Here is a 144179-nt window from a genome sequence, read left to right as displayed (position 1 = left end):
TGTTTGATTATCTTACACATGCACACAATCCATTAAGTTGGATAAGATTCGTTAGCAAAGTCTCAAATTGAATCAGCGCTCTTAATTGTTTCTTTCCACAGCAATAAATGTCTGTAATAAAAGCAAGGTGGATTAAAACAGTGGCCGCAACATTTTAATGGGTATCTCAAACTTCTTCTATTGCAGCTTACAGTGTGGCTAAAAATAATGTAGTCTCTATGGGGGATCCTGCTGTCCTTAATACAGTTTAACATCCTTAATACAGTTTAATCACTTGAGCGTAGTTTTTGGAATTATGCAAATATGTATTTTTCCCCACGGGAGCAATTTGCCCAGTGTTTTGATTTCCACAGTGATAAACACATCCTGGCATACTGTATTTGATACTGATGCCTAAGCTCTTCCACATGCAAGAGACAGACTTCTCATTTTGGTTTATCACTTTTGTTGGAAAGAATCCTTTCTTCAACTAATTATAACCTTTCTTATCATAGCAAAATCTTTCCTATCAACCCAGATCCTTCTCTTCTCTTCTCTTCTCTTCTCTTCTCTTCTCTTCTCTTCTCTTCTCTTCTCTTCTCTTCTCTTCCCTTCCCTTCCCTTCCCTTCCCTTCCCTTCGATGGATGTAGATGAAGACTCTAAAGTGAGCTGTCAGACTTTAGTTGTGACCTACTTCAGCTGTACTGTGCTCCAGACCTACTTAACATGACCGCCATAATTATCTCTCTAACTCACACAACACACACACACACACACTGTCCCCAGCCAAACACATCAAAGAACAGGGCTGCAGTCTGAACAAGATCCTTAGAGAGAGAGACAGAGTGAGAGAGAGAAAGGAAGGAAGATGAAATATAGCATGGAAAATCAATAAATCTAGGTTAGTGGCACACATGTTTGCATTCCTCATTAGGTACTTCTTTGCTGTTTGTCTGTTGGTGTGCAAGCGGGACTCTCACAGCTGTGTTAGGTAAACTCAATGATTTACAGACGGATGGATATACCCACACATGCTGCAGGGGAGTTCAACGATAGTGTCCTTCATTATCTCATTCATAAAATATCACATATCTCCCTCAACGAAGCTAGTCTCATATGCAATAAATATGTCAGTGTTTGGAGAAACACGATCAGCTGTCCAAAACTCTTAACTCATTCTAAAAGTTAAATCAGAGGAGAATCACTCAGTCCAACCATTTTGGCAGACACCACATTATAAAATATACAACTATTATAAAAACTACAGGGAATATCATGGGTGCAACCTGTTAAGTTAACCAACAGTATAAATAAAACAGTGACTGATGGGGTTATCGACCAAAATCTTTCACTACCAAACTGCAACCATATAAAGGAGTTTCTTCAACTTTTTTTGTATCTCGGGATTTGATTTTCAACTTTTTCAAGCTTTTTCTTTTTTGCTACATGCAGGTCATATTAAAAGGCTAGTTAACCCCAAAAAGAAAAATCTGTCATTAATTAATCATCCTTGTATTATTCCAAAACTGTAGGGCCTTTATTCATCTTTGGAACACAAATTACGGTTTTTTTTTTTTTTTTCTTTTTTAATGAAATTCAAGAGCTTTCTGACCCTTCCATAGACAGCAATGCAACTACCATGTTCAAGGCCAAGAAATGTAATAAGGACTTGGATCAAATAGTCCATGTGACACCAGTGGTTCAAACTTAATTTTGTGAAGCTACAAGAATTTGTTTTGTGCATAAAGAAAACAAAAATAATGCCTTTTATAATACCAATTTATTCTATTCTCGTAGCTTAATAAAATTACAGGGGAACAAGTGAAGTCACATGGACTTATCAATGACCTTACTACCTTTCTGGGTCTTGGTATTTCCACTGCTGTCTTTGCAAGGTCAGAGAGCTCTCAGATTTTTAAAATTTGTGTTCCGTAGATGAACAAAGGACCTACTGATTTGTAACGTGTAATTGAGTAATTAATTATAGAATTTAAATTTTGGGGTGAACTATAACTTTAACACTGTCTTGTAAACCTGTGTTTATTATTTATTTTGATGAATTTTCAAATTCTTTTTATAGATTTGACCTTTTAGTCTTTTCCCAGAACCAGACCCCCAATGACAATCTAAAGAAAGAGTAAAATAATCAAACAGTTTTAATATTTAATATTTACTGGTTGACAATTATCTTTTTATTTATTTTTTTATAATTTTGAAAATATCATGGTTTTGTAATATTGCTGAAGGACATCCTATTCAATCCCAATACCCTTTATTCAGAGTAGAAGACTAGTGTAACTGCTAAAACACTGAATCAATGATACCAAATGAAAGTTACATGAGAGATCTCAAGGTCACATGCTGAAATGATGCAATGATAATCATCTTGACAAGTACATGCTATAAAAGCACAGGGGAAACACTCAGCCTGCTGGACATACTACATGCCTCTCCATCTCTTACTGTACAGGTCACACAACTTCCTCAGAGGCTGTTTTTAAAATACACTCAGACTCAAACCGATCTCTTCTGACATCAGATGTCCGGTTATTATTGATAGCATGTCTTGCCCTCTGTATCTCCAGAGGCTGGAATTTTTTTGCAACATTGCTCTTTCCACTGAAAATTTGAAAAACATCCATTCAAATCAACCTGTGCTTGTTTTTCCTTGAGTTTCTGAACCTGAAGGTCAGCTTGTTAAACTTTAGGAAAATGTCAGGTTCATTTCAGCCATCTCACGAATTGACCTCCAAAGGTTACCATCCCAACACATGTTCAAGGTTAGATGACTGGATCAATTTTAAACTTTAATCTTTTATTCTGGATGAAATTAACGAACTTTTAAGGTCAAATGTTGTTATCAGAGAATATTCATCTTATTTATTAATAAATCTGCAGTACTGTTCCCAATAGTTAATGACACTGATGCCCTTGCTAATGACCTTGCCTACATACAGTATGAATTTTTCATTAAAATTTAAGTCCTAACAGTGCTGTTAAATTAAGTTTGAAGCGTCGAAGTTTGAGGGACAGGAACCAGTCTGTAGAGAAATGCTCAAGATCAGTGAAGTCACCTGAAAATGATAGACACACATGCCACATCCACACTTTATTTTGCAGCCACAGAATGTACTGGCCTATTTCTAATTGTCAATATTGGGAAAAACATACATGAAGTCTGGACCACAGCACTCCCTTTAGCTAAAAAAACATCAATCTGCTTCCTGGGCTATCTGAAATCACTCAAATCATTTCGAAGAATGAGGTAAGAGAGAAAAAAACACACACCCACTTGATCTATTGCACATATATTCCCACACACACTCTGATACCAACAAGTTGAGTAAAACAGGGGCCTATATTTTCAGTTTCAGTCTCTTGCATCATATTCTGTGATATTGTTCTGTTTCTCTTCAGTCAAACAAATTCAGTGGCCATGATGATTAAAGACTGACCAGACAGATCATTCTGAACACACTGCACGCTTCAACACTTGATATTTGATTTAGTCTCTAATTCTTTTGCCTCCTCTTCAATCTAAATTAAGTGACTTGGGCTGTTTTTATACAGCTGTAGAATACAGTTATATAGCTGCCAAACTATTGGGAGTGCTAAATACACTTATGTTCAAACCAGGATGGTCTATATGCCTGGAGACCTCTATCTGTTAGAATTAGCATTTAATTAAATAGCAGGTTAGCCATGAGAATAATCACTGATGAGCTGTAGAAAATGACATTAGGACAATACAGATTGGCTGATGGCACAGATTGGCTGATTGTACCATAAGTAATTTAGCAAATCTAGTTTGTAACTATATAGAACAGCCACAAATCCATATTTTTAGAATTTTGTGTAATTTGACATTATTACAAATTTCACTTCTTAAAAGTGTACTTAAGTGTGTTAAGAAACAGCCATGAACGTGTACACCATTTAAAGTGATCGGTCACCAAAAAATGAACATTGCATGTTTGTCTGCTTACCCCCAGGGCATCCAAGATGTAGCTGATTTTGTTTCTTTAGTAGAACACAACTCAAACCATTGTAGTATGTCATATATGTCATATAATGTAAGTGGATGGGAATCACAGCTTTAAGAGTTATAAAACATACACAGACCAAATTAACCCCTGCGGCTCATTACGATACATTGATGTGTAAAGACACAAAACGATCCTTCTATGCAAGAAATTGAACAGTGTTTATATAGTCCTTTTTTTCACCTCTGATTTTCACCACAATGCTTGAACTGTCCTGAGCACGTTCGTGTCTTCTTTTTACAGCCTGCGTGTGAGGCGTCTTCTTCTTCTTCTTGCTTTACAGCAGATCGTAGACTTATAAGTGCATTACCACATATCTCTCAAATGGACCGTTTACACTCCCAATTGAGATTGTAGATAGAGTGTCAATAGTCCATTTGAGAGATAGGTGGCGGTAATGCACTTATATGTCTACGATCTGCCATAAGGCAAAAAGAAGACGATGCATCAGGCACCGGCTGTTGAGAAGAACACAGTTAGGACACTCAGGACAGTTCAGGCATTGAGGTGAAATTCTGAGGTAAAAAAAATCTATATAAATACTATTCAGTTTCTTGCACAGACCAATCGTTTTGTGTATTTATACATCAGTGTTTCACCACGAGCCGCAGGGTTTGGTTTTATGACTCTCAATGCCTTGATTCCCATCCACTTCCATTACAGGACTGACAGACTGCAACAGTTTGAGTTAAACATCTTAGTTTGTGTTCTACTCAAGAAAAAAAAAAGTAACCTACATCTTGGAGGCACTGGGGGTAAACAGACATCAAATAACATTTTTCAGGTGAACTATCCCTTTAAGTAGCCTACACTAGATGACCTTTTCGATGAGTATTATTGCATTATTATTATGTATTAACATGTACATACCATGTATTAGTGCTAATTAAGAACATATTAATGCCTTATTCTACTTGACCTTATTCTACATCCCTAATCTTAACCAATACCTAAACATAACAACTACCTTACTAACTATTAATAAGCAGCAAATTAAGAATTTATTGAGAGAAATGTTGTAGTTAATAGTTAACAAGTGTTACATATTCTAAAGTGTTATCAATTTTTTTTTACAAATATATAGTTGAAGTATGCTATGTGTCATTCAGTACAAGTAAGTGCACTTCTTTTTCACAAGAGTGACTTTGTGTGTAACACTAATAATACTAGAGTAAAGACCTGCCTTTTCTTCTCTCTTCAGACAGAGGCATGACTGCTTGTAGATATCAGACTCTCTCTGGTGAAACAGTTTGCTCCATCTCAAATTGAACACTGATGTGATGTTGACCTCTTTGGGTAATTTTCTCATAAAAGCTCATAACTGTCACCACCCATCTGTATTCCTACTGAATTATGGGAGTTTTTCCACTACCATGATTCATGATTGCCTGCTGCAAGACAGAAGTAACCTCTACCGATCCTTATAACAGCAAATGAGACAAAAACTCAATGAACTTATATATTATTTATATATTAGCTTGATATGGACAAAAACTAAATGGTTACTCACTTATAATATTTTCCTAAATTTAAATGATTGTATGGTTTTAGAAGACTTTGAATTTGCCACACAAGTCAAATGGAGTCGTTCATGAAGTTTTTTGAAAACCTGTCTTGTCTGTGTTTTTGTTCAAACTTCTTAAGACCTGTGAAATAAAAATGGAGATGTTTACATGGACACAGTTGAAGAGCAAAACAAAACAAAAAAGAAAACATTTCCCTCGGAAAGATTGGATAGCTTTCTAATTTTCTCTCTCAATATCTCCATGGAATGTTTTTCAAATAATCTTTCTTTTATTCCCATCCTTTTTTCTTCTTCTTCGGGCCATCCAGAAGTCATTTGAATATTTAAAGCAAATTTAATTTAGCCACAAACACATTCACTTTTGCCTAATGTTTGTCCTTATGTACACTAAGAGAATTTATAGCACAATTCTAGGTTTCCAATATTCGTGAACCAAGTGGTGTAATTTCTTTTGGTCGCAGAGCACTTTACTTCTATTGCTCATGCTTACTGAGCACCAAGAATAAACCTGCATGGTCCATCAAACAAACACAGATCTGTCCTGAAGTTTGAATGATGGAAATGTGAATGTTTTTAAAGGCATGTCCTTCATAAACACCACCACCGCTGCCCTCATTAACATGCTCATCAACAGCTAACATCTCCAGCGTCCACTGTACACACCTGCTCAACAGTTCCTCATTATATCCGTCACTCAAACAGCGACCATACTGATCTCCTTTTAGCTTGCGGCTGTTTTCTCGGCTGGCCTGTATGTGTGTGTGCAGGAATTAGGCTGTACTTCAGAGAGTCCCACTGTTCACCTGCACAGCAAAGGTCATCCTTTATTCATCAAAAAAAGATGAATAGCAAAAGGAGATATGGAGAAAGACATAGCAGGGGTGGGGTGGTTTTGACGGCTTTTGGCTGAGATTCACAGCTTTAAATGAAACCTCAGTGGAGCGTCTGCTGGTGTGGGCTGGGCAGCCCTCATTTGGGTCAAGCTGAGCTGAAAGCGACTTACTTTTTCTTTGATGTTCTCAGCACGGTCCAGAGGAAAGTTCAGTAATGTCCGCTCTTAGCTACCATCACATTTTATCATCTATTCGTGTGGATTCAAGCAGAATTAATGGGAAATATGTGATTTATTTTAGAGATTTATTAGGAGAGTTATAACTGAATGTATTTTATATGCATAATGTTCAAAAGTTGCAGATTGTGAGCACAGTACTTTAGGAGACTGCCGACTAGTAGTGTCATCCTGTCCAAATGTTACAGTTTATTAGCATGCTTTTGTCTCCGAAAAGACAAAATCATCTGACAGGACTCATCTGACTGGATGAAGGTTTGGCTGTTCCTCAGTTGGTGATTAAAAAAAAAAATGAGAGAACTGAAAAAATATTTTTTTTCATGAGGTCCATTGATTTTACCCTGTAAATAATTAATTTAAATACATTTTAAATAGATATTGAATGTTCTTTTTGCAAGCAGCACCCAGAGATCATATTGTGAATATATTCTGCCAATGCTAATAAACAAAGTCTCATCCAAATTTATAACTGCAAACTGTTGAAAAGAGTTCTTTTTATTTTGGAAAAAAATGGCCTTGGACAAACATTTAATCAATTATTTTAATCTTTTCTTAAAATCTTTTTTTTTTTTTTTACATTCAGTTTTCTGACCATGAGAGACTAGTTTTCCCTGTTGTTTTTTCCATTTTAAATCTGTTCAGTTTTACCACAGGTTTGAGTAATTCTATTCTTTTTTCTCCTTGTTTTTTTTTTTATACATATGTCTATAGAGTTTATTTTACAGTATGTGAACTTACTTGTACTTACAGTATAATGTATCTACTTAAGAAAGTACTGCTAGTATAAGGTAACTACATGGGGTAGGGTTAGGTTTAGGGGTAGGTCCAGGGTTAGTACCTAGTTATTAACTAGTTATTGTAGTTACTATAATATGTACATAGTATCTACATGAGTAACAGGACTATAAAATAAAGTGCAACCAAGTTTTTAATATTTATTTTAGTTTCAGTTTTAGTCATGTCACTACAGCAAATTTGACAAAATAAAAATAAGATATATTGTCTTGTAAACTAGCTTAAATAAAGAGTTTTTGGTTGCACTTTATTTTACAGTCCGGTTCCTCATGTACATACTATGTACTTATTATAGTAATTACAATAACTATGTAATAACTAGGTACTAACCCTGAACCTACCCCTAAACCTAACCCTACCCCATGTAGTTACCTTGTATTTCCAGAACTTTCTTAGATAGATACACTGTAAGTACACTATAAGTACATGGAAGTACACGTACTGTAAAATAAAGTGCAACCGAGTTTTTTATATTATATTTCAATCAACATTTTTTTTTCTGTTTTAGTTTCAGCTTTAATTAACAAAATAAATAAATAAATAACCTAACCAGTGACAAAAACTGTTTTCAACATACCACTTAATAGCAAGTAAGTCTTATTATACATCTCAATTAGACAGTATCAAAATGAGCCACAATATTTACCAGATCATTCGCTGAATGTCAATTGTGTGGCTCTGTGAGGTCAGCTACTATAGCTAGCATAACCATGCACACATCATCAGAGATCTCAGAGAAGATCCATCTGTGCAGTTATGACTGGAATCCTTCATCTGTGCTGTGTGGAAAATTTCATTACTATATATACATAATTAATACAGCAATAATAGTTATTCTTGCCTCTGTGTCTCATTGGATGCCTTTGAGCCCTATACATGGCCTGTCTATATGGAAATAAGAGTAAGACAAGGCAGCTTTGTATCGATGTCAAATGCCCATTGAGGATTAATTAAGTTCTATCACACCGTATGACAAACGCCACTCGCTAATCTTGCTAATCTGGCCCAGAAGCCATCAAAGGGAAAAGATGTACTCGAAAGTTACTTCTAGAACTGATTTGTAGCATTCTTCTTTCTGCCCGTTCTTCTCTTGTTGCGCGCGAGTGTGTGTGTGTGTGTGAGCTTGAGAGGCTGCCAGCCTGAGACATACATCAAAACCTTCAAGACCAACAACGCTAGCGCTCTCACTGCTATGGATACAGAGTAATGAACAGATGACAAGTGTTAGCAAAGAAGTTAAATTATTCTGTTTCTCATATTGAATTTTTAAAAAAGTAATTAGCGTGCAGGCTAATGTAATGAATTGTTAATTAGTAGCGTTGTCAGACGCCGAGGCAGTGATGGATGTTTGGTTAGCTGAGGCTGCTAAGGCGATCAGACGGGTCCGAGTTCTTTCTCACAATATGCTAATCCACCGTCCTCAAAGATTTCCAGACATGAAGCAGGTATTGAAATGCTTGTGCGCTGAAGGTCTGGTAATGAGTAGCAGGCTGTCCTATCTGTTTAAATTAAAACTCAAAGACATCTTCAACCACGCCCCCTCTGCACCAGATCCATGCTTACCAACAAGGTTGCCTAGCACCAGTTGCTAAGTTACCGCTAAAGCCTGATGTTCCTCTACAGGCAGTGGTGCAAATGTTATGTTAGTTTCTAAATATAGAAAGCATTCTGATTTACTAGTGTCATTGTAGAAGCGCCTTTTCTGCCTGGCTCAGAATAGAACACAGGGCTTTTTCTTTAAATAACACGCAAGCCAACCATTTTGTGACTTACATGAGCATAATTATTTCTTAATTATCATGTGGGCGCTGTCTGGGTTTGTTGATGTGACTAATTGTTCGAGATGAAAATAAAGACTAGGCAATCTGTTAGCTCTGTTCTTCAGGTCATCGGCTCTGTGCGCCGGGAAATCAATTCGTTTTGTGCGCAACAGCGGAAACGGCACATTTCTATGAGCCTGTCACTATTCTCTCATGCTGTAAATGAGAATCTCTTCCAGATCATCACCTCAAAGAGCCGCTGAAACGAACTCAACGGTGACCACAACCACACCCCGACCCGGCGAGACACCAAACAAAACCAGCAGGAAAGGACAGAACTGTAGGAAATCAATACGTGTTGCTCAGTGAAGACGCATTTGGACTTTGAAACCCTTGGCTTTTGCATGTGGACTTAAGCTAACAGGACAATGGCGAAGAAAGGTGCTGCCAATCTGTTTCAGAGCTATTTCTCCATCACCCATCCCCCTGGGGCCACCATTGTGAGTCTGGTTGTCTATCAACAAGACTAATTTAAACCACCGTAAAGAGAGTAAAAGAGAAATATCGAGCTATGTTTAATGCAGCAATCTCCCTTCCTCCATCACTTACAAACACATACACACAAATAATCTATATGGTTGAAGTGATGAGCGGTAGCACTGCTAAAAGTAATAAAGCTATTAGTTTAACTACATGTCCATGATGAGATAATGAGATCATGGACATGTAATGAGATAGTAGCATACTAGCGTTGTTGTTGTTTTTTTCATCATGAGCCTTTTTAATAGCTGTTTCTTCATTAAAAAGTGGGGAAATTGTGAAATACTAGGCTACACTGTTACATTTAACATTACACTGTTACATAGAATAAGCAATAGACAATATGGGAATGACAATTCTTGTCAGTGAAATGGTGCAATTTGTCTGAATCACCAAATTCACACACTGTCAGTTTAAAGGGCTAGCTCACCCAAAAATGAAAATGTTTTAATCACCCTCAAGCCATTGTAGGTGTATATGACTTTCTTCTTTTACATGAATCCAATCAGAGTTACAGTATATTTAAAATTGCCCTGGCTCTTCTAAGCTGTATCATTTTAGTGGGCGGGTGTTTCTGTCCAGTAGTCCAAAAGACATTAAATAAAGTGCGCACATCTGCAATGAAACTTGCCTCACACGGCTCCCAGGGGGTGAATGAGCGCCTCCTCCATGTAACTAATCTATGCATTTTTTTTTTCAGAAAAATATCCATATTTCAAACATCATAAACACTTTTCTATCAGTTCCTATATCTGTTATACATGGAAGCAGTTCCAGCAGATGATGTAGGACATCGGCATTGCGTGATTAGTGATGAACACGGAAAGAAAACAAAACAAAATGGCATTCATTAGAAGCACAAAACGAGGATTTGTAAAGAAAAATGTCGAAGGATTTTGATATAAGCCAAGAGGAGACTGGTTTTTCTTTGCTAAAATAAGGAACCTTTGCTTCCTTAAAGTCGTGAGACAAGCATATCTCATACATATACCTCCTATGTCATCCACCAAAACGCTTCTGCGTACAAAGTTTATTACATTTGAAATATGGATATTTTTTCTTATAAAAGTACATGGATTCACTACAGGAGGCCTTCATTCAAAAATAATTGATTGATTGATTGATTGATTGATAGATAGATATATTGATTGATTAATTGATTAATTTATTAATAAATCTTTGAGTTGCTTCTTTTAAATGAATCACTAAATTCACAAGCTGTCAAAGCAGTTTCAGCATACATGAATCACTAAACTAAATCTGTTCAGCAATTTTCTTTTAAAAAGAATATGGTAACACTTTAGTATAGAGACCAGTCAATTCTCTAATTAACTAGTTGCTTATCAGCATGCATATTATTTACATTAACTATATAACTATTAGTAAGCAAATTAAGAGGTGATTGAGGCATAGGTCATAGTTAATGGCCAATGGTCAAGTGTATTAATGGCAAGAATTGGACCTTAAAATAAAGTGTGACCAAGAATATATAATAATTAAACAAACAAATTGCATCTTACTACAGTATATATATATATATATATATATATATATATATATATATATATATATATATATATATATATATATATATAAACGCTAATTTAGCTTGCTATATATTTTCTCCCAACACCGCACAGATGTAAGCATTTACACATGCACACATTTTGTTCACCTGCCAGACACTGAAGACAACCTGCCATGGCGACCTGCCATAGCGACCCACCACAGTGACATTTGAGTCATTTAAAGGCCTGAGGTGGGAGAGTAATTATAGCGTGAAGGGTAAATGGTGAGTGAGCGTTGAATTCATATCTAATATTATATGAATAAAATCAGCGGGCATTTATGAGAGGAACAGGAGAGCTCAGCATATTGAACTATACTAGAATACAAACAGCCCCCTCCATCTTTCAAGCGCTAATGTAGGGTACAGGAAGGGCAGCTCTCTGCCTTCTTTGAGATAAATTATTCATTTGATCCCATGTATTAGCAGTTATTGCTCCTGAAGGATAATCCCCCCTTAAAAGGGTGAAGGTTAACATCCATGGACAGGTAAACACAAATACCATTTCTCCATAAAGTGCATACAGCTATCAGATAGCACAGGTACTGTAGCATGCATAGTGCCTGTCTGAATTATGTTCTGCTGCTTTATGGATCTGTAAGTGTATGCTAAGGGTGGCACGTCTCTGGGGTGTGTTGCAGGTAATTGTATGGATTGTGGTGCTCTTAAACTGTGTTTGTAGAAAATACTTGGCAGGATAACAGACGGCAGTGATTATCCCAAATCTTATTGATTTTCCTTCACCAGCTCAGTGAGACCATGAGAGATACTTCTGCCTTTAGAAGCAACAACAACAAAATCATACACAAGTGCAAAAACAAAGTATGCCACATGAGCCTCGATAGCAGATGCACCACAAAATGGTCAAGTTAATATTTGAAATTATAATGACCATTTTTCAGGAGACAAACAATTTCCGAGTCCCTGTTGAAATAAAAACAATCCAAAACAGCATAAGCTGCTTTGCCAGTCTAGTTTGCATGTTAGAGAACTTGGCCAGGCTGGAATTGGAACAGCTTAAATTACTTCAGAATGGTTTAAGATTAATATTATGAATTAATGCTGCCTTATGCAATGTTCTGCGAAATCCTCAATATCATCCTGCTGAAAAGACTAGCTCTGGACCAGCAATTCAATGTTGGTCCTCCATGGGGTCGCAATGGCTTATACTGGTTTCATTTTGGTCTCGACATTTAAATGCTCATTACCAGGAAAAAAAATCACATAATAATAATAATAGCCTACAAGGAAGGAATAACTGACAACATGCCGATGAATTACAGAAAGAAAGAAAATAACAAGGTACTGTCACAAATTTATTGTTTGGCAAAATTAATAAGCTATTCTTTGTCTTAATTTCATCCCATACATTTCCTCCAAGGAGGCAAGGGAGGTGGTGTCTCGTCAAAATATTGGACAAGGAAAACATTTGTAGTACAAAAATAAAATAAAACAAATATTACAAAATATGACTTTAAAATCTTGTTTTTCTAAAATAAATCTGTCCAACAGCGACACCAGCAGGTAACGTTACCACGAGAGTCTCCATCTGTTGTGCCTCCCCTGAGCCCATTGAGTTTTAACAGACCCCCTAAAGCGTGAGTTGATTTTATGGGGGAAAGTCACATGTGATATGACTGGATATGACTGGTTTTGTTTTGCTGTGATTGGGTTGTGCGATATATTGTTACTACCATGAGTTATTCATTTGGAAATATATAGGTATCATGCTTTAAAACTTGGCTTTAATAAACAGAATATTGATTACATTGTTCATGTAAAAATAAAAAACTCACTCAATATTTTTTGAAAATAAATAACGAGAAAATGTGACTGGGACATGAATTTACATTTGATTTAAAGAAAAAAAAATCAATTTCAGAACACCATTGCACAACTGATAGGTATGTGATAGATGAATGGTTATTTGTTCAGTGTGTTTAATCTAAGAAATGGCACACACATCAACATGGTAACCAGCTATACTAGTAATCTTTTATAAATTCTGATATGTTTTGTTCTAACTTTTACTGTTAACTGCAGACATGCTTAATAACAGGTTCAGTGAAGAAGAAAAAAATCATAAATTTAATCTGAAAATTTAAAGAAAATGTGAAATGAATTGAGGCCGACACAACCTTCAAGTTAACGAGAATTGTATTAGCTCTCCAATCTGTGCGAAGCCCTCAATAATGAGACAACAGCAATTAAAAATCTTAATTGTAAATGTCAGGTTATTGAAGCCGCAAGTGTTTGTGGGAGGAGACAGATTGGTGGCTGCCAGGGTTTCAGGGGTTTTTTTTTTGGGGGGGGGGGGGGGGGTTCTGTTTTAAAGGTCTGTTGTGTAGACAGTGAGAGATTGAAAACCTTCATAACCTCAGTCTGTGAGAAACGAAACAGTGCACAGTCACAATGTGTATTTTTAAAAAGACTTTCAGTTTTGGGATTCTTGTGTCAGTCAAGTCAAATTTGGTCGGCTTAAAATAAAAGCAACATGCTCAGAGACTTAAAACAACACAAGAGCAAATACTGTACATTCTATACAAGCTATTTCTGAAAGAGAACTAGAGCATTTATTTTACATACGTTTCAAAAGGTTTCAAACTCTCACTCTCACATTATAGATAATGTTTCTGTTGAGCTCCGACATTTTCGAAATGCAATTAAACTGTGTAAATAGTGTAGATGAGGTCGGTTGTAGTGTGGGTACTGTTGGTTATTCAAGTTTGTAAGTCCATTGATTTCTCCTGACAGACATATTCAGAGCTCTCAGCTCAACTGATTCCCTTTGGGGAAATGATCCACAAGAAGATACACTTAGGCGGGTTTTCATCCATCAGCTTCATTCAGGGCAAGAATATGTGATGGTTAAATTTAGAAAAACTGATGAACGTTTCCTGAGCAGAACCTTCTGATGTTTCCATGAATTGAATTTGTTTTTAAAGTCTTCACTGAATCATCTGTAGCCAGGGATGATGACATCAGCAGGCATTGCATGGCGATGGTTCTGAAATTGTTCTGGATATATTTAGTGCTCTTAAGCAAAAAAACAAAAACAACCTCTTTAATCAATTTTTCTGAGAAAGCCCTAGGCAATTTTAATAACTTGAAAAATATACTAAATATTGAAGAATCGAGCTGTTATTTATTTCATGTTTTTTTCTGATCTGATTATTTGATATTAAAAATCAACTTGATAACACAATTCATTCTCTTATCTTTATAAAAACATGACTGACAAAACTATAATATGTATCTTTTAACTACAAATTGACATATATCAAGTGTTTGTGATTCACTAAAAAGAATCCGAATCAGAGAAGCGAATCAGATGTCAATGGTCATGAATTATTTTTGTAGTTCACTTAAATTATCAGCCCAAAAGAAAAATGTGCTAAAATGTGCACCCAGGTACGTTTATGCCATGAGACCAGATAGGCAAGAAACAATAATGTACAGTATGTAGAAAATAAAGTTTTTTTTTTTTTTTTATTTTTACCTTAAACTGCATAAACATTGCATTACACCAAATACACAAAATAATGTTCTTTTTATCAATTTCATATGACCCCTATAATATATGCTTATGTTGAACCCATCAGTCCACATTATTTCAACTTATTTTTTTATTAATTGTGTTAAACTGTGGAATTTCAAAAGAAAAGCTGCATTACCCACAATTCTCTAAAGAAATATCCACATAAAAAATTTATCAAATGCTATTTTTGTTTGCAAACATTACTAGATTGATCTACAGGGTAGGCTATATCTTTTACATTCCCGTCAGTTTATTTTCATTTCATTTTTTTTTTTTTTTTATGTGTTTTGCTCCTATTGAATCTAAATGAAGACAACATTACTGGAATAAATATATACCGTTCACATTTAAAATAAAACGGCCAATTTTTTGATAAAACAAATGGTTAGAGCAATAATAATGTCTGATAAAAGATAAAAATAGATAAAAAATATTAAAATAATTTGAAGGAAAAATTATAATTATAAATATTTATAATGCTTTTAATATTATATAATTGAACATTAATATATACAATTATTTTTTATTGATTTTGTATTTCAACAGAACACAAACACTAGATTCTCTCTGCCTTTCTATCGTCTATTCTCTCAAACTTACTGAGATGGTGCTGCCAAACACAACAGAAAAAAGCACTAGACGGCCTTGAGAGAGGGTAAACAGCATTCGCAAACAAAATTGAACTCTGGGTTTCTTTGAGATCTCTCATGTTCACATTACTGCTCTCTGGGCACCATTCATAAGCCTGTGACATCTACTGCTAAACCGACAATACAGAACCAGTCCAACCTTAAAACATTCAAACGCTCATTTCTGCAGCACAGCTCTCTGAACATGTCTGGGTCATGCCTCACATTACAAGTAAAGATCATTCCAATTATTTTTACCCAGTGATTTCTGTCACATTCCCTCCAGTCATCCGTGTTACTGAACAGTACAGAGCATACAGGGCAAACACATTAACGGTTATAAAAATCAGCAGCAGCCTCTGATCTTTTGACTGGCATCCAAACAACAATTAAAGCCTCGGCTCGGCTGCTGCCTCAGGATTCGAAGCATGAGAGAGAGGGAAAAGAGAGAGAAGGATAGATTTTCACTATGACAAGTGGTCAAGAATGAAAGTTTTTTGCCTGGGGGATGATAGTCTAACAGCAGAGTAATTAACACTGCAGAATTATCTACCCCAACAGAGGGATGATGCAACCGTGAGCTGCGATAGGAAACCTAATCATGACTAAAAGCTATGAGGGGAAGGGTCTTGAATCACCCTAAAGCAGTTTATTTTACAGTAACGATCAACTGACTGTGTTGCTATAGACATGAAATATTTTATTAAAACTATATATATATTAGGGGTGTAACGATACGCGTATTCGTATTGAACCGTTCGGTACGACGCTTTCGGTTCGGTACGCGGTACGCATTATGTATACCGAACGGTTCGTTGGAGTAATTAATTATATTAGAAAAAAAAAAAAAAGAGAGAGAAAGAAATATAATGATATGCGTTCAACAAGGTAGCCCAATAACCCAAACAACGTAACAGGCAACGCCCCTGACACTCCCGAAGAAGAAAAAAACACCATCTTATATGTTTATGTTAGGCTACTCAGCAGGCGCTCGCTCACTCAGTACGCGCTGAAGGCTCGTTGCAAAATAGCCAATGCGTTTAACAGACTAGAAATGAGAAGATCCTCCAATAACCAACAGGTCTGGTGTTTGGGTGCACTTTGGATTCCCTTTAAGCTATAATGGTGATGGCAAGAGAGTGGTGGATAAATAAACAACGGTATGTCGCATCTGCAACATGACAGGGTACACCAGCGGGATTACAAAAAAAAAAAAAAAAAAAAAAACAGCGGGAATATCTGGGATATATGCGTCAGTACTATCTGGGAAAAGATGAAAAAAAGGAGAAACATGCACGCAGCAAACTATCCCTGCAGCATTTAGACACTATAGCTTACAGGGAATCCAACCCAAACACCAGACCTGTTGGTTATTTTAGGATCTTATATTTCTGGTCTGTTAAATGCATTAGACATTTTGCAACGAGCCTTCAGCGCGTGCTGAGTGAGCGAGCGCCTTAGGGGCCGTTCACATATCCTGCCTAAAAACGCATGGAAAACGCTAAGCGCGTCTTTCTCCTGAGGCGTCTGTCTTTGCTAAGCAACAATGACGTGCTTTCTCCATGAGACGCGGAAATTTCAGCGAAGGATAAATGGATTTGCAGCTCTAAAAATCGCTTGCAGTAGCTCTGCTACTGAATTTATTTCAAAATTGCAATCCATATACAACTATGATCAGCTGTTCCTTCATCTTGGCTGAGCTCTCAACGTTGTTACGGGAAAGGATGAAGCTGATTGGTTGGTTCTTGTCACATGACCCGCGGTGCGCTTGCGGCATTCTGAAAAGTTGAGATGTTTTTACATTTTGCTGTATCTAAAACGTATCGAACCGAACCGAACCGAACCGTGACATCAGTGTATCGTATCGAACCGAACCGTGAATTTTGTGAACCGTTACACCCCTAATATATATATATATATATATATATATATATATATATATATATATATATATATATATATATATATATATATATATATGTAAGATAAAAAAACCTGCATGACCTGGAGAAAATGCCAGAGTTAGCATCAACATGGACTCTCAAGCTGAGCATTCATCTCCTGTGTTTCTCCCTAAACATAAATTAGCTGAATGGCCCTGTTTCAGAACATGCCCGATTCATTAAAGTTGTATACCTTAATAAGAAACAGTCATTCATAAATTGCAATGGTCACAACCCCAGGCACAAGTAAATGTGCTACAGAGTCTTATTGAACATGAGGGAAATATTTCTCAACAGCAATGTCACAGTTAACATTTACAGCAAGCAGTTAAATGTGCAGAGTGTAATTCTTTTTTATGAAATGTTCTATTAATATATAAAATATGTATTTAAAAATGGAATATAAACATGAAATGACTTTAATTCACATATAACGAACATTTTTAATTTCTGAATTTTAATATTTTTGGGGGCATAAATTCAAAAACATCAGGGAGAGCCAACGGTACTGATAAAAGAATGAGTGATATCATAGCAATGACCCCAAGGTCAGTAATTATTTGGAAAATGTTAGATCATTTGACCTTTTAATGAATTTTAGGTTGTAAAATGTCATGCTGAACAATCCCCAAAAAACTTGTTATAAATGTTATTTATGAATAATTTCATGTTTGTAAAAAAAAATAATAATAATAATAAAAAAAAAAACACTCTTATTTTTCCATTAACCTTAAATGTTAAAATGCTGTACATTCATACTTTCCGGCTAAATCAATCCACGAATAGCTTACTTATAGTTGTCTCTGCACATTAAACTGCTGTGGTAGATAGCATTTTACAGTAACACTGAAAAAAATTGCACACAGCAACTTTAATCTCCTGAATCCCCTCACTGATGAAAAAGTGGAATGAGTCGTACAGAGCGATTTCCCCAATAAACAGCTGTTGAAGTCACAAACACACCTCATTCGCCTGTAAACGAGCTCATCTGCGCCTGGCTGACACTTTAGAAGATCCGTTTAGACAGCAAGGACAAGAGTGGCCTTCCTGTTCCACATTCCCCTGTCACAGCAGATGCTAAACCCTGTGCATAGGCAGCAGTCGCCTCACACCGGCTCAATTTGAAAGGTAAGCCTATCATTTTGCCGGTAGATGTGGAGTTAGTCAAACACCTCAAATATCCAATCCCTTCACAATTCATCTGGGCAACTGTCCCTCACGGCGACTGCAGCGTTAATATAAAGTACAGCTGCAAAACACATAAAAGTAAAACATCTAGACTGGACCGACCATTCACACTGGCCGTCTCCCCGGACACTAAGTATAGTTGAATGTAATGACCCCGTCACTGTACTACACAATTAGCCGTGATTTAAAGGTCTTTTTAGGACACAGAAACGCAACATTATGGCCTCAAACTCATCATTGCAGAAGTAAATCAAAATGTAATTTGGTAACAGTGTTCCAGGCTTTAGAGTTCTGGGCTGTTTATGGATCATCTGAGCAAAGCTGAGTGCTAATGTTCTTTGTAACAAGATGTGTAACGCATTGTAACAAGATGTCACGTGTTAAGCACACACATGGGAATTCTTTTTTTCTTCTTCAATTTGTATATAAATGGCGACTGAGGTACATGTTGTCAGCATACTGAAAGCTCAGCTTACAGCCGACTGGTTTCTGTGAATTTCTATGAGATCTGTGACCTGAGTTTTGAGAAGGTGTACCAAAACAACAACCTCACCATTATTCATACCGTTCTTATTCTCTTTCTCTCTCTGTCATACCCTTTGTCCTTCTCCCTATATCTCACCATCTCTCTCTCTTGCACTAAGGCTATTCACCTGTATTAATAAATGGACCGACGTCTTGCGCTGCCTGTCAACATGGCCGTGTTGTGGAGAGAAAGAGAGAGGAAGAGAGCATGGGAGAAGGAGGTGTCAGGGCGGCATGAATAATGGAGAGAGTGTAGACTGTGATCTGTCTCTGTCTGTCCAGCACGCTGCCACTGCCATGTTTTACTGCTGAACCCCACATCGGCCAATCAGCATCAACTTAATTCACACACCAACACACATACAGTACACTTACCCATCGTACACACTCACTAACAAAACACCACACACATGTACCGTCAACACTGAACATTTGGATTCAAAATATTGAATAAATCTTTGAAATAAAGATGGATTGATTTTGAAAGAGTAGAGACATAAAGACAGAAAAAGACAGTTTAAAAGACAGAAAGATAGATAGGTGATATGAGAGATGAAAAACAGACGTTTGATAAAGAATTAGACAGAAAGGTAGATTGACAGACAAACAGATATCAAATGTTTGCGCATTCTAATTTGTTACAATGTTTATTTAGGTTTATGTTATGTTTTCTTCTAATGTTTTGATCCATTTTAATGATCTTTTTTTTAAATCTTTATTTATTTTATATAAATTCCAAGCTTTGGCAAAGAACTTGAAAACATATATACAGGTTTCCTTAATAACTTTTCTTCGATCACAAATGAAATTCTCAAAATTACTTGTTCAACCTCCACATCATTTAGTTAGTTGTGCACATCATTAAATCAGTTTTTCATTCTTTTAAAGGGGGGGGGGGGGGTAAATGCTATTTCATGCATACTGAGTTTTTTACACTGTTAAAGAGTTGGATTCCCATGCTAAACATGGACAAAGTTTCAAAAATTAAGTTGTACGTTTGAAGGAGTATTTCTGTTCCAAAAATACTACTTCCGGTTTGTCACAAGTTTCGGAAAGTTTTTTTTCGAGTATGGCTCTGTGTGACGTTAGATGGAGCGGAATTTCCTTATATGGGTCCTGAGGGCACGTTTGCCGGAAGAGCGCGCGCTCCAGTAGAACAGAGCACTGAGAGCAGAGACATTCACTGATCAGAGCGAGAGTGTCGCGAAATGTCACAAAAGGAGTGTGTTTTTGGTAGCCAGGGCAAGACAACCCTGCACAGATTACCAAAAGAGAAACAGCATTAAGGGACCAGTGGATGGAGTTTATTTTTACAGACCATCAACGGAGTTGTGCAAGTGTTTGTGTTTGTTCCCCTGCATTTCGAAGATGCTTGTTTTACAAACAAGGCCCAGTTTGATGTCATTAACTGTCAAGCATATTTTCTACATATTTCTATTGGACTTTTTGTAAACTAATGAAGACAATGTATAGTAGATCAGCTAATGACAAACCAGTTCTCTGAAATAGCTCAAAGGTGCATCTCCTCAACCTTCAATTGGAAAGCATATATAGAAAGTGGACAACACAAGAGTTACAAGGTCTGACAATTAATATTTTCTCCCTGTTCTCCCTTACAAATCAACAGTAGCTCTGTGGCCGATGACATTTCTGCTTTTTGGTCAGGTTGAAGCCAGCCTCATCAACATATATGAAGTTGTTAGATGGTACACTTGACTCCACTAGTAAACTGTAAGTATGAATCCTATCCAGTCTCTTTCAATCAATATCCCACATACAGTAGTGTGCAAATTTTTACTATTGGAATGGATATATGGCATACATAAAAAGTCTAGCCTTCTGCATTTCAAACTGTTGACATAGTTTACATCAGGTAATACTAACAGAGTACACTGTAATACTGACAACATGACTCAGCATTTAAATATCTTGTTTCTGGTGGCACTGATATGTTTATTGACATAAATACTTACTTTTGAGAGATAAACTAAAAGTTTTGAGTAAGTTACAGGTTTTTGCGGGTAATCCATTGTTGTGGTGCTGTTTGTAGGAATTGTTTTGAGAAATGCACATACTTAAATGCAAATATTACGGATGATTCGGAAAATGCACCACAGCGACTGAGATGAACTGTGGTAGATAGATAGATAGATAGATAGATAGATAGATAGATAGATAGATAGATAGATAGATAGATAGATAGATAGATAGATAGATAGATTGAAAGACAGCCAGATATAGATAGGTGTTTTTGTGTTTACTGCAGTCTATGATCACAGTATGGAAATACAAGCACACCCTGCATCAGACAGCATGCTGGACCAACAGTGACTGGTTCTGTTAATTCACCCCTCATGTTTCTCATTGGCTGCCCCAATTACCCCAACCAGTCGATCAAATTCATCATGTCGACTGCAGTTAATGCTCTTGTTAGCCTATTAGTGCAGTAATCTAATCAGAGAGCAGGACCATCACACAGTGAGATGTCCTAATCAGACATTTTCCCCGCCAATTTCCCACTGCTCGTTAAGTTAACGATCTTTTCACAGAGGAACAAATTGTCATAATTGATTTTCTCAAAGTCAAGGCAAAGACTGCAGAACCCCTCAGAAGCTCTGCTGTCCATCCCTCTGTTCTTCAAGACAGAGACTAAAACCGTAAGAAACACCACAAACTAATGTCATGCTGAAGAACAAAAAAACTTAATGTGGTTTGTGTTTGGGATTGGTGGTTTATGCTCGTTTCCCAGTCTGGCTAAAGTGGTGTTCAGCTGTTGACAGGTGCCCAGAACCTCTCTAAAATCAGTAATCCAGGCCAAATCTGGCCAGCCTGAGAGACCAATGCACAGCAAACCAGCTGAAGAGTTCACAGCCACTGGCCTTAAAATATGTCAGTCTGACAACTAAATCAATGCATCTCTTAAATTGCATGAGGTGCAAACCAGCATTAAGAGCTGAGGAGTCATTACTGGATCTTCATGTTTTCACTGAATAAAAGAACAAAGGAATCGCATGGAAGCTGGAAGTGCTATCAAATTAAAATTATTTTAAGCATGTACAGACCACAGTAGCCGTTTAATTTCCCTTCTGTGGAGAGATGTCAGACAGCAAACGCATTCTTCTGAAGAAAATAATGAGATTCAAACTAAACTGTGGAACGTTTTCTTACAAAACATATGAAAATCTGGTAGTTCCTTTTGTCTTTCTGTAGAATTAATTTTAAAAAATAATGCTCAGATCAGACTTTCAGACTTGGTTCAATCAGAAGGACACAGTCTGGAATGTTTCTTTTTATACTGATATGAATATTTCAAAACTTTCACTGAAAAGCAAGAAAAAGCAAGTATGAACTGTACAAGGTTTGTTGTAATACAGCATTCATAAAAAGCATGTTCAATAAAACATTCATCACTTCAACTTCCATAGACATTCTTCATCAAAATGTCCTACGGACTGATAAATGCTGAATATTTTTGAAATAGTGTACAGCAAACAATGCCAAATGGGCTCTGGGCTGATAATAAAAACTGAATAATAAAAATAGACATACTGTACTGTATTTCAGAAAGCAGGAAGATGAAATGGTCATACTAGTTTCAGCTGAAAACAACAGCAGACACACTATAAAAAACTAGGAAACATATATAACAGGGAGGAGAGAGAAATAGGAAGGGATACACCATGAATAATGGAATGGTTAGGATTGTACGTGCGCACATAATTCCAAAGCACAGGTATCCATGACAGGAGTGAGGCAGAGGAAATTTGGAAATGAGTGAGGAAGGAGTATACAGTAGGTTGAGATTTTATGGGAAGTTTTGCATTATTTAAAGTTCAACTTTCAGTTCTTTCTCCTGTCCGATTGGTTCTTGAATGCCACTCTCATTATTTATGATGACATTTTTCAGTTTCTAAAAATAAACAACAGTATCTCAGTTCTCATCCCAGCAAGAGTGTTACCAAACACATCCATTACTCACCTCATCTCCTCATCCATCCATCACTCCCTTCTTCCTCTGAGAGTTAAACAGAAACCTCACAGTTGTTTCATCCACATCAAGACTCATGGTAACACCACCAACAACAGAAATAATTACTATTAGTAGTATGTTACTGTTGAAAAGTTTTCAGTTGATAAAAAATGTCAATGGTTCTGAAAGAAGTCTCTTATATGCTCTCTTTTACTGTATTTATTTTATCAAAATACTATAAAAACTGTAATTAATTTTTAAATGACTGTTTTTTATTTATATATTTTTTTAAATATAATGTATTCCTGTGATGACAGATGTTCAGTGTCACATGATCCTTCCGAAATTATTCTAATATGCTGATTTGGTGCTCAAGAAACATTTCTTGGTAACTATTTAGTATAGGGATGAATTCTTAAAATTCTCCACTAATTCCACCAATCCTCACTATTAACTATCTGTTTATTTTAATACTTACAAAGCACATATTCTGCATGACCATATTCTACATCCCAATAACGAAACTTAACTAACTAATAACTATTAATACGCAGCAAACTAGGAGTTTACTGAGACAAAAGTCATAGTTAATGGTTTGTTAATAATGAGAACTGGACCTTAAAATAAAGTGGGACCAATTTCTTATCATCATCAACTGCTTTATGTTTATGTAGAAACTTGGGATACATTATGCTTGCGATACACAAGCTCAAAAGTACATTTATCTGAAATATTTTTGCAACATTACATTCTTACATTACATTCAAGATTCAGAATTTAGTATATTAATTCTGCAGAAAGCAAAACCCATGACATTTGCCATTGCCATCACAATGCTTGACATATGAGCTGCATGACTGCAACATTTTCCATTCAGAAGTACAAATATTTCATGCTCATAAAAGCTGCATGCATATTCAAATACGGTTTAAAGCTGTTTTAGATGGAGTACAGCATGTCATACCGCATGTCAACACCTCAAAAGTATTTCATGTCAGCTATCCATTTACAGCAACAAATCACACTTGATACAAAGTGAAATACAGCCCCAGTATATGGAGCATAAATCAGTCATGATTTTAAAACGAGAGCAGCCTTGAACTGACATCGTGTCACCAAACAAAAGACAAACCTTAACAAAAGAGCTTTTTACTAAATGATGAGCCTATTCTGGTCTTCCTCTGCAGAATTCACTTACAAAGATAACATTGTTCCATGTTTAACCACAAGGAACGGGATTTACAGAATGTGAATGATTAAACGCAAACGTGAGTGTTCGAGCGCATGTGCGTGTGAAACTTAAATGAAGGACGGCGAGCGCGACACGAAGCTTATTCAAGGTCACATCTGAAACTGTGTAATGGCTTAGCGCTGTTTCATTTCCTCAATCAGAGAGAACACACTGACGCACCCACACACACACACACAAAAGGCTGACTACAGGAATGCTTAAGTGTATTAATATTGAATGGGTGCCTTTAATTAGAGAACAGAGCTTCACTGCTGTGGTCCAGGCAGAACTTGATTAGACAAGAACGGAGGTAGCAATGGGGTTTGAATTTGTGTGTGTGTGTGTGTGTGTGTGTGCGTGTGCTTGTGTTCACATGTAATTGCCGTGTGAAAATTATGCTGCACATAACCCCAGTTAGCACTCAGTCTAACTGTGTTTCAATCTTGGCCTGTGATCAGACGAATAACAATAAAGTTGATTTGATTTGGCGTCTAGCTCTAATCTACATTACTTTGGCAATGCATCATTAGACCCTTATGGAACAACAGTATGGACACATTCCAGCAACGCTCTCCAATATTTGTGTTAATAATTTTTCTCTATTCCTTTGAGTGGCAGATTGAGGATTAGATTAGACTGGAATTAAGCCGGCTGGGTTCCAGCATGAGAGATCAATGAACCCAAAGGATCATTTTCATAGCTCAGGAGGCTTAATGGTCTTCAATGTTTCTCCTAAAACTTCATTAGGAGAAATAAACTACAAGCAAATGAGACATAAAATTACAGTAAAACCCAAATAATTTGGTTTTACGAGACCATTAAAGTCGTTTTCATTATTTGAAATGAAGCTAAAATAATAAAATAAAAATTAATTAAAGCCTAATAAGAAAATAAATACTTAAAATGAAAACTGAAAAACAAGGTTTATTTAAAATAAATAAATTAATACATTCAGTACATAGATACATAGATAGTGAATGTGTAAATTAATAAATAACTGCTGAAGGGATTTTATGAATTATGGATGAATTTATATTTAAATCTTTTTTATTTTATTTTTTTAATAAATTTAAACATTTATTTTTAAATGTTACATTTTTAGAGTCTTGTCAAATTTGAGCATATAGTTGATGATCTCATAAACTCTAAGATATGTGTGAAATTACCAAGATCTCCTACTCAGGAGAAAATTCCAAGAAGCAGTAAACTTCATGCTGTCTCAGAAAAATAGACTGAAATTTTATAGATCTTATTTATCATTTTTATTTATCATGTAAGATTACATGTGTGAAAGAATTTCATTGGATACTTCAGTGATAAATCAGCATGAAAAGAGAGCAGTATAGTGCACACACCTTGCATTCTTTCATCCTTTCCTTTCATCCCTCTTCTTTTTCTGGCTTATGCATGTGCAGGCATTTCCCTGTGACCGTTTCCACTACTCTGTGTTAGTGATGGATTATATATTTGATATATGTTCAGTTGGTGCATAGGACAGAGACAATGGACAGGTAATTTGGGAATGATTAAACCTTATTAAATCTGCAAAGCTGGAAAACCAGCACTTTAGTGGGGAAGAGTCACCCTGTTCTCCTAACCAACTAAGCTCCCAACAACAATAAAGCACTGAAACAAAGTATACTGCTATCAATTATACATGACAATACACAATGAAACATGACAAGGTTTAACCTATGTGTGTTTTAATGTTCATCTTTGCCTCAAGCAAAGATGTCTCCCAACAGACTGAAATCTCAGAATACATAAATTAATTCAAGCACACCAGGTATATGTAAATCCACAGCTTAGAGATGACAGTCTAAATAATAATGCTGACTGCATTTACTGTATGTCAAGCCACCAAAGCAGGTTTGAGCATCTTAAGCTGTTTTTTGCAAGTCAAAGATGGTATACAATACTATGTTCCAAAACATAGCTTCCAACTTAAGCTGGTTTTTCCCAGTTTCTTTCATTGTTTGTTTGTTTTGGCCTGATAAAGCATTATTAAGCTCAAAAAGCTTTATATATATATATATCTATATATATATAGATATATATATATATATATATATATATCTATATATATATATATATATATATCTATATATATATATAATATTAATGCTAGGTTGCTTCCCTGAACTGCACCTGCAATTAATATACTAGGAAGGCATTCTGAATGAACAGCTCTCTCTAAATGACAAGTCATTAAGCTAATTGTTTGACACTGACTTCTGCTTATTCACATTTTATGGAAGACAGTAGAAGTTGTCAGCATGAGGGAACAAAAGGGCATTCATCAGCACAGCTCAAAACACCACAGGGGCGCATATCAATGCCATCAATCAAACTATTATTAAATCATGATGCACTACATTTGTGGATGGCCTTTTTTGTGGTTAGTATTTATAAACATGCATTCAAATCATCATGTAAATTTCTACCCGAGTATAGTATAGGAGAGATGCTTAAAAGAAAACTTGTATGAATAATCAATGCATGACTTTTTTTAGCGTCTAATTAAAATATACATCAAATTAAAATACTAAATGCATGTCCCTCAAGAATAGTCTAATTGCTTCACTATGTAAATGGTAATAAAATAAAAATAAGTGGGTGAAGACTACAAGTCTCTGAATAAACCCCAACCTAATTATATTTTATATACTGTATTATTAAATGATGCTTAGTGTTATGTGCCATCTTCATGTTTTTTTCTTTTTTGTCTTTTTTTCAGATCATTAGCTCAGATGGCCAATGAAAATGAAATTTTTAGGAGCTGTAAAGTTGCGGTACAGTAACTCAAATAGGAGACTGATTCAAAATAATATTTCTGATGTATAAAACAACAAAGCAAACAAAACAAGACACTGTTTCCCTACTTCCCAATAGGACCTCATCAGTTAAAGGTACAGGTTGTAGGACCTGCCACGAGAGGGCGCACTATCAAAACAATAACAATCGCATGGTTTAATGACTCTAAGAAGGGGCGTGGAATGATGGGATTTGTTGTCTTCTACCCAACCGCTGACGGCCATCAATCAGACGGAAAGATAAATCAGGGATTTAACGCGAGTTCAACGATTTGCGCGATTAGATTACATACAAAGTCAGTGCAAAGACACGATCAGACTATGGATCAGACACATTCTCGCGCAGGTCTAGAGATGCAATATCCCGCATTTGGCGTGTATGCCCCATAATAGTAATTTTGTTGATCGTTATAGTAGCATACGTGTTTAACTACTCACCTGTCGAGTTAAAAACAAGCGAGATCGGCATCTCTTTCTAGTTGAAGTTTGTCACCAAGCTACTTCCGCATTTGTCCACAAAATGTCATGTGGTTTCTACGTAAGTAAAGGCAGTAACAAAGGGTAACTAACGTCATTGACAGGCGACTGCACTGCCCCGTGTCACTGTTTAGAATGGGAATTTTCTCATGATTTATGAGTTGAAAACATTAGAGATAATGTTAGTAATCAGCTGGACAAAATATATAACACTAGCCTAGTTGTTTTTGGATATTTTACTGCAAATATCTTATAAATTGTACCTTTAACAATAATATTTTTGGTCATTTTTTCAATGTTTTTTAGGAATAGCATTTATTTATTATAACAAAACTTAGAATCTTTGATCACATTGCCATATTAACAAACAATCAGTAAAAAGGCCGATATGTAAGTCCAGTGAACCCAAATTAAATAAAACAAATGACTTGCGGTTCAGTGAGGGAATCAGGCAGTCAGCTTGCTCTGAATCAAATATTGCGGCTTGTGCTGTGTTTGTTGAAGAGTTGTTAAAGGCATAAAACACTGGAACAAACGTACAGTATAAAATCTGAAGAAACTGCATATATTGTAGACTCACACAAACTTTTTCCAACTGTCACCAGTTTTTAATAACTGCACCCTAATGCTTTGTCACCTCTAGTAAACTCATTTCTGAGAGGACAGGATTACCTCAGTGGCACGGTGGATGCGAGATATATATACAGGAGACTGTTTTTTCATTCCTATCTCTATGCTCACTGGGACTGTTTATGTCTAGGTCTGTGCGACTGCAGATGGAATCTGAAGCCAAACAATGATTTAAGATGTGAAGATGTTAAAGTCAATTTAGAGGACAAACTCCATTAGTTATTTATTTAGTCTATGACACAAAGGGTCTCAGATGAATACAAGTTTGAACCCTAGTACGTCTTTATTCCCAAAGCAAAGTACAGAACTACAAGAACTAAGAAACATAGATTCACCTATAATGTGTACTGCATATTAAAAAGAAGACCTGACAGCACACCAAAGGAACGAGAGGGTATTTAAACACCTGAACTAGTAAGTAAACAAGACACATGTGGGTACAGCTGTACCATAGACGGAAGAAGAACAAGAACAATCAACAAAGTCCATGGGCCAGAGAACTTCAAAATAAACGCATAAATCACAGTTCAGAGCTAGAGATCTCTATTTGTCACTCTAAGGGGAATCCCACATGGTTACAATTCATGATACCATACATTCAAAGAAGATCTTTTGATATACACAAATACCCAGCAAGACCTGCATATTTATATTTTCCATATCTTTTCTTCTCACATCTCTTTCCCAAACTCCAGCCTGTGTTCTGGTTTTCCAGTCCTTCCCAAATGCAGTTTCCTTTGTCCACTCTATCTTGGGAATATGGCCAAGGGGCAATCATTAATAATTCAAGAAGACTTCAAATGTTTTCAACTCAGCGTAAAGGTTGAGTGTTGGAACCAGGAGAGTCTTTCTGGTTGCTATTTCAATCAGGCCAGCTAGGGATCTGGCACACCTGTGTGAGCCAGCCCTGTTGGTCTAAGCATGGAAATGTCTGGATCAGGTTTAGTTTCGGGTTTAGATTTGGGGTGGGTCGGGGGTGGGGTTTATTTGTTTTATTTTTCTTCAAAATTTAATGCAGAGTTTCTCACAGAAAAATCCAACCGCCACCAGCATTATTCTGATGGAGCGATAATTACATAACCAGTTTTACTGCTTAATGAACTGTTAAAATCAACCGCTAGCAGCTGTTCAAATATTTTTAGAGAAATGCAGTATATTGACAAAAGATGACAAACACTACTGCCTCATATTTCTCCTTGTATCCTAAATTGAAATAAAAAATCCTATTTTTGCTAGCGCAAGTATTTTAAAAGGCCCTGATTTTGTGAAGTCTTTGCTCAACGCCACCATGCCAGCCTTTCTTCACAGCTCCTGTGGGGACATGTTTTCGGTAATCACTGGTTCTTAACTACTCTGTACGGCGACTATAGCACACATCTCTGAACTGAGACTCACAAAGCCCCATGCAGGGTCGGCCGCATTAATGAATGGTTGCTTGGATACAGTCAAGTGCACTGATTCTATACACCGAGCTCGGCAGCCCTGCCAGGGAACAGGGAAGTAGACAGGATCCAGCCCAAGTGCTCTCAGCCCCCGACTCTTCCTGCTTAACCCACGCATGGCCAAAATGCACCAGCCCTCTGCCAAAACCACAGGAGACATCATGAGACATGTTTGAGGGTTTGCTTATATGCATCTTTACTTTTGCTGTTCCCAAAAAAAGATATGATAAATATGCACAACATATTTTCTCTGACTGTACTGTACTGTATGGAGGACCAAAGATCTGTGACCATTCAATAAAAATGCTTTTATTTTGTGTTTTGTAAAGTTTAACACAAAATATTTCATTATAAATTACATAACCAGAACAACCCCATTTGAGCCCAAGCCAAATCTCTTTTTCAAGCCAACTTAATAAGAAGCTCAAATAGCAGAACAGCAGATAATAATAATAACAACAACACAACAACAAAACATTGGTAGTAGTACATCAAGTATGGTGATCTGTGTCCTTTTATTTTTTATTTTTTTGGTTTCAGTGAAAAACAGCCCAATATTTAACACAACATTATTTAATTGTATTGTAAAATCGCTATATGACATTACTCTTCTGTTCACACTCTAATCAGCAGGTGGCAGAATTTAAACCGTTTTATCTCCTTAATGACCTTACTTTGTGTTACACAGAAGCATAGCTAATGTTTGATACAACATGAGGGTTCAAATTAAGTTTTTTGGTGACCTGTCCCTTTAAGTAGATGTATAAATATTTAGAAAAATGTCAGTCAAACCACTTATCATGCTGTCTTTAATATTTAACACTATCTCAGTCTGAGCTCATCCTTCCCAAGTCTCAGCTTGCAGTGACATCTTCTATTGTAACAGCAAATGAGACTTGGTGATCCTGGCGCAGACTGACTAGCTCGAAGCTAATGAACAACCTGTTTGGCACAATCTCTAACACACTACGACAGCCATGAAGAAATCAGTCCCACAGCAGACAGGAGCCAAAGCCAGTCAGGAAACTCTCATTTATCCTTCCTTGGTAAAGGAAGTGCTGAAAATAAAGGAACCCAATCAATCCTCTGCCTGGGCGATGTGGGCTTGTCCCCTGGGTGGCAGAAGGGACCGATGGCCTGTTGGCATTCTCCGTCTGTCTGATCCATCAGCTGTGGGGTGAAATCAGAACAGAAGTGACAATGAGTCTGAGTCTCTACTAACGACGGCTGTCGAGGAAGAACGTTTCACCATCAGCCTACATCTCACCATTAATGGGTTGTAATGAGGGAGGGAGGAACTGCGAGTATTGATTCTGTGATTGAGTAAGATGTTGTAACATCTTACTCTGTAAGGTGATAAACGCTGATAGAGTTATGTGAATCTTCAGTCAGACACGTGTGATCGATATTTCTATCGCGCCGTTACGTCTCACTAGCAGGAAACACTCAGTTTGGTGACAGTTCATTTGTCTCTGATGAGAGGACGTTCAATCCAGGATGTAGACTCGTACCTGATCTTGATTTTCACCATATTGTGAATGTGACATCATCCTGAAAGTTGAATGTGCTTGTAACTTGAATGTGCTTGCAACTTTTCACAATGTCAGAATTAAAAAATGTAACATAATAATGATCTGTTTTTACCAAGAAACCAGTACAATGCTGCAATACACATGGCCGCTCACCACGCAGGATTACAGCTACTTGCAGGCCCATACCTAAAAACAAACAAGGTAACAGGCAAAAAGGCATTTTTATAACAGGGACCAACCAGAAAACTGGCCAACAGTCAGCACAGGACTGTTGTACTCATTCAAAGTGCAGCATGTCACGAAGGGGCGGTACCAAGGATGATGCATCCCAAGCAACCAAACACTTCCCCCTTTCATTTGCAAAACACAGGCACTAATTGGCTCATAAAACTTACCCAACTGACCAACCATGATTAAAGTACAAACACTGATAGGTTCACCTGTTCGGTTAACACCAGCCAATCATACTGTGTCTATACACACACACACACACACACACGCACACACACACAAACTTTATATGTACCTTATAGGACTTTTTTTTCAAATGGAAACATTTTTTTTATTTTAATTATAATAATTATTTATTATAATTGGTTACTAGTCAATTACTAGTCAATTACGGGTTACCAGTTGTTATAGTCAATAACAATATAATAATTATTATTATGAATTATATAATAATTTGTGTAAAAAAAAGTGTCTTAAATAGCTCAAAATCAGGATTTCTTGTTGTCCAATAGTCAGTGCATTTTTTTCCATCATGTATCATTGTAATCAAAATATTTTATTGTACTTTTCTTTTTGTAATGTTTCATACATTTTTTTAAAAAAGCCTTTAATACTAATTTGCTTAATTATACAACATTCAATTGTTTAAAAATTTCTTTTTTCTTATAAAAATGTGTCCATAAATCTTGCGTCAGCTCTGTTACTGTATCATATTTTGCTTTTAAATTGGTGGGATTATCTCTGACAACTATGTAAGATACAGGAAATGATGACACTTTCCCTCACTGAAAAGATCTGAAGCTCTGAAAAGTCTGTGTGCTCTCTCTGAGAAAATATTACTCTGCAAAGTTCTTATACCAAGAGTTATTCTGAAGAACTTCAACACTGTTACCACAATATCAAATGGAAAACAAAATGTATTACTCATCACAAATTGGGTTATTTCAATGTATTTTAATCATGATTTCATTAGTGCCATGTGCTCTTATAGCATTTATTTTAGCAAGGGGAGTTTTTGGCAAAAATAAAATAAAATAAAATTGTATTCTTTTATCGTCAAACTCTGTTACCAAGGTAGAATAACAATAGTGTTAGTTACTTTACAATTCTGTTAAAGGGTCAACTCTGTTCATTTTCACACACACACACAAAAGAAAAAAATATATAAAATCATTATTGAGATATGATGCACCCCTATAATATTCCAACAACATATCTCTTTTTAACTGGATATTGTATATAATACATTTTCATATGAAAAATATTTGCTCCAAGTGGACAATTCTGTGAAGACATTTTTAATGTATGCATATGAGAAATATTATCTCAGGGGGGCTTTTACACTGGGCTCGTTTGCTGTGGTCCGAGCACGAACGCGATTGTTCCTGGCGCCACCCGCCGCATTGGTCTGCTTTCACACTCAATAGCTGTGTCAAACCCAGGTGCATTTGTAGTGACCTTATGTCATTGCAAATGCACACGGAAAATGCATGGAGAACACAATGCGACTGAGCATAGTTGTTATTTTTTGTTATTTTGGTGCTATTATGCACAGCATAATAATTCATTTTAAATATTTAATTTAAATTAATTTAATTTTGACTTTTAGGAGTGTGTGGAATCAACCTCGGCTCTCTTGTGTGTTGATGAAACATTGATATCTACAGTGTTACGAATGACCGGGATAGTTTACTTCCTGAACAAGTGCGCACCCCAGTCTGTGTTGCTTGCACATTCACGCGAACCACGCCACAGTTCGGGAGCAACCGAACTCAGACCACTTTCTCCAGGTAGTCTCGGGTTCGGTACCTCAGGGCGCACCAGGGACTGATGACAACATTCATTTTATCGATTTTCCATGCGAACCACGTTCCAGACTAAACTGCCAGTGTGAAAGCACCCTGAAAGCCCCTTCAAATGTGGAATGTAAGGACTGTTTGTCTAATGATACAAGAATGATTTTTCCTTTTGTGGTTTATTGTTATTTCTACACATTGGCTAATTTGTTGACAAACAATACCTATAAAGCATTTCCATTAAAAAAAACACTAAATTATTTACTTTCATGTTGTTCCAAACCAGTTTTTTTTTTTTTTTCGTTTATGGAACACAAAAGGCATTACTTATACAGTAGCAGAGTATCCAAGCTGCTCTTTTCCATATAATGAGAGTGAATGGTGACCAGGCTACTAAGCAAGGTTTTCAAGACAAGAATTTCAATTACAATTTCAATTAAGAAATTTTCAGTTACATAATTTGCTCACCAGTGGATCTTCTGCAGTGAAGGGGTGCCATCAGAATTATTTTTTTCTTTGGCTAAAAAACATCCCCTTAAGCTTCATGGAAGAAAATCATACAGGTTTGGAACAACATGTAGGTGAGTAAATGACGCCATTTTATATTTTGGGTATAGTTTTGGGAAGCACTGAACTATTCCATTAAAATTTCAGTTGATATTTACTGTTAGCTAGTTCGGCTTTGAAATTGCTCATGTTAAACAGAGATTCTGGGTGTTGCAGATTCATGTGTTTGAAAAGTTTCATTGATGCACATTGCTGAGGCCTGTTCACACCATAACTATAAGGTTGTCTGACATTTTAAATGATTGAGCTCTTTAAAGTCCGAGGGTTTCTGACTGGACGATTTCATCCTTTGTGTCATTGGCCTCTTCTGTTCTCACAGAATTAGAATGATTTTTAAAAATGTTATAGTTATTGTTATAGTCCTTGGTGTTAACAGGCTTTAAGAACATTAGCGATGATTGTCATAATATTACAAACGTACTGGCACAAATTACAGACAAAGACGTGTTCAAATCAAAACAGAATTCAGGACAATGAATAATTTCAACAGGTATAACTTGCTTTGTCAGGTTGCCATGGTGAGGTATCTGTCTCGGCTGCACTGAAGAAAGGAACTGTCCCATGGATCCATCAATCAGTGGTACAAGAGACCGTCCATTGGTCTTGCAGCACTCAAGAACTCTCATTGACAGAGAGCAGCTGTTCCCTCAAGCCCTATTATGACACCATCAGTGAAATGCAGTGGAATTGTGTGACATGAAAATAATGAGGCAGGGATGAGCAGGACAAACATCAGTCTGAGGACACACTTTTTACCCTTCATTTTATCTCAATAGCACCAGCAATGTGTTATGAATGTCCATCATTAGGAGAGAGTCTGTTTGACCCGTAGGATTTCATGCCTTTGCTGAGTTTGGATCAAATATGTTTCTGACATATTCCTGTCATTGTTTTTATGTTTTATTTATTTATTTATTTATTGCAATGTAATGCAACAAATGTGCAACTGTCAAGGAAAACACTGCTGCTGCTCATTTATGGAATTACATCTGCTTCAATAAAAATGAACAAAACTTTATAAAGCTCAACGTAACTTTTTCAGAAACTATCAAAAATATGCCATTTCAAAAGAAGAAAAACACAATGAAAATGAAAAAATTTTACTAATTCAGTCGCACAAATTTAACAGGCTCTTCAAATATGCTTCATTCTTTGTTAATGTTTTTCAAGATTTGTTTTCGCTAATCGTGGATTCTGAATGCATTGCCACAGATTTTGCTTTAGCTTTGCAGTTTTTCGTTTGGTGTTTTGACAAAAACTTCTCGTGGGGGTGGGGTTAACAGTGATCTACTCTGATTGGATAGTGAGCTTTTGATGGACAGGTGCTCTCTGACCGGGAAGTGGTCTACAGATGCGGATGCATACAAATCACCATGAGAGCTTTTTTTATTTTTATTTTTTTATTAATGCAGAGAACAAGAACATACAAAAGTATAAACATACATCACATAATATCAGCCACAAAAAAACAACAAAAAATACGATAAAGATTAAAATAGAACTAAAGAAAAGAGGGCCAAAATCTAAACAAAATTACACAAGGAGATCAAAGGCAGAGCAATTTAACAGTCCTTATAGCTTTCTTATTAGTAGATACTGAGATTACATTCAAATAGTTTTCCATTTCTTTCTTTTAGGAAAACAGAAAAGACAGGTTTACAGTTGGAGAATTTGCATTTGTGAGCTTAAAAGAAATTAATTTCACTTTGTCTGTGAAAAAGTATTTTTGCGGTAGAGACCAGATTTAATCACCGTGAGAGCTTTCCACTGAGTGGTGTCTGTAGACTACTTCCCAGTCAGAGAGCACCTGTCCATCAAAAGCTCACTATCCAATCAGAGTAGATCACTGTTAACCCCGCGCCCATGAGAGGTTTGTGTCAAAACAACAAACGAAAAACTGCAAAGCTAAAGCGAAATCTGTGGCAATGCATGCAGAATCCACGATTAGCGAAAACGAATCTTGAAAAACATTAACAAAGAATGAAGCATATTTGAAGAGCCTGTTAAATTTGTGCGACTGAGTTCTTTTTGTTTGTGTGTGTGTGTTTTTCTTCTTTTGTAATGGCATATTTTTGCTAGTTTCTGAAAAAGTTTCGTTCATTTTTATTGAAGCAAATGTAATTCCATACTCTTATGGAAATTATTAGTTATTATTTCAAATAATTAAATAGATCTATGCTAGCTGTAGGAACTGGAATATTAATAAACATAATTTAGAGTTCATATGGGTTATAGTTCAGTTACTTGTTCTGTTTTGTGGTTTTATGTAAAAATACAAATTTTCGTTTAAAGTTACCCTTGCTGAGATTAATTATCCTTTGAAATACCTGTGAGCCAGTTTAGGGCAGCTACAGTTTTAAATGCACTCAAAAAAATAACTCTTTGAACGAACATAAAAAAATCATGGAAAGGATTTCCACATGATTAATTTGCTTTATTTCAGCATTATGCAATTCTGTTGCTCCAATTTAATGTACTTACATTGGGTCAACTTAATTTATTAACGTTGATTCAACTTATTTACTATGGTTGGGCAAAGCTTAATTTAATAGTGTCAGCCCAACTAATCTGCAATGTTTTGGACAATGTTTTTAATAATTAAGTTCATTTTACAAAATACGTTTAAGTAAACTTAACAACCCTTAATAGAGTCAACAAACAACAAATGAGTTAATTGTACCTGAAAATGTTAAATAATGATGACATAAATTTGAATAATGCCATTTTAGGAATGCCACCCCCTTGCATTAGGATCATGAGCAGCTGATTAATATTATTTTTCATTCAAACCTTTATATAATTACAGCTTATCAAGAATATTACAAACATATTTAAATTACAAAGCAACATTTCAAACTGTTTGTTTCTTTGTTTGTTTTGTTCTAAAACTTATTAGAACAACTTAATTGCTATAAGTTGTATTACTCATCTACCTATCTAATGGTGCTACACTTCTCCAAGAGGGTGACAGAATAACAATTACCCATAATACACTGCAGAAATCCTCAGCCAATGAGATGCAAGTCTGTGTTGGTTTCACTAATATGTTACCTTTACGCAAAAATGTTATGTTGGCCGAACAAATAATTTTTAAGTAAAGCTGACAATACACACTCTTTTGTTGAATGAACTAGATTAAATCAAGTTCACATTGTTAAATAAATTTTTTTAAGTAATCATAACATGAACGGATTAAGTAAAATTAGCAAAGGTGAAAGTACATTTTTTTGAGTGTGTTAGTGCCACATTTAAAAGAGTAAATACAGTGTGTGCTAGGGAAGTTCCTACTAATGAGTTTGAAAATCAGAATTATAATGACAATGTGCATTAAAATGATTTTTAAATCCTATATATATATAGACACACACATATATATAAATATGGTAAATAGTTCTACTGTACATCATTACAATATTTCAGAATATTACTATTTTTACTGCATTTCTGATGAAATAAATGCGGTCTTTGTGAGAATAAGAGATTCCTTTAAAAAAACATTTAAACATTTTCCCAAACCCCTCAGTTTTGAATTAAAACAGTCTATCTGCTTTTGCTAAACCGTCACCTTGGAATTATACAATTCTGACATTTTTATTAAAATTGAGTTATTCACATATTCTTATTCCGTGATTAACTTTTTTTTTACACTGTAATGTTTCTTTTGTAAGCTGTGTAGAATTTTGTGCCTTTTTTAGAAAACAAAAAGGGTTCTATCTACAGAAGTCCATGAAATGCTAAATCTTTGAAGCTCAATATCCCAAAACTGTTCAGAAGGCATGCAGACAGAACCTTATAATTCCATCGTGGCGAAACTTCAAATCATTTCAATGAGCATGTAAGGAGCAACTGGACCAGTGGCATCTGTAGAGACCAGGCCTCACCTCTCTGTGCCCTGACAAACACGTAACAGCCCCTATACACCACACTCCACACTCTAACACCTCATCTCTCTGAAAGAAAGAAGCAGACAGACACACACACACTTCCCTCTCCTCTAGAGAGTACGTAACTAGGTCATTCTATCCCATATGCGAGCACATCCTGAGCTCTGTCAGGTAGCACAACTCTCTCTCTCTCTCAAAGCTGAAACAAAAGTCAAATCTAATCAGTCCAACCACAGTTCAGTCAACTATAATGCCACACTGTTTATTCACTGTACAATGTTTGGAAATCAAATCCCACTGGGAACAAATTTTTTACAAAAGATAAACACACTTGACACAAACGAAACATCCATTACACAAAAACAAAGTCTAATGAGTGCAGCTTCTGACTAAAATGATAAAATGATAAATTTTGTTAAAACAACAAGACCCCTCGGTGAGCATGAGAGGGGTTGAGATCCATTTATCACACTGGTGTTGTGTTAATTTAGCTAAAAATATGAGCCGGGTGTCTAAATCATTGAGTGGATGTTATTCAACAAAGAATAAACATCAATTTCGAACAAAATCTTCTCTTTTCTAATGCCTCCTGTTCTGTTCAAATCTTTTAATAGGTATATTTCAAATGTTCCGGTGTGCTTCATAGACTATTATACTCTTATGATCTATGGCTTACAATTTATTTTAAACACTCTGTAGTTTTACTTTTTATCAGGAAGTTATAGCCATCAGTGTATGACCTACAAAATTCACCACCATCGCTACACTTTCAGTATTTCTGAAGGTCACACAGAACTGCAGAATAACCCAGAAATGTCTTGAATTGCTTGATGTTGGTGGTCATTATTTCATTGAGTTAGAGGAATGCTCTGAATGCCAAAAATAAAAATTACCCCCCTTTGAAACAATGCCGCATATCCAAAGTTAACAAATACCACCTGGATCATTCAGACAGCCGTAAGAATAATAATGAGACAAAACAAACTCATTACAACTGTAATGCGTCGTGCTGGGAGTATCCTGTTATGAGGATGTCTGGCTCTATCAGTCATTGATAGGAAGTTAATTTTGGATGGAGAAATCAGTCCATCCATTACCTCTGACTTTATCCTACTGATCTTAAACTCAAAAGTTAACCCTGTAAAAAAGGTTTTTTTTTAAGAATTGTACTTTATTTATAAAATAAAGGCAAGTAGAAGATAGCAAAGTTTTGATCATGTTGATAATTTAGAGGCTTTTTGCATATCAAATATGATGCAGTAAGCTTTAGAGTTAATGAACAGCCAAATTAAGTAGAAAACAAAAACAAAGATCTAGCCTTAACCCAAATGATTTGGTGCTGCAAAACCTGAAGCAAGTTCATGCAAAACAGTCCAAATATATCAGTGACCTGATGAAATCCTTTAAAAATGGGCCAAAATATCTTTATGTGGACATGAAGAGCTGAAAATTAAACATGCTTTGTAAAGTTCATTCTGCATGGCATGTGTACTACTAAACAGAGCAGTTTAATTTAGATGCCATAAATAAGTCATCATGAATGAGTCATGATCATTAACAGCAGCAGGTCAGTGATGACATATGAATTAATGGGCATGTAAGCATGCTGTAAATGTTCTCCAGGGTCAATAACAACGTAATATGTTTTACGGTGCGCTCCTTGCGTCAGTGAATGTTTAATACTCAATTATGGTTTTCTGGCTCTGCCAGTAGAGGCTGGTTTACGATCAATGATAAAACTGCATGCAAGCTTCATTTGAATATTCCCTGTAAAACACATTGAGAGTGTGTAAGCTACATTAGGATGACACAGCATGCATCCTCTCCACTCAGTGAGCAATGACACTTTCAAAACAAAGAGCTCCTCTTCTCACACTGCTCTTCACTGATCGCTCGAACCATGACGCACCCACTTTGACCGACCACCTCCATGGGCCTCATCACACTTTCAACTCATATAGCCTCTGAAACAAGACTAAGCACTTTGCTGTCCTCAAACCCCGCTGGTGGAATTAACTTTCTGTACATGTGTGAACAGCAAAAGTCACCCCTTTCAAAGCTTGTGACTGGCTAAAAAAATAAAAATAAATTTAAAACAGAATTCTCCAGTTCTCCTTTAAATCAGATACACAATTAACATCTTGTTTTATATATATATATATATATATATATATATATATATATATATATATATATATATATATATATATATATATACATACATATATATATATATAGTTAAAAGATGCATACTTGTAATAAACAAATTCATTATCAAGATGTTTTTATCTTCAAAACACTGTGTTTGGCTAAAATGCTATTCTTATATCCATAATATTGCTTTTTCCAGTAAAGTTATTATAGATTATAGACCGATATATTTTTCATTTTTGGATGAACTTTTCCTCTAAATTAAGTTTAAGGCTGTTTAGATATTTCTGCTGAAATAATACTGATTTATTGTACTGACAGTACTGATCTTTTTCTGATATAAAATTGATCATGACAGAAATCTTGTGCTTTATATTAGGTAGTAATTATTTTTCCCAGCATATTTTTGAGCTGCATGCTTGACATTTATACACCATTGAAGTTAAAACTCTTTGAAGTTGCTTTGGATAAGCGCCTGGTTAATGCCCTAAATGTACAACCATATTTTTAGACAGTGAGTGGAAACAGGAGAAAACAGGAGGAAAATGAAAACACAATGGTAGTATTGTCAAATGTTATAGCATTTAAAGTTGCAGTTAAAATAACAGTTTTAATATATTCTTAAATGAAATTTATTCTTGTGATGGCACAGCTGAATTTTTAGCAATTCAAAATTAGCTAAAAAATTAGCATCAATTTGTTAAAACCATGATACATTTTATGAGGATTCTTTCATAAAAAGAAAGTTAAAAAGAACAGCATTTGAAATAATAATCTTTTGCAACAACAACAACAACAAAAACAAACAAAATTCTCTAAACACCCGATACTGAATTTAATCAGGTTTTAAAACACGCTAAATAGTGCTGCACAATTTGGAAGTGCAAAAATGTAGTGCAAACACATCCCTCCAATGCAAATTCAGCTTTTTGCAGAATATGTTACATTCACAAAACTCAGAAAACAGATAGTATGTAAATAAATATAAGCATATTATTACCATCATCATCACCATCATCATTATTTTTATTTATTTTTTAATGTTGTTTGTGGTTTTATTTAAGAATTACAGCTTCTAAATGTAATTAATTTCTAATATTTTGGGTCTGTTTGTTCCATGACCCGATTTGCATAATTCCTTGAGTGAATTGAATGCTAAAACATCACGGACAGTGCAAGAAAAGAAACATTAGTGATCCCCCACCCCAGTTTCTGGTTTGTTCTAATGAATACTACATGAGCTTGTGACTTATGTCATGCGGGGTTTCACTGAATTGCACTAGATTATATTTGGTGATCAGCAGTTCTGAGTAGTTTACATATCTGATATTTTAGGAGAGGAAGTCTGTGTGGTGCCGGCGGTGCTGTGTTGTTTATGGAGCTTTGAGACTCATGAAGTCAAGGTAATGTTGGGTCAGCTTATTGCCAGTGTGACAGGACAAAATTTTCCATTTCGTATGACAAGAGTGATATGTGTGTTTACAGAGGGCCAGTTCTGCCTCTGCTTTCTCCCCTTATAGAGTAAGACAGCCAGCAAAGGGTCCTCAGCATACTGTTATGCTGTTCAAGAGGTTAACGCACCGAATATGTGTATACACGCACGTGTGTGGTCTGGGAAGAGAGGGGGAGCCGCGTACGACGTGCACCTGGGTGCCAAAACAGCTTTTTAGTGCTGACGTAAATCAACACGTGTACGTGGAGAAACACACACACACACCCTTGATTGCACACTAATATACACACTTACGCAGTGCCTTTGGGCCTTGAATACAGTAACCTTTAACAGACTCGCCACAGCTGTGGCTCCTATAGTCTCCCTGCAGCTTATTTATTCAGCCTCATGGCGGGGAACATCACTGTACTTCAGTTATCAGAGAGACGCACAGCACATACGCACCTATTAAAACAGCGGCATATGATCAAAGATTTAAGTCCCCAGATCTCTGCTGAGAAACACGAATTACAGCCTGAAGGTCACACAGAGGTTATTCTGATGGGTAAGGATATGCTGTAGGATATGAAGTCTATCGAGGAATATATTTCTGGTTTTCTGTCTATAAAGACCTTTTTAAGATTTGCAGATGGGGCTATGAGGTACATAAGTCAAAAAAAAAAAGCTTGAGAAACACTGCCATAATGCAGATCTGTGAGAGGGAGATAAGTTATCATGCTGAAATGTTTTTATTCAACTGAACTAATCAACCTTTATGGAAATTTCCAAATAAAATTTTAGGGTCTAGTGCTTGAAAGTTGGCATATACTGTAAAAGGCATGACATTTCAAAACAGATTTAGCCATTTTGATGGATATCTGCTCTACTCCTCGCTTTAAGAACACACACACGTTTTCAACCGTAGAGGAGACTTTCAACTGATTTAGACTGTTTTTATAATGAGCTAATTATATTTTATATGCTTTACCCTACCTCATATTCACAAATAAAATTAATTAAAACATTACTTAGTACATTCATTAAAATTCTTAATGCAATCACCCTCATGTCATTCTAAATGACTTTGATTAATATTTGACACACAAACTAAGATATTTTAAACCTCAAAACTTTAAAGATCCAAAAAGGTTATGAAGGCATAATAAAATGAATGAATGAATTGAGCACTCTTGGGAATGAATGAATGAATGAATGAATGAATGAATGAATGAATGAATGAATGAATGATGCATTTATATAGCACTTTATTGTGTATTGTTTTACACCCAAAGCGCTTCATAATCATGTAGGCGGTCTCTCCTCAACCACCACCAGTAAACATTTACATTTATATATATATACTGTATATATATATATATATATATATATATATATATATATATATATATATATATATATATATATATATACACATCACAGTGGCCAAAGTGAGACACAAATAGTGCCCTCAAAATACAGTGCTAAATATATATACTATTTGTGTCTCACTTTGGCCACTGTGATTTAAAAATCAGAATTTATGAATTTGTGACTCAGAGCTAAATGCACATCAGCATGAATCACAACTGAACTGCACACCATTGCTCTGATGTGTCACTCTCAGCAGAGCACTAAAAGTGACCGATCTGTCTACGACAGGCCTCTGGTGTGTTCACAGCGAGGTTAGAGGAGACAACTGAACCGAGTTTGCTCACCTTACTTCTTCCTTAAAACTTCCTACTAGAGGAAAGAGGAAGCTAAAACATCAGTCACACCCTCGCTGGACCCATCACCTAACCTTACATTTACATTAATACATTAAATGATATAACCACGATCATTTACACAGCCTGTAATTAGGTGTATTACTGGAGTCTGAGTTTGCTCCCTGTCAGAACACTGAAACGGCTGTAGTTAAATTGATTAATGGTTTCCTTCTAACCGCAGACAGTGGACGTGTTTCCGTGCCTGTGATTGTAAATTTAAACTCATTGTTGGATGCTATTGATCAGTCTATTCTCTTTGACAGGATATTTAAGAGGAGCCTTCAGGCAAAACTCTTTCCTTACTCTGATAGTGCCTTCTTGTGTCTGTCCGAAAAAAGTTACACTAGACTACAGGCTTTATAAATACTTCAGGAACTAATAAGTGTATTACGAAGAAATTTTGTGGAGTTGTATTTCTTCGCCAGTGTCAAGTTAAGTGAGTGATTTTAGAAAAAGTACCATGGTTCACTCAACTAAAAAAGTTTGCATTTAGGGTGCATTTTTACACTGTCGCCACTGATCTGAGTTTATTGGTATTCTTCAGAACCTTCAGGCCCACTTTGAGAGCTAAGAGTCCCAGCAGAGTTAATTAGGCTTTATTTTGCTTACTGATGCAGCGAATCTGTGGATACACATATCAGAATCCGCTCCACGCTCAACAACACGCTTCCATCACAAGGCACGCCAGCACGCTAAATCCATCAAGGATTTCCAAAGCTGATAACTGCTGAGGACTCATCCACTGAGCCACGTTTGAAGGAGAGAAAAAAAGAAGGATATAAATAATTCATACGTACACAATATGAAGAGAACAGAAATGAAGTTCCAGTGGCCTGATTTTGGGCCTGGAGAACAGCAGTGCATATGGCTTTGTGTTTGCACATTAATTTGCAGGACTGCTTAAGATTTTGGTACAAAAACACAAATTAATTGCTATTAAATGACAGCAGAAGGATAATTATGAATGCACGAATGCCCACAGAATTATTATTCTAGGATACAAGCAAAATAATCACTGGATTTTCCAAAGTTTGTCAAGACAGTGACATCAAATCTTTAAAAGATAATCAAAGTTTTGCCTGAGGCACTTAATAGCAATTAAACTAGAGAGAATGACTTGTTTTATGAGTTGTTTACTTATTTTTCCACAACATAATAGGCCTAGTGTTTACACATTTTCCGCTATTTCTTAAACAGCTGCGTCATTATTTCAGTATTTTTTAGTATCAGCCTATAATTGCCTTACAAAATAGTTCAAATACCCTCGTACCTAACATGCATAAGCAAAGCGAAGTATGATTGATGGTTTTACACATCACTCAAACAGCTCTTTCTGTCTAAGTGGGCGGCTCTTGGCTAAAATAAGCTATCGACCCGACCTTTTGAAGTCTAGTCAGAGATCTGGCTGAGCGAGACCACCATAACACTCGCATGCACATTATCATTATTACATTTAAAGTTACACACAAATCTTTTTTAATCCTGATAATTTAACCTACTTCCGATACATCTGCCTTAATACTTTCTGATTTAAGCGTTTCTTAAATTTAGCATAACGAATCAAAATGATCGAGAAGTCGTAGAGGGTGTTTTAAATGTAATTTTAGAATATGGATAGCTGAAACATGGGCTGCGAATGACTTTGCAAATCAATTACCTCGTCCTCATTTTTATATTGTTTTCAGGTAACACAGCTGCGGCAAGCAGGGTGAGCCCACTATAAAGTAAGGTGAAATCAGCGCGCTGTCAAACAGTGTGAGTGGCGCGAAAGCGAGTATATACTGCCTCTGTGCGTCTCGCGCTCTCTCTGCTCCACGAACACGGATCGTGCGCGCAGCTTCTAACTAGAGAGCGCGAGACCTGGTAGCGGAGAGACCTCGGGGCGGGAGAAAGGGAGTGTGCTGGTGTATGTAGAAAAAAGAGAGAGAACGAAAACGAGAGAGAGAGAGGTTGGAAAAAGACTACCACCTCTATCCATCAGCCGAGCATCCTCGGGGAAGTCACTTCGAGCGCGCGAGCTGTCGGTGCGGCATTTCTGCCCGTCCGAGCAAATGGATCATTAAACAGCGCAGGATGTGACTGAGGGACCCAGAAAAAACAATAACAAAATAAAGTATTATTTTTCGCTGCTCCAATTACGCTGGTTAGTCACTTGTTTTTTCTTTCACCAGGGTTTTTGTTTTCTCTTTTCATCATTAATGTGCGGATGTTTCGGCGAACAGTTTCGAAGTGATGTCAGGAGGAAATGTCATAAATGCAGCTGAATGAATGAAAAGTTCAAAGATTTTTCATGGGTAAGTAACTACAAATTCAACTGTTGAAAATGAGTTTGTTGTGTTTTACCATTTGGACCATTAATAATAATAATAATAATAATAATAATAATAATTACTGTAATAACAATAATATTGATTAGCCTTGTTCATTATACAATTTTTATTAAGGCGCAGCTGTGGATAACCGCAGTTAAAGTGTTAACAGTGCCCGTCTTGATTCTCGTAAAGTACGAACTAGCCTACAGCACTGTCAGTGTTTAGCGACCGATATTTCGTGGCGTTTTATTGTTTTGCATTAAACTCAACAGGTTCGCATCTGTTTCTAACTGCAGTTGCTGAAGGGCACTGTGTGTCTCGAGCACAAACCGTATCTTACCCTCTGGGGTCTCTCTTAGATGAGCTGAGAATAAATAGTTTTAAAATCAGCTTTCTTTACGAATTGTCATGATGCATGTGTTCTATAATGTTGTATATGGGCTGTTACTATAAAAACAGACATGGTAAAACCTGTCTGGTAAAACAGATGTTATTCAATAGTCTTTAAAACTATACTATTATTGCAGAGTCACAGTATGTTAGAATACAATATATTAGTGTCGGAATATATGCATTGTTTTATCTGCACCCTTTAATGCAAAGTATGGGCTATAAATGATACAAATGTACAACTGTCTTGTTTTGCTGTTTATCTATTTTGTACTTTGCTTTGAGGGAGAAAACGTGATTCTAAATAATAGGTTTGAGGTTTGAGGTCTGATATAGTCTACCATTTTTTGCCCGTTCTTTCCTGTCCATATCTTGTATTTTTGATTTTCTGTACTTCTTTTTACTGTACTCTACATGATTGCGTCCCTTTTACCTCTGCCTCTCTATTCTGCTTGCATCCTGTTCATTCTTGCCATCTTTTCACTCCCATTTCACATCTGTCTCACTCTCTCCCACTGGAACTCTTTCCTCTTCCTGTCCTCCCACATTTGCCAACCTCTCACTCGCTCCTATCTTCCCATCTTCCTGTCTCTCTCTATGTAGATGGGGTCTAATCTAATGTCAAGCTGGTTGTGAAGGTGTTTGATCTGGTCCCCTCGACCCCAGCCGGAGTCCCCATGGCTGCTGGAGTGGCAGCCTGGCTCCCCTTTGCTCGGGCGGCGGCCATAGGATGGATGCCCGTGGCCAACCTGCCCATGCCCGTCGCACCGTCCAATAAGAACAAGCATCAGGACGAACTTATTATCCTCAACGTCAGTGGCCGACGCTTCCAGACCTGGCGCAACACGCTAGACCGTTACCCTGATACACTCCTGGGGAGCTCCGAAAAAGAATTCTTCTTCAATGAGGAAACTAGGGAGTATTTCTTTGACCGAGATCCGGATGTGTTCAGAAGTATTCTTAACTTCTACCGCACAGGGAAGCTGCACTACCCACGCTACGAGTGCATCTCTGCTTACGACGAGGAGCTGGCATTCTTTGGAATCATTCCCGAAATCATCAGCGACTGCTGTTATGAAGAGTACAAGGACCGCAAGAGGGAGAACGTGGAGCGTCTTATGGATGACCTTGAGGACAACAAAGACAGCAAACTCCCCAACATGACTTTCCGCGAGACCATGTGGAGGGCCTTTGAGAACCCACACACTAGCACCATGGCGCTGGTTTTCTACTATGTAACCGGATTCTTCATCGCCATATCTGTCATCACCAACGTGGTTGAAACGGTTCCTTGCGGTTATATGCCGAACCAGAGAGACATCCCTTGTGGTGAGCGCTACACAGAGGCGTTTTTCTGCATGGACACAGCTTGCGTAATGATCTTTACGGTGGAGTATCTGATGCGACTGTTCGCGGCGCCCAGCAGGTACCGCTTCATGAGAAGCGTGATGAGTATTATCGATGTGGTGGCCATCTTGCCGTATTACATTGGGCTCGTCATGACCAACAACGAGGACGTAAGCGGAGCTTTTGTCACGCTACGGGTGTTCCGCGTCTTCCGGATCTTTAAATTCTCCCGCCACTCCCAGGGTCTCCGGATCCTTGGCTACACGCTGAAGAGCTGTGCATCCGAGCTCGGTTTCCTCCTCTTCTCCCTCACCATGGCCATCATCATCTTTGCCACAGTCATGTTCTACGCTGAGAAAGGCTCCTCGTCCAGCAAGTTCACCAGCATCCCGGCCTCCTTCTGGTACACCATTGTAACCATGACAACACTAGGGTGAGTCATTTTGTCTCCGAATGACTTCTCTCTGTATATTTTTACACTTTTTAACCCTGAATGCACATCAAGTCACACCCCTCATGCATTTCAGAGGGTAAGACTTAAAGGGATAGTCCACCCATCACTGTGTACAGAAATTGTACCTTCAGTCGTATAGGAGCTTGGCACCTTAAAGGGACAAATGTATAACTTATTTAGGCCTAAGGGGTTCAAAATAGAACCTTAGGGGTACATATAACTACTCCAAAAGGCACTAATATGTACCTTTTAGGGGTAAATGAGGTAAAAAGTTGTTCATTTAAGGATACTGCATCAGTGACAAACTGTTGTACCCCTAAAGGTAAAATTTTTCCACAACCTTTCTGACAGTGGAATTAAGATTTCTGTCATTGTTTACCCTCATGTCATTCAAAATCTGTATGCAAACACAACACAGAAGAAGATATTGTAAGAATGTTTTAGTTCATACAGTGAAAGTTAATCGGGTCCAGTGTTGACATGGTAGCACTTTATTTTACAGTCCTTTTCCCCATGTACAGTACATACTATGTACTTATTATAGTAATTACAATAACTATGTAATAACTAGGTACTAACCCTGAACCTACCCCTAAACCTAACCCTACCCCATGTAGTTACCTTGTATTACCAGAACTTTCTTAGATAAATATACTGTAAGTATACTATGAGTAAATGTAAGTACACATACTGTAAAATAAAGTGCAACCGTTGACATTCTTCATTTGTGTTATGTACAATAAAGTAAGTCATATACTTTCGGAGCATCATGTGGGTGAGTAAATGATGACAGAATTTTCTTTTTTGGGTGAACTATCCCTGTAAGTACACCCATGTGCAAGGTCTTTTAAACCACCAAAGTGCAACTTAAACAAACACAACTGTTTACAGTATAACATTACACCTCATCGAAAGAGAATCCGTTTCCCTGCAGCTTGTGGATTTTCTTCCTTCTTTTAACTGCTATTAGCATCTAACCCTAATGACCATGATTGCTGACTGCAGTCATGCCTGCCTGAAGCAGCGGTAGGTTTGGATTTAACTCGCTGCCCCAGGCTAGACTTTATTCATCCCTATTATGCACCAATTAATATTTAAGCGTGTGTGAAGCAAGCAGAAGAACATCCTTCAGCATTTCTCCCACACATTAACAACAGAAGGCAACTGCAGAGCTGTACAGCCCCATTTACTTCAACCCTGCCCGTCATAAATCACAGACCATTTATTTGTGTGTTCAAGACTGATGCGAATAGACGTTTGACACAGTTGGTTTTAAGAAAATGTGGAGGATTAATTTAGGTGACTATTTTGAGTGATTATAGTGTATGACTTGAGTAATCAGCTATATATATGCTGCTACAGCTACTATCGTATTTACTATATGTAGCTGCTGTGTCACTGTGGCTTTGAAAGCATAGCTGAAGTCAAAACAGTCTTTGACTTCCTGTTTAGATGGATGATCATTGGCTGAAGCACCTGTGTGTGAGGTAGGTGAGCCCTGTGACCCCAAAACAACAAGATTAAGGACTTCACTTATTGTGGACAGTAACTCATGAATGTTTCATTGCCAAATGGTTTGGTCATTGATGAATACAGTTGGGTCTGTGTTCAGGTGACTGTCTTTTTCTGAGGTAGAATTACAAATGGTTAGACACATAATTACTTATTTAGGCTTTCGTTTGAGAGCTATCTGTGTATATGTGCATGACCGAATCTCTTAACAGGTCATTGTGGGCATTATGTTGAACTATAACCCTATATATTGTCCTTATTGTTGTGTTAATGTGTTGGCTATTTTTACATGGATAAAGGATAGCGCAGATCTCATGACACAATAGTACATTCACACCAGAGATCCAGTCTCCACCCGCATCTGAGACTTGACCTGAGATGAGAGCGAGAGAGACTCTTCTCATCAATAAAACACGCTGCAGAAGTGTGTGTCAGTGTGACTAATGTTCTCAGGTACATGTGCTGAACAATGTAAACCACTATGACATTTCCAACCCCACTGACGTCATGTGTTCTCACTGCCTGTGTGTGGGAGTGTTTCCCATTCAGCTCAATCCAAATATGAGGGTTCATTTTCCCATCCCAGCAGTTTTGCATAGCTGATTGTGCCAGCAGGTTCAGGTTTGTATCCCATCATAACCCACCTGTTGATTCTGAGGCATCCTGTCTGTGCTCTTGACCAATGCGGTAGTGTTTTTTTCACGCCTGGTGCTTCTTTTATTCATTGATTCTTTCACACTGATGTGCACATTATTGCGGTCTCCAACTCACTCAGTCAGAGTGAAATACAGCACTGCAATTCAGCTTCTCTGGTTAGACTGAGACATTGCATTACCATATAAAACACGGACCTGCTGCCCTATGAACACTTAGCATGTCAGCTAGGAGAACTAGTCCTCAGAGCAATAATCAAATCAGTTAATCAGAAATATCCAGCATATATTGTGAGTGAATGGTTAACTGTTCTTCTCTGTCCTGTTATCTGAAGTGTTTTCCTCCTCCTCTGTATTGTTTACACCAGTAACATTTAATTTAGCTGTTCTACTGTTGAATTTCATGGCTCTGTGTTTTCTCTTAGCAAGACGGCTGGATAAGACTTAAAGTAAAACAAAAGAGTGCAAGAGAGAAGAGAGGGTGAAAGAAAATTGTATTGCTTGGACATTGCTCTTACTTCTTTTAGGGATGCACGATATAGCTATATATAAGTCGTGGCCTAATGGTTAGAGGGTTGGACTCCCAATCGAAGGGTTGTGAGTTCTAGTCTCGGGCCGGACGGAATTGTGGGTGGGGGGAGTGCATGATCAGCTCTCTCCACCTTCAATACCACGACTTAGGTGCCCTTGAGCAAGGCATCGAACCCCCAACTGCTCCCTGGGCGCTGCAGCATAAATGGCTGCCCACTGCTCCGTGTGTGTGCATTTCGGATGGGTTAAATGCAGAGCACAAATTCTGAGTATGGGTCACCATACTTGGCTGAATGTCACTTCACTCACTATATTTGAACCATATTGTTTATTAGTCAATTATTTAATGTGTATTTTATTTATTTAAAGAGGTCATATGATGTGATTTAAATTTTCATCTTCTCTCTGGAGTGTTACAAGCTCTTGGTGCATGAAAAAGATCTGTAAAGTTGCAAAGACTAAAGTCTCAAATTCAAAGAGATATATTTTTTTTTATCAAAGTTAAGACTTGCCTAGCCATGCCCCTCTAAAACGGCTCATTCTGACACGCCCCCATATGTCTACATCACTATGTGGAAATATTTGCTTAAATCTGCCCAAATGTTCAAAGAAAGAAGGCGTGGTTTCAGTACCGCAGTTAGTGTTGAAACACCCATGTCAGGGAGATGCTGTGTGTATCTAGGCAAAAGCAAAATCACTTTATTTGGCCTTCCGAAAGTAGATGCATTTAGGAATCTTTAAGATTACTTACAACAGAACAGCAACAAATTTTATGGACGGCCGTTTTGGGAACCTAGGAGAGGAGGTAATAAAATGACACATTTGAGAGAGGCGGGGCATAGAGGACCTACAATAATGTACAGTATTTACAAACATTATGTGTTTTTGAAAATTAAATGTCATCAAACTTATTCTTTTAAACCAAATACACAAAATAACTATCTTTAAAAAAAGCATCATATGACCCCTTTAATGGTATATTGGATATTTAAAGGGTTAGGTTAAATTAGATTACCTTTGCTGACTAACACTCATGTAATGTTAATCTTTAAAACACTAATAATTTAATAACACTGTTAAATGTTAAATAAATCTTTTACAAATATAAAAAAATAATTTCATACTGTGAATTGTTGTGATGCCTAGATTGATGTTAAACCATTGATTTTAGTGTTTTTGTTTTTACTAGACGACATTGTATAGCATTTTACATTTGCATTTACGGGTTTTTCAGCTATAATGTAAGTTTAGTAATATTAGCGAGAAGTATCGGTGCATCCCTAGGAGGTTTAGGGGAAACAAAGACAAAGCTGATATTTAAACACAAGCATTACTGAAAAATCAATTAAGTCTCTTAAAATTCCATAGAAGAAATAAAAAAAGTACAGTAATGAGACTGTTGACATAAAATGAGAGTCCAGTGCAATAAAAATCAACGTGAAGTCTAAGTTTCTAATTGAAATCTTCATCTTTTTGATTGCAAACTTTGTTTGCCGATAACTACGTTTTTTTTTTTTTTTTTTTTTAAGTTTTTTTCTTATTTTTATACAATACATTTCTACAGCAGGGGACTCTTGGCTCCATTTGCTCACCATATATTCACATTGCTATCTAAGAGAAACAACTGAGATATTAATGTCATCTCTTTTGTGATTTTTCTTTGCTAGGGGATTAACCTTTGGCATATGAGTGAATGAGACCGAATGACTGCGAACCCTATATTGCGTGTCCTACAGTGAAACATTAGATTTTGTGTTGCATAAATTGTCCAAGCACTGATTCTGTTGCATCATGGTCCATTTGTTAATCTGGCCCTGAACACAGTGCTGGAACATCCACGTCAGATCCAGGCAGGGTTTTATCTGTGTATTAATGCCGTTAAAGAGAGAGAGATTTGGACCGTATGAGGGCAGAGTCTGTTTTGAAATTACTTTGAGGTTTTACACTTGTGTTTCTTCTGTAAAAACAGGAGGCTGCTGGGGGATTGGGGATTTTGCAGAGAATGGATGTTTGTTTATTTATTTATTTATTTATTTGTGTTAATAAGATGGTTTTGACCTTTAGGTGGAGTAGCATATTCAAAATGACCTTTAAAGAGAAACACATCTCTAGTGTGCTTTACAACACAACGGCTTATAAGAGATGCACCTGAAATATCATTTTCATTCCCCCCCTCTCTCTAATTCTGTGTATTGGTACCTTATTAGCCTTTTGCCTTGCAGTAGTAGTTTTTTTTTTTTTAGATATGCTCCCTATGTTACAGACCTATGCATTCTGCACGCTAATTTTGCTGTGAAGAAAATCACCCTGCTAATGAGGGCTTTCAGTTGTTACCACAAGCTGTAATTAACATGACACTCAAAATTCACGCCCTCGTTTGAATAGATCCAGACTCACCATTCTGCCCCAATACATGGTTGACTCTCTCGTGATTCAACATCGCTTCTATTGCTCTGTTAGTAGGTGAACATGCTCTGTGGATACTGATCAGAAACATTGATTAAAGTGAACAAAGGATGAGGGAGAAGAGGATAAGGGACAGAAAGAGGAATGAGGTTAAATCCATTAGCCAGGGTGAATGATGATAATCACCCACAGCTGCAGGGTGTCAAACCGAAGTGTTTCGGATCGGTAAGGCAACATATGTCTCTGTGTGTGTGCGTGGGGGGTCACTGAGTTCAGAATAGCTGTTTCTCTCATGATGTTTGCTGTCAGGGGTTGTGTAGGAGCAGCAGAGTACAAAAATCTGTAGAAATCGACTTCCAGTCACACGAAGGAGACTTTTGTGTTGCTAATGCTCTTGATCTGCTGTGTAGTACATCGAGATGTAAAATTCTCAACATCATGCTCTGAAGCAGATACCGTGTGAGTGTGTTTAAATGGAAATATAGCCTATATATGTATGTATATGTATATGTAAAAAATACTTCAGGGTCTTATAATCCCCCCCCAAAAAATGAGACAGTACCATTTCTATGCATAGGCAAGCTACAGTAGGTGGTTGCCTAGGGTGCCACCAGATGGAGGGGGCACCAATGAGCATGAATACTGGCGCTACATTTTAGCATTGTTGTGATAAAGAGTGGCACCTCCATCCTGAAAAATTATTGCTGACCCACTGAATCCCCCAACATCATTGGGCTAGAGTACTGTCAATTTGACAATGCCTATATGCCATTGGATTAGAGTGCTGTCAATTGCTGCCTCTGATTGTTGCATGCAAAGTTTGCATTTGGAGCACTCAACAATCCCATTAGATCAATGGTCTGTCAGTGCTTTGGCGATGTAAGGCTTTTTTTGTGCCATGTAATAAAGATAAGTTCAAAGGCCAATTTAAAGGGGTCATATGATGCGAAAATTTTTGCTTTCTCTTTGGAGTGTTACAAGCTCTTGGTGCATGAAGAAGATCTGTAAAGTAGCAAAGACTAAAGTCTCAAATCCAAATAGATATTCTTTATAATTAAAAAAAATAATAATCAAGCTTGAACTGATGGTAAAACTAAGGACAGAGAAGCGGGGCATAGAGGACGTACAATAATGTACAGTATTTAAAATGATATTCTGTTACACCAAATACACAAAATAATGATCTTTAAAAAAGCATCATATGACCCCTTTAGAACATTTGTACAGTAAAAAGTGCACAAAATTTGTATTTTGTTTAGGCAGTATTTGTGGCAATTGAGAAATCATGTTGTGCATTTGGTCCAAAAGGTGTGCAACCAATGCATTGTTAAAGAATCAGTGTGTCATTTAATATTCACATTTAAAAAAAAATGAAAAATAAAAATTGGTTTGGTAAAATTTGCTATTTTAAAACATGGTTCCGGTCCTTGAATCTGATTGACTGAGCCGAGTTCAAAGCGGTTGTAAATTACACTACAAACATACACCTGTGTGTTGCTTGGCAACCACTTCGTTGGAACTACACCATTTCTGAGGAACTACATTGTTTGTTGGAAGAATACTGTTTTTATTTATATAATTACACTTTATTTGCCCTGATTTACTCTGTGAAACCTTACTACTTCGATGGCATATGGAATAACCATTTTATAAATACAATAAGCCATGTGAAGCTGTGATTTACAGTTATTTTATAACAGCTAAGAGAATTTTAGGCACTCCCCTTTCATGCCGATAAATTCACTGTAAACCACAGCTTCTTGGGGCTTTTTGATTTAATTCACAAGATCAATACATCCTTTATTAAGCCGCTTTGTCTAATTTAATGCATCCTTATGAAAGTGTTGAAATGCTGAATTGATTATTTCGCTTCCAGTAGCACTTGATGGGAACAGAGTCTTACACATAGAGGGCAGATCGTCATGTTATTTAAAGGGGAAGTTCACATGCTAATGAGTAACAAAGGAACAAGTAGCTGCATTCTGATTACTTTTATGCCACTGATCAGGCTTTTAAATGTACAGTAGTTTGAGGTAAAGAGTTTTATAGGTTTGACTCAAATAATAAAACAATAACTGACACAAGAACAACAAAACAATTGAACAAAAACAGATAAAGACAGCCATTGATGATATCTAAACATATCCAAATCTAAATGTAATAAAATAAATGTATGTGTGATGACAATTTCTTAGCAATACAGGCATCCAGTGGCTATAATTGTATTACATATAACAAATTGTGCAAAATGTATATCTTAACAGTCAATTTGCAAATAATGCGTTTCGATTTGTTGAACTCACAATGTGCTTAATCTCCACAAATTTCCATTTTACTTGTTTTTTAATCAAATAAATGCAGCCTAGTTGAGCATAACTAACTCCATAAACATTAAAATAGTGCTTCTTTTTAAGAACAATGTTGAATTAATCAATCATCAAATACTCATTACAAAATGAAAATCAATACTTAGGTCTTTTTTAGGTATCAGTATTTGTTTAATTTATCTATGATCAGTCACATCAATTACAGTTAATTTAATGAAAAAACAGGTTGCATCTTCTACACTACAGATTGCAATACTTAATGACAAATCAGACAGTAGAAGACTCGCAATAGAGCGCACAAGTAGTATGGACCACTTTTATGATATTTTCATGTTGTTTCAAGTTTCTTGTTGCTCGTCGTGTTTCATGTTTTTGAAGCTTCAGAGTTCCAGTGCCCATTGTAACTCCATGGGGGGGAACTCAATCTGCACAATTTTTCAGAAGGTATTCCATAGAAAAAAGAAACTCATATGGGTTTATGAAAATAATGACAGAAGTTTCATTTTTGGGAGAACTAATCCTTTAAAGCAGTAACAAATGTAAAAAAAAAAAACTCAAGTATCCAATCCAATCAGTTCTCTCTAGCTGTTCTTCCCCCACACATAGTGAGCTCTCTTGATGCTACATTCATATCCCTATATCCATCTCTAAAAAGAAATAAATAAAATTAAGTCAATAGCAGCCTCTCTTTATCTGTACAATTTCCATGTGGTGCATTTCATCATGCAGCACAGAGAGAATCTATGAAATTCAAATGAGTAAAAAGAAAGATAAAGATTCATTTGTTTGTTTGGGCTTTTGCCTCTCTTCATTCAAAGGCTCTGTGTTCCGGGAGGTTTCGAGTTTCTATGATGGCCAAATTGCTGCCGTTTCATCCCATCAGCCTTCCATAAACACACACTTCCCCCATTAGCGATCAGATCTGATGACATGTAATGGGAGCATCAATGAAGGAAGGTATTGTTACCCTGCATCCAGTAAAAAGAGAATTAAATCCATTACCCGTGCATTTATTTGAACAAGCTTTCAACCCAATGTCAATTTCAGTTGATCTAGTGGTCACCGGTCATAGATGTCTGGATTTCGGAGGGTTTTATACCGATTTGCCGTGCCTTTGTTTGTGCTTTCTGCTCGTTTAAAGCTGTCGACAGAAGGTACGAGGGAAGATTACAGGTGTTAGGTCAAGCTCTCCACTTTAATGAAAGGTCTTGGGAGGAAAGTGACAGTCAAAGGAACATCTGACCTTTGAAATCTCAAAGAAATACCACTCAGAAAAATCCAAGTATGCTATCAACTCTGATGATCAACTCTGAGTTCAGAGATGTGAAAATATAAATGATACTGTGCTGTAAAATGTACACAGAGTTGGCATCCAAAAATAAAAACCCTACACATATATTTCTTCATTTTCTTTATATTATTTTGTTGTATTTTGAGCCTAAGCTTCATCTAAAATTAATATGTTTCTGTCGTGCTAGCTAAATACATAGGAATAAGATTAATAAATGCAATTAGAAATGTAAAAAATCCAAAGGATTATCAATAAAGTCACATTGATTCTTGCTGATACAGTGGTGTGAATGTCACTACAGACTGATAAAGGTTTCAAGTTCCATTTCCTTTTTGTCGGGGAACAAGTTTTTGATAACCTTGACCTGTACTATATACCGCTTTTATCATCTCTCTTCCATTTTAGGCTTCTAGCAGGTAAAGAGGCTTTTTTTTTTCATGAGCACTTATCCTATTTCTATGGAACAGACACATAGCAGCCGAAGTAAGGGGGCAGTGAACTAAAGCCTAGGGAGCTGCTCAGAGAAAGATACCCACTAGGACACAATTCATTTTCAGTCCTGTCAAACTGCCCAAATATTTATCTCAAAGCTGTATGTGTGCACCCCTCGTCACCCTAGAGAACGCTACTGCTCTAGGTCACTCTGTACAGTATATCGCATATGCCAGGATCCGCCACTGCTCAAAGCAAATTCTTGCACAAATAATTTACTGATGCATTCATTTTGTAGAGGAGTCGCACACTGTGGCTATTAAATAGAGTAAAATGCATTGAGAAAGACATAATAGTTTGGTCAAATATGACATTTTGGATGGTATGGCTGAGGGAGCAATGCCTCTGGATGCCCTCCTGTAGCGCCGACCCTGATTGTATGCTGTATATAGAGTGCTTATGACAGGTATACAAATTGACATCCTTTTTCTCAGCACGGGAAATGATCATTGTTTCCTGCGGAAATTCCCATAAGCTGATATATCGAGGCTCTTGGAAGTCATATATGAGAGTATTCATTAACCCATAATGTTTATATGGAGAGAATCTATGTGTTCATTGTCATAAAAAGCTCATTAAAACTACATAGAGAATGAATGAATGATGCTGCTGCTGATGTTTTTTTGTGCCACTATGTGCAAATGACCGTGCTAAAGTTACACAGCTGTGTGATCATCTTAAATATGACAATAACAGTATTGTCCCGCTTACATACAGACACTCACATTTTCCCCTGAGAGCCTTTCTGTGTGTGCTGTAAACGTATGATTTTGCTCTCTCCTGTGCTATTTTCGACTGTAATCTCTTCGCGTCTGGGTCTCTGTCTCTCTAGCTGATCTACACACTGAATCGCGAAGGTTTCAGAAGGTTATTTGTCACTCAAACACATAGAGTAGTTAAGAGCAGATGTCTGACAGATTAGTCTCACGACATGGAAAGACAGCATAGTGAATACATTTCAAAACTTCATTCATTGCCGAAAAAGTGCTCCCTTTTACAGAATACAGGTTCTGTTTTTTTTATTGTATCCAAGTAAAATAACAACGAACTAAAAGTTTGTATATAGCACCACTTAAAATATTGTTTTAAGGCTTTTATAAGGAATCAAGCTCCCCTTATCCATGTGTGATGTTTAATACCTTTTTCAGACTCTCTGATGCCACAAAATCCCAAAATATGATGATCCCTTTGCAAGAGACCTCCTTCCTAAAATATAAAGACAGCTATATAATTTAATTAAATTTTTAATACAAGTCTTTTTGTGATTTACTACATAAAATCTTATTTCATAAGGCAAAGACATTCTATGAAAATGTAACCTTAATATCTTTAATATAAGTAAGGCCATATCAAAGACTGAAATCATAGTGAAATTAATGGTTGAAATCACACTTTGATGCTTGTTTTCTCATAATTAGGTTTTGAGACTTGAGCTTGGATTTCACAGATAGGATCACATTGTCTGGAAAGATTTTACTTTCAGAACACTACGATTAAATATACATTTAAAAACCTGAATACCTAACAAGATAAATCTACAGCTGTCAGTAGATTGAAATAATTGTCTTAGTCTTATGATCCATTAACTATTTAGAATGAAACAAAAATAAATGTCAAATTTGGTAAATTTAGCTTATTTTAGAATAATAATTATTATAACATTAACAACAATGATAGTAATATTAACCCGCATGGGCCGACAGGGCGTGGCAGGGCGTGGCTGTGAATTTTAATAATATTTTATGCATTTAACTATTATTGTTATTGTTATTATTATTATTACATTTAATTATTTGACATTTTTCTGGATCTTTGACATTTTGGTCTGAAGTGTAGGTGAGGCAACTTTTCTGGTTAGGACAGATATTTGTATTAATAAAGAATAAGGATGAACAGCTAGGATGGCTTTTCTATTCAAATCTAAAAGAGAGTAAGAAGAAATGCACAGAGGAAGAGGAAGAGTCTGTGACTGACAGAAATAAACGTCTCTTCCTCTCTCAATGTTTCTGTTTAATGCACTTGGTCATTGACCACTGTCATCTTAACTGCTGGTAATGAATCTGCTACTGTCACACTGAATAATGATTTCACTCCAAACCACCACCAGCTGCTGCTGCTCGGGGCTGTACATATGTTTCTGTGTGTGTGTGTGTGTGTGTTTTATGTGCATATGTGTGTGACAGGATCAAAACTTTGCTTGTGCTGCATTGAATAAACTGGGATAAATGTCTGTTGTTTTTGTCTTTGGGCTTCAGTTTAATCATCATTAGTGACTCGTTCAGAGACGTGAAATGGATGGTTTGACAGTCACATGACTGCAGCAGCAGCAACACTTCATACATACTGATGCAGACGCACAAGCCAACACACACTCGCAGACACACATGCAAGCACACACATGCAGCTATACTTCTGTCTCCTGTGGATCCTTTTCGGCCCCAGCTGGTTGATGCTGGTGCTAGTGTCACTAAACAATCATCACTTCTGTGTGGTGTTTATGTTTACTCCTGATATTAGTTGCCCATGGCAACAAATTAATTAATGACTCTGCAGTGATAGCTCCTGCTGCTCTGAACTAGTGCTCATTAAAACAAATATCTAGTTTTAAACAGATGGACTCCACAGTGAAAATGCGGTTTGTTGCACCTACCAACCCTTTAGAGATCTTTAGAGAAAATGGTAGAAAAAAGCTGAATATATCTTGAATTAAAGGGTTAGTTTAGTCAAAAATTATATTAAGGCCTAAATTACTCACCAAGAAGTCATCCTAGGTGTATATGACTTTCTTCTTTCAGATGAATTCGGTAAGAGTTTTTAAAAAATTGTCTTTGATCTTTCAAGCCGTTTGATGCAACTTATCAAGTGTTGCACTCCATCGGTCCATGAGAAGTTTCATATAATTAGAAGTACAGGACGAGGATTTGTAAAGAAGAATATCGGAGGATTTTGAGATATGCCAAGAGAAGACTGGTTTTTCTGTACTAAAATAAAGGAAACTGTGTTTCCTTTGCTCCTGTTAATAAACAGACTCACTGGCGCATGCGCAACACTGGCCTCACAGGTCATTCCCTGGAACTGCTTCCGTTTTACAAAAGTTAGTGCAAGCTAGATTAAAGTGATTATTACGTTTTTAATATGGACTTTTTTCTTACAAAAACGCCTCAGTTTGCTACAAAAGGCCTTTGGTCACCGCCAGGAGTAGTGTGAGACACTTTTTTTCAATAGATCCGCTATATATTAAACTTATATATTAAAGGGTTGGTTTAAGATATTTTAGATTAAGGCCCAATCCCAATTCTAACCCTTAGCCCTTCCCCTTTCCCACGTTTCGCACGTTCACGTGAAGGAGTAGGGGTGTCTAGATTCTCTTTTGGTTGGAGGGGTAGGGGTAAGGGGAAGGGCCAGATAGCCTTTCAAACTAAGATTTTTCGGGACCACACTTCAAACGAAGGGGTATGACATAAAATATAATTGGGATTGGGCCTTAATTCTCAGTCCCTGCATTGAAACTGTGTGTACGGTATACTGTCCATGAAATTCTAACTGATCCTCTGATGTCACATGGACTAATTTGATGATGTTTTTCTTACCTTTCTGGACATGGACAGTATACCGTGCACACAGTTTCAATGGAGGGACTGAGATCTCTTGGACTAAATCTAAAATATCTTAAACTGTGTTCCGAAGATACATTTTATTGGTTTGGAACGACATGAGGGTGAGTTATTAATGACATTTTTGGGTGAACTAACACTTTAAACACGCGCTAAGTTGCATCAAACGGCTTGAAAGATGAAAGACAATTTTTTAATTATCTCCGGCCGAATTCGTCTGAGAGAAGAAAGTCATATACACTAGTGTTGTCAAAAGACCCTGTACTTCGGTACCTAGTCGGTACTAAAAAAAAATTAAATGTGATGGTACCAGGTTTCTTTAAGTAGCTACCGGTAGTACCGAGGTCCCGTTCAAACCCGGTTCAGCGCTATGATTTCCGTGAAGCAGAAAACGAGGACGGAATCTCAAAATCCAGTCATGAAAATGAAACTTATATTTTAATATGGACAGTCATGGGATTTGTCAAAGTTAGCATAAATTAATCAAATCAAATCTCTGTATGGACCAGTATCTGTAAATGTTAAGCCGCAAAAGTTGTTTGAAATATGAATCCTGTTATGCGCGTCTCTGTGTGAATTAATGAGTGGCAGAGACGTGCGGGTTTGTTTACTACATAGACTGAAGCACATGACGCTTGCATTAATTTCAGCATCTGAGCTTCAGCGTTCTGTCTCCATCAAGATATCTGAACTTTTCAGTTCATCGCAATGGACGCACAGCGCACCTGTAGTTGACGCTCTTTAAACTATGTGTGAAGGCGCACGACTCACCGTCGCTTTACTGATAGCACTGTTTCTCACACATGCAAAGAGAGAGAGAGCGAGAGTCTTACCACGCTGAATCGACACGCTATATGTAAACTATTCTTTGTTGTCTTCTTCTGTCAAAATAATGGAGTTCATTTAGAATTATTCATATTCATTTTCGAACAAGCAGAAGACATACCGGTTTCTCCGGTAGTGGGCGGATCTAATGCGCAAATGGCAATTTCATTGGCTGGCGCTGATCTAGTACCCTCCCTGTTTTGATTTAAGCAAATCAGTTTGACCGAACGCAGACAACGTGATTAATATTCATGAACCCAGCAGCTCATCAATTCATAGTGCATTGTATATACATTAGTATGATAGTAGAATTAGTAGTATTATTTTCTAATAATAATTAATATGATCTGTTACAATTTTTTTACAGAAACCCTCAATGACCTAAAATATCTTAAGCATCACCACCAGTATTAAGTTCAGTTAAAATGACAAATATGCATTCATTAGGCCTAAAAGTTAATTTTTACATTAAGGGATTGTGATAGAAATATTACTATTATTTGGTAAAATGTATGTGATACTGCTACTACTGTTGAGCAAATTTATAAAACTTTTTTTTTAAACAAATAAATCACAATATTTCTTCCATGTTTTAACTTTAATAGCAAATCCCCTTTATTTACCAAAAATAAAATGTGTTATTTTTGTTAATGTGTTATTTTTGTGTTAAATTAAAAGACAAATGAAATTTGGGTGAAACTTTTTTACTGTTTTTCATAATTCTATCACTTGTAGAAAAACTTTAAACACAATTGTAAATTAGTATAAAGAATGGCATTTGTTTTATTTTTAGTGCTAAAAAGTTATTTTTTTTAATTAGCATATTTTTGTGTTCTCCTTTGGTACCGAAATTGGTACCGAGAACCGTGGATTTTCACTGGTATCGGTACCGAATACTGAAATTTTGGTACCGTGACAAGACTAATATACACAAAGGATGACTTCAGGGTGAGTAATTTATGAATTAATTTTCATTTTTGGCTGAACTAACCCTTTAAGTTTATTTTTATTACCCCACTGTCAAGTATAAATCTAAAAACTTTAGTGTTCACAGCTAAATTTTGTATGCTGGAACATGTAGGTTGCTGCGAGTGTCATCTAGAGGACATATCTTTACTTATCGTCACCTTCATCTGAATGTGTGAAAAAATTAAGAGAGAGAGAGAGAGAGAGAGAAAGAGTATGTCAATGCATCTAGAATGAAATACTAGCTGACTGCATACTGAATCTTAAAATGCTTCAGTATTTTTAAACTAATTTTCAAAAGTTTGGGGTTGGTAAGATTTTTTCATGTTTTTGAAAGAAATCTCAACTAGGCAGAATTTATTTTATTAAAAAATACACAAAAAACAGCAAAATTGTGAAATATTATTAAAGTTTAAAACTGCTGTTTTATATTTTAATTTAATACACAGCTGAGTTTAAATAAAAAAAATAATTATCATATGCTCATAACAGTGTACTGCAAATTTTGCAAATGTAGTAGGTTGTCCATACAGTCTATGCACACCAATTTCATTTGACTTTGTTTCATGCTACAGTATATATTGCAGAAACAGTAAGATAGTATGCAGAGCTTGGTAGTAAAATAAATATTTGAATAATGAAATATCACATTTGCATGTTCATGGTGCTCTGACATTGGTCATGGTCACATGACATGCACGTAAACAAAGTTTAAGTGAGTTTCAGTAAGCGCTTTAATTTGATTCATTTTAGAACGATTTGTTTTACTTTAACCTTTTTATAATTTAATTTATTTTTAGCTTTTCACTGAACTCATAAACCCCCTGCAGTTCCTTCACAAGCCCAGTCTGGGAAACTTTGACATAATACATGTTTAATGCACTTCATGTTGTTAAAAACAAATGGAATATATTTTTTACTATTTGTATTTTTATATTAGTACGGTACAATATTATCCTATTTAAATTAATGTGAAAAACGAGATAGGTCAAAAGTAATCTAAAAGTTGGGTGATTGTGTTACCTAAAATGTGTAATATAATGGATTCCCTTACTATCAGTAACAGATTACAATTTGCAATTTGCTTTTGAGTTTATGAGATTGTGACTATATGTGTGTGGTTTTATTTATTACTAAAACTGAGACAGTAAACACCAGTGTACTTCTCTCTCACCTGTGTTATTTTCCACAGGTTTTATCTTTATTTAAGCATTACACAATTACACCACAGGACATCTGCACACAACATCCTGTTCTTTTTAACTGCATCTGTATCCATTGACCATTTTTAACACATTTATACTCCTTCTGTACAATCATCCTGTTCTCTCTCTCCATCAGTACAGTATCGGTAGCTGGACTGCGGTGAGTCAAGGTGAATCTGGTCAAACAAACTGAACATCAGTTCCCCGGTGGGACCTCATCTCTCTGCGGTCACACCGCTGTCCTCTCAGGTGTCCCTGCTTCACACAAATGTGGTTAAACAGCTTGAAGCAAACACACAAGGCCGGTCAGAACGCAGCCAATTCCACTGACACCTTCAGCAGAACCGCAACATCATCCCTGACGCACAGAGCTCGATCCAATCAAATGCACTCATGACACATCATCAGTCGCGTGATGCTTTTGTTTTAGGTAAACGCTTGTTCAGAAACATTTAGGAAGGTTTCAGCATTCTGTCTTTCATCTCAGCCTCCCCAAAAATCTGTGATCACGGATTTGGAGTTAGGTATGCTGAAAACAGTTGCTACAATCATTAAAATACTATAGTTTGTTAAAGAAAAGGGTTAGTTCACCCAAAAATGAAAATTAGTCTGTTTTACTCGCCCTCAAGGTATTCTATGTATATATGATTTTATTCTTTCAGAGAAATCCAGTCGGAGTAATATTTAAAAAAAAAAAAAATAATTCCTTGCTCTTACAAGCTTTATTATGGCATGGGGCGGGTGGAGTTGTACAACAGTCCAAAATTAGTCAACAAATTGCATCCATCCATATTAAAACGTGCCTCACATGGTTATGGGGGGTGAATAAAGGGGAGGGAATACATCCTACGTTATCCACCGGAAATTGCATAAAACTTTTTATATTGTTTTAAATATGGATGCATTTTTTTTTTTTTTTCACAAAAATGCATTCATTCGCTATTGGAGGCCTTATATATATATATATATATATATATATATATATATATATATATATATATATATAACAACTAATAAAAATGGCAAAAGCATATAATATAATAAAAAAAATGTAACTAAATTTAAAAAATAAAAGCTAATTTAAAATACTATAGTAAAACTCTATAATAATATATAAATAATTCCAAGCACTGATCTGCTTCAGCGAAATCACAATTTAAAAGCAACCAAATTTGCTACCATTACTGATTCATCTACTGGCAAACAGATGCTTCTTTTAAATGTTTATTTAAAAAAATGTTGTCAGTTGAGCAAGATTCAAGCCCTGCATTGACCTCACTGCAAAACAGTACACACACACACACATCCACATCCACAGAATGCACATTATAAACTCACTCTTGCCAAACTACAGATACTCAAATCACTCTCTCAGCCAAGCTGCTGCTATTTTAGCAGCCAAACTCGTTCACAAACATGCACGTTCACTTACATAAACTTACAAACACACACACTCCAGGGCACCAAATGCGTTTGTAAACAGGCAGATGGGCCGCTTCTGCTCCTGATCTCGTGTCCATCTCCACAGCCAAAAACTGCTGATCCGGGTCACACACTCAAGGATAAATACTGAACAAACAAAGCAGATGCAGCACATCTGATCTCAGACCAGATTAATAATAATATGTTTACAAGCACTGTTATAATCTGTATGTATACATGACACAAAAGTAATTGAATACATGAAGGATTAAATACACATCGCTTGTAACATCGGTCTTTCAAAATACACGGACAAGGCCAATTGTTGTCTAATTAATAGGTATACATGCTGGACAAAGACTTGTCTTGGACCATTGTCTAACTTTACAAAAACCAGACTGGAATGATTTCAGTCAGACTGATTAAATAATTGATTTTTAGTTTGATTGAATTTAAACTTTTTAAGTGCATGTAAATGCACTTAATGGCCATCTGTTTGCATTTTTATTAGCAGGATATGTATTAGCAGGATATTTATTGCTGTGATAAAATAATATTATAATTTTAAAATGTTTGGGCTGTTGCTACACATCCTCTGAATGGACTTATATGCCTAACTTCCTGTTTTATTCACTCACTTGTGGAAACATCTCTGACATCACTGGTTAACCCTTGATTGATTTTTTTTCTCCCTATTTATCTCTGCTTTAATCTCTGTAAACGCTTTTCCATTGACTCAAACTGATTAGATTTGACTGTCAGAATTAAATGTTGGTCTGCAGGAAATGGCGAGATGCTGAACATGTTAATCAATAGAAAATATGTAACAACTTTCTCAAGGTAATATACAGACCCTGTTTAGCAACATCAAATAAGGAGTTGAACCAGTAACATGTCCTATTAGTGTTAATCGCATTAAGTAGATTGCAAATGCATCGTAACATTGCACAATATACTGAGTAACAAACAGACGAATGATGAATTCTAGCCCCGTCAAATCCACAGACTATAGATTCTGAATGCAGGTTCCCAAACCACAGACTGCTCTTACTAATTGAGTTCGACTTCTGCTGGATAGTTCAATAGCTGCAAGGTCAGATTTATTGACAAAACTTCAGTTATCTGACGCAGGTAAAACAAGTCTGGTGGATTTGAGATGGACTTCAGAATGACCATGCTTCTGGTTGAAGTTTTGTTAGAACACAGTCAACCGGCAAATTCTATACTAAAATATATTTGAAATATATGTATTTCATGCCAAGTACACTACAATTACATTTACATATTTATATAATTAAAAATACCCTGCAACACTTTTCGTATACTAAATTGGTATACTTAAAGTGTGGAAATAGTGCTGAAGTCCAACTAAAGATACATTATACTACTAAAATATATGTGATTGTGCTAAAGTGGAACTATTGCAAGTATACGTCAGGTACACTTTAAATATCTTGCATTTAAAGACCAATATTTTTCAAATATCATATAATCCTTATTAAAAGTGACATTAAAAGACGCTTTAGACTTAATATTAAGAAACTGTGCACAAGTAAAACTATACTTAGTATGAACATTTTATTTTAAATATATTACTTTTTTACTAGGGATGCTAAATCATGTCAGTTTTTTGGTTGCATGTTATGTCAACTTGCATTATTTTACTAAGGTATTTTTTTTAAGGATGTATACATACTCAGACTGGAAATCAAGACAAAAAAACTGTGACAAAAATAATGATTTTTAACTGAAATAAAGCTGAAACAAAGTAGATTATAAATATTAGATCTATAAATATTAAAACTTAAAAACAAAAATAAAGCTACATAGAAATATATAAACTAATAAAAATGAGAAAAGCAGATAAAATTACTAATACTTGCAGTAAAATTATAAAACTATATACATATATATATATATATATATATATATATATATATATATATATATATATATATATATATATATATATATATATATATATATATATATAATAGCACTTCCCCAGCATAACAGCTAATGAATAATGCTGTGAGGTAAAGTAGCACACAGCCAATAATGAGTATGTGATGACAGAACACTTGCTTATGTTACCTTACACGACTGTGTGATTTAAAGGGACAGTTCGCTCAAAATATAAAATTCTGTCATTTACCCATGACGTAACTAACCTGAATGACTTAAGATATTTTGAAAATGTAGTTTCCATTCAGTGACAGTCGATTTAAAAACTGAACACACATTCACAAATCTTCATAATAATTACACTCGGCTACATGCAGTCATACATCACTCTTACACATTTACTATGAACCAGCCGTTTGTGTTCGTGAGAGGGAAAGAGAATGAAAGGTGCTGCAACACAGAGAAGCAAAGAATAAACTCAATGCACCCAAACCCACTCGTCTCTCTTTGTGCCTCTCTTGCTCTCTCTATCGCTCCCTCTCTCTTTTTTCATCTCTTCCAGCCTGTATGTCTCTAAGAGAGAGAGAAAGTGTGGGTAATCCAAACCCGGCTGTCAGTATTTAATTAGAAGAGGTCTGTGATAACATTGCAGCAGTCACAGCAAAGAGGACTGTGTGTGTGTGAGTGTGTGGACAGATACTTTGGCTAAGACGATGGCTGTTTTATACTATCATCTCACTGCTCTCTATTAAACATGGCAAAGTGAGGGCAGCACTGACAGGCGACTAAAATACACATACACTCGCTTGTATAAATACATACATACATAATCAGTTTTTTAGTATTCTAAATAGAAGGTCATTATGAATATGTTATAATTATTATTTTAGCCGTCTTATTTTGATTTAATAAATGATCTGGCCATGTTCGGTCAAAGTTAAGTTACAATAAATCCCAGCTGCAATAAATGGGGCTTTTAACTGAGGCTTTTAAGATTTAAAAGGATGTAAAGGCACCATAAAAGTATCTGAAAGTAGTCCACATGACTTGTGCAGTGTATTTGTGTCTTTTATTATTTTAATTATTTAATGTTATTAAAGGAAAGTAGAGTTTACTGACCTTTAATGTGTAAATTACACTTTGTTCAAGTTACATTTAAATTCTACAATAATGGTGCAGTGGCGACTGGAGGCTCTGTCATTGTTTTTCCCCCCATCGTTGCCTTGTTTTATATTAAATAAATAAGAGATTAAAAAAGAACTTGATCAAGGCGGTAAAACATCTCCTGATTTTCCTCATAGAATATTCCAGGGAGATAAAACAGTCACCTGCAGCATAAAATGGTCATCAAATCATCTTTGCAGTTTTTAATCTTTTTCATGGTGAGTCTCTAGTGCACACTTACACCTGGACCTAGTCTTATTAAGCTAATTACATTATCTTGAATGTATTATTTTTTCCTTTTTAAGTCTTTTATGGAATACTCACTGCATCGCATTCACATTTTTTCTTGCCTATTCTCTCTGTTTCATTCTCATCTCTCTTTCACTCTCACAGACACACACATTAGATGAGATCCAAGTAGGTTGGAGGTCCCTTTTTTGTCTCTATCTCCATCTCGCTGATTCTCTATCTCTCTTTTGCACACATGCTCTCGGCTCAGAATGATTGTTCTTTAGATGCTAAAAATAGTGTGGCAACCTCAGGCTTAACACGCAGCCGAGGTTAAAGGTCCCATGCTGCTTTCATCAGCCCTGAAGATTCTATCTGCTCAATCTTCTGTCCATCACCTTCTCACCAGCCACCACACACACACACACACACACACAAACATACATACATACTCAGAATCACCGCAAATATATTCAGACTCAGATAAAACAGAGATTTTGAAAGAAATTCTATTTGAGAGGATTTAGCACCTGGTGAAGTTGTATTGCAGATACTAAATAAAATAATACTGCACTGCATACTGATATCTGTATATAATATTTAATTATTTGCTCATTTTCCACCTTTTCTGCATTTAGATTACTTTTGCCATCTAATGCTCACTTAATCTTAAAAAACACTGCTAATGTAACGACACTGTTAAAATGTAATTTGATCAAATCTCAAAATAATTTAAGTTTTAAAAATGTACAAATTAATAAAAATGTTTTTTATAATGTACAGTATAGCAATGCATAAATAGCATTTAAAATGACTGATCTTAGTGTCTCATTTTAGACAAATTATTATAGAATTTTAATATCGGCCATTTATCAGTTATTGGCCATAAAATGAAAATAATGAATGGCTTATCTTTCAGAATATTGAATGCAGCAATGCCTAAAATCACTTGTAGTAATTAAGATTTTGTAGTGTTTTATTTTTTACACTATTATAGAATTTTTTCAGTTATTGGCCATAACATGAGTTTATCAGACAATATCACATTTTGATATAAATTGTTGCAGTTCCTGAATTCCCTTGTAGCATCTAAAACTATCTATTTTATGTTTCATTTAAATTGTAAACATTATTTCAAAGTTTTCATATGAGCCATATGTTGGCCATAATATGAAAAGGAGAAAAAAAATCGGTTTATTGGTCAGATTTTTTTTTATATCAGTGCATCAGTTTATTCACCCATATGGAGTATGCCATAGATATTGAATATAATAGTAAATTTTTATATTGAAGCCATCTGTCCGAGCACTGGCCTGTCCTCCACTCTGAGCTAAATCCACCTTGGCTCTTTCCCAGTATTGATTTGTCCTGGCCTATTTCTCTTTTCCTCATTTAGACACCTGTATTCTTCTGTTAGGTCTCTGTTCTCTCTCTCCCTCACAGTGTCTCTCTCTTTGTCTTCTGAGTGTCTTAATTAATGTGTGTTAAAGACTCGGCGCATACACAGTGAAAGTTCACTGCTGTCGGTGCTTGTGCGTAACCTCTCATTCATATTCAATTAGAAACATTTTTAATATGAATATTAAATATCACAGTCAGCGGCGTAATTTGTGGTGCTGGAAGTTTCATCGTAATGTTTGATGCAGGATTTCTTTTTAATTACATCAGCTGTACAAACGTCCTGCAAATACAGTGCGAATGTTACATTGCTACATAATCCTCTGCATATTTCATCAGACAGGAGAAACATCCTTACATTCATGACTTTGTCATTGTGTCACGCGCACAATAATAATGATGGATTATCCTGTCGTTCACTCTCGTTTTTCTCTCTCTCTCCCTCGCTGAGAAAACGGACCAAGGGGACTCGTTTTTCTGTCTTCGCTGCGTTCATTGGAATGGGCAGGGTTTGCATTATTCAGTGCCTGATATACGGTTCACAGAGTGATGTAATACTCCTATCAAGCTCTGGCGAATTGGTCGGGTACCCTGAGGCTCCTGCACTCTGATTGGTCAAACACCTTAATTTCCCAGAGCTCTGACTGGCTAAACACCCATGGGCTTCGTGATCTGATTCGATATCGCACAGCCTTCTGCATTTATATGCAGGGACTCAAACACTTGTAAAGTTTGGAGTGTGTATTCGTATGTACAATCAGCTCAACTATGGCTGTCTGAGAGTTACTGCTCCACTCTTGTAAGTCTTCTCCAGTTAGAGGGAAAACAAGCAAGCGGCAAAGATGACAAGTCGTCACACTGCAACACACACGCCGTTCCTGCCAGCTCAGATCATGACACATTATTCAGCACTGATTGAAAACACAAGAACTAGAGTATTTTTCCAAAGCAGTTCTTAGTTCTGTAGTTATTTCGTAGTTTTAGTATTATTTAGTAACATTTGGGAAAATTTGATAGAGTTTTGTTAACTATAATAATGCTGGTAAAGTCATTTGTTTTAGTAGTTTGAGCTGATAATTCAGGCAAAAATTGAACTAATTAAAAAAGTCATTATTTCAACACTCTCTTTTACTTTCCTCTGTTAAACACATAAGGAGATGTTTAACAGGGTGTCCATGCTGTTCTCTTCCATATAATGAAAGTTAATGGTGAGTGACCAGGCCCATTAAGCTTCAAACATAATAAAAAAGCAACAAAAAAAGTGTCATAAAAGTCATCAACCTTACTCAAGTAAATACAATAAAACAATAAAACTAAATGTAAGTATGTGCAAGCACAAAGTATGTTTATAAATATTCAAAGCAGAAATCCAACAAACTTTTTCCCACTAGACATTAGATGATCTATAAGAAAATATTCATGTTCTATTATAAAATATCATTCACATGAATATTAGGCCTAAACTTGATTCGCCTCATCAGAATCATTCAGTGTCTTTGAATGTGACAAAGGCTGAATGTAGGAAAGATGTTGAAAATGCACCTCATTGCTGCATTTTGCCTTCTGATGGTCTTGTTCCTTTGTGTTTCTTCACAGCCAAATAATAGAGCGTAATTTTTATGCACTAAAGTCTGACTTTTCCATTTCCCTAAGCATGCATCTTTAATGGGTTCCCATCTACTACAACCTGACAAAAAGAGAGAGTCAGTATGATGAGAATCAGCCAGGTAAAGTCAGCCTCCTCCAACAATGAAGCACCTTGCAGAGGTAGAGTATCTGCAAAGATACTTTTACCAACTGCATCGGAAATTGCTATATTAGATGCATTAGATTTATAAAGCTTACTTGCATTGTCCCAGTGAAAATCCCAGCCCAGCAAAAACATCCCTGTGATGACATATCTGAAAAAGGACATTGTGTTGCTTCTTGCATGTTTTATGACACTTTCAATGTAAAATGTCCAGTGAGTGGTGCTAAAATGTGTTCAAGTTCACCAGCAGATGAACATTGAACTGACATCTTCTATTTTATTAGTTGTGGTGCATATCATGCCGTTTAAAAATAAACTGTCCAGTGAATGGCTCTAAAAGGTTCATGCATTTTGAAAATAATGTACTACCTACTGTAAAAACAAATTTGCTAAAGCAAACATGCCATTTTAGCTTTCTTCTATAAGCATTTGAGCTCTTTAATCGAGACTTGTGTTTCACGGGCTCATGCATTGCAAGTGCAGTGCTGTACCAGGTGAACTATCAAGCAAGTTTACCATGTCAAAAAAAAGTCAAGCTGGTTATGTGATGCAGTTAATAAATCATGCACTAGGAAATACTAAAACTGTTTTGAGTTCATAAAACAGCATTGTACAAGGAACTGTGTAAAAATAGTCTTTATTAGTCGATAATCTGGCCCTGAAGTCATCATTTTACTGCCTCTAGTGTCCATTTTAGCTGGAAACTGTACTGAACTGTATGTTTAAATACATTTTTGGAGTTTTGCAGAAATGTAGATGTATGTTTTTTTCCAATGAGCCTAAATAAAATTACACTCCACCATTTCTCCTTAGCAACACTTGTCTGCGATTAAGACAAAGAGACATATAGGGGATAATAGAAGCCAGTCCAGGATTTAACCATCACTGAACATTGTGGAGGGCATCACCTCTGAGTAAAGACCAGATCTATCTTCCCTAATACTGTCAGGGAAACAGCAAAACTAGTCTAATATCATTAGCAAAATCACTCATCAAGCTAGCAGCAAAAAAATATCTCTACTGCAGTGTCGGGGAGGTTTAGTTGAAAGTTGTAGCTTGCCAAGATGGCCTTAAGCCTCAGTGTCTTGGTCAGCTAGCCTGCTCTAAACTCGTTGTTTCAGGGCATAATTACATTTGACTCAATTCTGATATGGAACACCCAGTTCTCATGATTCAAACCATTTACACTTGATAAAATCCAACCCTGCCAATTTTTCCCCATCTAATATCCTGTTTCACTTGGAAATTCATCATATTACAGACATAAAATGGATGATAACAATGTTTTATGTCGACTTTAAAGAATCAGCAGAGTATTTATCAGATAAAAGGATTTTCTAAATTAGGGCGCCATCATCGAACCTGAACTAATAAAACTGAAGTCACCCAGTTTACATAAATAATGAGAAAACATAGTGGAAAAAATAACCATTTACCAAAGCACTTATTGGTGTATTTGTACATTATGTAATTTTATACATTTGGGTATAGATGCTGAAATGTACAATACCTACCTGATCTTATGATAAAAACGTACCTGTGGGAACTTTCGCAAGACATGAAATATGTACCAATAGATACATATCACTGCAGTTTCCAACAAAAATTAACTCTAGAAGAGTTAAAACAGTGAGCACTTGTTATGATTACAACTACATACATTTCATTTCCAAACCTAACAAGCTTTCGCAATGAAAGAGCTGCAAGATGAGAGATTTAAAAATAGGCATTAAAAAAATAAAAAATATGCTTGCGATTGCGTTTTTATGTCACATTTGCTTTTGCTCATACCATTGGATATGTTTAGGTTTAATGCAGATGGTACATTATTTTTAAACGTCACGGAGCATTACACATATAGCACCACTCAATGGACATTTCAACGTACAAAGCCAACGTCGCATAAAACACACCACATGTATGTTCATCTGTTCCAGGGAAAAAACAAACACTCTTTTAGCACCAGTCAGTGGACATTTCACATCGAATATGGCGTGAAACTTACATGTAGCTACGTATTTCACGTCTTGTGATAAAGTTCCCACAGATAAATTGTTTGGTGATGAGATCAGGTTGTACAATACATACTGACATCATTTAAACATAAGCAGTCTTAAATTTTTACAAATACTGGAACATAGAATATTAAATTATATCATAAATATATTTATTTACTTTTTTACCATTTTATATATATATATATATATATATATATATATATATATATATATATATACATATACCTTTTACTTATTTATACATTCCTTAACCTTATGCTTAAATCTAAATATAACCTTTTTCCAATATAAAAAATAAAAAAAGGATGCAGAAAAAAAATGAACAGCAACGATATGTTACAATGTACCATTATATAGATATTTTGGAGTCACTAATCCCTGTACTATCAATAACATAAACAATAACAATTTCATAAGAAGTATATACAGTATAAAGAAAAACAACTCAATACACTTATTTGACTTACTAAAAAAATACTGGAGAAGCAATATTTTACTACTGCCAAAAGAATCTCTACCTTTAGTTATTTATCATCAGCACTGCTTCACTTAATTGTTGATTAACTCCATTCATTTCCAGTCAAATTCAAGCCTTTTCTCTCGAAAACTCCACTCTCAGACTGACCTTCCAAGGGATACTATATTTAGAATCAGTACTTAAGAATCTGGCTACTGTGAGCGCAGGCTGAGTCCAAAGGCCCTAAAGGTTAATACTGACCTAAATGACTGAGTACAGGTTCATACAGCACAGCAAGCTTTTGGCAGGAAAGACTAAGACAGATGGTTCACAGACTTGATAGAAAAAGGAGACGGATAGGGAGATGAGAATAGTCATAGACAGTGAGGTCAACTGCTGTGTGAAACAGCATGAATAGAATTGAATCCCACTGATTGTAATAACGGGCTTGGAATGATCACAGAGTGTCACGCACAGAACAACACACTCAAACCGGGAGGAGTCGGGGGTCAGAGAGGAACAGATGGAAAGAAATGAGGTTCCGGGGGCTGATGTCACGAGGTTGATATGTTTAGAGGCTGTATTTGAGGCATCTAGTCGTCAACAGAGGACACTCAGCTGTGATGGAATATTTTGGTGGTTACATATGTAGCAGCAGCCCATGATGCCTTTTAGAGATGAGACATACCACTTATTTTCATGTCACCTACTTGCATTACTCTTAACATTTTAAACCTTAATTTAAAGTGTTGATTTCTGAAATCAATAAAAGAAAATAAGAATGATGTGAGGATATCAGCATTAAAGGGTGATCTGCTTACTGGCTCTTTGTTAGTGGCTGGGGCTCCTCGGAGGGGAATCCTGAACTCTTTTTAAGCTATGGGCAGCAATTACTTCTCTGCTTTTGTCACTTTATCCCAGTTTTGCTCTTTGGTACTAGAACATGACCCAATTTGCCTTAGGACTGCCTTGAGAAAGAGCAAAGACCTTAGGTACTCTGTGTGTACTGTATGTGTGTGTGTGTGTGTGTGTGTGTGTTTGTGTTTGAAGACTAGAGTTATGGCTGCTGAAAATTCAGGTTTGTCATCACAGGAATACATGACTTTTTTTTTTATTAATTTTGAATATATTTTGATCAAATAAATGCAGCCTTAGTGAGCACTTTTTAAACTTTTGAGTGGAATCAATAGATTCCCGAAGCACTGTACTGTAAACCCCTCTTCTTCCTTCTTTCTATTCTGGTGATGGAGTAGGGAGTTCCAGAAGACTGCAGATTGTGTTCCTAATTCACAGACTCCCTTCAGAGCTGCTACTTGGAAAGATGTATCGCTTTGTAGGAACTGTACCCATATATGTTCTGCCACCATGCCATTTGTTATAACGGCGTGAGTTCTGGAGACATCTGGAGCTGAATTAAGTTCTGTGATGAGAGACCGAAGATCTTGCTGAGCTTTAGATGTTAGGTGTTAGGTGAGGCTTAGTGTATTGAGATGCTGCCGAGTGGAGCTGAACCACTGGTCCACCATTACGAGAAGATAAAGATACGCATTTCAGCTATGACTATTACTTTTCATTAAGCTTACCAGGTCTTTCACTTTCACCGTCTTCCGTGCATTCATGCAAGTCAGTCCATTGTCATTAAACACACGAAGGAACAGGGTGCCGCTTCAAGCAGTGCTGCAACAGACGCGTTTCATGTGTTGCACTGATCATCTTTAATTCTCTATTAACAGAGACAAGCTTGCCTCAGCCTTCATTAAAATAGATAGAGACAAGCTCTCGAGCTAATGACACCTACCCTCTTGCACGCACACACACACACACACACACACACACTATCGCTGAAGACCACTCTACTCTTTCAGTCTGTTTCTCCCTAAAAGAACAGAAATGTATTCATCTTCAGCACAGTTCTCTGCTCTTACTGTACAAGCATTGTGGTTCGAATATTTGAGGACACATTTAAAGAAATGCAACAGAAACAAAGAGAGAGAAAAAATCCCTTTAGGGCGTCCAGAAGCTCAAGCTGATGTCACTCGCCACTGGACGCTCTGATTAATTACCAAACAATGCAGGTAATTACTGCCTGCGAGAGGACAGACAGAAATATGATAAGATTGTGTGTGTGTGTTTGTGTGCAGTGAGTATATGTAGCTAGTCTTGAGTTCAAAATAATAAGCAAATATGATGACAGTTTTGATGGAATACTTCAGTTTACACTCTTAAAAGTAACTGGAATTAGTCATCTAAACAACTTCTAGGAAACTAGAAATGTTTTTGGTTGCACTTTATTTTACAGTACGTGTACTAACATGTACTTATAGTGTACTTACAGTGTATTTATCTAAGAAAGTTCTGGTAATACAAGGTAACTACATGGGGTAGGGTTAGGTTTAGGGGTAGGTTCAGGGTTAGTACCTAGTTATTACATAGTTATTGTAATTACTATATTAAGTACATAGTATGTACATAAAACTTTATTTTAAGAACTGTTTACTGAAAGGTTCTTTGAGGAACCCAAAATTTTTCTTTTATGGCATCACTGTGAAAACCGCCTTTTGGAAGAGTGTTGCGATTCTAGACCCTATTTAGGGGACATCAGCCTTTTCAATCCATACAGATCTGAGCTTTCTACACCTTTAAACCACCTTAAATGGAGGGTATCCAAAAAATAATTTTCTGTCATTTTCTAATTTTTCTTTATTTTAAGAATGTGGTATAATAATGTAAGTGTTCAGTTTGTATTGCACATGAAGCACCATGTTCCTCTACACCACATCTTTAAGATCTAAGTGGGGCTGAGTCCCCCTAAGGCTAAAATCTAGTGAAGCCTCTTGTATAGTGTAATTCATAAAGCAAATGCCATGATTCTCTCTCTCTCTTGCTGTAAATATGTACAATGAGTTTAATGTCTTTGAGATGAACATTACGTTAATCCAAGTTAGTGAAATGAGCTGTTAAGAATATCTATTTATAATATTAAGCACTAACCCTGTCAACTAAGGTCAGCTAGGGGTCTAGGAAATTTGACTTGAATTTGTCAGATTGGAGAGTGCTCTTTTTATCTTATATTAAGGTTACTTCCTCTTCTGCATCAAAATGTTCTGTTTTCATGTTTTAGCAGCAGTTGATCAAAGTAACCAATCATAAGCATGCCGGTTTGTGTGCATTAATGCAAGGACGGATCTGAGGCTTCTGAACTAATTTTAGGCCTACCACTAAAGATAAACAAGTACGACTGATCCACAGATGCTTTATATTTCACATCCTTTTTCAGTGACACACAAACAGCAGTGCTGAAGAAATGTCACCTGTGGATTCACCAGCTGCCGTTCCATTCGCTTGCAGTGTAGACAGTGTAACACCCAACAGACATGACAAGTGACACAGCAAAACTAAAACACTCCCATTATCTTACCAGGAAACAGTGTAAATATGACACTAGCTGTGAATTATTCACCGAACATTTGAAAGATCACTGAACTGAAGGCTCAAACTGTCATGTAAAACCGCTTCATAAATAACAATGGGATGGGATTCTAAAATAAAAATACCAAATGAAACACAGTATGTTTTTAAGATTTTTGAATGTTATAATCAAATAACGTTTTAAATTTATTTTTATTTACACAATTAATAATTACAATAATAATAAAAATAGTGCTGCCATTATTACCTTTTTTTACTTAATAATAAAAACAATTATTGTGCAGTCATACCTCATAGTTTGAAAGAATGCAACAAATTCCATGACCATAACACACAAATACACAGGGCAAAATCTGTTGTTTGTGAATGTGCGTGCGTGTCTGTTTGGGGTGTGTAAATGAGGTCAGAAAAATGACAGGGTTCCAGAAAAGAATCGTCATTTTTACCTGTGTGTTGTTGTCTTGTGGTCACCACCACAGGACCCGCAGGGAAGAGCGCTCTGCTGCTCAGCAGCATGTGTTTGCACAATCTGGACCCTTATGTTCAGACTGACATGTACAACAGCGAAGAAATGCTCTCACACTGGGCAGCTTCCGCTGGTGACTGTAAACCACCATCACCGTCTGATGCCACAGTGTCTGGCGCCATGCCCAACCACCCGGCAGCCATCCCAGAGTGGACACGACTAATTTATTACTGGATCACTGAGTCCCGCCCCCTGCATTAGAGAGTAATAAGAAATCAAGAGTGGACTGGAGCACATCCAGCTAATGTGCCATCGGGGTAACACTTAAACGCTAATGCTAAGTCTTCAATGCGCTTAACTACTGAAGCAATGTGCAGACACCAGCCTTTAGTTCTTCTTCTGTGTTTTCTCACTGTGAAAAGTTCATCCCTGCCTTTCTGACAACATCAGTGCCGGATATACAGGTATTTTTAGCAGATGTTTGCCATTAATTAGCACCTAATTAGCACTTAAATGTTTACAGACGCTGAGCTAACACAGTTACAATCAAAGTTCAAACTACTTTCAATCAAGCTGTTGAAGCTTTGTTAAACAGAATGCTGTTAGAACGAAAAGCCCAGGTGAGAAGAGTGTTGTTGTATTTATCTAATCTGAGTGGCCAATGAGGTTAAAAGGTTAAAAACACTCCAAAAAACACACCCACACGACTGTATCCCAAAATGCCTTGCATGTCCACAAAGGTTAATGAGGGAGAGCTGACTTTTGTCCTCAATCTCGTCTCCACATGACAAACCCGCTGACGCTATCAGATCACACATGTGTGGGGGAGTGTGGGGTAAGCTGTGCCACTTTTTACAAGTTTCACTATTTGTACTTTTTGAAAGGAAAAAGGGCAAGGTTTAAATTAATACATTATATTTCAGAATGTCTCCTAGCCAGAGTTTAAAGAAAGCATGTTTATGTATAAAAACTGTCATGCCGAAAAACAAGTTGGGGGACTAGATGAATGAATCTGAAATAAAATTGTGAATATAAAATTATAATAATAATAATAAGTGTCTGAAGTATCACTCTAACAGAAAAGAAATCGCTACATTAAATTATTATTTCATATAAAATAATCTACTCACTTTATTTTAAGGACAAATTCTCACTCACAAACCATTAACAAAGACTTTTGCCTCAATACATTTCTAATTTGCTGCATATTAATAGTTAGTAAGGTAGTTGTTAAGTTTAGGTATTGGGTAGGATTAGGGATGTAGAATATGGTCATGTAGAATATGTACTTTATAAGAACTAATAAACAGCCAATATGTTAATAATATGCATACTAATGAGCGGCTAGTTATTAGTGAGAGTTTGTCTCTATACTAAAGTGTTACCAAAAGATTTTATATATAGATAGATAGATAGATAGATAGATAGATAGATAGATAGATAGATAGATAGATAGATAGATAGATAGATAGATAGATAATTTATATAGTGAAATGTAATAAAAAAAAGAATAAAAGAACAAGAACAGTCATTATTATTCCACATTCCAACCATCAAAGATGAAGGAAAATATGAAAAATACTCCTTTCCTTACACTTTCTCCAACTTTATGAGTCTGAAGTAGTTTCAGACAAAACTTCATAGGAAAAGTCCTTGATCATTTTCTTTTAAAGTTGAGTTTTTCTTTGCCATTCCTATCTCTCTTTCTTCAAAGAAATCTGGCACTGAAAATTATAGATCTATATTTTGTGTGTGTGTTATGTGTGACCCTGGAACACAAAACCAGTCTTAAAGTCGCTGGGGTATATTTTTAGGAATAGCCCAAAAAACATTGCATGGGTCAAAATTATTGATTTTTCTTTCATGCCAAAAATTATTAGGATGTTAAAGATCATGTTTCATGAAGATATTTAGTACATATCCTACCATAAATATACCAAAACCTAATTTTTAATTTGTAATATGCATTGCTAAGAATTCATTTGGACAACTTCAAAGGCGATTATCTCAGATTCCAGATTTTCTAATAGTTATATCTCTGCAAAATATTGTCTGATCCTAAAAACCATACATCAATAGAAAACTTATTTATTTGGCTTTCAGATGATGTATAAATCTCAATTTTGAAAAATTTTTACACTTGTTTTGTGGTCCAGGGTCACATATATGTATTAGAGCTGAAATAATTAAATAAATAAATATACCTGGATAACATGGAACCTTGGATCATTCTTTTTGATGCATCTAAACAGTTTATAAGAATAACAAGTTATTATCACTTGTCACGTGCAGCTCATGGTCAAAATCTGTATATTTTTCTATATTAAGGTGCGACAGATCACTAGCTGACACATCTTCCCCTAGTCTCCTTCTACACAGAGGCACACACATGCACACAGAGCCACATCTTGTTTTATGCATGAGCTTTTGTGCTAAAAGGCAGCCAAGGCATGTCCTGTGGTTTGTGCGGTCAGCATACTAAAGCCTGACCCCTGTGTTGAGACCCCTCACGGCGGGCGGGCATGGGCTTTTTGTGCCCTCATTCAAACCACTTCACCTCGGTTTCATGTTGTGAGCATAAATGACTGAACTGCCTTTCATTTCGTTTTATGTAGATTCAACATGACAGATACGAACATGGCATTATATCCTCTACTGCACATTAGCTCAGACATTGACTGCAGTACCATATGGCTCAAGTCAGAGGTTGTAGTTGTTTGTGTTGGTTTTCTCTCTGATTATGGCATCATTCACTGAGTGGAGCTATTAGTTACAAGAGTCACATAATGATTGCTTTGTTTGGACACAAATGGCTGGTGTTATTTACTAATGCCAGATTGCGCTTATCTCAAGGGATTATATTCATGTGTGCTAAATTAATGCAGCTCAGCCACTGCCACACATTTAGAAATGTTATAAATATAGCAATATATGCAGCCAAGGATCATACAGTAGTAGCAATGTGCACAGACATCACATCACAACTATGACTAGTCTTAGACTCAACACCTACAGACCACCTACAGTTCGTCTGATGAATATTGCCAAGTGATCTGAGTGAATCTGAATCATTCACTCATCTAATGAATTCAAAACCATATTCAGGAATGAAAAAAAAAAAAAACTTTGGCTGAATCCAAATGTGTACTACACTTCTGTACAGTAGGTGAGGAACAGTATGTGAAAAGTGAATTCACATTATTCAAAAAATAATAGGCATAAAATGACTTACTGCTTCAAGCGAGTTTCTAAAGTGCTCATCTGTTGTATTTTGTTATCCCATGAGGCCATGTGATAGGATTGGTAGGTCACATGACAATGACAACATGATGGATGTGTTTTGTCTGAGTTCTATTCATACAGTATATTCAAGTGATATAAAGTATACTTTTTTAACGGTCTTAAAGTAATTCCTTACTCAAAACAAGCACCCACTCAGAGAGTTTGTGATTTTGGACACAACCTTTGTGTTTTTTGTGGAGATGTGCACAGGTTATTTCAATTGTGGAACTATTTTCTTAAGTAAGGTTTTTCACAGTCATGTATATTGAGGGTGTGGACACATTGGCCAATCAGCAGTGTTTAATAATCCGCTCAACAAGACTCAAATTCTAGTAGGAAATTAGTTTTTTTATTATTATTATTTTAGTATTGATTGGTACCAACGTCTGTAATTTTGAAAACAATACCTTTTGTTATTTTAGATTTAGTCACATTTTTAATATGCCTCTGGAGCTTTTGGAGCTATGGAGCATAGAGCTTTTTAGGTTGGGTAGAATTTGCGATCTCTAACACAGTTTGTTTTCTGACTTCCATCGCTACAATATGCTGTTTTCATATTACAAACGAAATTGCAACCAGCACCTTTAACTGGCAATATTTTGCCTAAAATATACTTTTCTCAATATTAACTTCTCATTTATTATTAAGTTGTTGTATAATAGCAACATCACACTCACAATTGTTACATCAAAGAAGTTGTTAGATCCAGTAGACAAACTAAGTAGTAGGATTTTATGCGTTTCTGCACCATTTCCAGTCTGGTGCAGTCATGTCCTCTCATCATGATTATGAAGAACTCCACAGATTATAGGGCCAGAAAGATCACGTTGAGTGCCTGCATACACACACACACTTTTTTTATTTGTCCCTCTTTTTCCATCAGGTCTCTGATATTTTGATGTACCCTTCAGATTTAAAGGGCACAGCAAGCTTAGTGCCATCTCTTCATCTCTCTGCTCCCGCCCATCATCTCCCATCTCTCTCTGTTTATTTTGTCCCTCTCTATCTACTATTGCGCTTGTTTACTCCACATGAACTTTAGAGCCTGTATATTAGTGTGTACATGTGTGTACACTTGTTTTGTGTCCTCTTTTCTGTTTAACTGCTTTCAGCTTATTTATCTCCCCCTCATTTTGTATATTGCGTGCTCTGCCTTTATGGTTGCCAAGCAACCGATTCAATGTTGTACCAAGACGAGATGCAGTAGGTGTTAAAGCAGGGTGTTGTATTCTTCTTTTTTAGCACAGACACACTAGAGAAACAGTATTGTTAAATGCATATTCATGTTTGTGTATATTTCTGGGCTAGGGCTCTTCAGGATCTGATCCACCACTCATGTTTACTTAAATGAAGACATACATTAGACTTATTTTGTTTTACAAAGACTATAATAATAATAAAAATGCATATAAAATTTGCAATAATACAAAAAAATATATATGTATTTGCCAACCCAGTCTCATAAAAATACATACTCTGGGCAAGTTTCTGCAAGACCGTTTTTACATACCTCACTGCACGTTTCGCAACAGTTTCAAAGAGAAATATACACTGAGTGGCGCAAAAACACAGGTTTAATACGTGAACCCTGGCACGTTTTGATTAAGTTAATCTAGTTACGTGTTGCTATGTTTTTATTATGTTGCATCTGGTACATATTACGGCGGTTCAGAATTCAGGGACCCACTTTATATTAAGTGGCCTTAACTACTATGTACTTACATTTTAATTAATAATTGAGTTTCAATGTACTTATTGTGTACATACATGTTTTTACATTGTACTTATATTTTAAAAAAACTACATGTAATTACATCTGTATTTAATTTCTGTAATTACATTTATAATTACACTGTTAACCCATACTTTACACCTTAACCCACCCTTAAACTTGCCCATACCTCCAACCCTCTCCCTAACCTTACCCCTATCCCACCTCAATAGCAGCAAAAGTGTTTTACAATACAATATGAACACAGTAAGTACATTGTACTTATTTTTTATGTAAGTACATAGTCAAGGCCACCTAATATAAAGTGGGACCGAATTCAGATACCGGGGACCAGAGGAGGATACACGGGGTGGCAAAGGATAGCAGCTGCCAGCCTTGGGATACAGTCTTGCCACCCCTGTTGCCCCCCCATTTATAAAACAGATAATATTTTTTTAAGTATATTTTATGTTCATAGCCTACACGTTGAAGGCCAAGGAGACCCGCACCAAACTCTTCTCAAACAGAAATCGGCGATTTAGAATCCCCTCCCCCTCACAGTTACAATGGTTTCACCCATCACCAGCACAGCAGCAATCCCCGCGAAATTTCACCAGTCAATGGCAGCAGGGCAGCCCAGGCAGACGGCACAGTACATCTGTCTGCAGTAAACAGTGTCTCTGAGAAGAGAGATTGATAAGCAGTTAGAGTTTAGTGGTAAGTTTGACACCAAGTCGAAAAAGTCAATAAGCAGACAGTTAACCCTGCCACAACCACATTGTTACGTTATTTACATCCGCAATACTTTATTGTCTCATCAAATTTTTCTATGATCGTCAGATAAGTGTCTAACGTTAGTCTAGCTCTTTGTGTGTAGTGTAGAGAACAAAACACATTCAATGAAAATTAAAGCATTTTAACCCTTTTTAACGCGTACAATCACACCGGTGTGATCAGTCTTGGCTGGTCCCTGAAGTGTACGATCACGCCGGTGTGATCAGTCTTGGCTGGTCCCCTGAAGCGTACGATCACGCCGGTGTGATCAGTCTTGGCTGGTCCCCTGAAGCATACGATCACGCCGGTGTGATCAGTCTTGGCTGGTCCGTGAAGCGTACGATCACGCCGGTGTGAGCAGTCTTGGCTGGTCCCTGAAGTGTACGATCACGCCGGTGTGATCAGTCTTGGCTGGTCCCCTGAAGCATTCGATCACGCCGGTGTGATCAGTCTTGGCTGGTCCCCTGAAGCATACGATCACGCCGGTGTGATCAGTCTTGGCTGGTCCGTGAAGCGTACGATCACGCCGGTGTGAGCAGTCTTGGATGGTCCCTGAAGCGTACGATCACGCCGGTGTGATCAGTCTTGGCTGGTCCTTGAAGCATACGATCTTAGAACTTTCAGTGCGTCACAACATCAACTGCTGAATTTAAAACCGCTTTCACGCTTTGACTGACGCAGAGCCAGATCGGACGCGCTAAGCACAGGTGATGATATCACAGATATTCGGTGTTTTCAACCATTTAATGCTTATTTAAATTTTAAGCCATTTAAATACACATGAGTAGCCTACTCGCAAAAACACATTTACAGTTTGTAAAATATTAGCAGATGTCTGTGGAAACGTCAATAATGTATAGCTGTAATCGAGCCATAAAAGTTAGGCCCGACAAAACACGAGCCCGACAGGTTTTGGCCAGAGCCTGTCAACTACATTTTGATTGACAGCTTTTTAAAAGCCCGAACCCATTCACAGCCCGACATTTGTTCAAATGTGCGCACACACACATCTCTTTTGCCTTTTGTCAAGAATGAGTCATTTATACATGTTTTAAAATAATTTATTCAGAACTAACGTAGACTAGACCACTTGGAATTTGTAATAAAGAAATAAAATAAGTCCTCTGTGACATCTTAACATCTCGGCACTCTAAATAGACATAGGCTCATTTAGCCTATGAATAGACCAACGCACCAATAAAACGAGTCTCTTTAACAAATTAAATTAAGATACATTTTGAATTAAGATGGGTATTTGGCAAATAACGAAATTAAGATAAAGGATCCGCCGGATTTGCTTCGCCACTAGCAGCTGACATTTAATAAAAGAATAATGCTAACATTAGCGTAAATACTTTGTCCACATTATGCATTTAAGACTTTTTCAAATTAGTTATAATTTGAAAAACCTTTACTCACAGAGATTAGGCTAAACCTACGTTTTTTTGAGGAAAATGATTGAATCCACTGTAGATGGCTTCAGAGCGTTCCTGCTGTCACTGATGGTGCGTCATTATTCACTCATTATTCTCATTATAAACATGGTCAAAACTTTTCCACACCTCAGACTTTGCTTTAGTTGCTGGTCCAACCTAAATGTAATCGTCAGAGGCAAGCCTCCATTACACCTACTCAAGCATCCATTTTCGCATATTTCTCGCGCTAATCGAAACACATCACATGACCACTCGTTTACCTCGCAAACCAGAGCGCAAGCCGAGCCCGTGTAAGATGATATAAATTAAGCCCAAATATCTTCAGCTCTACAATAATGATCCTTACAAATATAATCTGACAATATGTTTTTATTGATATCATATACAGATTGTGTAGGTAACTAAAGTTTACTCTGCCCTTCTCTCAGTTTACCGCGGACTTCTTTTATGCGTTTTCGGGAGGAGAGGATGAATGTGCGTGTTCAAAATCCCACAGCTCGGATTCAGCTACCAAATATATTTACTTGCACATATTTCAGAATTGGAATATCAGATATTTCATAATATAGTGAGCATGTTTTGAGAATTTTTTTAATAAAACAGGAAAAACGAAATAAAAGTGATTCATGCGTCATACAGATATATTGCGGCTGTGTTGTTATGTTGTCTAAAAAACTCACACCGGGGTCTCAGCTAGAATATTTTAAACTCGAAATATTAAATTATGGGTTAAATTATGAAAAATGTCCATGCCCCCCCTCCTGAAACCTCATGCCACCCCTTTGCCACTCCAGGAAAAAATCTCTAGATCCGCCACTGCCGAGGACTGTCGCAAAAGTTATGCCCTACACCAAACCCAACCCTAAACCTACCCGATAGTGTTAACGGATGCAAAACTGATATAAAAACGCATTTGTTGATATAGTTTCAACTAACTTATATGCAGATTTGAACTGCTTTGTCTAACTGTAGTTATATGGGATTCGAAACAGAGCTCCTCGCCTCTGAAGTCTGACTGCGAACTCCGTGAGCTACCAAAAAAACCCACCGCCCCTGAAAACCCATAGATGTGAAGCTGGATATGTGTGATATTAATGTTCAAAGCATCAGTTTTCAAATCTCCCAGCATATTAATATTGTTTTGAAGTCACAACATAATATTCTTTCTTTGTCCAGAAGACAATCATTGACTCCCTTCAAAAGGAGGGTAAGCTAAAAAAACATTCATTGCCAAAGAAGATGGCTGTTCACAGAGTGCTGTATCCAAGTATGTTAACAGAAAGGAAAGAAAAAGTGTGGAAGAAAAAGATGCACAACCAACCGAGAGAAACTGCAGGATTGTCAAGCAAAATCAATTCAAGAATTTGAGTGAACTTCACAAGGAATGGACTGAGGCTGGGGTTAAGGCATCAAGAGCCACCACACACAGACATGTCAAGGAATTTGCTGAACCACCGACAACATCAGAGGCATCTTACCTGGGCTAAGGAGAAGAAGAACTGGACTGTTGCCCAATGGTCCAGAGTCCTCTTTTCAGATGAAAGCAAATTTTGTATTTCATTTGAAAACCAAGGTCCTAGAGTCTGGAGGAAGGATGGAGAAGCTCATAGCCAAGTAGCTTGAAGTCCAGTGTTAAGTTTACACAGTCTGTGATGATTTGGGGTGCAATGTTGTCTGCTGGTGTTGGTCCATTGTGAGAATGAGAAACAAGAGGCCAAAAGATGCAGATGAGCTGAAGGCCACTGTCAAAGAAACCTGGGCTTCCAGACCACCTCAGCAGTGCCACAAACTGATCACCTCCATACCACGCTGAATTGAGGCAGTAATTAAAGCAAATGGAGCCCCTACCAAGTATTGAGTACATGTACAGTAAATGAACATACTTTCCAGAAAATCAACAATACACTAAAATGTTTTTTTTTTTTGATCTTATGAAGAATACAAATTTGTTGAGATAGTGAATTTGTGAGGTTTTGTTAAATGTGAGACAAAATCATCACAATTAAAAGAACCAAAGACTTAAACTACTTCAGTCTGTGTGCATTGAATATATTTAATACACAAGTTTCACAATTTTAGTTAAATTACTGAAATAAATAAACATTTTCACGACATTCTAATTTATTGAGAAGCACCTGTAAATGCACACACAGCAATTGCGGCATGTCTGAAATAAAACTTCTTTAATATACTGTAACATGCAATACAGAAATGTCAAGAAAATGCATGAAAAATGCTGTTGTTCTTGACTAAGCAGTGTTCTTGGCTAGTCTTGATTTATTATCACAACACTTATGCATAAATACATATGCTTGAATGTGTTTACAGTACAATCTACTATAACACCCTGAGTCAGATTCTTTTAGTTCACTGAAGTTCAGTATTTCTTATTTTTTTTATGCTGTATGAGTAACAAGTACATTTCCTCCTTGATTTAGTGATTTGGAAGACAGCCATTTGTAGTCAGGCCATAGCACTTCTTCTAGTCTGATGATTTAAAATGCTGTTAAATATCACCCCCAGACAGGCACTCGCACAAACGCCTGTTTCCAAAGATTTAACTTTCCTTATATGATTTGGAGTAATGAGCTTTTAGCTTCAGATGTGAGGAAACCAGCCAGAACCTAGAATGCTTTCAGGACAGCAATCTTTTTGCCATTTATAAGATTTTAGATCTCTTGAAGGTGTTTGAGTGAGTCCTACTTTTGGTCTTTTAATAATTTACTTATATACTTATTATTTAATTATATAATAATTCATTAATAATTTACAGTGTTTTGTGGTTTTCTTTTTTATTTATTTATTTATTTCGAATTTTTGAAAGTCTTTTGCAATTTTTGCAAATTTTAAAGAACAGTTCACCCAAATATGAAACTATTTCATCAATTACTCATCCTCATGTTGTTTCAAATCTGTCTCAAACATAAATATTGGGGATTGGAGATTTAAAAAGGACACAACGGTTGGAGGCAAATGCCTCATTGCACTTCAGGTGTTCTGTGTTCAAATCCTAGCTCTCTCACCCACTTCGCTTCCTGTCTACAGTGTCCTATCCTATAATAAAGGCAAACAATAAATTGCTAAAGGGGTCATGTGATGCTTTTTTAAAGATCATTATTTTGTGTTTCTGTAACAGAATATTTTAACATGCTTTAATGTTGAAAAAAAACACACTATTTTTCTAAATGAGTTTCTGTGGATCAAATGGTAGAGCATTGCGTTAGCAGCATAAGGTTGTGGGTTTGATTCCCAGTGAACACATGTTAGGTAAAAAATGTTAGCCTGAATGCACTGTAAGTTGCTTTGGATAAAAGCGTCTGCTAAATGCATAAATTAAATTTTAATTTAAAATACTGTACATTATTGTAGGTCCTCTGTGTCCCGCCTCTCTCAAATGTGTAGTTTTCTACAAAATCTCTCCTTCCAACAAGTGCAGTCTGCGCTGATTGGCCAACTGACCCAGTGCATTGTGATTAATTAAGTAATCTTAAAGATTCCTAAATGCATCTACTTTCGGAAGGCCAAATAAAGTGATTTTGCTTTCACCGAAATACACACAGCATCTCCCTGACATGGGTGCTTCAAGACTAACTGCGGTTACTGAGACCACACTTTATTTCTTTGCGTAAACATTTGGTCGGCATTATGCAAATATTTCCACATAGTGATGCAGACATATGAGGCCGTGTTTGAATTAGCCATATTGGGGGGGGGGGGGGGGGGTGGTCAGCAGAGTCTTAACTTTAATAAAGAATATCTTTTTGGGTTTGAGACTTTGCAACTTTACAAATCTTCTTCATGCACCAAGAGCTTGTACCACTCCAGAGAGAAAGGGAAAATTGCAAACGCATCATATGACTCCTTTTAAAAGGACACAAAGGCACCATAAAAATATCATAAAAGCAGTCTATAAAACTTCAAGTCTTCTGAAGTCAAGTGAGGTGCGTGAGCAACAGAATACAATATCATTTAAGTCAAAGAATGTAGTTAGTCATTGTTCATTGATCATCTTACAATTATGACTAATTGTGTCTAATTAACATCAAGTGCATTTAATTTCATCTCAACTTGTTTGTTTCTGTAAACTGTTTGATATAATTGTAAATGTCTCCTCCAGGCAGCTGTTAACAGCTGTCAACCTTAAGCTGAACTTGAGAACTGGATCAGCCTGATTTTCAGAAAAATTATGTGATTCAACTGATTCGTTGAAAAGATGTGAATCAAAAGAATGATTCTCTCCTGGAAAAGGGAAATAGCAAAGTGGATGTCCAAATGTTCAGTGAATAACAAATTAAACTGTGTGGTTTTTTTTTGCTTTCAAGCTTTAGTCCCCGTTTACTGTAACTGCATGATGAAGAAAAACCAGTGCCTCGATCTTTGAGAAAAAAGTGTTTTCATTTTTGGATGAACCATCCCTTTAATATGTTCTTGCCTGACATTTGAAATGATATAGTCTCATATTTGCTACTAAATTATTAATATCATTATTATTATGGAAAGTTAAAGCTAGTTTCTTTCTCACTCACTTATGTTGATTTCTGAATGGCTTCTTATGAAGTTTGCATTGGCACTCGTTTATTGGTGTATGTGTGGCACTGTCCAGCTATCTGGGTTCATTCAGACTGTGCATCAGGGATTAGATCATCTGACCCCTAGAAACTAGTAAGAACTGAAGCTCCCCAAAGGGTCTCGGCTGATCCTTTAATAATCGCGTGGAGACCTATATCAGCTCAGATGTGCCTAAACTCATTGTGCTGTAGAGGATGTGTGAGGTATGATTGTCATCCTGTGGGTTTACAAGCTCTGACGGAGATCCGTCTCATGCATTACATCTTCTCTTAATAGCAAATCTCCCTCAAGACAGACAAATTGTCATTTTTTTCCTCTCCCTGTCCCGCTCTCTCCGTCTCCTTTTATGTTTTTTTCTCCGCCATAAAGCTATTATGTCATTTTGTAAATCTGATTGCTTGGTAATCTCTCATGTCCTAGCAACAGGTGTTCCCAGAGGAGCTTTGGTCGTTTGCCGTGCTCTCCGAGAGGTGAGAAGTGTCTGTGTGTGTGTGTGTGGGTGTGTGTGCGGATCACGTGCGTATACCTGTCTTTGTGCACGTCTGTCTGTGGTCTCGTAATGACTGGAGCCCTGCCGAGATCACATACCTCTGAGAAAAGATGTTGATCAAATGCCAAACGCTGCTTATTTATAGAGCGCACATTAACCCTGACCGCCAGACAGCTGCAGGGATCATACAGCTGGAGTACGTCTTGAAGCACTGATCCAGGGTCAGCCTCCTCTCTCCTGGCTTTGTGCTCCAGCATTATGAAGAGACATGTCACGCCACCCGCAGATCTGGAGCAATAAGACTGTCTCTTTTTATCCATCTGTTTGCCCGATTCTCTTCCTTCATCCCTTTCTCATCTCTTCTTCTTATTGCCCTGGCTGCGAACTCTTTATCCCTGATTTCTCGGTTCATCTTCCCTACTGTTTTGTCATTATCTTCCACTCTCTCTAAAACATGATTGTAAACACGTGCCGCACATGCATAAACACAAAACGGACGCGCATAATGCACCCAAACAATGTGAGAACTGGTTGACACTCTTTGGATGGTTAACATGGACACCTCAGAAACATCACAAGTGCTTTCTCACTTTCTTTTATGCATTAAATAATTTTAAATAAACGAATATTGATTCAATACAATTGATTATTTATAATAATAATAATAATAAAAATAAACTCTTATGCATGGGTAATTCATACTGAAAATAATATAACTTATTAAAAATTCATTAATAATATAATAATATCATTTATTTCCACTTTGGATTTCATTCCATTTTACTTTTATAAATGTTTGAACAATTCAGCCTACATGCTACCTGAATTCAATAAAAATTCACAAATTGAACATTAACTTAAATCAGGCTGTCAAACAATTAATTGCAGTTAATCGCATCCAAAATAACAAAAAAAAAGAAAAACACACACACACAAATTTATTTTTAAATATGTATTTATGTGTGTGTATTTCTATGTATATATGATAAATATACACAGTGCACACCCATTTAGGTCCCAGTTTATATTAGGTGGCCTTAACTACTATGTACTTACATAAAAAATAAGTACAATGTACTTATTGTGTTCATATTGTATTGTAAAACACTTGCTGCTATTGAGGTGGGATAGGGGTAAGGTTAGGGAGAGGGTTGGAGGTATGGGTAAGTTTAAGGGTGGGTTAAGGTGTAAAATATGGGTCAACAGTGTAATTATAAATGTAATTACAGAAATTAAATACAGATGTAATTACATGTAGTTTTTTTTTAAATATAAGTACAATGTAAAAACGTGTATGTACACAATAAGTACATTGTACTAAATTATTAATTAAAATTTAAGTACATAGTAGTTAAGGCCACTTAATATAAAGTGGGTTCGTTATTTATTATGTTAACACAGACTTTTATTTTGGATGTGATTATTTGCAATTAAGCGTTTGACAGCCTTATACCCAAACCTGTTTGACTTTCTTTAGTAGAACAAAAAAGAAGATATTTTGAAGAATGTTTGAACCTAAACCTTTTTGGTTAACACTGACCTCCATTTTAAGCCAATTTAAGTCAATGACAATGAGACATTTCTCAAAACATCTTTTATACTCCACAGAAGAAGTCACGCAGACTTGAAGAGATGTGAGGGTGAGTAAATGATGAAGGGCTTTTAATTTTAGGGCAACTATTCCTTTAATTCAGTTTCTATATGGTGCACAGCCCTGTAAAAGAGGTCGGTCACATTGAAAAAAGTCATTTGGGCTGCATGTCCTCGGCTCTCCCTCTTGAGAAGCACTTGTGTCCCACCCCATAGCCTCTCAAACCGAGTGTCCCGCTACAGATTGATCTCTCTTCTAAGAGCTCAATAAGGTTGTATCATGTTATTTAATGCTGTTATTAGAAATGACATCTCATTTTTTCTTGCTCTGTTGATGTTCCTCAGCCAGCGCGCGTTTGCACAGTTGTAACATCGTGCTGTTTCTTGCTCATTTGTTCAGCAGAGATTCACAGAGGGGCTCACGTTTTCTCCATAGACGATTTCCTCTGCCTGTGTGTGTTTGCAGGGATGTTGATACTGCTGTTGCTAACAGTGATTTATGTTGTAAGGAAATGTAATAACTTTCTTATTAGATTATGGTAAATTCATTCTGCTCAAGGCAACTCCGGCTGTTTCAATGTCAGACACTGTGCTGTCTGATGGTGCACTTGACACGATTAGAACGAATCACATGTCTGTACTGCAGGAGGCTTATTTCTGACATTAACACAGATATCAAGGCCATTTTGCTTATTCCAAACACCCCAGAGAGGAGCCTATTACATAAATGTATTTTCATTACAGTGATATAGATCTATAATTAAATTACACAATTTAGATTCATTAGCCACTGGCATTCAGTCATTTCTGACATACTGTCAAGCTACATTTTGACCTTTGGCACAACAAAACAGGTAGAAAAGGAAAAAAGTAGAAACATAAACAAGAGTCAATAGTAATAGAAATATGGACATTTCAAAGTGACTTTGAAAAATAGTACTGCTAGAGGGGGGGGGGGGCAGCAAAAAAGGTGTTTTATTTTCAGCCAATGTGTTATTCTTTTCTACTAAGGTGTGCAGCTCACGTATAAGACATGAAAGATAGATTGCACTGCAAACAAATTTCTGAATTTTGCCAGATTTAGTGGAACAAATGTTAAAAATATGCAATTTTTAAATGTCATATTTTATGCTTTTAGAGCATTTCCTACACCTTTAAAAAAAAGTTAGGTTATAAGAACCTGCAAAACCAAAAATCGAAATGTTTCATTTAAACTTTAAATATTAAATATAAAGGTTAAATCTGAATGCAAAACGACACATTTAGCAACATACTGTGCAACTGATGGTGCATGAAGTTGAATCAAGCTCTGACACAGCCAGCCATTCAGGAGACATTAGCATCATTAAAAGCTGCTTAACATGGATTCAGATGCAGACTGTTGAATTATTCCTGCAAGCTGTAGAACTTGAAAGAGGTTGACTGATGTTGGGTTATATTGTAGATATATATTTTTTTCCATAAATCGACCTACACATAGTGCTAATTATTATTTTGTATTTAGTTTATTTTATAAATAATATTTAAATCATACTTTATTTAAAGGTCCAATTCTCGTTATATTAACAAACCATTAACTACGATTTTTTTCCTCAATAAGCTAACTTACTAACTATTAATAAGCAGCAAATCAGTAGTTGTTAAATTTAGAAATTGGGTAGGTTCAGGGAAAATAGTAAAGACGTTTACATTGTTGCTAGATAATTTCATGTAATAAATGCTGTTTATTTGATCTTTCTATTCATCAAATTAAGTGTTACAATTTGTGTTGTTTTATATTTTTGTAAACACTGATAATATGAAATATTTTGAGTACCGAAAGAGAATTAATTACATTTCAAATCAGTTCAGTTGTAATAGTATTTTACAATTTTACAATACAACCGTTTATATTGTATTCTTGATTAAATAAATGCCTTGGTGAACTTTGTTTTTTGTTTTTTTTTACCGACCCCAAACTTCTGAGTGTACAGTCTATATATATATATATATATATATATATATATATATATATATATATATATATATATATATATATATATATATATATAATTTAAATAATTTAAATACAATTCAAAACTCTACATTTATTTGCTGATGTGCAGTATTATGTATTTACCTTTAAGTAGTGATATCTGAAAACTGCGAACACGATTTTTCATGTTTGCTGAAGCTTGTTGATGCAGCAGGATTTTTACATTCTATTCCCTATGTAGTACTGCAGGTTGCATGAAATCAGCTAAAAACTTCAGCACATTTAATCCTCTAAACCACTCATCCTTTCATCAGTCTCTGGGTTTGTTTGGTTTTTGGCCCATTAAACAGCTCAGAGCAAACATACAGCACCTCTGTTACCAGTGTTGCAATATTCACTGACTCCTCTGAACTTCCAAACTTCAAACCTCTCACTGTCACTCTCAGTCTTTATTCATAACAGAGCTCTTGATCTGCAGCAGAACCTGTCTGACTTCAAAACATTAGAAGCTCCAATGTAGGATGATTGTTATTGAAAACCAAAAAATTTTTATCGACAGCCAGTAGCAAAAGCGCAGAAACGCATTTAATTGCACAGGCTGAACATAACAGAAAGCTCATCCATCCTACATGCACCATACGGTGCTTTCACATATTGATCATGTTTTCCAAATGTTCTTGAGTTTAATCAGAAAATTCAGCAGACCATAAATGTTCTCTTTGACCAAGACACTGACTTTTTGTTTTCTATTCAAAGAAAAAACTTGCACCAAGGCTTGCTTGGATTCACATGGTACCATTTCAGTTTCATGAGTAAATTAGGTTGTCTGTTACATGACACAATTGATCGCCCAGCCGACGGTGTCAATCGTGACCAAGGCCCTAAGATGTATATCGTACAGTCTGACACAAAAGAGTATTAATGTGCAATAGTCTGCCTTGGCTCAGGTCATATCCTACAATCTGACAAGCGACAATCAGAAAAAGAAAGGGGGTGGGGGTGCATAGCGGACTTAGCTGAGGTCTTTTTTCTTTTTCTGTGAAGTATCTGATCTCCAGAGGGAGCTGGTAAGGTTTTGAGATGTTTATTTCAGACTCATGCTCTTTGAGAGTTAAGAACATGCTAATGATAGGGGAAGCTAAAAATAGCACACAGCTAGCCTGTTTCCCTTTTATATACCTCTTTCTTTCTTTCTTAGGAAAAAGGGAGGAGTGCTTCGCTAATACTTCTGACCTATTGTATATTTAGCTCCAAGCATCTTTACTAGATATTCATCTTTAAAATGAGGCTTGGGCACAGACAAAAGCTGAAAATGAAATGTGTCCTGGTAGACGGACAGATACATGCGACTATTATCGCAGCCTGACAGAGATCAGCATATACAACGCTTCATATTCACTAGCAGTAGGCCCGTGGGAGAAGATGGGTTCAGGAAATGGCACAGTCTGGAATTGTATTAACCTCATATTCAATACAAAGATAACTGTGTCTCATCCTATTTTCACTCCAAATACAGTTCTGTCTGGCAACGTTGTTAACATTAACATGGCTGGGATCAGATGCGTTCAGTCACAGTACTGAATTGGAGACGTGGCATTCTGTGTTCCTATTTAGTATGTACACATACAGAGACACACTGAGTTCTAGTGTCATGATTGCGTCAAAACAGAAAACTCACACACATTCTGATTCATAATCGCTGTGTAAACATCTGCTCAACGCCATTCTCACATCAACTGGGAGTGTCGTAGTGACGTATTGCAGATGAGAACATGCTCTAAAAATAACATCTTCCAGATGAAAATGCACACTTCAGATAGACGTCTTTGTGTTGTACGAGTGCTATCGGCGCTATTGACGCTCGTAGCAGAGGTCTTTCAAGATGCCGGGTGTGTCTCAATCAACTCCCTAGTTCAATGGCAATTGCCCTGCCTGGGGAGTAGGCCATTTCTAGGGTCAAAAAGGTTTGTAGAAATTCCCAGAATGCACGATAAGAGCCAGTGAGTATCAGCTGCTCCCCGGATTCACTTACTGGAAATGTTGTCATGCCCTCTCAAGTCTCTCAAGTGCCCTGGAGGACGAGCTCAAGTTTGAATACATAAAGACCAAGTGTTTTCTTTCACATTATTCAGTTTTTAATGATCCTTTCGTATGTGCATAAAAGAGAAACAATAGTGCAAGCTTTTAATTATTAAAGAGCAATTTGAGATTACAAGAAAATGTAAATAAATAAATAAATGTATTATTTCATATATGAATTGTATAATATAACATAATATAACATTTGTTTTGTAAGCAGTTTATTTCTTACTTAATTAATAGTAATATTTGTCTGAATCATTTTTACCCCAATATGTATGCAAACACAATCTTGCTAGTTTTTTTTTTAAGAAGTAGATGAATTTGCAAGTATACCTGTATGTATGTTTATAATATAATATGATAATTACAGAAAATTGTACTTTGCTTAATTTTATGTCATCAGTGTCCCAGAATGTAGTAAATTAAAATCCACTAAATGGAGAGTTGTAAGAGGTATTAGCATGTTAGCGCTAGTTCTGTCTGTAGCATTCTGTTTTGGGAGGGCTAAAGAAATTCATTTTATTACTGAAATGGACAGCTTATGGTCTTAATAATCTGCAATTTAGCATACACTGCATGCAACTGAGACAAACTATTTCCCAGATCTGATTTTGATACAAAATACATAGATTTTAAGAGGGTCAAACAGGGTTAAACTCTTATGTCTTATGCAAAATCCACTCTGCTGCGTTAGAGGCTTTCCAGTTCTGATAAAAGCTTAGAAGAGACGAGAAGTGAATTTTAGCTGAATGTTATCTTTCACTTAATGCCAGGCTGTTACGAATATTCACAGAATTGTTGTTATAATGGGTACGTAGAATTAGGGGAAAAGTTTGTGTTTATTTATCTTTCATTAGAAAAAGTTAAGTCAGTTATGCTGAAGTGATTTCTCAGGATATTAGTCAAGCAGACAGCAAATGCCATAATCACATACTCAGACCTTCAGAATCTCTCTCATTTTTGTCCCAGACTTTTTCTGAGGATGTATTAAAAATCAGCTTGTGCTTGCACTGCTGGTACAAACTTCAATGTGTGTGTGTGTGTAGTTCTGTAATGTGGGATAAGTCCAGTGTAAGTTATGTAACAGTGGGGATCAGAGGTATGTGTGGGATGAACACATACTTTCTGGATTTAAAGGAATATTGCAGGCTATACACAAGTTAAGCTCTATAATTCAATCTATATAATCATTTTGACTCTCTCAGTCCATAAAAAGAACAATTCTCCTGTACCGTAATTGCACTTAAAATAGACATCCAAGACCACAAAAAGATGACTTGAAAGACCCAGCTTGAACACATTTTTTTATTCACACTTATAATTGTAAATAATGGATGAAAAATATTGATGACTCATCCTGCACCGCTATCCAATCAAATGCTTCTAAAATGATAATGTCCCTCACCTGCAACTTGAAATCACTTGAAAATGATAGTTAATGACTGTGATGTAACTAAAGCCTAAAAAAGGCCCTGCGTCCCAATTCACATGCTATCCGCCCTAAATAGTATCCGAGATTAGAATTGCTGTGTCCCAAATGATAGTATGTTGAAATGAGTATTCCAAAGATACTCAGATGGTCTTCTTTTTTCTAGTGGAGTTTCGGAGCGCAGATCCATGCACACTCTTACGGCTAATATTGGCTAAAACCCAATGCTGTGAAGGAAGATTCGGTTCAAAACCACAAATATGAGAAAGTTAAAACCTTCCGTGTATTGTGGAATGTGTATATGAGGAAGTTAACTGTGACAAGATGATTGACAGGCCAATTTACTGTGACAGGATGCCTGTAATAATTCATACTGTTTAAACAAAGTATAAATAGATGAATTGGGAAGCATCATGGGACAAGCCCTCCCCAAACGTAGTGTTTTTAAAATGAAATGCATCAACAGAGGGCAGAAATAATATTAAACTGTCAAAAAAATATAACCGTTAGGCATGTCAGCATAACTGGTGTGATTGCCGGACTTTATGTAAAAAATAGGAAGCTAAAAACTAGCAAAGCAGAAACACATAACCAAATGTTCTTCAAGCTAGAAAGATGGTCCCTCCTCAAAAGAACGAGTTCTAAAACTTTACAGAGCACTTACTTCCATTTGCCGGATGAAACCTTACTGTCTCTGTATTCTTTCTATGCTGTGCTTCATCTGAACCTCCATCCAGGTAAGTGCCGCTCTCACATTGTGCTAACAGCAGTGGTTCATTCAGAACAGGAAGCAACACTTCTCTCTAAACAGAGAGAGAATGTTTGAACCCATCATTTCATGTGCTTTTCCACAGCTGAACCTGAGAGTAGAAAGATCTTTGACAGTGTGGGTTTTGTTCACATAATCTTCCGTGCTGAATCATCCTCTGGCCAGAGAGTCATACTTGAGGCTTGAACTGAACAGATGCCTGTAAAACGAATCCATCAGCCATTTACTGCCATCAGAAGAGTCATCATCATCTCCACTCTGTTCTTTCCCAGAGCCATTTTAATATTTTCAGGAAACTTCTCATGGGTGCTGTTTAGTTATAACTCGATTTCGAAGTCTGGGATATCAACTAAAGGTTCAACAGCTTATTGCAGTGCGCAGCCTCCTGGTTGGAGAGTATGTGGTACTGTCATACCGCAGGGCCATTGATGTGATTTACAGTGGCCTCAAAAATTATGTGGACACTTTCAGGCACTCAAGTCAAATTTAAAATGTATGAATTTCATTACATTACATAACAAAATATCAAGTGGCATCTGCAAATGAGTTATTCTAGACCTTTTCTGAGAATTAACATTCTTAGCCACTTTTAATGACTTTACACCAGCTTGTGGATGTCTGCCTAACACGATGTAACTCAACATAACAATATATAGTTCTGGTTTCACAGACAGGGCTTAGACTAATCCAGGATTAGGACATAATTCAATGAGGACATTTAAGTCCTTTTTATTAACATGCCTTAAAAAAAACACCACTGGTGTAATGCATCTTGAGACAAAAAAACTAAAAAACAACTGATATACAGTATTTTAAAATGAGTCAGTGCAAATTTATTTTAATTGAAATCGTTCAGAATTACATTTTAGTCGGGACTAGGTTTAAGAGATTGTCTATGAAACCAAGGGAAAATGTATTGGTTTTATCTAAAAAAAAATGTATGTAAAATGTTTTATATTGGCAACTGATCTTTGGTGAAAAAGAAGTATACATACTTTCATATAATATAATATAATATTATTTGGTAAAACACTTTATTTTAAGGACCTATTCTTGCTATTACGGACGTTGCTTATAAGCATTAATATTGCTAGCACATTGGCTGTTTATAAGTTTTTTATAAACCACATATTAATGCCTTAATTTGCATGACCATATTTTAGATCCCTTAGTCCTACCCCATACTTAAACTTAACAGCTACCTTACTAACTATTAATAAGCAGCAAAAAAAAAAAAGGAGTTTATTGAAGGGAAAGTCTTAGTTAATAGTAAATATGTGTTCCCTATTCTAAAGTATTACCTATTATTTAAATAAAAGGCTACTTAAGTGTACCCAGACAAAAAAAAAAAAAAAATATATATATATATATATATATATATATATATATATATATATATATATATATATATTATTTCCAATAATGTGCTTAAAGTGCTCTGTGTTTGTACACAAATTTTGTTTGTTACTTAATATAATACAATTAATTATTTAGTACTTGTTAAGATAAACTTAAGATCATCTAAGTGTACTCAACTGCTATGCTGGGACACCATGATTATAAACTAAAATGAGCTTTTAACATACTCTCTTTGTATTTTAAAACGTATTTAGTCACCACTTGTAAACTTGGGTGTGAAAGATGGTTAAAGTGTACTACATGTAACTAAATAAATTTTTTAAATACGGAGATAATACTATGTTAAAAGTACACTTGGGTGATCTTAAGTTTATTTTAAGAAGTAATCATTTTATGTATGTTAAGTTCAAAATAAGAGCGCAAAAATAGAGAACTTTAATAATGCTTTCCCTTAAAACAAAAGATTCTCTCTCTTTGCCTGTCTGAACACACACACAAACGCACACGCACACGCACATACATACATACATACACTATATCTATCTATCTATATATATATATATATATATATATATATATATATATATATATATTTATCTATATATATATAGATATATATATATATAGATATATATATATAGATATATATACATATATATAGACACTCATAGCTGAGAATAATGATGTCATCTTGCTGATATTTCAGGCTGATCTCGTACCCACACCTGTAGACTCTCACATCTCTAACAAACGTGATCTTCATTACGCATTTCTCACACGTACACAGCTCTTGCATGCATCGCTAATTTAAGTAATGTCTTGAGGAAAGGTGTGTTTTACTGTAATCTTCTGATCTGATAGAAAGTAAAAACCTTTTGGTGCGCAAATAAGAAGAAAAATCCAATGGAAACGCACTAACAGGCTAGAAACCGAAACTGTGAAATTCTCTCTCCCGTAGTGATTATCCTGACTTAAACCCTCCACCTGTTTTTGGCAGCTGTAAGCGGCGTGTGATTTATTTCAGTTCAGATTCTGTGCTTTGGTCCTCCCACACACACACACACTCCATTCATACAGCTAAAACAGGAAAATGCAGGGTCGCTCGAGTGTTTTCATCTGTTGGATTAATATTGAGCCATAGGCCATGATTTCCTACACAGCCACACACATTACTAGAGTGGTACAGCACTAAAAATAAAAAATAATCATACACGCCACAGAACAGCTCTGAGTTAAAGCCAAATTCAGAGAGAGAGAGAGAGAGATATGGATGAATAAAAAGGGTCAAAAAAGAAAAGTCAGTGCGGTCTAATCAAGATAAAAGAGCTGAGTGCTCAATTTGAAACTCAAACAGGGATTACTTTACTTTCATGCTAAATGCATGGTAGAAACAGTCAGAAAGAAAGAAAACAGTCATCTGTAGGTTAGACAGAGAGAGCAGAGGTTATAGTGGCAATACTAATTAAAAGAAATTGGAGAAAGTTCAGAATCTCTATTAGCCTTATATTGCTCTCTATTATCATGTCTGTCAGAGCAACGCAATCTCATTTGCATGCATAGGTACAGTATTTGCACATTAAGTGTTTTATTAGCATGCATACATTTTTATACATTTAAACACTGAAACCTACAATGCCAAGGTATTAAAGGCATCTACAACAAATAGAACTGTATAAATGTTTTCTGAGGATCACAGAATGTTGTTTTATTTACAGTAAATTACAGTAAATGTTTTATATTGCATTTATTTAATGCTGCTCACACATTTGCATAATTCAACATTATAATGATTTAATCTGTTCTGTATGATTGGCAAAAAAGTTAAAGCCACTGTGACAACACACAGAAATCAGTAAATGAGGGTGTGTTCACACTGTCATTTTTAACAACAAACCTAAATATACTAAACAACAGGCATAAGTGTAATATATTGTTATCATAATATAAATTGTTTGGAAGTGGACCAAGGCTCACCTTTTCAGGGGATCTTACATATAACAGAGCAATCACACCAAACCTGAGTAAAACAAGCTAAATTCAGCCATAAAAAGAAAAAATGCAAATGACTTCACTTTTATTAGTGCAATTCGGATTTCATTTAGAAAGTAATTTGGTCCTTTTTCTCTGTCACTGATAAATGAGAGTTGTGCTATGGGGATTGAGTGAGCACCTTAAATTTAAACCAAAGTATTCATAAGTATTTAAGTACATATAGCCATAAATGTTCTAAATGGAGGTAACTTTTCTAAAACTTACCAGTAACTTTTTAAACTATGCAAAATAGATAAATTCCCTTACTGTATTAAAAATACCCACACTACATACATAATCTCAAAGGGTGCATTCACAGTTTGTTTTCTAAACATTATTTTTTCTTTCTTTAATGTTATTTCTTTTCATGCTTGTGAATATATTTATATGTGCTTTATTTATTAAATTATTTCTGCTGTTTAATTCATAGATTACGCTACAGTGCTTTGCACTGCTGCGGTTTGACAGTCATACAAATAAAGCAGCATTGGACTTGAAAAAACTCAACCTGAGAGCTACAAAGAGAAAGAAAGCATTGAATGTGAATGTGTTTGTGTGTGTAACATCAGAGAACTATTTCTTGAAAACTGAGTTGCAGATAAACAGGTCTGCAGAATGCCCATCACTCAGAAAATTATACGTTTGTTTACTTCAAACACTTTGACTTATTTAGCTATGTTCAGCTGCAAATATATGTGCAGATTCAGACAAAAAAGGGTCCTACTGAAATTAATATAAACTGAAATTAATCTTTAAGAAGTCATATTTGTCAAAAAGATAAAAGAAAATAAAAAACCATTACCATTGAAATTCAAAATCATACATTTTATTTTGAAATACTACAGTATATGGAATTAAATATGTACTTTAATAAAGTAGATATTTAAGTATAATTTATTTTAATTGCAATGCACAGATTATGTCTGAGTAATACAGAATCAGAGCACAACAATAAAAACAAGACTAAAAAAGAGCAGCAAAGAGCTAAAGATCATAAAGAATAAAAAAGCAAAATAACAAACAGCAAGATTGATGAATGGTTCAGAAGTGGGAGTCTGCTCATGGAAAAGAGAGAGAGAGAGAGAGAGAGAGAGAGAGAGAGAGACTGCTGAAAGGTCATGGCTTCCAGCAGAGAGACAGAGAGAAAGACTGTAACCGTTGTTCTGCTTTAGATTTCCTTTTTCATTCTGAGCTTATACTTTTGGACACTGGGCTTGTGTTGGATCTGACATTTTTCCCAGTCCGTTATCCAAGCATCTCTCTCTTACATTCTCTTTCTTTTTACATGCATAGGACATGTTGCTTTATTTCTCACATTTCTTCTTGTTTTTGTTTGCTTTTTTGTTTTAATGCATATAATTTAGATTTAATTTTCCTATGATGTCATACATCTGCCTGTTGGTTGGAATGAATAAAAAGGATTTGTAAGACTTGTAGGAAAGTCAAAAACAAGACCAGAAATTGTGTAATGACATAATGACATCAGTATTTATTATAGTTTTACATGAAAAACTGTAACCTCAAGCAAATGAAGATGACTGAATTTAGGCCACACATACCTGTATGAAAACTTTTCAACTATTTTAAGATTCAAAGCGTTCGTGTCCTATGCAGATAACCTCTTACTGCTAAACCTCTCCAGCACTGGTCAGATTTATCAAAGCGAATCCGCTCCCTGACTGTTAATCTCCAGTGTAATCAGAAGATCACTGAGAAAGCTTTTACCCATAATTCATTGGTGGCCGGCAAGCAGATTTTTTTCATGAAAATCCTGGAAAACATCTTCCACTGCTCTCTTTCAGCTGCTGGGTTAATAAGGACAGGTTCTATCAGATTGTCTTAATGTCCCGATCAGTCTCGGCTCTGCGGTCCTGTGTGAGTCTGGTCCTCTGCCAGGCCCGTCTGGCCTCTCTAAAGCCCTTGACTGAATTAGCCAACACATTTTGGTTAAATGTCAGCAGTAATCTATTCTGAGCCAGCTGAAATCGTTTCATAGAAATATCACCTGGATGCAGCTGCTCACAAAATATATAAAAAGGATTAAACAGATTAAAAACCTGAGAGTGAGTAAAATTGTTTGTTTTTTCGAAGACTGTTGAAATGGCCAGTATTTTGAGTTTCCAGCCGATGATACTGTGCTTTGCTTTCAGACCTTTTTCCTCTTGCAGGAAACATTAAACTTCCTCTGCTCCAAACACATCAGTTAAAGACCAGCGAGATGTGGAGTTTTGACACACATTTGTCTCGTTTCTCTGTAAAGAGCCGAATCCGAACAGTGTTTTAGCTCCCACCTGGGCCTCATGAACCTTAAGAGCTGCTAGTTTTAGCTTCAGACTCTCACTTCAATGTCATTACATTCCACAGGAACATTCTGCTCTTTGTCCCGCATGTTAATGGATCTCTCAAAAGAAGGTTGAGAGGAGAGAGAGAAGGAGAGCAAGAGAGATGGAGGAAGAAAGATATAGATAGAAAGAGGAAATGGCAAAGTTATTTACAGCTGCTGGTATTGACTCCCTGTCACTAGATTTCCAACCTCTTGACATAAAGCGAACGTGCTGGAAGTGTTGCTGGACTCTTCTTTTTTCCCCTTTCCTCTCACCTTTCACCATGAAATAAGCTTTGTTTTTCCAGGGCTCCTCTCTAGTACAAGAACATTATAGGGGGGGTAAATGCTTGTTTTCACTCAATATCCCATAGAGTAGTATTGCATCCTTCATAACTCCAAAAATTCTTTAGTTTTATTATATTCATAAGAGAAAGATAGTCTGTACCGATTTTTCGTGACATCGATCGTGACCCTTTTTCGTTGGGACTGCATTATCCTTGAGAAATAAACGATGTGCAAATCCGTCGTCAAACTGGGCCTTGTTTGTAAAACAAGCATCTTCGAAATGCAGGGAACAAACACAAACACTTGCACAACTCCGTTGATGCTCTGTAAAAATAAACTCCATCCACTGGTCCCTTAATGCTGTTTTTTCTTTGGTAATCTGTGCAGGGTTGTCTTGCCCTGGCAACCAAAAACACACTCCTTTTGTGACATTTCGCGACGCTCTCGCTCTGATCAATGAATGCCTCTGCTCTCAGTGCTCTGCTATACGGGAGCGCGCGCTCTTCCGGCAGAAGTGCCCTCAGGACCCATATAAGGAAATTCCGCTCCATTTAACGTCACACAGAGCCATACTCGAAAAAACTTTCCGAAACTTGTGACAAACCGGAAGGAGTATTTTGGGAACAAAAATACTCCTTCAAACGTACAACTTAATTTTTGAAACTTTGTCCATGTTTAGCATGGGAATCCAACTCTTTAACAGTGTAAAAAAACTCAGTATGCATGAAATAGCATTTCACCCCCCCTTTAAGGGGAAATTCTGTGAATAAACTGAACCCACTGATAGTGTTGTACATTTGCTCATGCTGTCTATGATGTTTTAATATTGTAAATGATTCACATGAATTATATACCAATGACTTATTTGGTGCAGAAACCAGTTTCTGGGTTATGGTTGGTAAGATATAAGAACAAGATGCTGTTTTGGGGGGGGGGGGGGGGGGGGCACAAAATCATAACAACAAAAAAGTAAGGATTTTCTTTTAAATAATTGAATTTTTTTATTATTCTATATAATTCTTAATATTTCTAAATTTTTATATAAAAAGAATACTGAAGTGACACACCCCAGTTTGTTACAACTTTAGCATGATCCCAGTATATTTTTGTGTTACGTTAAACTGTAGGATTTACTAAAACATATATTATTAATTATATATGTATATACACATACATACAGTATACATACATTATTTTAAGTATTTTAAATATATTACTTTGGGACATGCTGAATTAGATTTTAAATTTGAAGTAGAAAGACTGAAATACTATTTTCTTGTAAAACATACTGAAATAATCTGTTTATTATTGTTACTTACAACTTCAAAAAATATTTTTTACAGTTACAGTTGGAGTTTGAGTTTCATTTAGATGCTAGTGAACAACATAACAGAAAAAGTGAGCTAACTATTGCAATTTTTTAAAGAAGACTAACTTAAAAATGCTGCCTCACTCTCATCTTTTGATGTTTGCTGTTCATACGCCCTGATTCTCAGAGAAGACAGTGGCTAAATAATTTACTGCTCGCTGCACTTTCCATAGACGGTCAATATCCAGACAGAAAGAGAGCGAGAAAGAAAGTACACACTGACACCTTTCTGAATGCACCACACCAGACAGACACAGAGATGGGACAAACACACTCACACAGTCAGTCTCTTGGGTTTCAAGGCGTAAAGCTGAAATGTTTTGACAGCAGGTTGCTGTTTAATTACAGAGCTGTCCTCTCAATAGCTGTCTACAGTCAGGTTGTGTATATTTTTATGTTTTCCATCTATATAGTTTATAGTTTGTTAAGGGCTCAGGCTGTAGAATGTGCGTTGAATACATCATGGGTCAGGTTTGGTGGTCTTTATGGGAACCAGATTTCCCCACAATGATAGTCTGAAATAATCTACTGTGAAATGATCTACAATGACAAAATTGTGTTTTCTTTCCTTATACACATTACTGGTCTTAAATAACTCTCCTCTGTACGTTATTCTAAATATAAAAAGTTTATCAAAGTGAAATAACTTAAAGCCTCCTAAAACTCAACCTCTAAGACAAGTTTCCTTTTGGCCAAAATCACAAAAATATATATTTTTCAACTGCTCCCTTCCAATAACCATAAAATACAGACAAAATAAAGGTTAGCTTTAATAAAGAGACTAAATTATGGCTTCATTAAAATAAAAATAAAATGTTTCCAATTAAGCTACTGTAGCTGTGTTGTTAAAAAAATAAATGAATAAATAACATTTTGCAATAATACTTAGCTTAATATGAAAAAAAAACATCAATGAAAGCCCTTACCATTATATAACAACAAATGCATCTGTGTCCGTTTTTTCTTCGGCACTTACATTGTCATATTAGAACCCTGCAGATGAGATCAACTGTTGGACTAGTAAAGTGTGAAGAGCTGTAGTCAGTGATAGAGGACTGATAGAACACTAATGGCACTAGATATTTTTCATATTTCCACATTACACTTAACACAAATCTGTCTGGGTCACATCCCACCCAGTCATCAGAATCAACATTTCTTGTCCATTATTGGTGTAGTATCATTTCTAAAGCACTAGTGTCATCAAACAAACCTGCAGAAATAATGAACATTTCAAACAGCCGAGGTAGACGATGTAAAAAGTGTCATGCATAATCTTGTATACACTACTATAGTTCACATTCATTGTAATTGTAATATTCATTGTTGGTTTATATGCTAATGCAAGTAATGTTAATGAATGGGACTTTACTGTAATGTGTTACTTATGATTGTACAGTATAGCACCAGCTAACTGTGTTTGCTTTTGACGTCTCAGTTCTGTGTTCTGCTGGCCTTCTGAAGGACAGTTTTATGAGGGAGGAGATTTTTATTTTTCACACACAGGAGAGTTGCTCGTCACCGGGCTCTGATCCCGCTTTGGCCTCTATGCCACAGTTGTGGCTGCTCTTTGTTGCATTATTAAAACCACATTCGTGCTCCCTCTTTCTCTTTCTTTCTTCCTGTCTCTCTCTATCAGTTGAGATCACAGACAGGGACATCAATGAACAGAGGGCAGAGAGGGGAGAAAGTGGAGGTGTTTGTGTGTTCAAGAGACTCCTTGTCCCATTGATTAGCTTTCAGTAACACACAAGCCTGGAAGAGGAATTGGAACAGAAAAAATACAATGTGAATGATCTGTAAAAGGGTGAACAGAGTCAGATTTTCTCTCCCTTCATCACAGACTCACAGGGTCTCATACATGAAACATGTGGTTATTGGTGATTAGTATGAGAAACCTGGGTTTAACTGGTTCCTGTTGTCATTTTACAGTCAAACATCACAAAGATGTCCACTATTTTGGATCACTTGACTGTGAATTAGATAATGTGCATTTTTATTATTAAATACATTTATAAGATTTTTTTTTTTTTTTGACATAAGAATGGAAGCCCATTTCCACCACTGAATAATAATAAAAAATTGCATTGCAGAATTGCATGATATAAAAAAAAAGGTGAGATAAAAACTCACAAATGCAGTTGCGAATTATAAACTCCAATTTTGAGGCGGAAAAAAAACTGCTATGTTCTCAGAATTGTGAGTTTATATCTCACATTTCTGACAAAGAAGTCACAATTGCAACTTTATTTCACATTTTTGAGTTTATATCACACAACACCAGTTGGTTCCATTTTGAACCATTAATGCTGTTAAACATGTACAACTGTGAATAGCAGCCTTTCACTTCTGACTGAAAAGTGCATTTCTGAGGCATTCATGACACTTAAAATGCAGACACCAGTAAGTTGGCTGCATGGACATTCTCAAGTCGAGTTTGTTTTAAATAAATCCTAAGATGTATGTCGGAAACGGTGTATACACCCTTCACAGCCCTTTTTTATGTGTCCTCAATGTTACAGTATTCATAAAGCCCCATGATTCATTTAGATCAACACCTTCCGCTTAATGTAGTCAATATAGAAGTAGAAAGACAAAAAACACACACGTACGGAGACAGTTCGTCCCGAGCGAAGTAAACCCAGTGAGTAGGCTGACTAGACGTGAGCTGAAAGAGAGAGAGACAGACAGACTTGGATAAGAATGAGGAGAAAGACAGACACAGATAAAGGACATCAGGTGCCAGCTTGTGGTGAAGTTGGAACATTTTCTGTTCCGATCGATGAGAATCCATTAACGGGGCATCTGCTGTACCTTCGACTACTTTAAACACATATGTGCAGGCAAGCGCTTGTGGACACAGACACAAAGTAAGAATGGGTGAATGATACAGGCCATCATTGATTATGGATGATGGTCGGCATAATAAGATGAAAGAGCAGGTTTCAGCTGAGGCCCCTGCTGTTTAAGTCACCATGGAGACACGTATTGATTGGCCCCGGTGTTTGAGACCCTGGGTATCGGAGTCATGGTAATGATTCCAGACGTCAAGAGGAATTGTCTTTAAAGAAACGGCAGACGGAGAGCGTTCCTCTGCCCCCGTTTCTTTCACGGTTAATGTCTCAAGCAGAGGTAGAAGATCAAAGAGAGAGACAAATGTTTCTAATATACTGCCGCTTCTGAAAGCATAACACAGCAGTCTTCCTTCAGTCTTATTCTGTCACCTCGGCAACTAATTGCATTGTTAAAAATTAACATATTCATTCACCAAATGTATCATGCCACATTGAGAGGCTGCGACACCATGTAAGTGGGATATGTATCTTGCAGTACACCACCAAAAGGCACCTCTCCTCTACAAACTCCCTTTATGGAGCACATAAAAGGGCATTCCTCAGACATCCTGGTTTGAGGTTTGAAGTTAAAAGGTGCTCCAAGTATGCTTTTCCTCATTAAGACAGTCTGATGCAAAAAGAAATGAAAAGTACTCTTTTAAAACTTTCAAATTATGAAAACTTGCCCACAATAAAACTTTCAAGACAGATCTACCATGCGCTCCAAGGTTAAGCAGTATGAAAGTGGATTCAAGCAGAAATATTATCATTAACTTAAAGTAGTTCAATATATATTTTAAATAACTAAAGAAAATGACAATCACAGAACATTAAAAATTACACAAGCAAAAAAAATTTATGAAAAGTAGTAGTAGTAGTAATAATAATAATAATAATAATAATACAATTATTATTATTAAAATGATAAGTCCCAACAAAGGTTAGCAGCTACTGTCCTTCCCATAAATCATTGTGCTTCATGTCAGTTTCTTTACTCTTCTCTAAACAACGTATTTACTTGTATATATTTACACATATTGCAATAAGCTTCAGATATTTTGTATAATAAACTATGGGTCAACAGTTTTGTATTATACCAATGGTTGTGTACCATTTGATTCCATTACATCTTTCGCAATGCTCCATAGAATTTCACTGCCTCAAAAAAAGTCAAAGTGCACAGAACTGTACCTTTCTCAGATACTTTTTTTTTTTTTTTTTTGCTTCAAATCAAAGTTTGCAATGTTGCGATTCATCCCAGAGCTGGTTGATTTGGTTCACAGCTCGGAACTCTGGAATTCTGGAACTAAAAGACCTGTTTAAACCCCCTGTGGAGAAAATGAATGGAAAATACTTCCTCAACCAAGCATTGGTCTGTTTTCAGCCTTGCAAACAGTATTTTCTTCAGGAAAAACACATCTAGTTTATTCATGTTCTCAGGTCATTTTGATTGCTGTACGGGACAGGAACAGGACAACTGCGGTGCTAAAACCTTCTGCCATGACATCATCAGCCTTGGACACATTTAATTCTGCGGGCCTGGCCGATTTTGGATCGTGTTATTGAGACCCGGTGTTCGTTCCATTGAGCCTGCCAGTTTTTCAAATATGCATGAAGGTGCACAATGTCTTAAATGGCCAACCCTGCTGTGAATAAGTGCAATCTGACTGACTGCTGATAAGATTTTGGCAGATGACAGGTGGCTGTCATCACCAATTACATGCCAGTTTAAGAGTGCTGAAATCTGCTGCGAAACAAACAGAGGCATCAGGTGTGCGCCAGTGCGCTAACTGCATATCTGTAGCTGTAACTGAAGCTGCTTTGATTAGGATCGATGACTGCCTGTGGTTTCATTAAAAGCCAATCAGTAAATTCGATCACTGGCTTAGAGCCGGGTGATGCTGCGCTCCTGCCTGGGTCAAAGATCAATTAGCGCTGCACATCTCTCTGGTGATTCCTGCGTTAACCCACATTTCCATTCTGAATGGCCCGAAAATGCGTGTCCTAGGATATTAGCTTCCTTTACAGCGTTTGCTGGACTCTGTATCATTTTACTGAGACCTGCATGTGTAACCGATCCTTCGCCAAAAAGAAACAGCACAGGTTCAGAGGGCAGCATTATTTAGCTGAGTGAAAGAAGACGGATGAATTAGTCATGATACTGCAGATCGGGACTGTGACGCAACTGCATTTGATAAGACCTAGACGCTGCTGTCAGGACAGGGGGTGGTAGCCTTGATTATATTGACCATTGGAGATGAGTTTTGATGATATGGATGAGGTTCTCACCTCAGACCTGGAATGGGAAAAAAGATGACACAAACGATGGAGAAAATGTGTTTTCAGGCATTCATACAGCAAAAGAAGAGACAATTGTCACAAATTTCACAAGAAAAAACTTCACAAGCAATGCAATGAAACTGAAAGTTGATCAAGACGATCAAATGAAATAGCTGTTACTGTCTTGTAAACGTACTCCAATAACCTTTATATAAACCTTTACATCCTTATCCTTAATATTTCTTGAGTTATAGTTATACTAACTTTGGAGAAGAATAAAAAAAAACTTGAAAATTCCCCTTACAAAATAGTTGACTACTCCATAAATATTAATATTTTATATTAATTTAATATTTTGGCTTTCCTCACTATACATGTTTTTCTTTATCTTAAGAAAAAAAAATCTGAAATTTGAATTAGGGACCTCTGGTTGAGTTGACATGGAATGACCCGCTTGCTTTTTTAAAAAACTATTATTGAACTAAACTTAAATCAACACTGAACTAACTTGAGCTGAAAATGTCAATTTGAGCTGCTTTTTAGTTGAACTGTGTTTGCTTCACAACTATTAAACTTTGCAATATTCATTAAATTAACAATCACTAACTAAAATGAGCTAGATAATGAAACTACTGTCTTTTTAGAGCTGCTTTACAGTTAAAATTGTATTCACTTCAGCATTCATACTGCTATTTTCTTGTTTATTATGTGAAACTTCTATTGTATAAAGCCCTATATAAATGTGATTTGACTTAAAATTGGGATGGGGGGTAATAAAATCAATATAATATAATATGAAAAATAGATAGTTATTTTTACTGGGAAATGAAGCAAAATACTGATAAAGAAGATACAGGGTTGAGCAACAGGTCAAAGTTTCATGTGGAATGTGTATTCAGATGTGTACAGGTGATTTTTTTTCTCTCATCCTGTATTGCAGGCATTTTCCATTTTCCAGGATGTCACATCTAAAGTAGATTGAGAGTGTTTATGTGTGTATTTGTGTAATGGGGTGAATAAAAACTGGGGTGGTAGGTCTCCTCGACGGAGGACACAGAAGGAAGAAAAATTGCGTCTGGAGCGCGGTGGTGGAGGAGGAGTGGCCTAGTTTCTTCAGCAACCTACTTACAAACTTCAAAACTTAAGCGGGCGGTGGAATTCAGATGAGCTGACGAGTCCTTTAGGAATGTTTGTGGCTGAATCTATGCCAAATGTTAGAGTGTGTGTATATGTGTGCATGTCTGAAATGAAGCCAATCGCCCCAGAAACTGACACTTTACTGGATCTGAGCAGGTGGCAAGTTTACATTTTGGTGTGTGAGCTACCTTAGGGTTTAGATCCCTTTAGCCAGAGTATCAACATGATGAGTCTGTCAGGCCTGAGCCCAATCCTTTAGTTAATACTGAGCACTGACAGAATTCAGTATCTGTGCAGGAATATTTTCAAACTTTCTGATGCCAAAGATCCTCAAACATGGTCCCATTGTAAAGGGCCCCATCCTAAAATAATAAATAATATTATATATGAAGCAGAATAATTAAGCATAATATTATAAAGACAGAGATATATTTTTGAGATATACATTGTTTCTAGACAGTCTAACAAGGGTTTCAGTTGTCTGAAAGAGGCAAGGTAATGTGTCTGAAGTGAATGCAAACAAGAGAAACACAAAAATCCAATACATGTCAAAATATTAGATCTGTGCAACAAGTCTTGCAGTGTAAATGTAGCTTATTGATCTGCTACCGCCCATTATGTTGTTTACATTAATCAAGAAAAATATTGATGAGAGAAAGAGAAAACCACTCACGCATGAGTCCAGATCACAACATTTAGGCCTAAAGACAATAAAAGCAGCCTCTGAAAACACAGAAAATCATAAAATCTGAACTGAAAAATGAACTGCTGAAATATTAGTACCGTGACAACAACCCTACTACAGACTCTTGCTAAAAAAGCTCAATAATGCATGTGAAGCCCCGCAGCCGGTCCAATTCCTCACAAAAGCGGAGGTTGTTTACATAGAGGCGATTGGTATGACTTCAGTTTATTCACTGGAATCCTTCTGTGCTCATACAGCAGATTTGCTGGTGAATGAACTGAGCTAATCTGCTGTCGAATTGTTGTTTCAGACATCACTGGGGCTCATGAATTTCGGATGGAATTGTGGCTCCAAGCGGGTCACACCGACTCACCGTGGGAGGGCGGATCTGAAAGCGTGAGGGGGTGGGAAGAGGGAAAGAAAGGATTGAGGAGGATGGGACAGAGCTTGAGATGTGTGTGGGATGAGAGTTTGGGTTTTGGGAGTTTGCGTGTTGTGTAACAGCAGTCAGGCTGTAACGCACCGCTCGCTAACTGTGAGTCTGTGGCCCGCAGCACTAAAAGGCTAATGACATCCCTCTCCTCGTTACCACACCAGTGGAGTCGCAGCGGCAATAAAAGCAGTCAAATCAAGCAGTCGTCAAGCATAACAGAAACTGTATGCGACTGCGTGTGTTAAAGAGACGCTAACTCCATGTGACGTTCAGATTCTGTCCTTTATGACAACCGCATCAGATCCTGCGAGGTTTTGTAAAGCTAAAAGACTCATGAGACTCTAAAACCGAGAGTTTGGCATCAGATTTGTTTCACAATCCTCTGGTTTCTCTTTTGATATGCTATGCAGCTTCATGGACTGACTGTTTCAAGGGCAAGGAACGAATTTATAGATATGAACAACTTCTGCAAGGGTTCAGCATTATATGTTTTTTTTTTCTTGTTTTTTTTTTTGCACTCTCACTCTTTGGTTCTAAATCTGTCCTTTTTGCTGCACTATCATTGGTTTCAGTTCAAAATCATGAATAATGTGGCTGCTGTAACTTTGTTATAGAGAAACTGTCCTTCACCTGGGTGTTTAAATGCTGATTCCTGCATCTTAAACACTGTAATACACACAGGGAGACACAGGAGGTCTATAATAGCTGGAGGGAGCTGTCCTTGACTGTTACTCAGCAGGAAATATGAAGATAACTTTGCTAACTTTTTTTTAATAGTACAGGTGGGAGGTGCAGGTGTTTTTTTTTTTTACCTGCAAATGCCATTTGATTATTCACCAACAAGATAAAGATCAATAAATACCAAATCCAACTTCAAAAGTTAAGCTTTTTACTTTTTTACAACTATAAAGCTGTATATCTTTAAAAGTGTTGCACCTAGCCTAATTTCTATTTTTAAATAAATGCTATTCTTTCTATTCATCAAAGAATCTTGAAAAATACAAGATTTTCACAAAAAAAAAAAAAAATTAAGCAGCACAACTGCACAATAATATGTTATGTAAAATATATTAAAATAGAAAACAACAAATTTTTTACATTATTTCATAATATTACTTTTTTAACAGTATTTTTCATCAAATAAATGCAGCCTTGGTGAGCATTACAGAGAAAAAGAGCTTGCTGACTGCAGGTTTTTTTTAACAGTAGTGTTTTTATATATCTACTACAACATAATGTTTACAATTTATATATTGCCTACAAAAAAAATTCCATCAGTGTACACCGTAACCTTTGTGCCCCCATAATGGTGTAGTTATGGCATCTACCAGCTGGAGTCTGCACCAAACCCCATTATTGTCTTTATACAGACACAATAAGCTATAATGTGAGCTACTTCTCTGTGATCCTGAGTTGGGTTTGAATCAGTCCCCTGATGTCAAGAGGAGCAGAGCTCCTTATTAGCTCTATAAATGAAAGAAAACTTCAGTGAATTCTCTGAACAAACATCTAGCTCAGTGTAGCATGTGGATAACTTTGCTCTGACAGTCAAAACAACCAATACTCATTTGTTTCTCTCTTTTGTTTTCACTCTTCCATTAATATTCCACTTTCAGTCAGATCCAAAGCAGATAGGAAGGTGTAGAATAAATGGATAATATGGCATAAACCTCAGTAGGCTGATACACTTCAGGATCAGAGAAGAATGTAGAGAAAGCAGAGAGAAAAAAAAAAGATTACATGTGATGAGGTTTTTCTATGTGCACAAGCTAGTATTCTGCATACTGCATTTTGATTACAATCAATACATGGCTGAGGATCTAATCGTCTAATTCATCCATTTAAGATTCAGCTTAATGAATAAAGGTCAAAGCCTTGATTACAAACACCATTAAATCTCTTGCAACGGCCTAATCAGAAACCTCAAATACTTGAACCGTCTCTGCGTATGTATTAAGCGAGACATGGAAGGAACGGCGTACACAAGCGCATCAGCCGCCAGAGCCTGCACGTCTATTTTTCACATCAAAGCGCATTTGCTTTGAGCATATGCACTCATACACAATGGCTTGCAAATGCATTGAAACCCTTAACCAATTTTCTCATTTAGCTGAATTACAAATGCCTCTTTGAAATGCAGTACTCTGTGATATTATTTCTGAGCAATGGAATTCAAAATTAACGCCTTTAATATGACATTTATTTATGTTAGAAAATATGCCACTGAAATAAAAACTGAATTCTGCTGTCTGTGTTAACGTATCCAATCCCAGCTTCTGAATATTTCACACAGACACCATTTCAAGCAATTACGGCTTTTGTCTTTTGGGGTAAACACACCGTTCAGGTGCGATTCTTCTCTCAAACTGTGATTCGCTCCAGGTTGTTCAGGTCCAAAATACACTTCCTGATAATTTGGAAAAGTGCTAGGCACACAGATACACACACATTTGCCTTCTTAGATCAAAGCAGAATGAGAATAGAATACATGGGGTTATTTAGAAGTAAGCCGTAATCCTTAACTCAGTCCAGAGGGAGCTTTTGTTTGGCCTCTAGTTGTGTAGTCTGGCCTGTTAAGCACTCTGTCCTGCTGGGTGTTTAGTTGTGTTTTTTTTTTGTGTGTATATCATCTTTGTGTCCCATATTGTATTGTCTTCATCTATGCTGCATGTGTAAAGTGTAAATTAGTTTAGATTCTATAACACACTATCACACGCTCAGATCTCTCACTCAGAAATATTCCCACATGGGCACGATCCAGTCCTGTTAGAATGACACTCTAATCGAGTTTTGAAATGAGTTTGGGAAAGTGTTAAATGTGTCTCCAAAAATAAGACAAATAATAGCACAGATTTGTGAATAAGCCCTTTCTTTGTCCTAGAGTTCTTTGAATCATCCCTCATCGGCCTACGGTGATTAACTTGTGTTCAACTGTCAGACTGGAGGGCTTTTATGTGATTGTGAACAGTAGCACCCTTATGTCAAGTGATATTCCAGGTTCAATTCGAGTTAAATTCAATCAGCATCACTTGTGGCATAATGTTGATTACCACAAAAATTCATTTAGACTTACCCCTCCTTTTCTTTAAAAAAGCAGAATATCTGGGTTACAGTAAGTCAATTACAGTGGAAGTAAATGGGGCCAATATGTGAGGTTAAAATATTGTTTTAATAGTAAATCCACATAATGCTATTTTGTATAAATGTTTACTTTACAACTTGCTAATGGCAGCATGACTTCTAAAATGACCATAAAAATGCCAAGAATGTCTCTACAGGTCAAATACAGAAGAATAATTTCTATAACCTAGAACAATCTTGATGTTAGCATTTACCAAATTGTAAGCTTCACATTTCTGCCTTTAAAATCCTCCAAAAATGCCCTTAATTCATTCCCATTTGACTATAACCTTGATATTGTATGTCATTTGAGCTTAACTTGTACTGAACCCAGAATATTTCTTTCACTACTTTAATGACCCACAACAGCATTGCTTCCTAATGAGCTATTCTTATTATTTGAGACATTTAAATTCCAACTTTAGTGTCTCTTTACAAATTCTCGGCTGGCTGCATGTTTACTGATTGTGTTCGTTTGAATTGTGCCTCACTTGCACCAAGTTAATTTAATGAAGGAACAGGATTATCCATTGTTAATTAAATCCTCACTGGAAGTCACTGCATGGACTTGGATTAGCTGAAAATAAAACTGTTTCAGTTCTAAGCATCTGTACATATGTATTTAAAACAATGCATATGTGTAAATTATGGTTGTTTACATTGTTTCCGTTCCACCAGGTGTCTGTCTTTTATTTTCTTGTTCGCTTTGTGCTAGTATTCTGTCAGTATCCAGTCTGTAGCTTTTTGAATTAATGTGTTCCTTTTTGCTAAAGCCACCTTGAACCAAATTTGTTTGAATAGACATTTGGTTAATCATTTTTTTTATCTAAAAAAAAAAACTCCTTCCACTTCTCACTGCCTTAATTCAGATGGTAAGCCAGAGGAAGATCTACAGTGGTGCGTGTAATTGTATTTTCATTTTAAATAACTGTATCGAATTGTATTTGATGTCCTTGAAGTAGCCAGAGCACTGGATTGAGGGATTTAAATGCTGTAATTTAAACATCTTAAATGACTTTGTCATTCTCTGCTGGCTTTTGCTCCTGTTCTGTTCAGTTCATCCCATTTTTAAAAGATGTTCACAGCATGGTGATAGTATTGGCCTCATCTTGAGGGACATGTTATCCATCTATACTCCTCTCTCATTAGACAAAGATTTTGTTTGTAAAAAAAAATGGCTCTGGGACAGAGAACAAAAAAATGACTCTGCAAACAAACAGCTTTCAAATGAAATAACTTTCCAAACAAATAGCTTTTGAAATAAAACACTTTGATCTCTAAATAAAAAGAAAACAAATTGATCTCTAAATAAAACAACTTTCCAAACAATGGCTTACTAACAAAAAAAAAAAATCAAAACTTTCTCCAGACAAACTGTTTTCAATACTCTCCAAACAAATTGTTTAGTAAATAAAAGACTTTCCAAATTCGCTGTCAAAATAAAGGACTTTCCAAACAAACAGCTTTGCAGACTAATGTCTCTTTAAACAAATGGATATTCCAATAAAAGTGTCGTCCCACGGATGCCTCTGTCACCTCCTGTTTCAATAATAATTCATTGCATTTAATATCTGGCACCTCTAATGTCAGTATCACACTAATTCTTCTGCTTTGTCTACAGGGTGGCATCTGGAAGTGCAAATTGTCAGTAAAACCATAGTCAGAGCTGGTGATTATTCATTACATTTGGAACGTAATAATAAAAACAGATGGAACATAATTAGTATGAGGAGCTACAGTTGTGTAGGTGTGATATAATGTATCTGTCTGCTTTTTATTGCTGCTAGCCTGAAAGAACATGTGTAAAAGCAGCTTGTGCATATTTTAGTTAATGTCTCTATTTCTTGCTATTTCTTTGCAGATACGGAGACATGGTCCCTAAGACCATAGCAGGAAAGATCTTTGGCTCCATCTGTTCTCTCAGTGGGGTGCTGGTCATCGCTCTGCCTGTTCCCGTCATCGTTTCCAACTTCAGCCGCATCTACCATCAGAACCAGAGAGCTGACAAGCGCCGGGCTCAGAAAGTTCAGGTTAGTGGTGCTCAAAACTTCCTGAGGGGAATTGACTCCTCTGACCGAAACTGTTTTGGCTGAGAAGCAGGTCACTAATATTTACCTCTGTTTATTGCTCCTTTTAAATTACATTATATCCTTTTCCATCTTATGATTAAATAAATATAAGTGATTGCCTTAGAGTCCCAAGAGCAGTTTTGAAAGCTGCTAGTCCAGGGTGGAGAAATGACATGAGGTTTGTGGGTAAAATCAGGTGACAGATGTCATTTCCCTGTGGCGGCATTGGTAAAGTGATAGATAGACGGTATCAGACGGCACTCTAAAATACACTACCATTCAAAAGTTTGGGGTTACCAAGGATAGATAGATTAAATCAGTCAAAAGTGACATTAAAAACATTTATTTCTATTCATCAAAGAATCTCCACAAAAACCACCTGCTTTCAACACTGAAAGCAATAAGAAGCAAATCAGCATATTATAATGATTTTTGAAGGATCATGTGACACTGAAGGCTGCAGTAATTGCTGCTGAAAATTCAGGTTTGCCATCACAGAATTAATTGCATTATAAAAGATATTACAATAGATTGTTTATTTTAAATTGTAATAATATTTCACATCAACGATTTAAATGCAGGAGACCTCTTCCAAAAACTTTTTTTTAACAAACATTTTGAACGCTATTGTATATCCCATGGTAGTTAATGATGACCATATTCACTTGCCATGGTATTTATCAAGGTGAATCAAAAAATATAATGGTACTAACATGGCTTTTTTTTTATTGTTGCCAGGGCACTGATGATCTTATACCTGCTTCACAATAAAATACATAATGCCTTGCAGAAAATCCCAAATCTACTTTTAGCTTGATAGTCTGAGCAGCTGAGGTGGGTTGAGGGGAATGTCTTCTCTTGCAATCGCCTTGTCTTACCACCAGTGTTTTATAGCTCTTTATTTCTTTTCTCAGTTGATATTCACTCAGCCATATTGCTGCTCTTTACCCTTGTCTGATGAATAAGGTTATTAAACTTGTTTGTTTCCGGGTGCATGAAGGATAATAGTACTACTCCGCCATCCTTTCCCGTCCTCATACAAAATAACACCACAAACAAACAGCCTTAATGTTAAATTAAGCCTTTCTCTTCTCCCCTGGGGAATGAAGGGATGACCTGTCACTTGTTTAATGGCAGCATGGCGTCAAAAGATTGAGTCTAGACTCTGAATGAGATCCCAGCAGGGTTACATGCCCTGCATCTATCCATCTATCACTCCATCCCTCCCTGTCCTCCTCCGAAATGTCTCTATATCTCTCTCTGAAGGTTATTTAGTTTGGGTGTAATTATCTGTTAAATCACCACGGGCCTCTCAGCTTGCTTTTGCTATGCTAATAATTGCGAATGTTACTGGAGATTAGCTTGATCACAGAAAAACAACACCAAGCCAACTCCTATGACATCCCGCGTGTGCAAAGAGAGAGACGTCAGCTCCTGCACTCAGTGGTATGTTATGCTCGCAGTCATGGATTTAATATATGCAAATGAGGAATTAATGTATGCTAAGGTTTTGGGTGGGCTTAAAGGGCTGCCTTGTCTCCGCAGGCAAGATTCCCAGTGGCTTTAGCATTTTACTTAGTGTTAATTTAAACTTTATCCAGTATAGCAGATTATTACCCAGAATTCTTTGCTTTCACATTGCAGGAGTGCCAGGTCTGCACATTATCTCAACTTGGATCAGCCTAAACCGTGTTTTGAAGTGAAATATCCGTCGCCAAACATTTCCTGTCCTTACTCTGCACAGCCGCAGGGGATGCGAGTTCAGTTTCAAGTCCAAACTAAAGCTGCCAGATGCGACCAAACCTCTTAGGACCATCTTCAAAAATGTGTTCTGTGTGTGTGGGTCGGTGTTTAAACACATCCCATGGTTAACTAATAAAAGAGTGGCCTAAGTGCACGAACCTGCCTCGAGCCCCATGTTAACCTCCACCACAGGAACAGCTGTGCTTACTGTCCAAAGGGGATGTGAGAGAGACAGAGGAAGACATGGAGAGAGAAAGAGAGCCAGTAGGGATGTTCATCCTAATGACAGTCCTTCCACAAATAGCTCGCCCAGACGAGACCTGTGGGGAGGGGTTTGTTTATTTCAGCAGTCACTTTTGGGAGGTGACCTTCGTCCTTCTCACCTGTCCCCCAGAAGCCAAAAAAACAGCAGGATACTGCACCAAAACCATGTATCTGTATTAATAAACCAAGTCAATAGACCATTATTACTGAAACATCCTCAAACTTTAATATTACAGATCCCATATTACTGGATGCACTCTAGATTCATCCCAATCCGTATGTGATGAACTGAAGAACTGAATTAGCTCTCCTAATCATGTGCAGTTAAACAAAATATGCATATGTGGGGTTGTTAGAAGAAGTGCATTTATATGTATATGTGGGTGTGTTTACTATAACCATCTACTAATTGTTGTTATGGCAGCACTAAAACATTTACTGACCTATAATAGCATCACAATAATAACAACATCAACAGTTAAATATTTGGGTCACAATCTAGGCCAGATTTAAACCCATAAGGCTCCAAATGTTAAGCAACAGTCCAAATTACAATTCAAACGACTATGTGTCTACAAAGGAAAGTCAAACATATTGGTTTGGAATGACTTGAAGGTGAGTAAATGATGTCAAAATATCATTGCATATTAGTACCTGTTGAAAGGGTACTGCCCCAGTGACTGCGTTTTGTCAATTTTTTCAAAGTTTGTCCAAATTTACTCACCATAATGTCATTCCAAAACTTTTTTCATACTGTCATTTTTTGGTGAACTACCTCTTTAACTATTTTTCCAGTGTTGCATAGACACCTGTTAGAGCGCAACATCATCGGTTTCTGCCACATCTGTACTGGCCTGATGAGATTTGTTCAGTTCAAGGGCTTTAGCCTACTTCTAGAGCGCCCCAGGGCTTTCCAGAAGACTCTGAATTAAGAACACTGCAGACATGACAGCTGGGTTTGATGCAGAACCATCGAAGTGAGCATCAGCTTAATGAAACTTTGATCAAAGTGGGAAAGCTTCAGATTTGATACGCTGATTTAGTGTTCCTCTGGCTGATTGTGTCTCACCTCACGAACATGCTGCAGGTTTTTTTTTTTTTTTTTTTTAGGGACTACAGAAATCTACATATACCGGGGCAGCTTATTAATAACTAATGCAAAATTGCCCAGCCAGCAAACTAAAAAGAACAGACCATTTCCTAGACATCACACACTTCTTTCATGACTGATCACTCAATGGTCTCATTATGCTCAAACTCTCATGGTTGGTACAAAGGTCTGAGTTTTGATCAAAGTTGGTCTAGTAATTGGGGCTGAATTATTAGTCCTGAGAATAGAAGTGTTAGCTGTGCTACTTCACTGCATGTTAATGACTTATTATTAATTCAGTACTTGCTTTACATGCACACACAGTGCAAATTATCTGTGATTTGATTTTAACAGCATTACATAGTGGTGAATGTTATGGCAAGGTTTTTCCACTCTTAGTATTAAGCTTTGATTGACACGAAACTCGCCATGCTCTGTTTGAGCTACGGACATGAACAATGCTTCAAATCATTCTGCTTGTTAAGGAGAAGTGCTATTGCTTCTCTAAGCCATCATAAAACACACAAAAAAAATCCCACAGACTTGCACTAAAAAAAGAACCCAAGCAGTCTACAAAATAATCTAAACACTTTAGCAAGCACAACAAGCCTCTCACAATATAATTTTCTTCAAAATGGTATTTACAGCACTGACATCTAACATATCTGCTCTTTGTTGTGGACTGAACTGCACTGAGCAAACACTGAGAGAGCATGGAGGGATTTTGTTTAATTGACATAAATAATCCACTTAAGCTTCCTGAGCTACCATTTCTGTCAATGTTCTTGTTCCACGGCTGTAGAAACTACAGTAAAGCAAAAGGATGTAGGTATTATGGACGTCATTGAACTGATTAATAGATTTGTTCAGGTCCTGCAGTTTTGTAATTATATTGCAGCTCTGGGTATCGTTCTTTTTGTAATATTTTTTAAGAACCTGCATGAGGTTGCCTAATTTCAAAAATGTTATTTTTATAGACTTGGTAAAGCCATGTAAATGCAATCATAATAATTAATTTATATTTTTCTAGTTATGCCAAGTCTTAAAATATTCTACTGTGAATACAACTTTTACAGAAGCTTATCCTTAAACCTTATCTAGAAAAGTCATGTTCACTCTTGTCTGGAAAAGTCAAATTAACTGGTTAAAAAACGTTTGAACCTTGAAGAACATTGAAGTTCTTAAATCTTTTGGAATGCTCACATGTAATTTACAGGAACTAGAAGTGTTGCATCATTGAATAATGTTGTGGGGGCTTTGGAGTCAAAAAGGTTGAGAACCAATTCCTCGCCTCAGTGACAAGCTGGAAGTATTTAATTTTTTTTTAACATTTAAAAAAAAAATGTTTCCTGACATTTATAGCAATAAAGTATTTGGTCACTACCTTCAACAGCGAAGTAAAATTCTTAAAATAAAATTATGCCCTTCACTGTATTCCCTATATCGTAAAAAATGAATAATAATAATAAATAAATGCCATTTAATTTTATATTTAAGTTGAAAGCATCTTGAGACTCTTGCAAGCTGTGCAGAAAAACACATATGCGTAAGTACAGCATATAGAAATTGAGACACACTAGGCCCAGCGTGACTGTATAGGGTACAGCAAATGTATAGTTCGACAAGCACCGGCTTCTCACTCACTGTTGTTATTTCTCTGCACTGCTGCCTGTCATTTCACAGAATAGTGCAATGAAGGAAGCGCCTCTCAGCACCAGTCTTTGGTGGTTTGTACTAGAGCCAATGCTTCAGGCATAAACAACTTGTGCATGGCGCATGCTAGACAGCATCCCTGGTAACAATTTCATTTATAATGGGAATTAAATACTGTGACACATGATCAAACCATCCAATCACAATCCAAGGTGTAAGATTCTGAAATCTCCCCTATTCACAGTGACGTCTACGTGTTTCAATTGTGCACACTCTTCCACTCCACAGAAATCTGATCCTGTGGGACTAAACAGCAACACTTGAGCACAAACTTTAATGAAAAACTCGGCTGATTCTGCTGGAGGGTAGAGATTGAAGGTATATTGCACTTAAAAGGATAGATCACCAAGGGCTAGATCTCTCACCCTTAAGGTTGTCCCAAACCTGTATGAGTTTCTTTTTCTGCTGAACACACACACACACACACACAAACTCTTTGACTTCCATAGTATTTTTTTCCATATTATGAAAGTCAATGGGAACCAGCAATGGTTTTATTACCCACTCTTTTGTCCTCAGCAGAAGAAAGAAACAATCTGACGGTGAGTACGGTGCACTGTATTTTATGAATTGCACTATTTTATGCAACCCAAAATTATTGCACTTATTCTTATTCACTTAGTCTTTAACTCATTTTAAATCAGTTTTTAAATCGGTTATAAATACCTTTTTATATTTTTGTGACTATTATTATTTTACTTTCTTTTATGTAAAGCATTTTGAATTACCACTGTGTACAAAATGTGCTATATAAATAAACTTGCCAATTTTCACAATAATGTTTACATTTTTGGGTGAACTGATCTTTTAAAGAGCCCCTATTATGCAAAATTCCATTTTACTTTTTACTTGAACATAAATGTGTTGGCAGTGTTTGTACTCAACCACCCTATAATGATAAAAAATTCACCTACTCTTTAAAAAAAAAAAAAACATAGATCATAAGCAGTGGCTCAAAACAAGCCATTCACAGAATGACATCACATTTTACAAGCCCCGTCTACAACTGTTGACGGACACTGCTGTAGAGACAGAGACCCCCACCTTGATTGAGCTGCACACAATCCGCCAGGTTTATCTTCAGGCTAGAGTGTTAAATGCCCTCATTTAATGCACAAATCTAATATAAACATGTGAAGTTAAACAATTGGAAAAGAAATCATATGACATAACCTAATGTGTATTTGTAACTTACACGTTTTTTGAAACAAACTTGTGTGTGAAAGAGAAATTAGTTTAGCGTGTGACAGATGCTTTCGGTTCGAGTGCTTCAAATGTGTGCATTCAGAAAACCATACATCAGGAGTTTAAACCGATATCGCTTTAAAAAGCATATTATCAGCACGATAGACATTATATGACATTATATTTGACAATATGTCAGTGGTAACAGTAAAGAGAAAAGAACGATCCAACTGCATAACAGTGCACGTGATTAATCCTTCACGTGTGATACGTTGATATTGCTAGGAACCATTCAAACAGAATGCACTGTTGTGTTGCAAAGATGAAATGCGGGCAGTGGAATAGGAAAAACATGCTAGAAGATTTTAGAACTTTTTTAACTTGAGTGCTGCATTTTTAGAATGTCGTCTCATGTATGACACACTACAAGAGATGCGAGCACAACAAAAAAACTATGGAAAAGTAGCACAATCAAAGACAAAACCTGTGAAGAACTACTACTGTATGTCTGATATTTCATGTTTGCATCATGGTGACAGGCTGAAAGCTGCTGTTGTTTTTACAGAACATTTATTGTTATTGTTTTTTTAAGTATTTTCCTCACATTATTTCTGAACATATAATAAAACAATTTTTTAATGTTTCTGTTGAATACATAGTGTGAATTTTTTTTTTAAATTCAACAGGAACACTTTGATATGATTACAGTGAATTGAAACTGGTCACAGACCACAAATTTGCCTCATAAAGCCATTCACTTCATAATATTCCTGATGAAATCAGAGAGCAGACTTGTGTGCCACAGAGGGCTTAATGTGTATGACTGAAATGTAATCTGTGAATTTGCTGCATTGTTTGGCCTATCTGATCTCAGCACAGTGCGGGTAGCTTCAGCCTAGTCCTGAACAACAGTTCTCAGCAGCAATATTCTGTGTCACACTGATAAAGAACCTCAGCATAACTAGGGCCGTTCCCCATCTCACGTTCTGCAGGGGCAGATCCCCAGGAAAAATGTCCCTCATTTTTTTTCGCGATAGCTGAAAATTGTGGCAGCATTTGTTGGAAACACAAACGGTCTCAGAGGCCCAAACTGATTCCATTATGTGATGGCAATCTCTTGTGAAAAGAGCAGAGTTGGCACTCCACTCACCCACAGGGATTCGCGTGTGTGTTTGCGTGTGAGGGTTTTAATGATGGTGTATGCTCTTTCAATCCGTGTTCAAGTGTATGTGAGAAATTAATGAACATCAGAATACCAGTTTGATCTCAGCGAGGTCTCTGATGCAATTGAGACACAATTTGTTCCTCTTCAATAATTTAAAAATGCACACAAGCATACAAACCCTCTTTGGGATGAAATGCATTTGTGTAACCGCATTGGGAAAGAGCATCCAATTGGCCTAGATCAGTTGTGGTGGGTAAACCGATGACACCTAAAGGTGGACAAGAGGTGGTGTTATTCACAACGTACTGCGACTATAGGTGTGCAAAACACTTGCAGTGTTTTGCTGTTATACCCATGAAGCTGAAATCCAGCATTTAGCTGTGTTATTAACAGTCCATGCCATGAACACTTACCACCTGTGTGTGAAGATGACAAGCTTCATGAACAAGAAAATCAAGCTACATGGTCCTATTACACACCTGATGGGGGCCACACAAAAGCGTCTTTGTGCTTGAGAGAATGAAAACACAGCTAGATTATTAAAACACTAATACCACCCTGCAGGAAATAAGAAAATCATTTTTATCATCTTCTCCGAGACATTCTTAAAGGAATAGTTCACCCAAAAATTACAATTCTGTCACCATTCACTCACCCTCATGTTGTTTCAAATCGATATGAGTTTCTTTCTTCAGATGAACACTGAAGAAGATATATTTTGTTGCTTATATATGTTAAGAATAAACATATATAAGCAACATTCTTCTAAATATATTTTGAGTCCAGCAAAAGAAGGAAATTCAGCCTTGGAATAACCTAAAGGTGAGTAAATGATGACAGAATTTTCATTTTTGGGTGTACTATTCCTTTAAAACAATATATATTTGTATTTACATATAAGATATATTTACATATAAGATATTTATTTATATTTATACATAAGAATAAATCATGTCTCAGATTACATGTAATATTCTATTTTGTCCTTCATAATTTAGCTTTAAATCAAGTTTTCTTTTTTCTTTTCCTTTTAGAAAAGTTTCGATATTTCGATAATTTTTCTTGCCTGACAAATGATAGCAAGATTTCTTTTTTTAGCTGCACATTTTCTTCTTGCTTTAGGTATAAACCTTGCTAAAGTTTTTTAGATTTATTTAAAAAATAATAATCTTAAAGATATCAAATTAATTACATTTATTATACTTTATATTATTGTGCATCATTCGGCTTGAAGTTAATTTAGTTAATTTTCTCTTTATTTAAATATAAGAATGTTTGATACATTTATTAATGTTAGTTCATAAAAAGACAATCGTTCAGTTTTTTTTTTTTTCATGTTGTTGCTGCTGTTACATGATATAAAATATACTGATTGGCCGTACAGATGAAAACTCAAGGGTGTCTTTTTTTAAATGTATCCACTCTAGGTCCCGTTTAAAAAAAAAAACAGCAGTTTCAGGTTCCCAAAACACTGGATCGGTCTGGATAAAACACCATTACGAAAAAAAAAAAAATAGTATACAGCTTAACGCTTCTCCATGTGGACAGGGCTTTAGTTAGATTAGTTAGACTTGACCTTGAACTTGTTTATACTATTTAGTACAAGAGGTAGATATTTACACCTCAGTATTGTAGTGCATTAAAAAATAATAACGTATTGAGTATAAATTATAATTTTTCATTAAACTTATTAAATGGATGCCTCCTTCTTTGGACAATAAAGCCCTTCCTACACCTACCCCTAACCCATAAACTCCTGTAAGGCACTTTATTTTCCACTTTTCAATTACTTCCTTCATTTTATTGAAAATAAATGCCTTTCTGAACTGATATGTGATGTGAAAAGGGAGAAGAATTATTTCGGCAAAAGGTGGATTCGTACTTGGGTCGATCATATCAAAAAGTCTATACTACTCGTCTCTCCCAAAGCTAGTGTAAATATTAAGGAGCAACACAATCCACTAGAACAAGAATAATTTAAAGATTTAAATGGGCTCTTTTAAATTAACCTATAAATACCCAAGAAACTAACCACATTAATCTAGAAACTGCAAATTAATTCACTAAAATCCAGTCAGAAATCCTTAGTGACCACAAATAAACACCCTGACAAGTAACAACCAGGCACAACACCCTAAAACATTCACACACAAAAAAAAAATCTAGTGTATACATCATATTTATTAATGCTTTGCCAACGTAAACCCTTTTTATCATGTCAATAAAGCTTCTTACATCTTAAGGGAGCCAAAATGAAAGAGAGGATCAGTTTTCTATGAGATGACGAGAGAATGAGAGTGCAAATCAGATCATCTGATGCCTCTGGATCTGAGGAGATTAAAATACTCTCATTCATTGTAAATATTAAAATTTGATGTTCTGCGGAGGATTTGACTGCTGGTTTCCACCCATCATCCATGCTGTGCCTATAAAAATGACATAGACTGAGGGAATGCGCACCGCTGCTCGATCATTTATCGTTACACAGCTGCTCTAACCGTAATTCAGCATTACACAAGACGTTTACTGTAATTAACCATTACACAGCTGCGTTTCTCAAAATTACCATTCTTTTATGCTTTGTAGAGCGAGCAAGCAACCGCTTTCTTCTCCCCTGATATGTGCACATTTCCACTGCATGACTGTCAGGAATTGGTTCAGTACTTTTTTGAAGCCACTTAAATTTTTCATCATCTCATGACGGACAGCAATCTATGTGAAAATCCATTTTGCTTCTTCAAGTACTTTGATCTGAATGGCTCTTTCGTCAGGGATCAGATTGAAACACAGACCTTTGTGATGTGGACTGAGTTGTAACTTCCTCTGTGTATGTGTGTTGACAGAAAGCCCGACTGTCCCGAATGAGAATTACCAAGAGTGGCAGCTCTAGCGCCTTCCCGCATAGCAAACGGAATGGGCTCAACCAATCACTGGAGCTAACGGTAAGAAACACACACTCACACACATTGTTTCACAAATACAAACACACACACATTCATGCTCATTTTTTCCCATATTTTGTTTCTGTTTGACTTCTTTTTTGTTTTCCATAAATTATGCATGGTTTTCAACAAGAACTCTTGCAGACAGTGCTTTAGTGCACAGATAAAAGTGTCAGGTTGTTTTGCTTTAAAGATGTGTAAAGCTAAAGATTCTCATGGGGTGATCCAATTTTCAGCACTTAATAGCAATTATGAGATTTTGTGTTTGTATATTTGCACAAACATCAGCTAAATTAACTCAATGACATCCAATTTATTAGGACAGAGTGATGGACTGATGTGAATATGTCTTAAAGTGTTGCTAAACACCGTCATCAGTGAGTAGGCTGTGAGCATATGTGTGAGAAAGGGAGATCTGGTCTTTATTACTGCGGTTGTTTGAAGCTGTCCAGCTCCTATAAAATGCCTTCCTGGAAAAAGAAGGCAGCGATTCTCTGAATGCGTTGAATTCATTTGAGGAGCGAGGAACATGCTGAGATTGAACAGCGAGTACGGAGACAGATTGCAGGCCACTCCAAAGAGAGCTAACCAGTTTCAGAGAACACCCTCAGAGAGGTCCAGAGAGAGAAGCAGAAGGGCACCTGACAAAATTGAGCTTCATTTATTGTGTCTGAAAGTCCTCCAAACTGTTATATATATATAAATGCTTAATACTGGATGTAATTATAAAAAAGAAAAAAAAAGATTTGTATCCAATTTATCCAACAACAAATTAGACTCCTGCTATAAAAATAAAAAAAAATGTAATAATGCAATTAATATTAGACTAGTAATAGTCTACTGAGGCTGGATCAGATCAACGGAACATATTAAAAAAAGAGAAAGGGCAATAAGCAATTAAATTTTACAAACATAACATAGTCTCCAAACAGTAAAATTGTTCCTTTCCTTTTCAGTAAATTTTTCAGCAAAAAAAAAATATAGGGTTCAAAATACACATCAGGTTTTTCCTCTCCAAAAAAATGGGCTCTTGTGGCTGAATCACACAAGAACACTCAAAATGGTGGAAAATGTGCTTAACTGTCATGAAAATAATGTCACAATGGAAAAATTAGAAACGGCCCTAAAAATAGGCTTTGTCTTCCTGATTTCTTGAAGTCCATTGATTTTGGGGTTAAATTGAGATTTCTTAATGTGATTCACACAAGAGTGGTCTGACTTTGCACTAGCCTGAAGAAGCTGCTTCTAGGTTAGCCTGTCTGAATCGCTCATAAATACCACGCAGATCACATGCAAACACGCAGACTGCTCAGAATAAGAGTACTCGGGGTATGTTACTGTAAGACGCCTAATTTTGCTCTCTCTTCATTTCTATCAATATCTTTCCTATATTTTTCCTTGTGTCTCTCTCTCCTCCCACACATCACTCACTGACTCACTCACGTTATTTTGGTGCTCGCGTCATGTTAAAACGTTGTGGAAGTGGTGAAAATGTGGAGCAGTGTATGTGCGTTCAGCCGGAGGGCCCAGTACGCGAGCACAAGCTCCCAGGCAAAAGCTCTACAATAAAAGAGACAGATATGTGGAGTTTTAGGATACGTACCAATGGATTTGTGAAACAGAAAAGTGGAATCACTCTGATTCCCCCAATCCTCTGAGGCCCCTCGTCTTTCCTTTCTCTCAAGCTTTGTTTATTTAAATTATGGATGATATATTGTACTGCTCTGATATGGATGAAGTTCCTTCCAAAAGCAGTAAACCACTCTCCATGTCTTTCCCTCCCACTCTTACACAACAGCAGCTCCCCTATTACAAGATGAAACTTTCACCACAGGTACTGAGCCAAACAACACACACTCTGTCCCTCTCTCCTCATTATTCACGCATGAAATGTGCTGATTCCTTCAAAATTTTGTGAATGTCTGTGTGTGTTTCTGCAGGGCTCCTTGGAGGAGGACCAACAATTGAAGAAGACCACATCTCTGCTGGAGAGTCAACATCACCATCTTCTGCACTGCCTGGAGAAGACCACGGTCAGTCAGAAGTAGTGTAACTTTACAAATCTTTTGCTTCGAATCAGTGGTTCAGAATGTGCTTGAGCTCGCCATGCCACACGGTTGCAACAAACAAGGCATCATAATATTGTTTTGACACTTCAAAACATTTCAAAATTCATAGACTTCACACTAGATGCCATTGTGTTGGTGAACCCATTAACAAGCGTCTAGCTGATCTCAGGTCAGTTTTATAAATGTAGGCTCGTTTTTTTTTAATTACTTTAATTAATTTTATACTTAAGTGTGTGTAATACTAAAAGGAGAAATATAGTTAATTGCTTTTTCCTAGTTTTTGTGTGTGTGTGTGTGTGTGTGTGTATAATCCAGTGTTTGTCAACTCCCACAATCAATCACACCTCAACTCACGATTATTTCGGTCTAATTTTATTTCAGTGTGGACGGGACTTTTCATCGCAACGCCGCAGAAGTGATGTACAAGCGGCTAAATAGACGAACGAACAAATGAATGAATAATAAACCTTTTCAAAAAACAAACAGGCAGTATAATTTTATGATAATCGAATAAATCCAAGCATCATACATTGAAAAATACATAATAGCCTATAGAAAATAGCCTCTCTACAGCAAATTAATTATAGATAAAAAAATTTAGCGACTACTTTTTTCAGTTGCTTTAAGGTTTGAAATAAAGTTGTAACATTGTAAATGACACAGAACTTGGAGTTGAATTAATGTAAAGGTTAAATTAAAACCATGTCAATAAAACTATTTATATATATTAATTATAAATAAAATATCTTTACACAAAACACAAGGCTGATATTTAAAGAGAGGTACGACATACAAAATGTAGCTAGGTGTTGCTCTAGAGACTATGCTTTATTGCGTCATGTCTAAGACAATAGAAAAAAGGTTTGTTTTAATAATCTTTCATCAAAATTTAATAATTTTCTCTTCCTCTGCAATTCCCTTCATGTGGACATGAAAAAAAATATATGAACCAATATTATATCTAGTAGTTTCACACTTTGCCAATTCAATCAAATCAAGTCCCACCCTACAATAATAACCACTGAATATTCTCTTTAGAGATGCTTTTAATAATACATCCACAAACTCCTCTTATGTAACTGACATAAAAATGAATTGATTTGATTCTGATTTGTTCTCATTTGTTATGCAACACTGAAGTAAAAATGCATCAATGCTGTTTCATATTCTCTTTCTATTTAAGTGTTTAACATGCTTGCAAAGTCTTTGAAGTAAAGGGAAAAAGAGAAAAATGCTTTTGACAGTAAATAAAACATTAGAAACCAATAATCTTTGTGTTTCTGTGAACAGAATCATGAGTTTGTGGACGAGCGGCTGTATGAACAAGGGTACCTGCAGACAGCACTACAGAACTTCCCATCGCAGAGTCCATCTCTCTCCAGTGAAGAGGGCATCACTGGCACCTGCTGCTCTCAGAGAACCAAGAAGAGCATGCAGCCTCTCAGTGCCACACACACACACTCACACACACACAACCTGCAGGAGCTCAGCGCATTACATATCCAGTGTGGGGAACAGCAACCACTAAACACCAGGTTAGCACTCATTTTATGCACAACATTGTTCAAATGATGGATGTTTATTAGAGCTAAAAGACTTCCATTTTTTTATATTTTCCACCTTGTTATTAGTTTTTTTTTGTTTTCACATTAGATCAGGTGTAGCTATTTGTGACTGCTGTACAAAACACTGTTTGTTATCACGGCTTAATGTTACAAACTGGTATTTGTTATCATATAATTTTAATGTATTATCATAACCATAAACACACAGTAATAAACAGAAGTCTCACTCATTCACAGAAGATATCTTACTTTTGCATTACAAAATAAGGTGACTATAAATGTCACATGACGTCTGTTATAAATAATAAAAACAAATAACCATGCCCTTCATCATTTTTCTCCTTCCAAAATGCTTTTTAATGTATAATTGTAATTGCTTGCCATTTTCACAGATCCGGACTTTACATCTTACTTAAACTATGTGAAAATATTAATTTCTAAATTTAAAAAACTAGGACAGTCTAAACAGGGTAAAATAAACATAAACCATTTTAATATTATTATTAGGGTCTCATAGGGCCCAAAGCATAACATGTAAAGTCAGTCTCAACAGAAGGTGAGGGTTAAAATGTATATAACTACATATTTGATGCATCATTTCCAATCAAGCTCAAATTTCTGTCAGATAAGGCAAAACATGTGTTTATTATTGTTTATGATCAAATGCTTCCTTTGAAATTAACCTTAGCAAATCTAAGGAATCTGCCATTTTATTAACGTTTCAAAATGTATAATTTAAACTCACATTTTCAAATAATAATAATAATGAAATAGATAGTTTAATAAACAGTTAGCAGCCAAATTAAATAAACAATAGAGAATGAAAAGAGTTTTAAGACCTCTGTCTCTTTCTTTCTCTCTCTGTCTCAGTCGTTCCAGTCTCAATCTGATGTCGGATGAATCAGGGAGTCTGAACTGCAAGAGCAGTGGACTGGTTACCACGGCAATCATCAGTATCCCAACCCCTCCCTCGAACAACTATCGAGCCAGTCCCGACGCCCCAACCCCTCCCAACCCCGACGCTCCGCCTCTTCCGAACCCTGGCACTGATGTGGTGAAAATCTCTGCGCTGTAGGAGAAAACAGAACTCAGGAAGAGAAACTGATGAGTAGCCTGCCCCCTAGTGGGAGAAGGAGTGCACGGACTCGGACTCTGAAAAGAAATAGAAGATCAACAACGATGCGTCTGTGTAAATGAGAGAGAGAAGGCGAAAGCAAAGCAGGACAGCCATGAGTATTCGATCACTCTCCATCAGGACTGATATAGATGAGGGTGTCACTGTGCATAAAACATTTCTTCTTTTTCCTCTTAGTTTTCTGTTGGGTCATATAGCCTACTGTTTTTTTAATTATTATTTTGAATGTTTTCATCCGTGAGTACTGTTTGTTTATTATCAGTCCGTTAATCTGTTCCAACATCGCAGACAGCCTCTCAAAGCCTCGGCTTTCTTTATCCCAACTGAGTTGTATTTTGATCTAGAGTAAATTCCTAAAGGATAAGAGAAAATCTTCTTAGGTTGGAGACCGTATGAGTGTGACAGCGTTTCTTAGACTGTGCTAAGTTTTTATTTTGGGAATATGTGTGATTGGTCAGAATAAGGTCTAACTTGAATGTTTCTGCCCCGTGTGTGTGTGTGTGTGTGAGCATGTGTGTAAGAATTACTGAATTGTCCCTCAAACTCTCAGCCTCTCACACAGTTCGTGCCTCTCAGAGGAAGGAGAGTTTCCTTCTTCTTTAAGCCACTGTCTCTCCCTGAGTCCAAAACGTTGAGCCGACTTTGTAACGTTAGTTGTGACCTATCAGACATTACTATGTAATATAGAACCAAAAAAGAGAGAGAGAGAGAAGAAGAAGAAACATGAGTGTTTTTCAAAACTCTGTGACTACAAGCACAAGGCATCGCTGAGATTTTGTGATTACAATGTGTATCAAGCCTTGGTTTAACTGTGAATATTGTTGATAGAATATTTTGTAACATTTAGCCATTGTTTGGCGAAACCAGAGCAGCTGCCTACCCCGCCCCCTTTTGGTCCGCCCCGCCCCTTTATGTCTGCCCCGCCCCTTTCCTCTGTCCACTGCTGGCCTGCTTCCTGTAGTTGTTCTGATCTAAGTGTTATTGTCATTATCGCTCAATGGGTATTTAAAAATGTGTCTAGTTTGCGTAAAACTACATGGGTAGGAAACTTTTGATGTTTGTGTTTTTCATTAACAGTGAATGTTTTTGTTATCTAGATTTCCAGTCAAACGTTGCTGTTAGAGGAGAAACTGTCAACCGTGCGAATCAATTAGAGATATTCTCCACCTCTTTTCTCTCCCTCCTTTACTGTCTTTGTCCTTATTTGTCAGCCATGTTCACAAGAATGGCATTGCCAATGAGAAAACTTGTGGTTGTCAGTGGAAAATCCCTGTTTCATCTGTCGTTTACAACTCACTGCCAGCAAACCGCATGATCCCCAGAGCTCCACTTTCTGTACCATAACCCCGATCCCAGGACTCTAAACCCCACCCATCTCCTTCAACCCCACTCACTTGTGCCTCTTACACCAGCATACAAAGAAAGTGCCCCCTCCATCCCTCCCTCCCCTCAGGACGTTATTGCTCCAGGGCCAGAGTTTTAGTGTTCAGTGCAATGAAACACACACTAGACCTCATATCCATATATTTAATCTTGTTTTGGCCCTTTTTAGATAGAATAAGCCATATTTTCCAGAAAGAAACATACGATTAAATAATTGCATAACAGATGCATATCCTATACTTGAATTTTAAAGCCGAAGTGGAAGTCCAGTTACACAAACACGAGTTGGACATGACACCAGTATTACAGGGAAAAGCACATTGTGACATTTAGGAATATCAGGGTATCCGGCCCACACCGTTCTTACCGAAATCTTCTTTGATGGCCCATGTGTTCATATGATGATTATCTTCCTGTTTGTTGTACATAAAATCCATAGCAAATCTCTAATGATCTGATTTTATGGTCCAAATGATGTTTGGTCCCTTTGTGATTTAGTGATTTCCATGTGTACATAATAGATTAAAAAAATGATCTAATGTTTAATTAATGGGGGGAGAAGGCGTGGCCAATATATTCTAAATTTTAAGATAATAAATGTTGAGTATTGGATCACCTGTGGTCATTGGCGAGCAGTAATGTGTTGGAGTTTTTCTTTTGCTTCGTCTTTACTTCCAGCCCAGCAGGGGACACTACAGAACCATCATGTAATAGAAGTGACTCTAGAATCCTAACAGCTTTGTAATAATTCATTTGTGCAGTTCCTTCAGATGAATTAGTTGTTTTAAATATATTAGCCTACCAAGTGGAGATCTGTATGTGCGCATCTACATACCTGTTGAGGGTCTTCTTTCTTCCTCTGTGTGTCTGTGCTTGTTTAACTCTTTCGCTTCCTTTTTTTTTTTTTAGATAGTCTTGTTGTTCTATTCAGCAGATTCCTGTTCACTGTCAGATGTTAAATATTATTTATGATCTTGTCTTGTGTCACAGTTGTGAAACGCCTGATAAATGAATTGTATCTGCCACAAATACATCTGCTGTTTATTTCGTTCCTTCGACAATGCTGAACCACAAGCTAACAACAGTTTAATGATGAAATCACAAACTCATAACAATATTATGGAGATGAAATAAAGTTTAGATATGACATCACAGCAAATAGATAAGTTGGGGGTCTGGGCCTTTCAGACGCCGTCATAAACATGAATTTATCTCAGCATCTCATATATATAAACCATTCCATATCAAAGCAAAATTTGAAAACATTATTTGCCACAATACCATTTTGTCACTTTGGGTTTTGTATTATTAACATTAGCCACATGCAGCTCTGGTGGCATTAATCTGAGGGTTTTAGATAGATTTTTTTGTTATTTAGGGGGAAAAAAACATTTTTAACAATTACCCTCCATTCCGGTCCTACGCTATGGGTAGGAAAAACCATTAGGAAAACCTCTTAGGCTTTATTCAACTGATATTTTCATCTAAATCTGTTTAAATTACTTTATATGCTGACAAAAATGTTGTAATGCAGTTTAAAGTTTATAGATTCACAGAAGATTGATATTTGTTTACTTAAAATGTAAATGATTGTGTTCTTAAAGTTACCAAGCCTTGTGAATCAGAAACTTCACCCAAAAATGACTTTTCTGTCATCATTTACACACCCTCATGTCACTCCAAACCTGTATGACTTTCCTTTTTCTGTGGAAAAAGAAGATATTTTGAAGATTATGTTGGTATCCATACCTTTTTGATTACCATTAACCTACATTCTTACATGGAAAAAAACAGTGAAGGCATTTCTCTAAATATTTTATCCATGGGGTGAGCTGATGATAAAATTTTCATTTTCGGGTCATCTGTCCATTTATAACCTACATGTTTCATTTATCTTGCCTTTTAAGTGACACATATTAAAAATGAATAAAGTTGACAAAGTAGTCAGATTATGTGGTGCTTAAGATATAAGTAGTATGTACATTCAATTATAGCCTATATTAATTTTACACATGCGACTATAACATTACAAATGAATTACCTGTATCACAAAAAAATAACATGTTTACAGGTGCCCACTGCTCAGGGTGTGTGTTCACTGTTTGTTTGTGTGTGTGTGTGTGTGTGTGTGTGTGTGTGTGCACTTTGGATGGGTAAACGCAGAGCATGAATTCTGAGTATGGGTCACCATACTTGGCTGAATTTCACGTCAGTTTGTGGAGTTGAAGCAGCGTGTAAATGGCCTTTCTTTGGTTTTTTTATTGTTGTATTTTTGTTTTAACATAAATGGTTATTGTAGCTAGCTACTTTGTTTTACTAAATCTCTTGTATTTTTATAGTTTTTTCGCACATGTATCTCTCTGTAAAATAGGCTTTCAAAAAAATTTTTAAGATCAGATTTCAAAGTTTAATATGTAATTTCTTTACAATTGAATACTACTTAGTCATAATATTAGAAATGAATCAGGTGTTTGGATGTTTTGTAAATAACATTTAACCTTTAAACCCTTCTGAACAATTTATCTAAACAAACAAAAAAGCATATTATTCTCAAAACTAAAGTGGTCATATAGGCCTATATATATTGTGTACTTGGATTGATATAGTTGGGGGGGGGGGGGTAAATTGCACTATTCCCTAAACCTATACTTAAGATTTGGAGACCAAATATAACAGTATAACGAAATTTTTGTATTTGCCAAAACATTACTGCATTATATTATATGGGTTTAATACATTTGCAGACAATGTTAAATATCTATCATATCACTGTAGCCATTGAAGTGCCTTTGAATGTATTTCTAATATTAAGTGGATTTTCTTTAAAGGAAATCAGAACTGAAAACAAACACCAGATTAAAAATGTATAAAAAAAATTAAACAGCAAAGCTATTAGAGCATTTATTGTTATATCTTGCATCATTTACATATATTTGGTTTTGATTTGAGGAGTTTCTACTTATTATTGCCAACATACCAACTGAGAATTTGTTGCTATGATTTTAAATTAATTTGAGGTATCTATCTGACATGTTATGACATTACATTGATGTTTTATATAAATTGTTTTGGTTATTTTGTTTTTAGATAAACTGCTCAGAGACCAACCAGTTGGATGTTATGTACATGTTATGTACAAACCATCCAAGCACCCAATTCCTGGTCATTTCTATTTCATTAACATTGCTAAATTTTATAAATCTTGAAAGAAATTTAAGATCCATCTTTGACTGCCAAAAGAGGTTCAGTTCACTCAGCCAATAATATTTCACGTAGCATTTGCCTTGGTCAGTTGTGGAGGTGTGATTGGTTAAAGCTTTATTTATAGTACCTTTTAAAACAGGGTTAACAAAGCAGCCTATTTTTACAGAGAGATGCATATCTCAGAGAGATATAGTAAAACAAAGTAGCTACAATAACCATTTTATGTTAAAACTAAAATACAACAATAAAAAAACAAGGAAAGGCCCTGCACAAATCTGTTTTGAGACTAAGTGCATAATGATAACCTTTGACAACGTTTAATTCAGGTGGGAAAATAATTAACATCTATAGCGCATGAACCCCGATGATTTGAGCGTGCACAGGACCTAGTTTGAATGAGAGGAGACACGTTTTAAGTGCGCGCAATCTCTCCAGGCGAGAACAGCATATATCTGAGTGGCGCGTCAGGTTTTGTGCTAGCAAAGGAAATACGTGCTCGAGCGGAGGGGTTCACGCTGACGTATTGTATTAATGTGCTTTCGCACTACAATAACATATAAAAACATATAAAAATAAGCCTAGTTTTGTCGTGAGAGAAAAAAAAAGGAAGTAAGGCAAGGCAAGTTTATTTATATTGCACATTTCGTAGCAATTTAAAACTTTTTAAATGATTAAAACATTTACTTAAAATGAATTTAAAAACAGTTATAAAGTGATTTTATTTTTTTTTTTTTAAGTGAAAATATAGTGCAATCAGTTCAAACATAGCACAGTGCTCATTCAATAAATGCACAGCTAAACAGATGAGTTTTGAGTCTAGATTTAAATGTGACTAGTGTTTTAGCACATCTGATCTCTTCTGGAAGCTGATTCCAACTGCGGGCAGCATAGTAACTAAAGGAGGACTCCCCTTGTTTTGTGTGAACCCTTGGTATTTCTAACGGACTCGATCCTAGTGATCTGAGTGCTCTGTTAGGTTTATATTCAGTGAACATATCTGCAATATATTTCTGTCCTAGGTCATTTAGTGACTTATATACAAGTAAAAGTACTTTAAAATCAATCCTAAATGTAACTGGAAACCAGTGTAAGGACCTGAGGACTGGTGTGATATGCTAAGATTTTCTGGTTCTAGTCAGAATCCTGGCAGCAGAGTTCTGGATGAGCTGCAGCTGTCTAATGGTCTTTTTGTTAAGGCCAGTGAGGAGCCCATTACAATAGTCCACCCTGCTGGTGATAAAGGCATGAACAAGTTTCTCTAAGTCTTGGCTGGAAACAAAACATCTAATTCTTGCAATGTTTTTTAAATGACGTTTTTATTAACAATATTCGGGAGGAGCGCATCAGATACTTAGCCTCAACACAGGTGGACCATAATCAAGTAATCAATCCAATAGTATAAATATCGCTGACTTACCTCTATCCATTTACAGTTTATCAGCATTTTGGTCCGCACGTATATGTCCCAAAACCGAGATTCCTCATCCGAAGACCCATCTAGCTCTTCTCCAGCCCCATCACTGCAGCCAGCCGACTCCAAGGCCACCCCTTCCCGGCGTGACAACCAAATCGAACCCCAGGCTCCAACCCGCGGGCGCGGTACGACGCGAGCAGCCACTCGCCTCCCAAGACGCCTAGGCCTACTTTCGCCGCCTCCGGCAAGAACTGCGGCTGACTTCCCCGCGTCCTCCTACCGCTCGGCCAGGTCTACGATTCCGCCAATTGAGAAAAGGACGGTGTCGAGTCTAATGCAGACCCTGTCCAAAACCGACGTGATACTTTCAAGCAAGCTGAATAAGTCCGAACTTTACGACTTGTACACAAACTTTCTAAATAATAAAATTTCTTCTCAAAAAACACCAATCCCAAAGAAAGGAAAAAAGTAAGGAGTACCTCGAAATACACCTCAAAGCACCCCACCATCCTCCGCTGCAAGGCCTAGCTCCCAACACCTATCAAGCCGCAGCAACAGGCCTTCAGCAAGCCTGGGCCGCACCCCGATTCCGACCGCTTTCATCTCGATTACTTTCCTTCTCCGAATTCACCATCGAATTCAACCGTTTCACCGAGATAATCTGTTCAGCCTTCCCCCACAGGCGATGCGAACTCAACGACTATTTGTCTATAATAGCCGAGCTCTCGTTGTCCTATGGAGGGGGGCACTTTTACACATACCACAAGCTTTTTTCCGCTAAGTGCGCTATCCGAATCGCTCCGTGGAACCAGTGCCCTTATTGGGGAGCCCTCGACTCAGACTTGCACAGCCGCGTATTTCTAGGCTGTAGGAGTATTTATTGCGCAGTCTGCAGGTCATATTTGTTCCCCTTGCTGGGAGTGGTCCACTGATGAACAACTGAACTTTGAGTCTTCTAAGTGTTTTAAAGAGTTCACTAAAGTCCTTCTTAAGGAGTTCTGACTGCTCTTTCCGAATATCATTCTTTCCCACATGGATGATGATTCGATTTGCAGTCCTGTGCTTCATCAGAATGTTCTTAATTTTCTTGTTGACATCAGAGACCATTGCTTGAGGAAGGCAGCATGTTTTTGTAGTCCTGCTACGGATGTTTCTGATAACGGAGTCACCCACTATCAGAGTCCTGGGCTCGGCTGCGCTCTTAGCTGAATGCCACTGTCTGCTCGTTCTTGAGAGCCTGTTAGTAGCGGTGTTAGCTGTTGGCTGATCCGATCCATGTTGAATCACATTTGGGGGTTCCTCACCCGCATTCATAAATGCTTGAAATCTGTTCTCAAGATGTATAGGGGGTGGTAGAATACCAGTATTTACAAGCCTTGTCATAGTCGAATCTGGGGTAGAGGAAGCTATGGCAGCAATACGAGAAACTCGTGACAATCTGATGTCTCGTGTTCCTTTGGGTCTCGCTCCCAGTTTTGGCTTGTTCCTCTACACTTGGTATAAAGTGTTGAGATTCAGAAGATTCATGGGACTCACCAGCTGTATGCTGAGGGGGTCCATGATGATGATCTGCTGAGTGCTCTGTCTGTTTTGGAAGTCCAGAAAGTAACTTTGGCTCCGTTCACACTGCAGGCCTTAATGCTCAATTCCGATTTTTTTTTTTTAATTCGACATTCACATTTCCAATTAAATGCGACCTTTTGGAATCTCCTGTGTGAACGTGAAATGACCCAGAAGTGACCCGCATGCGCAGAAGAGTACTCAATGGTGAACGACGTCACTCGTTGTTTGCGGAAGTAGCTAACATTAAACATGGATGTCAACAACAGTGTAGTCAACAGCGGAGCTCTTTTTGCAATATTAAAGTTATTTTCCCATCAGAGCCAGCACAATTACAATCTTCTCGTTTTAAGAAAATTAAAAATAAGTTTTTTGGCCATGGCATTTTGTGGAGCAGTGTTAGCAACGTCGGTACAGAGAAACATGTGGGTGCGGAGTCGCAGGCAGGAGTGGTGAGATACTGATGTGAGTGGCACTTCTCGTTCTCGCCTACTTCAACGCAGAATTATGACGTTTGTAGCGTATCAATGACGTATGGGTTCGCATTTCAAAAGATCGCATACGTATTGGATTCAGGACCACATACCCAAGTGGCCTGGGTCACATTTGAAAAGATCGGATCTGTGTCGTTCAGACTGTCATGAAAAGATCAGATACAGGTCGCATTGGCAAAAAAATCGGAATTGGGTCGTTTCAGCCTGCTTCAAGAATCACAATCCTTTGTAGAAGTTTGCAGCAGTTCATGCAACAAATAGATCCAACAAGAGGCATTTTCTCTCTCTTCTGTTTGAATTTAGGCAGTTGTTATCCCGTCTCAGGAATATAAGCTGTTAGTACTGGGAGACAAAGTCTTCTTTTTGTAGTATTATTCCAGTCCCAATGTTTTTAGTTTTAGCGTTTGTGCCAAAAATCTTTTGTTTGAGCACTGTGCTGATCTGCTGAAGTAATAATCTTAGAAAAATCAGAGAAAAGTACAGAAATAAAAAGCAAAGCGCAGAGAAGTAAGCTAGAACGTCCGAACGGTAGCAAAGCCAGAATCGTAGTTCTTGTGATTCTGTATAAACTCCTTGTACGTTCAGCGAGGATAATAAACAGTGGATGTGAATATGATGATGTTGTAGCCAAATCACTTCGCCACGCAGACCTCGAGCCTTTTCTTGCCCAGCTCACGGGCCGCTGGGGTCAGAAAACCCAACGCCCAGCGATGCACTGATTCTGCTTCTCACAGGTCTGTGACAGAGGACCTGAGGGATTACTGCTGAAGACGCCTCTCTGTCCTAACTAGGAAAATGCTTTCCAAAGTACGGTCAAAACTTTAGTCTTTATTTTTATTATTTAAAATTTAAAAAAGAATTAGACTTTCACGCATAGAGAGACAGAACTGCGATGAAAATCCCACAAACACAGATGCACAATATCTATATCACTATTTCTCTGTCCTCTTCTTGAAGGGAAAGGTGATTGCCAATATAAGCACGAGTTTCAGAAACTGCACACAGCTGCACAGAGAGAAAGTGAACTAACTGCTGAATGCAATATGGCAAATGTCCAACAGAATCTCCCACGATTAAAACCAATAAACCAATAAAAACACCAGTGAATCTGAATAAAGCCACAGTGGATCAATTCAGCAGCAGCGCGTTGTCTGCAAAACTTCTGAGAATAACGCAGAAAACCAGCACGTTTGCTGAGGTTCCGAATAGAAACGTTAAACTAAGGAAAAAATAATTAAAGATCAGAAAGCGGCAGCGCGTGCTGGATGGTTCATTCCAGTATGTTGACATCACAGGTGTTATATTTCCCATCGCATAAACCTGTGTATGACTCAACGATTATGTCTGACTGCCCTGCATGTTCGGTTTAAGACTCTTCTGACCTCCCACCCCACTTATTTCCCCCATTTCATCAGCAATAATTTTATATTGAGCAACAATTTGCACAATATGATGTATGAGACATGAGGGTCTTGTATTGAGAAATTACATTTTATTAATTTCTTTAGCAAAAATGGCGGGTTCACATCATTAGGGTGAATTGCCCTAAACTGGGACGCTGCCTTATGTGGCACACTTAAGGTTTCTTGTCTGTATCTCCCCCATAAATACATTAATTCCAGTGAAAGTCTGGGTTACCAAAGCTGTGGTGATCAAAACCATGCATTTGTATAATTTGTCTGTTATGTCGTCTGTTATGTTGATTTGTGAGAAAATTAGAATGCAGGTTTGAAATAAACATCATCATCATCAAAATCACATCACCTCTCAAATGAGGGTGGAGGAATAATCAAACTGGAAGCACATGGTGTGAAGACCGCCCAAAGTTCAGTGACATAGAGTTTTGACAAACTTGATATTAAGGAGTACATTCATTTTAAACAAAACAATCCTGCAACTTTTTGGCCTAATGTGCTTATTAAATGGTTGTCCTTCAAAAAATAACATAAATTTGTAATTACACAATAAAGTATGTATTTTATATTTTAATCAAATTTACTGACCCATTTTAGGAAATATGGTTTCGACAAGTGGGACAGTACTTCAGTCAGTCAAAAATATGTGGAGGGGCATGGTTTGTGGGGCAAAAATGATTATTTACAGGGTTTAAGTGTTGTTATACAACATTAGAATGCTGGTTATGCAGATGGGATTATAGATGGTATTGTCTTGACATGCAAAGGACTGTTGTGTTTGATCTAGACTAAAATTAAACTTAACCTAAAGCCTCAACTGTGGCTGTATATTTTGCCTTCAAATTGCCGTAGTTTATGCCTGCTGTGGTTGTATGTGTTTGTTGAATAGAGAACAGTCCAGAATTCTATCTACATAACATAACAGTCTATGATAACAGTTGCTTAATGTCTTAATAATAAATGCATAAAAACGATAATATCGTATTATTTGTCTGACGATGTTTGATTATTTTATCCATCCATAACTAAGAGAAATACTAACATTTAAGATTTGACTATTCTACATGAAAGGTGATTTTGGTAAATATCGACTTGCACGAAGAGCACTAATAGGTCTATAATTTATTTTATGAATGTGTTATCTGCATTTTCTCTTTTGATTTATTTAGGACACATCCTGGGGTTTTTGAAATGGTATTAGGTGTGGATTTACTCTTAATTTGAGCTGAAATTATGTGAGAAGAAAACACTTCTTCCAAAAAAATGCTTAAATAAGCCTAATGTCGAAAACTGACAATGACTGAATGACAAATTATCTGCTTACCAAATAAATAAATGAACATAAAAGACTAACTTGATTTGACATAAATATTTAATGGTTAAATTATTTTATAAGTTGACAAAAAAGACCGCACTGAGTCAGAACACAAACACATATATATTTGGGAAAACTAGGCCTAAGAGGACTACTTTGGTCATTATTTTTTCAAACATTATTTATTATACACACATTTTTTATTAATATATAACAAATTGTATATAATTATCATTACAGAAATGATGGGCTTCCGTAATTGACCAGTCAGTATCAAATATTCCAGAGAGCCATGCACTATCAACAGCTCGAAGACCCTTGTCTTTTCGTGAACTGGTATAGAAAGGTCACCTAGCCTTTATTCTTGTTATTACTAGAAGATAATTAGGAGAACACTGATTTATTTCTACTTATCAGTGCTTTTATGCAACAGGATGTTCAGATGACTGGGCTTGGTTTCTCTGATTGCAAAAAAACACTGATGGTTTTGTTTCAATATGAGATGTTTATGTAAAATGTTACAGATATTTTGATAAAACTTCAGTTAGATGTAACAAAATATTTCCAATGACTGCAGGTAACATCTTAAGAATTATTTTTATTAGAGAACATCACATGCACAATGCAAACGAGAACATTACCAAACTCAAGTCATATACATGGCAACTTTTTTAGTGCTTCATCATTTCTTTTATGTAGACAGAATTCATATAAAACGCAGTCATCCAGTTATAGGGTGAGCGATGATAATATGAATTGTAATATTCAACCCAGGCTCTGTATGAACTCCAATAATCCTGCACGGCCACTTCCTCTTCCAGTTCATCAGTCTCTCTTTTTCTCCTATTCTGTCCTGCCGAGGCAGCCTTCCTGCTGGAAGCCGGCCGGTGTTTCTGGGAATG

At 36.6% G+C, this 144179-nt stretch overlaps 2 protein-coding genes across 4 annotated transcripts in view; one reads left to right on the top strand and one right to left on the bottom strand.

Moving 5' to 3' along the window:
• The first annotated feature begins 44785 nt into the window (after positions 1-44785).
• LOC113107538 (potassium voltage-gated channel subfamily D member 3-like) lies at positions 44786-135231 on the top strand. Of its 3 annotated transcripts, none has more exons than XM_026270130.1 (8): positions 44786-45318; positions 46330-47506; positions 117414-117582; positions 127625-127723; positions 129525-129557; positions 129664-129756; positions 131083-131327; positions 132228-135231. In XM_026270130.1, the coding sequence occupies exons 2-8, from the start codon at positions 46404-46406 to the stop codon at positions 132430-132432; spliced, it is 1947 nt and encodes a 648-aa protein (XP_026125915.1). In that variant the 5' UTR covers positions 44786-45318; positions 46330-46403; the 3' UTR covers positions 132433-135231. The 3 variants fall into 3 exon arrangements, with proteins under 3 accessions (XP_026125915.1, XP_026125914.1, XP_026125917.1); XM_026270129.1 differs by having other exon boundaries at positions 129522-129557; XM_026270132.1 differs by lacking the exon at positions 129525-129557.
• An 8717-nt stretch (positions 135232-143948) lies between these two features.
• Positions 143949-144179, bottom strand: part of LOC113107535 (probable ATP-dependent RNA helicase DDX20) — a 7776-nt gene continuing 7545 nt past the window's right edge. Inside the window, exon 11 of the mRNA XM_026270123.1 lies at positions 143949-144179. This exon is cut by the window's right edge and continues 860 nt beyond it. Coding sequence (XP_026125908.1) covers positions 143949-144179 — 231 coding nt within the window.

Source organism: Carassius auratus, chromosome 8 (assembly GCF_003368295.1).
Source record: "Carassius auratus strain Wakin chromosome 8, ASM336829v1, whole genome shotgun sequence".
In the NCBI taxonomy this organism is placed as follows: Eukaryota; Metazoa; Chordata; class Actinopteri; order Cypriniformes; family Cyprinidae; genus Carassius; species Carassius auratus.
Note: the sequence above shows the minus strand (reverse complement) of the source record. Positions and strands in the feature narration are given on the sequence as shown.

What these genes read in the sequence shown, in the direction of transcription:
- LOC113107538 (XM_026270129.1), top strand. Translation starts at nt 46,404, where the DNA reads ATGGCTGCTGGAGTGGCAGCCTGGCTCCCCTTTGCTCGGGCGGCGGCC. An exon ending in GTAACCATGACAACACTAGG is followed by an intron (nt 47,507 to 117,413) that starts GTGAGTCATTTT and finishes ATTTCTTTGCAG; the next exon opens with ATACGGAGACATGGTCCCTA. An exon ending in CAGCAACCACTAAACACCAG is followed by an intron (nt 131,328 to 132,227) that starts GTTAGCACTCAT and finishes TCTCTGTCTCAG; the next exon opens with TCGTTCCAGTCTCAATCTGA.